This window comes from Ammospiza caudacuta, chromosome 25, assembly GCF_027887145.1.
Source record: "Ammospiza caudacuta isolate bAmmCau1 chromosome 25, bAmmCau1.pri, whole genome shotgun sequence".
Taxonomy (NCBI): Eukaryota; Metazoa; Chordata; class Aves; order Passeriformes; family Passerellidae; genus Ammospiza; species Ammospiza caudacuta.
Window position 1 is genome coordinate 3,019,585 of NC_080617.1, and position 141,632 is coordinate 3,161,216.

At 50.0% G+C, this 141,632-nt stretch overlaps 2 protein-coding genes across 2 annotated transcripts; one reads left to right on the plus strand and one right to left on the minus strand.

The window, feature by feature from the left end:
* The first annotated feature begins 36,591 nt into the window (after positions 1–36,591).
* Positions 36,592–101,470, plus strand: SCMH1 (Scm polycomb group protein homolog 1). The gene is made up of 16 exons (XM_058819716.1): positions 36,592–36,690; positions 51,612–51,718; positions 55,385–55,469; positions 57,996–58,064; positions 63,543–63,613; positions 65,631–65,865; positions 68,272–68,360; positions 68,862–69,105; positions 80,778–81,010; positions 81,541–81,667; positions 82,637–82,837; positions 83,397–83,582; positions 90,154–90,285; positions 97,355–97,558; positions 98,449–98,603; positions 99,771–101,470. Exons 3-16 carry the CDS (start codon positions 55,445–55,447, stop codon positions 99,894–99,896), a joined length of 2,097 nt encoding a protein of 698 aa, XP_058675699.1. The 5' UTR covers positions 36,592–36,690; positions 51,612–51,718; positions 55,385–55,444; the 3' UTR covers positions 99,897–101,470.
* A 1,587-nt stretch (positions 101,471–103,057) lies between these two features.
* Positions 103,058–120,822, minus strand: CTPS1 (CTP synthase 1). The gene is made up of 19 exons (XM_058819684.1): positions 120,736–120,822; positions 119,850–120,026; positions 119,376–119,546; positions 118,639–118,739; positions 117,393–117,509; positions 116,689–116,772; positions 116,350–116,430; positions 114,152–114,303; positions 112,189–112,321; positions 110,644–110,732; positions 109,749–109,843; positions 109,210–109,272; positions 108,437–108,480; positions 107,646–107,742; positions 107,369–107,424; positions 107,188–107,284; positions 106,805–106,949; positions 105,713–105,803; positions 103,058–104,536 (listed from the first exon to the last, which is right to left on the minus strand). Exons 2-18 carry the CDS (start codon positions 120,013–120,015, stop codon positions 105,719–105,721), a joined length of 1,776 nt encoding a protein of 591 aa, XP_058675667.1. The 5' UTR covers positions 120,016–120,026; positions 120,736–120,822; the 3' UTR covers positions 103,058–104,536; positions 105,713–105,718.
* Between the last annotated feature and the right edge of the window lie 20,810 nt (positions 120,823–141,632).

Consider the following 141,632-nt stretch of genomic DNA (forward strand, 5'->3'; position numbering starts at 1 on the left):
AGGCCAGGCTGGACAGGGCTTGGAGCACCCTGGGATAATGGGAAGTTGTCCCTGCCATGGCAGGGGTGGCACTGGATGTTGTTTAAACCATTCTGAGATTCTCTGATTCCATCTCCACAGAAGCCACCATCATAAGATGGTTTTGTCAGTCAGTACAATCACACTCACCTGTGGATTTTATCTGATTTCATTTGTCTCTGGAGCAAACAGAACACGTGAAGTGCAGGCTCTGAGCTCATTACAGACAGGGCTCATCAGAGCTGCTCTCCTGAGCCACAAGTCACACAAGTCACAGGTTATCTCCCATTTATTCTGGGAGATAACCACAAGGAACCCCATCCACAAGCCAGATTCCATCAGGTGCAGGATTTGTTCACCTACAGGCAAAGCCATATCTCAAAGTCAGCATCAGCCAGACCCAGACATCAATCCCACAAGTGCAGCACAAACCTTTCAGTGTGTCCCAGCAGTGGCTCACGTTGCCATTTTCCTGCCTCTTGCCTCCTGGCCCCTGGGCTCCTTCGTCAAGAAGTTCCACAGCGAAACCAGCCAAAGTTGAGAATTTCCAAGAGATATGAAAATAGCAGAATGCAAATTTTGTGGAGGCTTGAAATTTCAAGTGATTTACCGGTGTCAAACCCGTAAAATCAATTTGGCAGGTGTTCACCGGTTAAAATTAGTTTTAACTGAGAGCTGGAGGCATTTTTGTGGGAGTCTTTGAGCATTGTTGTGGATGCACAAGGCATGGGCAGGACTGCACAGGGTGCATGTGTTGTGGGGTGAGATCCTCCTGGAGAGCCTTGTGCAGCTCAGGGGGCTCTGGGGCTGGGGCTGTGGGGCTGGCACCCCAAAGCAGCACTTGCAGAGGGTTCCTGGTGTTTCTGGGCTGCTCAGTGCGTGGGCATCCCATCCCAGTGCCTTGGGTGGGCTCCCAGGATAAGCCCAGCTGAATTTCAGGGCAGTGAGGGGAAGAGACACCTGGTGAGCCCACAGAATCACAGAATTATTTAGGTTGGAAATGATCTTTAAGCTCCTCGTGTCCAACCAATGTGTTTATCACACTGGGACTCATCCTCCCAGGACACTGCAGACAAACCCAGCAGCGGGCAGGGTACAGCCCCCCAGTGCCATGGAGGGATGCCACGATGCCAGGATGCCATCTCTCCCTGCCCTGTGGGGCCCCAGTGCCCTGTGAGCTGTGCAAGGTCCTGCTCTAACACCACAGGCACCAGAGCCAGCAGTTCCCTCTGCCCTTCCCTCCTGTCCACATCCCTCTCACCAAGCTGCCAGTCCTGCAGGTGACACCATGCCCAAAGTCAGGGATTTTGGGAGCTGGTGCTGGCAGTCAGGGTGGCCTCCCTTCTGTCACAGTGCTGGGTTGAGGTGACAGCCCTGGGGTGCAGAGGAAAAGCCCTCAGAAAGCAGGTGTTGGGTCTTTCAGCACACTGTAGAAGCAAAACATTGCGAGCTCCATTATCCCACCAAATCCTCCTGCCATGTTCATGTCTGACCTCCTCCCTGTCCTCCCAGCTCGTGTCTGGAAATAAAATCCTTGCCACCTCTCCTGCTGCTGCTGTGCAGCTGTGGGACACGCTGGCAGTGCCTCTGTCCCCAGGCTGTCACCATGTCCCCAGGCAGGCCAACACCTGGGACTCCTTTTGGGGGGTTTCACTCGAGCAGACCACCCTGGGGCTCCTCTCCAGCCCGAGACATCAGGAGCCATTCCCAAAAGCTTTTGGGGATCAGAAGCTGCTCCAGGACCCCAGTCTGTGCAGCCAGATGTGCCCAGGTCCAGATGTGCCCTGCTGCTCTTCCACAAGCAGCAGCAGGGCTGGACCAGCAGCACCCATGTCCTCACTCCGGGGTCAGCAATGAGTCCAGAGGGCAGGGCAGGCAGCCCTTCATCTTCCCTTTGGAAGTTAAACAAGAAGCAGAAAGGGTTTGGTTTTCATTAATATTTTTCTTCAAAAGTTTTCTGGCTTCCCTTCCCCATCTTCTGCCAATATTTCTTCGAGGGGGCGGGCAGCGAGGAGCAGGGAACGTCTGGCAGCTTTTTGTTTTCAATTTGCACAAACTCATTCTGTGTGTGTGTGTGTGTGTGTGTGTCTCTGTGTGTGTGTGTGTTTTTTCTCTCTTTCTGGAAATTCTCTGCAGACAGGCACTTCCTGCAGAAATCATAATTTGCAAGGGAAAAATATCTAACAAACATGTTTTTTTCCCTTTCGGTTTGCAAAGCCCTGGGTTGGGTTTTGTGCTGCTGACCCTGCCAGGCACCAGTAACACCCAGTAGAGTTCTCCCTGCCTGTCCCAGTCCCTCTGCCAGCCCAGCACCTCCCTGGGCTGCCCCATGGCTCCTGTGGATCTGTCAGTCCTGGCAGGCAGCTCCAAGTGTGGGGTGTTCGTGGCTCTGGGGTTCTGCCAAGAGCGGGGTCATGCTGGTTGAGCTCCACCGCTGTGTCCTGCCCTGGTGGGGCAGTGACGTCCTGCCTGGGCAGGAGGCCATCCAGATGTTTTACCAGATGTTCACATCTGGTTTTCTCCCTGCTCTCAGAGCTTTGGAGGACGGGCAGGCAGTGATGGCCACAGCTGGGCAGGGGCACATGCAGAGATCAGACCCTGTTGTCTGACAGCTTTGGAGCTTTGGTCTCTGCCCATCCCTGGGGGCTCCCTGAGGTCCCCTCTGTCCCCCAAGCCCCACCAGTCTCACCCTGGCCCATCCCAACCTGAGCTCCCTGGTCCTGCAGTCTGGGCAGGCATGGGGGTAGTAGCCAGGAGTGTGAGGTTAAATAATTCATTCCACATAAATCTTTCCTAGAAACAAGTTTTTTTTTTCCTTCCCAGGGAGACACATTACCACCTCACACACACAAACCTGAGCAGGAATTATAAGAGTGCGTTTCTGCCGCGGCGAATGGGGCAGGGAGAAGGGAGAGGAGGGAAGGAATAAAATATAGATTCTTGAACTCAGACCTGGGAAGCAGCAAAGCATCAATCTTGTTAAAGGACTAGTGTGGACTCTCCAGCCAGCCCACTTCATCCTGACTCCTGACAGGCCCCGATGATTTGTGCCTGCTCAGCAGAGGAGAAGTCCCATAACTCACGCACGGAGACGGCGTGGGATGGAGGCAGGAATGACTCACCACACCCGCATCCTGCCGTGCCACCGCAGCTCCCCTCGTGCCCACCGCCCCCACAGACCCGGGGCAGCCTCCAGGGCCATCCCCAGCCTGGCACAGCAGCCTTGGAGCGAGGTAGATTTGCTCACAAAAATATGGGGCTCGTGGCTCTTTTAGCCATTGCACAATCTGGATTATAAGAGGGGGGTGAAATTCTTGGATTGTCCCAATTTACTGTGCTGCTTGCCTGGAAAACAGGAGCAGCAGCTGTCCCCTGCCTTGCCAGCCAGAAGGATTTGCTCTTTCCACCCAAGGCTCGCAGAGGAATCCTGCCACTGCTGCTGCTGGGGATGTGCTGAGCATGGAGATCATCTCCGAGATGGACACGGTACCTCTGCTCCAGCCCTGCCCGCAGGCGCCGGAACTGAATGCTTGATTAGTGCAGAATCCCGAGCAAGGAGAGGAAATTCTCCCTGGAGCCCTGCCAGGCCAAGTCCGCATCCAAAAATACATCCTGCCGTCCTGCTCGGAGCCCAGAGGTTTTTTGGAAAGAAGAGCGCAGCTGCTTCACAGGCAAAAAATAACAGCAGCCCTGAGAGCCCCCTGTCCTCGTGAGCAGGCTGGAGTCACTTTCAAATCACAGCACTTATTCCAAAAGAGAGATGGGGAGAAGAGAAAGAAAGAGACACACACGCACCACCACGGATCTGGCAGGCAAACACAGCTCCAGGGCTTCTGTTTGCCCATCACAGGAAGATTTACTGGGGGGAAAAAAATATAGGCTGATTAATTATGCAGCCGGTTTGGTCCATTATATCATAAAACCCAGCTGTGTAGGACAACCTTGGAGATGCTCCTCTCCAGCATTATCTCGGGCTGGAACCAGGCGCCTGGAGCCAGGAGGAGCTGTCTCGGCACCGAGCGATAGCGCCTTCCCCGAGCCACCTTTTCCATTGGAGATTAGGAGAGCAGTGAACTTTGATATGGTACCAGGGCTAATTTCAATCGGCAGGCCCCTCGCTGGTGTCACCGGAGGCCTCGGGTTCATTCAGAGAGCTGCGGCAGCGCGAGGGGAGGAGGGAAAACAGCCAAAGACTCCCCTTGAATATTAATGAAGCATCAAAGCTTTTAGCTGCATGGCCGTGTCTGAGCGCGACTGCTCTCCAGGGCTCTGCTATGTTTGGCACAATAAAGCCTTGGTAATTATTTCCAATAACTAATTTAGATTATCATTAGCCCCACATTGGAGGCACAGAGAATGCTGCCCTTTCAAACACTTGAACCACTGAGCCTCAAAAATAAAACGTTCGCTCTCTGCAAAGAGATCTTTGCCAGCTCTAATAAATTAGAATATATTTGTGTGCGTTAGCGCCTGTGGTGGCTCCGGATAATGAGAGCAGGTTGTGTCTGGGAATGGAGGAGAAGGCGGCACCTCCCCTGCCCCCGCTCTGCCAGCTCACATTCCTCCGGGCCCCAATTTGTCCCCATTATCCTCCCAGAGCCCCCAACCCCAAATCACCCAGGCCTGGCAGCTGACCCTGTCACAGCCGGTAATAACCCATAAATCATCCCACACCTTCAAAGAACGTTTCTGTGTGGTGTTAACAGGCTCCTGTACCCCAGCCCCGTGCCCAGCTGGGCTCTGTGTGCCAGGGTGGATGCTCTGCCCCATTCCCGTGCCCAGCTGGGCTCTGTGTGCCAGGGTGGATGCTCTGCCCCATTCCCGTGCCCAGCTGGGCTCTGTGTGCCTGGGTGGATGCTCTGCCCCAGCCCTGTGCCCAGCTGGGCTCTGTGTGCCAGGATGGATGCTCTGCCCCAGCCCTGCTGCCTCTGCAGCCAGGGGGGCTCCAGCAGCTCTGCCCACACCTCTGCAGTGCCCAGGAAAAGCTCCCCAGCTCCTCAGCTCTCTGTGCTGTCGTTGTGGGCACAGCCAGCAGGGTCCCAGCACTGTGACCCCAACACTGTGGGGCTCCCCCAGCCCAGGGCACAGCCCACACTGCACTGCCTGCATCATCCTGGAGCGCTCCGAGCCCGCAGGGATGTGGGGCACACACAGAGCCATCCAGCTGACCTCCAGCTGCCCCAATTCAAGGCAAAGCTCCCCGTGCCCACCCCGAGCCCAGAGCCTGCCCTGCAGCCCTGCCTGCCCGTGACTCCTGGCTCTGGCACCGCAGGGGCCTGGGGACCTTGGGTGGATCACTCCAGCTTTCACAGCCTCCATTTCATCAACCATGTCATTAGGCTAATGATAATTAATGCCTGCAAAGGGCTTTATGCTCTTCAGCTGGAAGGTGATAGTGAAGGGTAAATTATTGTTATTACCATAAACACAGGGTACCTGCCACTTACCAGGGTGGGACCTGCTTTCTGACTTGCCTCAGCTCTTCTTGGACTGGGACCAGGGTCAGGGCTTTTCTTCCTCTGTCATTTCCAACTGCACCTGTGTTTGAGCCAGGCAGGACTCGAGACTGAGAATTTTTCATGCAAAACCTCAAAAACAAGGGCTCAGCTCATTCCATGGAGTGTGTGTGCTGGGCACTGCTGGGGTAGGATGGGAGAGGTTCCTTCACTGTCTCCATGCTTGGTGGACCAAGTCTGTGATGTTGAACAGGTTGATGTGCCAGGTTCTGAATCTGGCTCTGGACTGGGGACAGAGAGGCTGGAAAGATTCTCAGTGGGAAAAGACCTGCAGGTGCTGGGTGGCTGTGACTGAATGTGAGCCCAGCTGTGCCCAGGTGTGTCCAGGTGGCCAAGGTGGCCAATGGCCCCTGTCATGTGCCAGCCATGGTGTGACAGCAGGACCAGGGCAGTGACCATCCCCTGTGCTGGCACTGCTGGGGCAGCCCCAGTCCTGAGGTCAATTTTGGATACCTCAGGATGAGAAGGACCTGGAGGGGCTGGAGCACATCCAGGGCAGGGAACGGAGCTGGGAAGGGTCTGGAGCCCCAGGAGAGGCTGAGGGAGCTGGGCAGGGGCTCAGCCTGGAGCAAAGGAGGCTCAGGGGGCCCTTGTGGCTCTGCACAGCTCCTGCCAGGAGGGCACAGCCGGGGGGTTCGGGCTGTGCCCCAGGGAACAGGGACAGGAGCAGAGGGAACGGCCTCAGGCTGGGCCAGGGCAGCTCAGGGGGGATTTTGGGAAATTTCTTCACTGAAAGGGTGATCAGGCTTGGAACAGGATGCCCATGGATCTGGTGGAAGCCTCTGGAAATGTTTAAAAGCCATTTGGATGTGGCCCTTGGGGACATGGGTTAATGGTGGCTGGGAAACTGTTGGACTCAAAGATCGTAGAGATTTTTCTAACCCTAACAACTCTGTGATTCCATGATTCTATCCCTCTTCTCCAAGGGGATGGTGACCTCCACTCAGTGGCTGTGTCTCTGAATCTCAGAGAAAGGAGAAACAATTCTTATCATTTGCTGTGCCTGTGTTTGTGCAAAAGTAGAATATGAAAATTTTTCACCCACAGTGATGGTGTTTTGGTTCCTTGGTCTGCCAGGGCCAAGTGTGCAGCCCCACATTTCTCTTCACAGAGAAAAGCAAGGCTCAATTCTTCCCAAGAATATTCTTTTCTCATTTGCTGTGCCTGTGTTTGTGCCAAAGTACAATGCAATATGGAGATTGTTTACCCACAGTAATGGTGATTTGGTTCCTTGGCCTGTCAGGGCCAGGTGTGTGTGTGTGTCAGGACTGTTGGGTGACAGTCACGAGATTCTGTGCAGTGTGTGCAGGGTTGAGTGCTTGGCAAATTCAGTTTAGAATTAATGGAATATATATATATATATATATACTTTATTATACTAAATTATTCTATATGATATATAGAATAATATAGTATAATAAAGTAATTAATTAGCCTTCTGATAAGATGGAGTCCTCATCATTCTCTCTCCCATCATTGGGGGTTGCCTGTGAATTCAATACAAACCTGACCATGACTCAGCCACGCCTCTCTCCAGTGGCTGTGCATCCCAACACCCTTCCCAAGGCTCTCACACCACTTCTTCCCTCTGCTTTATTAAATTTGTTTGTGGCTCATATTTGGTTGGACGCTTGATTGACTTCATTGTTTACTTTTTTAAGCTCCTATTCCCTATGGACGGTTTCAGTTTTCATTAAAAGTCTTTCATCAGAAGGAGCCAAAATTGTTGAAGGCTGTTCCTGGGTTTTGATTAAAAGCTGAAAACTGCAGTGAAAAAAAAAAAATATGTATTTCCCTCCATCCTTTCCCATCCTTCCTCTCCTTTTTTATTGAAATCTTCCATACAGAAAAATCCCTTGATTAACTGAGGAGTTGCCTCACATGGGATGGAGCAGGGGCTCCTTTAACCTGATCAGAGGGAGCAGGAGCATCACTGAGCTGTGCTGAAATCCCACAGCAGGTTCAGACCAGGGACGTGGTGCTTGCCTGGCTGCTGTGCCCAAGCTGGGATATCAGCACGTGGCATTAAAATCAAGGCATTGTCCAGGATCTGAGCACTCACAGGTGGACCAGGAGCATCCCCACAGCTGACTGATCATGGGGATGTTCCTGCACCCTCCTGCCAGAGCTCACATTCTGTTCACAGCACCTACATCGTTATCTAAGAAACGTAACCACCTCTTCTCCTTCCCTCTCCTGCCCCAGTTCCTCTCTCTCAACCCCAGAGTGGTTTCTTGCAGCCCTTGTTGCTGCTCCTGGAGGAAATGAGTTATCTCTCCTATCTTTCCATATGTGCAGAATCGCAGCTCCTACCCCCCGGCTTGTCACTGCATATTAATGGGGAGGAGGCTGAGATTTAAATGTATCAAAATGCAAGAATTCAGCTTTCCTTTTGCATCCTCCAAAGCCTTATTTTGCTTTTTGGGCCAAACATATTGTGCATTTTCTGTAACAATGAACTTATCACACTTATTACGATAAACTGAGAAGGCACTTCCCACAGGAGACAAAAATCCTGCAGATTGACTTCAACTCTCAATTATTTTTGGATACACTCACATTTTTCCATGGGTGTTCCAATAAGGGGAATATCATGACTGCAGCCAGTGCTCGTGTAAGCACAGCTGATCTCCAGGCAATGGGAGCTCCTGCTGCTCCTCCTTAGGAGGGAGCAGCTGGCACCGTGTCCTTGCTCCCTGGGAAGTGCCAGGGCATTGCTTTCCCTGCCTTGGACTCATCTGGACACACTGGAAAGTATTCATTTTGTCACTCCACAGTAAGCCCAGCCCAACTGTCAGGACCCAGGACATCCCTCTGGCTGTCCTGGATTCCCCAAACCCCTGTCAGGAGGCTCAGAGACCCTGGCACAGAGCCCAAAGCACCTGTGGGATTGATTATGACCCATGGAAAAAATTACCAACCTTAGATGAAGATCAGCAAGCCACAACACTTTAGGTGGAATAATAGTGAAGTTATCACGGGGTGGAAAAGTCGATTTTAGGGTTTTTAGTATGGGGGTTCAAGAGGCAAGATGGAGGGATCTGGGTGTGTCCAGCCTTTCTCCTTCTCCTTCTTGGCCTCCATCTTCTGCTGTGATGTTGGCACTTCTGGATTGGTTTAGAGTAGAAGCTCACTGTCTAACATAGGTGATAGGTATTGGGAAGTTATTGTAAATATTGTACACGTAGTTTTTAGTATAAAGACATAACACCACCCTGGGGACAGGCAGAGTGCCGGGAACTGTCCTGCTGGACGGACCTCGGCAGGGCAAGAGAAAATTTTTTATATATAACATAAAATAAACAACCTTGAGACCGAGAAATGAAGAGCCCTGACTCCTTCTTCAAGCACCGGGCTGGGAAAAAAGACTTTCTAACTTTTCTCAGTGTCACTCTGACCAGCTAACCATCCCAACACCCAACACTGCGACCACTCAAGGCACAGGGACCTCTAGGATGTCCCACCCAACGTGTGCTACCACCCACTGAAGAGCAAGGCAGAAGCCATCCCCATCTTGAGCACTGTCCCTGTGATCCCAACAGGGATCTCTCTCTGGGAGAGCCTCTGGAAAATGCAACCAGGCATGGATCCCCGTGGCTCTGCTCTCTTGCTAAGCAGGATGAGACAAGAAGTCCCATCCACCCACTCCTCCACCACAGCAAAATCCCAAGCTAAGCAAACATCTGGCAACAACAGCTGGAGCATTTCCCTGTGGGACAATCCATGGGGACAGCAAGCACTCCTCCCCTTTGACCTCACCCCCTGACCTTTGCAGACGCCTGGTGACACATTTCTCCTGAAATCACCTGAGATCCATCACATCCCCACCCAGCAGTGTGCAACCACCCATCTCCAGGGCCCACGGACAGAAACAAGCTTATAAACACACCAGACTGGGAACAAAAGTGTTTTCCTCTTCACACAGATTGGCCAAACCTGGGAGGATGCTGCGTGGGGACAAATGCTGAGGAGGCAGCAGCCCACTGCCAGCTGGCCAGCCTGTCCCTTGAAGCACATTTGGTGGCACAGGGAAATAACCACGGTGTCAAACTCTCTGGAGCTAATTCCTGGGAAATGACACGATGAGCCTGGTGGCACAGAGCTCACTGGGTGAGCTCAGAGTGTTTATTTTTTAAATAAGTGGCCCTGAACAGCCCCTAGCAGGATCTGGGGCAGTGGAGAGCTGTGTTGTGGCATCACCTCCATCCTTCACCTTCACAAACGAAGCGTGCAGAAAATGAGAGCAGAAATGCCTTGGCTGACAGGTTGGAATTAAGAGATTCCAATTTTTTATAAACAGTCTTCGGATTTCCTGAAAGTTACGGCACTGGGGCATCATTGGTATGCAGGATGTGTTGCAGCTCAAAGGTACCAGAACTAATGCTGTCCTGTTAATGAACTGAGTGAGTAATAGCCATGGGTATAGAAAGCTTATGTCTGAAACTAATCCTAGTTAATGAATCTATTGTTACAGGTATTAAATGGTGACAGGGGGTTTCATCCATCAGCCCTCCATTAATCACAGTGTCCCCGCCTATGCTTATTATTTAGAAGCCAGCAAAGGGATCTTAATGATATTAGTAATAGAGAGCTTGTGGTACGTGACCTGGGACAAGGCAGGGATTGGAGTTGATAAGTGTCTGATGGCATAAGGCATTTTAGAGGTGATCCAAGCAGCTTTGCTCCCCATGGCATGTTATCTTGTCTCTGCCAGCCTGCTCTGCTCAGCCAGAGATGCTGTGAGAGCACCGAGCTGTGCTGGCCATGCCAGAGCCTCCCCTCATCTGCTCTGCCTGCAGCAGATCCCTCTGCATGGGGGGCTGCAAAAATCCCCTCCCTGAGGGCATTGACAGTGCCCCAGGATGCAGGGCACACTCAGGGTGTGCCCGGGGGCGGCTCCAAATCCCCTCCCCGAGAGCACTGCCAGCCCAGTGTGCAGAGCACAGCTCAGGGACAGCATGGGGCGATGCAGAAATCCCTCTCTGCAGGCACTACCAGTTGCCCCAGTGTGCAGGGCACAGCTCAGGAACTGCATGGAGGGATTCAGAAACCCCTCCCTGAGGGCACAGCCATCCCAGTGTGGAGGGCACAGCTCAGGGACTGCATGGGGGTCTCCAAATCCCCTCCCTGAGGGCTCTGCCAGCTGCCTAAGTGTGCAGGGCACAGCTCAGGGATTGCAGAAACCCCTCCCTGAGGGCACTGCCAGCTCCCCCAGTGTATAGGGCACAGCTCAGGGTGTGCAGAAACCCCTCCCTGAGGGCACTGCCCAGTGTGCAGGGCACAGCCCAGGGAATGCCCAGGCTGCTCTCATGGGCACAGGAGGGATCTGTCTGCACAAGTAGCCAGGTGCAAGCCCACGTGCACGAGCACAAATACCCACCCACCCACACAGACTCAGAGCAAATGACTCAAAGGTTTCTCTGGAAAGACGTGAGGAGCATCTGATATTCTACGCTAATTCTCCATCTGGACACTCTCGGCGTTGGGATGGGATTCATCTTGTCATGGTCTCCTAAAATCAGAGAGATTTCAGCCCAGTGGAGGGGCAAGGCAGGGTCTCTGAGAGGGCCAGGACAGTGTGTAAGATGAAATGGACCATTGGAACTTCACAGATGCCTTTTGCTCTCCACAGGGTTGTCTCCCACTGCATGCACCACATTGGGATGTTGATGGGTGGAATGAACCCCAGTTTGGCACAGCTTGGCCACGAGCAGGAGAGGCTGCAGGAGCAGGAGATGCTCCCACTGCATGCACCACGTTGGGATGCTGATGGGTGTCACAGACTTGTTTTATGAAAATCCTTTCCTTAGGATTTTTCCTCCTGAGAAGCTGGGAGGCCTCAGGAACAAAATGTAAACATTGATTATCTGCTGCTGTGGAATGCAACAGGTGCATCTGTGATTGGTCTCGTGTGTTTGTTTGTAATTAATGGCCAATCACAGTCCAGCTGTCCAGACTGTCTCAAGACTTTGTTATCATTCCTATTCTATTCTTAGCCAGCCTTCTGATGAAATCCTTTCTTCTATTATTTTAGTATAGTTTTAATGTAATATATATCATAAAATAATAAATCAGCCTTCTGAAACACGGAGTCAACACATCTTCCCTCATCCTGGGACCCCTGTGAACACGGTCACAGATGGGTGGAATGAACCCAGTTTGGCACAGCTTGGCCATGAGCAGGAGAGGCTGCATTGCTCAAGGGTTCTTACAGAGGCAAGGATGAGTAGGTTTGGAGCAGGTCTTGCTCTGAGGGTTCAGTAGATCCCTCCATTGTTCTCCTGAACTCTGCTGTGCCCTGAAGTTGTTTGAAGAGCTGTGGGATACCCAATGCTCACTGTCCCCCATGGCAGCAGCAGGGCCAGCAGCTCATCCTGCGTGAGTCAGGGCCTTCCCTCAGGATGTGAGTGCAAAATCCCGGCTATAAAAACCCAGAGCATGTGAGCAGCCCCGAGGCCCCTGCACAGCTCTCACGCTCAGCCCCCCGTGCAGCTCATGCTCTGCTGAGTTTCCAGCTGACAGAGCAGCTCCCCAGTTGGTGCCACAGCTGCAGAGATCCTGGGCGTGTGTGTGAGCTGATGGGGGCACAGAGTGCCACAGCACAGCCACGGGGCTGGGGGAGCAGCAGCCCCTGAGCTCAGTGCCCAGGTATCAGTGCCTGGGTATCAGTGCCCAGGTACCACTGCCAGGTATCAGTGCCCAGGTATCAGTGCCCAGGTACCACTGCCCAGGTATGACTACCCAGGTATCAGTGCCCGGGTATCACTGCCCAGGTACCACTGCCCAGGTATCAGTGCCTGGGTATCAGTGCCCAGGTACCACTGCCAGGTATGACTACCCAGGTATCAGTGCCCAGGTATCAGTGCCCAGGTATCAGTGCCTGGGTATCACTGCCCAGGTACCACTGCCCAGGTATGACTAACCAGGTATCAGTGCCCAGGTATCACTGCCCAGGTATCAGTGCACAGGTATCAGTGCCCAGGTACCCCTGCCCAGATATCCCTGCCCAGGTATCCCTGCCCAGGAACCACTGCCCAGGTATCACTACCCAGGTATCAGTGCCCAGGTATCACTACCCAGGTATCAGTGCACAGGTATCAGTGCCCAGGTACCAATGCCCAGGTATCAGTGCCCAGGTATCAGTGCCCAGGTATCAGTGCCCCCAGAGAGCTCACAGCACCTGGGGAGCTTCTCCCCACCAGGCCAAGGCTGTCAGGGCCAGGATGTGCTGGTTTAATGACCAAAGCAGAGTCACTGAGGTGAGCACCGACTCCTCTTCAAGTCTCCATAAAACTCCTCCCTAGATAAGGGAGGCCAGTGGATTCTGTCCTGTGCCAGCCACGGTGTGACAGCAGGAGCAGGGCAGGGGCTGTCCCCTGTGCTGGCACTGATGGGGTCTCTGATCCTGGGGTCAGTTTTGAGCCTCTCAGGATAAGAAGGGCACCCTCACAGGGTGCACTGGCACCAACAAGCTGGGCATGGGCAGCTCTGGAAACCTTCAGGATGGATCAGCCCTTCTCTATTCCCTGCAAGGACTCCAAGCCCTGCATTTCTGTGCGAAACCAAGACAGGTGATCTGCCACTTGGTTGTATTTTTAGGTTAATAACAGATGTGTAAATATATATATATGTCTCATCTTCACAGGTACTCGGAGCCAGGAGCTCAACCATTTGCCAATGTTTAAAACAAGCCCCGAGCTAACTTGATAAACTGATTGTAAATCCAGCTCTAAGCTGACCCCCAGCTCCCAGGCTGGGGCTGCAGAGCTTCCCCACACAGGTGACACCAAAATGTGCCCACAAACTAAAGGGTGACACCTCCATTGAGGTGACACCTGCAGCTGAGTGCTGTCCCAAACCCTCCTGCCACAAGAACAATGAATTTTGGGGGCTTTGTTTTCTTGCAGAGTCAATAAACCATCCTCACTTTCCTGCCTGCTCCAGAGGGAGAAGAAAAATGAGGGTTCCAAGGCACCCAAAACCTGGAAATTGCCCAGAAATCTCTGTGTAAAAGGGTGAGGAACCTCAGTGTCTTTGCCTTGTCAGTCTGCACTCACAGGAAAGTGCTTTTATCCATCACCTGTGCCCAAGGGCTGGGTTTTCAATAAAATCCCCAGGGATGCACGGTTTGGGGTTTTTGGTGGTAAAAATGGGATTTTGGGGGGGTAAAAATAGGGTTTTTTGGGGTAAAATTGGGAGGCGTTTTAGGTAGAAGTGGGAGGAGGTTGGGGTGAAAATGGGGTTTTTTGGGGTAATAATAGGAGGGTGAAATGGGGTTTTTTGGAGTAAAAATGGGGGTTTTTTTACAGTGAAAATAGGGGTTCTTTGGGGTAAAAATGGGTTTGTTTATGGTGAAAATGGCGGTTCTTTGGGGTAAAAATGGGGGAGGTTGGGGTAAAAATGGAGGGGTTTTGGGGTAAAACTGGAGGTTTTTGTAGTAAAAAATGAGGGGTGAAAATGGTGTTTTAAGGTATAAAAATGGGGGGTGGAAATGGGTTTTTTATGGGGTAAAATTGGTGGGGTGGAAATGGGGTTTTGGGGGAGTAAAAATGGGGGGTTTTTTAAGGTGAAAATGAGTTTTTTGGGGTAAAAATGGGGTGGTTTTTAGGGTGAAAATGGGCGGTTTTGGGGGTAAAATAGGCCGGTTAGGGTGAAAATGTTTTTTTTGATGTGAAAATGGGGTTTTTGGGTGGTAAAAAGTGTTTTTTTGGGGCAGAATGGGGGCTTTGGGGGGTGAAAATGGAGGTGTTTTTAGGGTGGGAATGGGGGTTTTTTTGGGGGTAAAAATGGGGTTTTTAAGGGTGAAAATGGTTTTCTTGGGGGATAAAAATGGGGTTTTTACAGGGGTAAAAATTGGGGGTGTTTTTTAGCAAGCAAGGCTAAGCCCTGGCCAGATGTGGCCAGCTAAAGCAGCAGAGCTTGGTGTGCCCATGCCCAGGAGCCCTGGCACAGAGCAGGCGGGTACCTGGTGCCCAGCAGTGCCACGCTGCACTAGGACAGCAGCCAGCAGAGGAGGGAAAGGGAAGAGGAGAGATAATTATTAGTGATTGAACCTGATTGCATGAAAGAAGGACAGATGTTTCTGGTTGTGCTCGTGTGCCTGAGGCTACGGAGCCACGCGAGAGACCAGGGAAAACTCCTTCTGAGCCCTGGGAACGCTGTGGCACCGAGCTGCATCCAAATGAGGGCTGAAACCCACACACACACTTTGCTCTGATTCCTTCAAACCCACCCAGATGTGGCGAAATCACCGATTTCCTCACTCCCCCCATGCAGGCAGGGATGTCCATGCAGGGCTGCTCTGGCAAAGGCCACCAGGAGCTGCAGAGCTTCTCTCCACACCCCAGTGGTGCAGCCATCCCAGTGAGGCTCTGGGACACGATGGGGCTGGGGGAGCAGGTGGGGCCTGGGGGCCTTTCTGGGTTGCTGCAACCCCGAGATTGTTAAAAGTCTCTTTTCCCAGCCCGGGCGCTTGAAGAATGAGTCAGAATTCTTCATTTCTCGGTCTCAAGGTTGTTCATTGTTTCTTATCTATAAAAAATTTTCTCCAGCCCTGCCGAGCTCCATCCAGCAGGACAGTTCCAGGCACTCTGCCTGCCCTCAGGGCAGTGTTATGTCTTTATACTAAAAACTACGTGTACAATATTTACAGTTACTTCCCAATACCTATCACCTATGTTAGACACTGAGCTTCTACTCTAAACCAATCCAGAAGTGCCACCATCACAGCAGAAGATGGAGGCCAAGAAGGAGAAGGAGAAAGGCTGGACATGCCCAGATTCGTCCATCTTGCCCCCTGAACCCCCATACCAAACACCCCAAAATCTACTTTTCCACCCCGTGATAACTTCACTATTATTCTACCTAAACTGTTGTGGCTTGCTGATCTTCATCTAAGGTTGGTAATTTGCTCCATGGGTCATAATCAAACCCACAGGTGTTTTGGGCTCTGTGCCAGGGTCTCTGAGCCCCCTGACAGGGGTTCTGGCCAGCCAGAGGGATGTCCTGGGTTCCCACAGAGCTGAAATTATGAGCAGAGCATCTATAAATGCACAGGGCTGAAGTCAGGGAAAGCTCCTGGTCACCCTGCTGCCAGAGCAAAACAGCTTTTCTCTGATAGAGGGGACTTTCCCAGTCACCATCCTCCCTTGCAGGAGCTGGGCTGGGGGATCCTGCTGAGGTTTTCCTTGAGAAAGGCTGGTCACCCATGGGGAGAGCCAGCTAGTGTCCCCAGCAGGCTGAGGAGAGGCTGTTGAGGGGACACAAAGCCCCTGTGGTGTGTTCTGTGGGCTGCAGTGCATGTTTAATGCTATGAAATATGCAAATAGAGGCTTGTCTTAGCGATGTTACTGATGGTGGTGATGTGCTGCTGGCAGCGGTTCAGCTGGCCCCGGTGCCGAGGCGGGATGGAGCCAGAGATGCACTCAGGGAGCTGAGCAGGGGTCTTGTCCCTGCATGGCAGCAATCAGCCCCTCCCCAGCACGGCCCGGCTCGCTGGGATGGCCTGAGCTGCTCCCTGGGCAGCCCTTAGGGCACATTCCTGTTTGTGAGCATCAGGACCAAGAGCTCCCAGCAGGTTTGGGGCAGGGGGGTGTGAAACTGCCTGGCACAAAATGGAACGAGAGAGAGCTGAGATCTGCTGGGTGAACATGGGCCCAGGTGTACCCAGGTGGCCAAGAAGGCCAGTGACACCTGCCCTGTGCCAGCCATGGTGTGACAGCAGGGCCAGGGCAGTGACCTTCCCCCTGTGCTGGCACTGCTGGCGCACCCCCAGTCCTGGGGTCAGTCTGGGCTCATCATGATATGAAGGGCCTGGAACATGTCCAGGGAAAGGAATGGAGCTGGGAAGGGTCTGGAGAACTCCTGAGGGAGCTGGGCAGGGGCTCAGCCTGGAGCAAAGGAGGCTCAGGGGCCCTTGTGGCTCTGCACAGCTCCTGCCAGGAGGGCACAGCCGGGGGGGTCGGGCTGTGCCCCAGGGAACAGGGACAGGAGCAGAGGGAACGGCCTCAGGCTGGGCCAGGAGAGGTTTGTGTTGAATGTGAGAGAAAATCCCTGTCCATGGCAGGGGAATCTGATCTGGAAGGTTCCCTGACATGACACCCACCCTGCCTGTCCTCTCTGGGGCAGAGCTCAGGTCAGAGCTGTGTTGGGCTCTGCTCCAGGGAACAGGGACAGGAGCAGAGGGAACGGCCTCAGGTTCTGCTGGGTGAGGGTGAGACTGAATATTACAAAAAATTCCTTCACTGATCAAGCCCTGGCACAGCAGCCCAGGGCAGTGATGGAGTCCCCATCCCTGGAGGGATTTAGGGAGTCTGGATGTGGCAGCTAACCTGGGTTAGAGATGGGACATGGCAGTGCTGGAGAACCGCTGATCTCAATCTCAAAGGTCTCTCCCAACCTGAAAAATTCCATGGCTCTGCCCAGACTCTGACCTGCTTTGGTATCACTTGGAAGAACAGTTTGGTAACCTTGGATATCGGGAGCTCCAGGGATGGTCCAGGGGAGGCAGTGGGGCTCAGAGCAACAGGAGGAGCCCAAGGGAGACCCAAGGAGCCGATGGCACAGAGGGTGAGTGAAGGTGGCACAGCCCTGGAGGTGACACCACCAACACCTGCCACTGGCTGAACTGGCCTTGGTCACCCCCAGCAGCTCCGTGTCCCGGTGGGGTCACCACGGGGGATGGCTCTGGGTGCCCTGAGGATGAGCAGGGACAGTTCTCCATCCCCAGGGCACCAGGCCTGGATCCCTGTCCCCAAGTGCACAGGGCCGGGTCACCCCGTGCTGGGCTGACCTCAGGGTCCGTGCCAGACTGGCTGTAGGGCCGGGCTCCCTGTCTGGGATGGCTGCAGGGACACCCCCTCTCCCACCTCCAGCTCACCTGTCCTGGTGGCCTTGTTCCTATGCCCTGTCCCTATCCCCTCTCCTGGTGTCCCTGTCCTGGTGTCCCGGTGCCCCTGTTCCCTGTCCCCTGTCCCCGTGCCCCTGTCTCGCTGTTCCTGTCCCTGTCCCCATCCCTGTCCCTATCCCCTGTCCCCATCCCCTGTCCCTATCCCCTCTCACGGTGTCCCTGTCCCTATCCCTATCCCTGTCCCAGTCCCCATCCCCTGTCCCTGTCCCCATCCCCTGTCCCCGTCCCCATCCCCATCCCTGTCCCCATCCCTATCCCCTGTCCCAGTGTCCCTATCCTCCATCCCGGTGTCCCTGTCCCCATCCCCTGTCCCTATCCCCTATCCCCTGTCCCTGTCTCAGTGTCCCTGTCCCCTGTCCCCATCCCCTGCCCCCTGTCCCCCTCCCTATCCCCTGTCCCGCTGTCCCCGTCCCTATCCTCATCCCCATCCCATCCCCATCCCCTGTCCCTGTTCCCATCCCCTGTCCCCGTCCCTGTCCCTATCCCGGTGTCCCCATCCCCTGTCCCTGTTCCCATCCCCATCCCTTGTCCCTGTTCCCAACCTCTGTCCCCGTCCCTGTCCCTATCCCGGTGTCCCTGTCCCTATCCCCTGTGTCCCCGTCCCTGTCTCTATCCCGGCGTCCCCATCCCTGTCCCTGTCCCCATCCCCATCCCTTGTCCCTGTTCCCAACCTCTGTCCCCGTCCCTGTCCCTATCCTGGTGTCCCTGTCCCTATCCCCTGTGTCCCCGTCCCTGTCCCTATCCCCTGTGTCCCCGTCCCTGTCTCTATCCCGGTGTCCCCGTCCCCTGTCCCTATCCCGGTGTCCCCATCCTCTGTCCCCCTGTCCCTATCCCCTGTCCCCGTCCCTGTCCCTATCCCGGTGTCCCCATCCCCTGTCCCCCTGTCCCAGTGTCCCCTATCCCCGTCCCCTGTCCCTATCCCGGTGTCCCCGTCCCTGTCCCTATCCCGGTGTCCCCATCCCCTGTCCCTGTCTCCATCCCCATCCCCTGTCCCCCTGTCCCTATCCCGGTGTCCCCGTCCCTGTCCCTATCCCGGTGTCCCCATCCCCATCCCCTGTCCCCGTGTCCCCGTCCCGGCCCCTCCCGGCCAGCCGCGATCCGCGCGCGGGCACTGCCCCCTGGTGGGGACGCGCGGCCCCGCGGTTGCCATGGGAACGGGATGTTGGCTCCATCCCTGTCACCCCGAGCCCTTGGGGACAGCGAGGCCCGGAGGGGCCCGGGGCACGCCCGGCTGCTCTGGGCACGGTGCGGGGCTGCTCCCGAGGCCGAGGGCACGGCTGCTCTGCCCACCGCGAACCCCCAGTGCAGGAGGCTCAGCAGCAGAAATGGGCTTGGTTTGGCTTGGCAGGGACATGAAAGCTCTCCCAGTGCCACCCCTGCCATGGCAGGGACCCTTCACACTGTCCCAGGCTGCTCCAAGCCCTGTCCAGTCTGGCCTTGGGCACTGCCAGGGATCAGGACCAGCCACAGCTGCTCTGGGCAATTTTGCCTCTTCAGTTTGGGGGAATGGCCCTGATCCTCAGGACATCAGTCCTTCTCAGCTGTTCCTGCTTGTTTTGGGATCACCCATGCATGTACAGCATTTGGATGGTCCTGGTGGCAGCCAGGGTTCCTCCAGTCACTGCCAAGGCAGGGCTGTGTTTTTCCTGCTGCCAAGAATCACCTTCCTCCAGCAGCAAGGGGCACTGAGCTAATCCTTGTTCTTGCCACGCTGTGGACACCCCCTGGATGTCCCTTGTCATTCCCCCAGGCTGCTGCTTCCATGCACAAACCAGTGACATCTCCATGGCCAGCACAGCTGTCCCCTGCCCATTGTCCCAACACCTCCACCACTGTCCTGGTCTTTAGAGGGACCAGCAGCTGGAAACAGCAGCAGCTCCTCCTGTGCTCCCTGGTTGCTGCTCCTGTCCCTCTGATGGGATTCAAGCCCAGCCTGCAATGAAGGAACCACCCATAGGTTGAGGTAAGAACAGGTTAATAACTGAAATGAAGTAACACATCATAATAGTAGTAATAATAATAATGAAAATGAAAAGGGAGATAGCAAGAGGAGAGAGAGGAGAAAAACCTGAGAGAAACAAGTGATGCCCAATACAAATGTTCACCACCCACTGCCCAGCTTCCACCAACAGCCCCCAGGTGACTCCCCCCAGTTTTTGTTCTGTGGAATATTTCTGTGGAATATCCTCTGGCCAATATTTCTGTAGTGCGGAATATATATCTCCTGGCCAATATTGCTGTGGTGTGGAATGTCCTCTGGCCAGTTTGGGCCAGATCCCCTGCCCATCAGCAGAGAATTGGGTACTGAAAAATCCTTGATTTAGAGGAAGCACTCAGCAGCAGCTAAACCATCACTTCATCACCATCATTCTCATTCCAAAACCCAGAACTGTACCAGCTACTGGGAAGGAAATTAGCTGTACCCCAGAGAAAAGCAGGACACCCTCTGCCATGTGAGGCTGGCACCAGAGCAGATGAGGGCAGGGCTGTGCATGTCCCACCCCTGAGGCTCTGATGGAGCCACTGATCCAACCTCTGCCCCGACCATGCTCCAGCAGCCCCCTGGCACAGGGCATCCTCCTCCTGCTGCCCCCACAGCAGCCCAGGCCAGCTCCCAGGGACTGCCCCAGGCTGTCACAGACATCTTTTATGGAAAATCCTTTCCTTAGGATTTCTCCTCCTGAGAAGCTGAGACGCCTCAGGAACAAAATGTAAACAATGGTTATCTGCTGCTGTGGAATGCAACAGGTGCATCTGTGATTGGTCTCATGTTGGTTGTTTCTAATTAATGGTCAATCACGGTCAGCTGGCTCAGACAGAGAGCTGAGCCACAAACCTTTGTTATCATTCCTTCTTATTCTATTCTTAGCCAGCCTTCTTATGAAACATTTTCTTCTATTCTTTTAGTATAGCTTTAATGTAATATATATCATAAAATAATAAATCAGCCTTCTGAAACATGGAGTCAGATCCTCGTCTCTTCCCTCATCCAAGACCCCCTGTGAACACCATCACACCCCAGGCCATGCATGACCCAGCTCTAAACCAGCAATTACCCTGCAGCTCCTGCTCCAGACTCCTCTGCATTCCCCCAGGAGCAGAAATCACACCCTGGAGCAAAGGGAAGCTCCTAACAATGCTTTAATCACAACCAAATCCTTTCTGCAGGAAGTCTGGGGCTTGGGAAATCTCTTTGCTCAGTTTTTGTCCTGGTGTTACTCGATGTTCCCAACTCATCTCAAAAAGCCTCTTGTTCTTTCATCACTTCTCCCCTCACACTGGAGAATAATATTTTCACTCACACGCTGAAATTAGATCCCGATGTTTCTGCCAGCAAGGCTTTCAATAACTCACTTATGTTCCTGCATGGAATTGCCTGGCAGACTGCTGGGGGTGAGGGGAGTGTGGAGAAAGCCCTGAGAATCCCTTCCAGCAGCCCCCAGAGCACACTGGCTGTGCCATCAGAGCCAGAGGAGGGATGGCACAGAGTGAGCACACACAGGGTGACCCCTCAGCAGGGCACCAGGGGGATCGTCCCTGAGCCCTGGAGGAACCAGCACCCCCTGCTCAGCACCTTACACATCCCCATAAGGCCCAGATCCTTCCAGAAGCTCTGCAGGAGGCCTGAGCTGCCTCCCAGCCTGACAGTGGGTGAGGATATAAGTGTCCAGGAACACATAATCACAGAATGATCATATGTTATATTATATAATATATATAATATATTATATATTATATATATTATACACTATAATATAACATATATTATAATATTTATTATTCTGTATATTACAATATATTATATATTATATATTATATATTATATATTATACATTATATATTATATATTATATTATATATATACATATAATCATTATATACATTATCCTATATAGAATTATATTAATTCTATTCTATTATTATATTATACTATATTATATTATATTATATTATATTATATTATATTATATTATATTTATTATATTTATTATATTTATTATATATATTATATTATATTATATTATATTATATTATATTATATTATATTATATTATATTATATTATATTATATTATATTATAGCTCCAGGTGTCAGGGGTACAGACCTAATTCTGACTCAGCCACAGGTTTGGGATGAACATGTTTCCTGACCTGCCAGACAGACCTCAGCAGGTCAGAGAAAGAATATTATAGATAAGAAATAATAAACAACCTTGAGAACGAGAATAGAAGAATCCTGACTCCTTCTTCAACAGTCAGGCTGGGAAAAGAGGCTTGTACATATCTCAGAGTCACTCTGACCAGCAGAGATCCTGAGAAAATAGGATTTAGTTTGGGGTTCCTCCAGCTCACAGCTTCCCTGCTGCGCCACACCTGGCCAGGCAGCACCTGCAGGTACTGAGCTCACTGCACAGCACCACCCCAGTGCTGGGCCAGGAGCCTCGGGGAGCAGGCCAGCCTGGGGATGCTGAGAGCCTGCAGGGAGCCAGCAGGGAGCAGGGGATCCCTGCCAGCCCCGCGGTCCATCTGGCACGCCGTGGAGCAGGCTGGCAATCCCCGCTCTGCAGCAACCTGCCTGGCAAGCTGCTGGGCACCCAGCGAGCCTGGAAGGCACCGGTGCCCATCTGCCAGCCTGGCAAGTGGCAGGCAGTGCAGGAGCCCCAGCTCCCAGCACCAGCAGGGTGGAGCTGGGAGGCAGGAGGGCATCCTGCAGACACTGCCAGGAGCCTCAGCAGGCTTGGCAGGGGCTGGAGAGCCCCCACCACTCTCAGTCACTCTCACATTTCAGGAAATCAGTGTAGGGAGGGAGCTCCCTTGCCCATCAGGAGATCACAATTCTCCAGACTGTGATTCCAAAGTTATCCTGTGCAGGAGTGTCAGGGGGTAGGAGGGTCAGGATGGACAGAGAGCAGAGATCTCTGCAGCCAGGGCTGGGAACTTGTGGGTTATTGCAAAGGGCCTGGGTGCAGGGCCCTGCTGGGAGCTGCCAAACACAGCTCAGAGCAGGCTGAGAGAAGAGAGGGGGAGAGAGGGTGAGAGGGTAAGAGAGTAAAAGGGGTAAGAGTGCAAAGTTCCCATGACAATACCATAAATCTTCTTCTGTGCTGAATATTCTCATTCTCACTAACCAATCACGTACAAGATACAAATCCTACAGCATTTCCATACAGCCTAGAAGAATCATTACATTCCCACACTGGGTTACATTTCAAACCCTAAAAACTCCTCTTTGGGCCCTTCTGCCAAGCTGGCAGGGTCTGCTCTGAGCCTTGGGCCTGTCTGCAAGCAGAGGGGATTGTTTGATCCAAAGGGGATCACCTTCAGCTGGCCATGCCATTGTTTTCCAGTTGTTCAGTAACTGAGGGATCTCAAAGCTTGCTTTCATTTCAATCTGGCTTAGAGTTTCCATATTCTGAAAATCTTTTGCCAGGCAATCATATTTATGAGGCTTTCCTGTTTCATCTTCCCCAACAATCCTGGAAGTACTTCCCCAGCCAGGTGACCTCAGCTCTGCTGTACAGCATCTCCTGAGGTGATGTCCCTCTGCTTCAGAGACAATTCTGCCTGCCCTGAACACCTCAAGGCTCTCTGAGAGATGAAACCCCCTCAGACCTTGGGGCCAGGGGATCAGATTTAAGGTTTTCCAGCAGGAAAGCCATGCTGAGCAGTGAAGGACAACGCTGGCATGCTGCACAACCATCCCTTTGCTTCCAACTGGGTTTGAAACAACACACACTGTAAGCTATTTTTTTGAGCTTTTTTTTTTTAATCAATTCTTGGGAACTGTGTCTCTTTCCACCTCCAACAGCCTGAATCCCTGCCCATGCTTCTGGTGGCTTCAGCTGCTGCAAGGATGCCTGTAATGAGGAGAGGGAGGACCATCTGATCCATGCCTGGGCCACACTTCCCAACAGCAGTTGCTGATAATTCGTGCCACCATCAGCTGTGCAATTTGGAGCTATTTCACCTCCTGAATGTGCTGGACTGGGTAGCCAGAGCTCAGCTCTCCCCTTACACCAAGCAGGAATCACCTGGGGCAGGTCTGGCAGGATTTATGGCCTCTATAAAGGGGCAGGAGCGTAGGAGCATTGGGGGTAGGGTGGTGGAGATGGACAGAGAGCAGAGATCTCTGCAGCCAGGGCTGGGAACTTGTGGGTTATTGCAAAGGGCCTGGGTGCAGGGCCCTGCTGGGAGCTGCCAGCCACAGCTCAGAGCAGGCTGAGAGAAGAGAGGGGGAGAGAGGGTGAGAGGGTGAGAGAGTAAAAGGGGTAAGAGAGCGAGGTTCCCATGACAATGCCATAAATCTTCTTCTGTGCTGAATATTCTCATTCTCACTAACCAATCACGTACAAGATACAAATCCTACAGCATTTCCATACAGCCTAGAAGAATCATTACATTCCCACACTGGGTTACATTTTAAACCCTAAAAACTCCTCTTTGGGCCCTTCTGCCAAGCTGGCAGGGTCTGCTCTGAGCCTTGGGCCTGTCTGCAAGCAGAGGGGATTGTTTGATCCAAAGGGGATCACCTTCAGCTGGCCATGCCATTGTTTTCCAGTTGTTCAGTACCTGAGGGATCTCAAAGCTTGCTTTCATTTCAATCTGGCTTATAGTTTCCATATTCTCAAAATCTTTTGCCAGACAATCATATTTACAAGGCTTTCCTGTTTCAACTTCCCCAACACACAAGCTGGATGTTTGCTGTTATTATGGGCTGTTTTTCTCTCCCTCAGCAACCTGCATCTTTTACCCCCTATGGCAGGATGCTGCTTCCACTTCTTGCTGGAGATTTGTGGGGAGCGAAGAGCTGGGTTTGGGCTCACACAGCCTCATCTCTTCCTCTCAGGGAGTGAACAGCACCATGGGGGACATGAGCTGACCAGGAGGGACCACACAGCCAAAACCCCTGGGACCCCTGAGTCCTTCTGTTCCAGCCTGCCCATCCTCCTGGAAGGCACACAGGGGCCAGGAGCTCAAGGCTGGGAAGAGCTCAAGGCTGCTCAGAGGGATGTTCACCTGCCACAGAGCCTTCACTTAAATGAGGGACTGGACTATTTTTATTGTACAAGGGAGGAAACTGAGGCAGCAGCTGAACCAGGCTCTCCATATGCACTCCAGGCTCTGTGTGGTGCTGTCATTTTCTTCCTGATGCATCTTTTATGGCAGAAAAGCCTGTTGGGGACATCCAGAACAGACAGACCCAAGGCAAAGCCTTCAGTTCCTCTCTGTCACTGAGCTGACAGTTCTGGCCTTACAACACCCACAGCTGGAGGGCAGAGAAGAGGTCCAGGACTGGAATTTTTGTTTCCCTTTTCTAAGCGTTTTATCCCCCTTTCACCACCCTGTGAAACACTGTACTGTGGAAAGGATGAAAGCAAGACCCCAAAGCTGCCTTTTCTTCCCTGCCAATTTTGTCAGATTGGAAATGTGAAAGACAAGCTTCTCCAGGCATTTTTCCCCCTCATTTAACTGAAGGCTCTGTGGCAGGGGAACATCCCTGTGAGCAGCTGTGCTTCCAGGCTGCTCACAGTGTCTCCTACCTGTGGGAGCAGATGGAGGCCCATGGCACCTGTGAGGCTTTCATCTCCTATCTGTTCTCTCTCTTTTCCATGTGTTTATTCCCCTTTTCACACCCACAAGTCCCACTGGATTTGCCCCATGTTTTGCCTTTCCCCCTTTCGCACCCACAAGTCCCGCCGGAGCTGCCCCGTGTTTTTCCCAATTTTAGCTCTTCCATTTTTCCCATATCCTGATTGAACTTACACATCAGCAGATCATTCTGTCTAGGATTTTATATTTTTTTTTTATGGGCTTTTTGCTACTGCCTTACCAAAATTCCCCCAGGTTTTTAGCTCCACACTGCTCACAGTGCTTCTCTTCCCTCTCACAGCTGCTCCCAGCCAGTCCCTTGGAGAGTGTCTGATCTCTGAGCCCCTCCTGGAGATTCTGCCCTGATCTCTGAGCCCCTCCTGGAGCTCATGCCATCCTGCCCTTCCTGCACAGCCACATCACATTATTCTGGATTATCAGTGGGAAATCACTGCTGGGCACACTCCACCATGCCATGAGCACACACAAGCTCAGCTCAGCACTATTTTGCCCCTAAAACAAGAGCTGATCCTTATGGAGGAGACAGAACTCTTTTAAAAAAGAACAATTTTATTTTTATTTTCAGCTACTGTATGAACACTACTCCAGTGTCTTCTCCACCACAAAATTTGGGTCAAACAGAACCAAGGGAGTTTTTCTTCCTTCACATAACAGCATCCCTCACTTCCTGCTCATCCTGCTTATTTCCCTAATTTTTGGCAAGCAGGGGCAGGAACTCAAGGCTCTGGCAGTGCCCATTCTCCTGCCTCCCATAGGCCACCACAGCTCTGTGTTCAGCATCCTGCAGCTCTCGTGTCTCTGGCACAGTTGGTGACACTGTAATAAACACTGAAACTAATAGCAGGTATTTGTGAGCCATGTTTTGTTCTCTGCAAAATGTTAATAGAGAAAAATCTGCAGCACCATGCCAGGAAATCTTTTTATATCTTATTTCCAGACTACCCTAATATCAATTTATATCTGCAATTCAATTAATGTTCTGGGAGAGGCAAATTAGCATCCCCAGGTCCCTCCTGTCTCAGAAAAGCAAGTTCCCATGGAGAGAGAGGAGTCTGGCACTGCCTCTCTCAGGGGCTCAAAGTCGATCAGGGCAGGACCCCAAACACACAGAGATCCCCTAAATAACCAGGGGGTGGCTTCAGACATGCCCTGAAACACCTTTTGTGTCATAAAACAGCGCTTAACCCCTCCTGAAGTTGGTACAGAAGTACATGATACTTCACTTATAAATCTGCCTGCTAATAAGAGCATCAACTTTGAAGTCTACAGATTTAAAAACATGAATCAGATCAGATGATGTCACTCAGCTGTGTGTGCATCCAGTAGGTTTTATGCTCCTGGCAGCAGCAGGATGCTGCAATTTTAATTTAAGTGGAACAGGGGAGCTGGTCTTAAAAAATAATCAGAGCCCGTTCTGAGCCTTGTGAGGACACTGCCTCAAGTTGTGCTAAGGGAGGTTTAAAGTGGATAATAGGAAAAAGAGTGAAAGGGTGGCTGGGCATTAGGACAGGCTGCACTGGTGGAGTCAGTGTTCAAAAAATGTGTGGATGTGGCACCTGGGATGTGTTTTAGTAGCAGCCTTGGCAGTGCTAAAGTGTAGAAAATAGGACAACCCCACTTCCCTTCAAAACCCCTGCCCAGCACAACCCACTGCAGGCAGGGCTTTGGGCAGAGGCAAAGCCCTGGAAATTAAAAAGCTCCTCGTGTAAGTGTCCTCAGCATGCTGGCAGCGTCCCGAGGAGAGCAGAGAGTTCCTTGGAAAAGCACTTTGAAAGCAAACAGCTCCACTTCCATCCTGAACAGCCCCTCTGAGTTCGTGTCCTGAAATAGCCCCGGCGCCATTTCCCAGCAGGATTGCACAGGAACCTCCCCCTCTCTCCAGCACAGCCTCTGTGTTTTCATCTGTATTGATGGGCAGTGAATAACCCAGGACACATCTGCAGGAAAGCACAGGATGCCCTGGAAAGTGCTCCAAGCCCAGGACCTGCCCATGGCCCCCTTGTGTGGGAGCTGTGTCCCCACAGAGCCCGGCCACCTGTGAATAATCCCAATGAACAACTCATAAATTCATTCACCAAAATGAATTTCCAACTGGCTTCTGTTGCCCTGTTCTTCTAAGTTCTTCTAAGCCTTCTGAAGTTTACATTCTTGTAATGGAGTTTCTCACGCACTTTTATATAAATAATTATTGCTTTACATTCTTTTCTGGAGGAGGAGAAATTTGATGGACTGCTGGTTTGTCCAGTGTCATTGGAGAGGTGGCACTGTCATCCTCCAATCCACTGTCACTTTTGAAAATCTATAAATATTGGAGTCAGAAATTAAACTTCCATTCTTAATTTTCTTCTTACCTTGGAGTTCCAATGTCTACATTGTTTTATTTTGTGGCCTATTGTGACAGGCTTTGTGTGACTGTGTTCATAGGGGTGTGAGGATGAGGGAGGAGATGAGGATCTGACTCCATGTTTCAGAAGGCCGATTTATTATTTTATTACATATATTACATTAAAACTACACTAAAAGAATAGAAGAAATGGTTTCATCAGAAGTCTAGCTAAGAATAGAAAAGAAGGAATGATAACAAAGGCTTGTGTCTCAGACAGAGTCTGAGCCAGCTGGACTGTGATTTGCCATTAATTAAAAACAACCACATGAGACCAATCACAGATGCACCTGTTGCATTCCACAGCAGCAGATAATCAATGTTTACATTCTGTTCCTGAGGCCTCTCAGCTTCTCAGGATGAAAAATCCTAAGGAAAGGATTTTCCATAAAAGTTGTCTGCGACAGCTTTGAGCTGAGCCCACAGTCAAGGATCTGCTGCAAGTGGTGATGAGGAAAAGGCAAAGACAAGGTGGAAATGGTTCCAGCTGTGGATCCAGGGAGTGGACAAGCTTGGTGGAACATCCCTGTGATGCTGCTGGAGCAAGGAGCCTGCAGGGGAATCCAAGAACTTCCAGCCCCACAGGAATGAGCAAGGGCTGGCCCTGCTTTCCCACCACCCCTGAGTGCAGGATTCACCCCCCCAGAGAAAATGGCTGATTTCTCTTGACCTGGGAGCAGCCCAACACATGCAAATGGGAAATAACTATATTTAATTTGGAAATTTGGAAGATATGAATGGACTGTATGGCTATTTCTATTAAAAAAAAAAAAACACAGAAGGACTGCAAAACTTAAAAGAGTGGTAAAGTGGATGAGACCGTGAGGTTCCCATTACAATACCATAAATCTTCTTCTGTGCTGAATATTCTCATTCTCACTGACCAATCTAGTACAAGATACAAATCCTACAGCATTTCCATACAGCCTAGAAGAATCATTACATTCCCACACTGGGTTACATTTTAAACCCTAAAAACTCCTCTTTGGGCCCTTCTGCCAAGCTGGCAGGGTCTGCTCTGAGCCTTGGGCCTGTCTGCAAGCAGAGGGGATTGTTTGATCCAAAGGGGATCACCTTCAGCTGGCCCTGCCATTGTTTTCCAGTTGTTCAGTAACTGAGGGATCTCAAAGCTTGCTTTCATTTCAATCTCGCTTAGAGTTTCCATATTCTCAAAATCTTTTGCCAGACAATCACATTTATAAGGCTTTCCTGTTTCACCTTCCCCAACAGAAGTGTTTCTGCAGATCCAAACAGAAGCTCAGTATGTGCTATTTAAATGCAATCCCTGCTCTGGGGCAGGAATTTCTCTCTTCAGACAGGATCAATGTGAAGGGGTAGAGCCCCAGAGTGAGATGCTCAACTTCCCTGGCCCTGGCACTGACATCTCTCCCCTCTCTGCATCACCCCCATTTTCATTTCAGCCCCTCCATCTCCCTGCATCTTGCAGCAACTTCCACACCAGCAGGGCACCCATCCATGGCAAAGATCCTCCAGCTTCCTGTGCCAAGCATGAAGAGCTCCTTGACCTCGAGTCAAGGAGGTTTTCTAGCCCCCAGAAGACTTTTGTAGCTTTTCTTGCAGCCCTCTTTGTGCTCCTGCAGCCCTGTCAGAGCTGACAGCAGAGCTGCTGTGTTGTTCCTGGAATAGCTTTTCCAACGCCGTGTGAAGGATTTAGGTCACTCCTGACTCTTTGCTGTTCCCCTTTTTATAAACCCAGTGTCAGGCAGATCCACAGAATGACTCTGAAGCTGCCCTGAATGATGCTTTGTGAGACTGTCTCTCATCTTGGAGAATGTGTTTTCCAGGCTCTCAGGTGTGGATTTGTGGATGGCTCTTCAAATTCAGCAGCTGGACTGGGGCTGTTTAATGTTCCTGAGGGTTTGGCAGCCACAATCTGCCCTGCTCAGGATTTTTGTCCCCTGCAAACCTTACTGTCAATTTTATGATTGTTATCATCCTTACTAAAATTACTTCACAGCTCTGTCTTTCTAATTTCCAGTCTCTATAGGGGCAGCACCTCTCCTTCAACTCAGGGTTGGCATTGGGCAAGGCTCTGGCACAAAGCTGGGCACAGCTGACATTTGGCATGCCCACTCTACAGCATTAATGATGTCCTTGCTGGTGGTGGTTCCTCGGGGATTTGTGTCCAGCTTCCCTACCCACAGTGCTGCCAGGGGGTTACTCAGAACTGCTGGGACATGGTCTGGATGTTTTCACCATGGGTCTGTCCAGCCAGAGCCACTTTCCATACCAAAAGCCATTAATTTTGCCAGTGTGTAGCTGCAGGAACTCAATTATCCCTCCTAACACCAGATCTGGGTTCATGGCTTCCTTTCTCAAACCATCATAACTTTGTAAATCCCCAGACCCTTGGGATTCTCCAAGTTTTCAAGACTTGCTAAACCTCTTGGTTCACAACTCAAATTTCCCAGCTGACACCTTTGTGCATCCCAGGTTTAGACTTTCCACAGCATCAACCTGAAAACGTTGGATATCCCAGGGCTTGCACCCTCCTTAGTGCAACATGCCAGATTGTCCAAGGAAAACCAGCTGAGCTGTAGCAATATTCCATAGAATCACAGAACCACAGATCAGCTGGGTTAAAAGGGACCTTAAACACCCTCTGGCTGCACCCCCTGCCATGGCAGGGACACCTCCCACTGTGCCAGGTGCTCCAGCCTGGCCTTGGGCACTGCCAGGGCTCCAGGGGCAGCCACAGGCTGTCTGTTGATTATCCAAAACCAAAGTTTCACTGGGAAGTCTCCATCTTAATTTAATTTTTCTGACTAAATTTTTCTCCTTAATAAATAAAGCTAATAGTTTGCAGCTCCTTCCTTGACTGCTGGCTGGGATCACCCTCCAGAGGTGACATTCAGTACAAAATATCCCTTTAGAATGCAAAATCATATTAATTATTTTAGCTTATTGGAGGAATACATAATCAACAAACCAGGATGTAGAGTCCACCTGTACCCAAACCCAACCCTCTCTAACCAGGCCTTGCCAGGCTACAAACCCCCTGTGGCAAATGGCACTGGGGGCACCTGGAACCAGCCAGGCAATCATTCTTTCCTTTCCTTTCTCCATTTGCTGCAATGGGTTTTGGTGCTGGTTTCCATCCTTGGTTCAGGAATGTGAATGCCAGAGTGGTTTGGGTGGGAAGGGATCTTCAATGGCAGCTGATTGCAGCCCAGGGCCACCTGCCACTGTGCCAGGTGCTGCCAGCCCCAATGCCCAGCCTGGCCTTGGGCACTGCCAGGGCTCCAGGGGCAGCCACAGCTGCTCTGGCAATTCCAGCCCAGCCCCTGCCCACCCTGCCAGGGAACAATTCCCAATTGCCAAGATCCCATCCAGCCCTGCCCTCTGGCACTGGCAGCCATTCTCCCTTGTCCTGTCACATCCAACCTTCAGTCACAGGTGGACTCTACATCCTGGTTTGTTGATTATGTATTCCTCCAATAAGCTAAAATAATTAATATGATTTTGCATTCTAAAGGGATATTTTGTACTGAATGTCACCTCTGGAGGGTGATCCCAGCCAGCAGTCAAGGAAGGAGCTGCAAACTATTAGCTTTATTTATTAAGGAGAAAAATTTAGTCAGAAAAATTAAATTAAGATGGAGACTTCCCAGTGAAACTTTGGTCTTGGGTAATCAAAATGGTCACATCATTGCAAGGAGAAGAACAGCTGGAATCCATCCTATTTCACTGGAAAATGAGAGGAACAAATAGTAAATTGATGATCCTAAATTGATATGTATGTGTCAAAGAGCAGTAAGGGCAAACAAATAGCAACATAAATAATAACATTTTATATTGATCAGTGAGTACAAGATGACCCTGAATCTAAGCAATGCCAGAAATTCAATGGGAGGCTTGAGAAAAGATGACTCAAATTGAATCAATACCTTGAGCTGCTTCCTTTGTCCAGCAGTTTATTATGCTTCTGAAATATCCCTTGCTTGAAATATTTTACAGTAATTCGAGAAGTTGGGCAGGTGCTGTGTTGGGGAAAACGGCAAAAAGGAAAGAGGGGAGAAAGTGCAGGAGGGGGGTTGAACATGAGAACTCGTAAATTAAATTAAATTAAATTAAATACAATACCGAAAACAGTTTTAAAGTTTGGGTGGGAGTGGAAAGGTCAAAAACTGATAAAAATTTTCACCCAGCTCAGCTTTGCCGGGTATCCAGGACAGGATTTGGGGAGGTGATTTACACTCTCCCACATCCCTTGGGATGGCACCAGCGAGGTGCAGACACCGGGCACAGAGCAGGGAGTGCCCCATGTCCCTGTGCCCCTGTCCCTGTGCCCCTGCCCCTTCCCTGCAGCCCCCTGCTAATGACCCAGCAGAGCAGCTTGGGCTGGCCTGGGAATGGCTTCTCTTTCTGATATGGGATCAAAGAGGGCTCTGGAGCCGCGAATCCCTGCGGGAGGACGAGGGGTCGGCTGGGATTAAGGCGTGCAGTAATTTGTGAAGGGTAGGAACAGAAGAAATGAGCTATTAGGGGAAGGATTCGTGGCTGGCAGGATCAAAGAGCAGCAGTAGGAAATGTTTAGAAGGCGCTGGGAACAAAGGGAATTCAAACCCATATGAGCCTATTAATAGACAGAGGAAATTTATTAACAGTGGCAACAAATCAAGTGTTCAATAACTTCCTAAATTCTGACTTTGCAGAGAAACCAGATCGCTTTTCTTAAAGCTGATGAAGGACTTGCAAGACTGCTACTAGCCAAGAAATTTAAACCACATACCCCAAAATAAACTGATATTTTACACCTACAGCCAGATAACCCAAACACTATCATGCTTGAAGTGTTGACAGAGGTGTAAAGCAAGCTTTGGAAATACCAGACAACAGCTGAGTTGAGCTATTGTGACAGCCTGAAATCAGATAATTATGGGTTGTATATTGATATTAAGTAATAATTAGATAATAATTTCATATTAGAATAACAGAAGGATTATAAATATATACTTAAGCTTGGTGAGGTGTTAAGCAGCAAAGGTGGGGAAGGATCAAAAAAGCAGCAACTCTGGGGAGAAATTCAGGGTGAGCAAAGCACAGCTGAACTGCAAGGGGTGCCTCTGTAACAGAGGGGTTTTAGCTTAAATTTGGGTGTATATACTGACAGGAATGGGTACATTTAACCAGGACAGGGGGTGCAAGCCCTGGACATGGCACAGTGACACCCTGGCACTTTGGACCCAGGCTCGGCATCAATCTGGCATGTGGAAAAGATAGAAATAGTTGCAAAGAGCCATGAGAAACAGGAGAAATAAATAGTGAAATAAATATAGAAATAAATAAATAAATGAGAAAATGTGTTCTTTTGCCTCAGGAGGATATTTGGGGCTCACAGGGGCTTTCAGAGGGCAGCCTTTGTCAGAGGGTCTCTGTGCAATTGGACAGGGAAAGGCAGAGCTGCCTGCAAATGTCTGGGACATGAGGCTGAGATTTCCCACTACCAAGAGAGCATTCTGGTATTCACAAAGGTGATTTTCCAGGCCATGAAGTCTTCAGAACAAAAATGGACTCTTTTGGGCAAATTCAACAGCTGGTCTCAATATGAGATTGCTTTGGGAAAGGAAACTTATGGCAGGCCCTGCAAAGTGATCTGCTGATTGTTGGGGCTTTAATCTCTGTAAATAACCTTTTCCTCTGCCTTTTTGAGGCATGGGGAGAAGATTCCCATCTCCCCTCTCCAATAAAGACGTCAGGTCAAAGAACATATCTATGAGAGAAGCAGGAATACTGGGTGCACATGTTCCTTTAGATCTTCCTCCTCTACATCCATCCCTGTGCCCTCTTATTCACCTTTTTATGAAGTATCAGATTCAGGATAAAAAGGTCACGGACCAGGGGATATTAGGCTTTTTCTTTCAAGCAGAACATGCTCTATATTTTCATCCATGCCAGACTGAGGATCAATCTGTGGCAGAAAACAAAGTTCATTAATGGGAGCACTGCAAATAGTGAGAACCAGCCTAGGAGGACATTCAATGCCAGATTGCTGCAAGGCACTAATGAGGGAGAAGAAGGGAAGACAGCAGGAGGTTTTCTTCCCAGCCACATTGCCTCATATCCCACTGCACCCTCTCCTCCTGCAGTGCTGCTCCAGTGTGTCCAACACCCTGACCATCAGTGCCCCTCTGAGGGTTCCCCCCTGGCTGTTCATCCCCAGGAGCTGGCCCAAAGCAGGCTGGAAATGTGCTGAGCTTTCCTGGCAACACTTCAGAATAAATGGCAAACCATTTCTGCAGCTCGTTTCCATTGGAATATTAATCAAACTGAAGTCCTGTGGTGCTCATATGGATGTCATATGTAAATCCACTGCTCATTCCGAATTGAAGCCAATGGAGAAATTTCACTCCTGTCCCCATCCTGCAGCTCTTGTGCATTTATTCCATTCAAGAAATCCTGATCACCGTGGACATGAGGGAATACCAGAGTTGATGACACCCATGAGAAGTGTTGGTAATACTTGTGAATTTATAGAGAAGGTGCTCAGGTGCAAGGCTGAAGCAAACACACTTCCATGTCCTACTTCAGTCAAGGTAGGACTGCTCCACATCTTAAAATAGAAGCCCTCACCAGCATTTCAAACTGTCCATCCCTCAATGTATTTCAGAACAAGAGGTTTTCCAGGCCAGTGTTAGCCCTCAGCAGTGGTCAGTGTCACCATTCAGAAGAAAACATGAGAAATCTCCAAACAGCAGCTCTGGAACAGTTTCAAAGAGTTTCCCCCACACACACTATTAGAAATCCCACCCTGTTTGATGAAGTATATGCTTTTATTTATAATTTTTGGGGGTGAGAGACAGGCAAATGCAGGTTTCTTTTGCTCTCAGAGTACTGATCCCTCTTTTCTCCCCTTGAGAAGGGAATCAAAGAGCTGTGAACAAATTGGTGGACCCCAGAAGTTAGCTGCTGGTCAGGCAGAAGCTCCTTTGGCCTTGGGTAGGACTTTCAGCCTTGCACAGACTGAACCAAGTCCAGCATCTGAACCAGGACAGCGTGAGCACCTACAGGGTGTCCCTGGCCTTCAGTGCAGTTGTTCCCTGGGGAGCACTGCAGCCCTCAGCCCATCAGAGCAATGCCATTCACTCCCCCAGAGGAAAAGGGAGGAACACAGGAATGGGCTGGGGTGGTTCCAACCCTTCCTGAAATGCTGGGTACTGGTGGGAAGGTCCCACCCTGGAGCCTTTGCCCACCCTGTGCCTCCCTGGCTGGCACCAGGCATGGCAGGGTGCAGATAAACCACAGCTTGGCCTTCTCTCTGTCACAGATAACAAACCAGTCATGCAGGAAGCCACACATATCACAGAGCTTTCCAGACTCCATCAAGCCCTGTCCACACCAGGGGTGTTTTCCTTCTGATCTTCTTTTGACCTAAAGCACTCAAGCCTCCATGGAATCTCCCAGAACAAAAAATCATGCTTTCTCCCTGAGAAGACGTGTCACACATGTCTGTGTCACTCCGAAGGTAGGTAGGAGAATATATAGGAAAATATATTAGGAAAAAACTCTTCCCTGTGAGGGTGGTCAGGCCCTAACACAGGTTGCCCAGAGCGGGCAACCCCCTGGAAGTGTCCAAGGTTGGACAGGATTTGGAGCAACCTGGGACAGTGGAAGGTGTCCTTGCAATGGCAGAGGTGGCACTGGGATATTTTTTCCTCTTCCAACCCAAACCATTCTGAGATTCTATGGTGTTTCCACTGCCCCACTGGAATACCTACTCCCAGAGTCCTTTAGCCTCACTGACCACTCACTTGAGGATAATAAAAGATGTGAACTGAATCTCCAGACCACAAGAATCACTGATTGCTTGGGTTGGAAAAGCCCTCTAAAATCAAATCCAACAGTTACCCTGGCACTGCCAAGGCCACCACTAACCCATGTCCCCCAAGTGTCACATCTATGTGTCTTAAATCCCTCCAATGACTCCACCACTGCCTTGGGCAGCCTGTGCCAGGGCTGGACAACCCTTCCCATGGAGAAATTTTTCTCAATATCCAATCTAAACCTCGCCTGGCACAACTTGAGGCTGTTTCCTCTCGTTACCTGGGAGTTCCCAAGCTAAGGGGTGGCAGAGCATGGTTTTGGGGTACCGTGTGTTGGCTTTGGTGGCTCTACAGGACAGAGAAGGTCCCCAGTGAGGTCCATCTCTGGTCAGGGGACAGCACCAAGGATGCTCATGGGGTCAGCTCGCACACGGTTCCCTCCACATGGAACCTGGAGATGGTACATGGTACAACAGAGGCACAAGGGATCCTTTTAGCTTTAGGGAGTCACAGGGGTCTTTGTCTGGGGGGAATTTGGGGATACTGAGTCCTCAAATAGGGACTGGGGCACTGGGGCACCCACTCCCAAGTCTGGAGATCATGGCAGGGGTCTGCCCTGTGCCCATGTGTCCTGGCTAGGCAGGGGAGTCTACCCCAAGGCTGGGGCTCAGGGGAGGAACAAATCTGTGCTGTCCCAAGGGTCCTGGGGAGGGCTGGAGAGGGCTGTGCCCAGGCTGAAGATCACGGTGGGGGTCTGCCCTGTGCCTGGGGGTCCCTTGAGGGCACAGAGGTTCCCCCCCGGCACGGTGAGGACACCGCGGGTCTACCCCGTGCCCAGAGTGCAGGTAGGGACCGGGGTCTGTCCCTGCCTGAGCACGGTCCCGAGCGGGCATGGCCGGGGCGGCCCGCGGGGCTCAGCTACAGTGGAGGGGTTTGTGAGGGCCGGGCCGAGCGGAGCCGAACCGAGCCGAGACGGGCCGAGCTGAGCCGAGCCGACTGGAGTCGAGCCAGGACGGGCCGAACCCAGCCGAGACCGAGCGGAGCCGAGCGGAGGCGAGCCGAGCCGAGCCGAACCGAGCCGAGCTGAGCTGAGCCGAGCCTTGCCCGAGCCGAGCCCGAGCCCGAGCCCGAGCCGAGCCAGAGAGGAGCCGTGCCGAGACAAACCGAGCCGAACCGAACGCAGCTGAACCCAACCGAGCCGAGCCGAGTGGAGCCGCACGGACCCAGCGGAGCCTCTCCGAGCCTCGGCCGATCAGCTGCCGAAGCGCCGGCGCTGGCCGGAGCCGTCCCGGCGGCGGGGGCGGCGCGGGACCGGGCCGGGTCGGGCCGCCGGTCCCTCCTCCCCGATCCCCCGCCGCTCCCCCTTCGCTCCTTCCCGTTCCCTCCCGTTCCCTCCCCGCCTCCCTGCGCAGCGCGAACATGGCGGCGGCGGCGAGGGACTGAGCAGCGCCAGCGCTCGGCGGCCGCGCAGGTGAGCGGGCGGCCCGGGGCGGGCGGCTCGGCCGGGCTCGGTCCGGTCCGGCCCGGCCGGGGAAGCGCGACGGGGCTCGGGCGGGAATCGGGCCCGCAGCCCGGCCCGGATCTCATCCCTCCTGTCAGCGCGGCCCGGCCGCCGCTTCCGCGCGGTGCCCGGGCCGGGGGCGGCTGTCACCGGCCGCACCTGCTGGTGCCCGTCCAGGACCGGCCCTCCCGGCGGCCGGGCAGCGCCTCGGGGCTCCCCGGCCCCGCGGCTGCCCGGCCGGGCTGTGCCTCCCGGGGAAGCCTCTTCCAGGGCTTTGTTGTTGTGCCGGGTGTCCCCGGGCAGGGCCTCGGGCAGCCGCGGTACCGCCTCGCCCCGAGGCCTCGGAGCGGTTCTGGGGCCGGCCGGAGCTGCCCCTTCCCCGGCGTGTTTCGGTACCGGCCGGGCGCTCCCGGCAGGGAAGGGAAAGCGGGACCGAGGTGCAGGAGGTGGCCCTGTCTGCGAGCTGTGCCCGCGGGGGTTTGTGCCCTTCCTCCCCCGTGAGCCCTTCAGGGCTCGGTGACACCGTGCTATCACCCCAGTGTGTGTGTGGAGCTAGTGCCCGGTGCTGGAGCAGATCCTGCTGCTGGACGTGGCATTGGTGACCCCCGGGAGAAATCTCATCACCACCGTGCCTGGGGAGAAGCTGCGCCTCCTTCGCAGCCGCCCCGAGCCCAGCGCTGGGATAGAGCTGGGAGCGAGACAAGATTTGAGCATTTCGTGCACAGCGAGATGTTTAAAAATAACCCCGGTGACGGCTGGCTCCTGCCGCGCAGGTTTAATCCGCCAGCTCTTTGAAGCTCCCGTGTAAAACTGTGGCAGCACTTTGGAGTGTGGATGACTGAAGGTAGAGCTGGCAAATCCGAGCAGGCAGCCTGAGTTTGGGATGCGCTGAGCAGCTTGGCTCCCTTGGGCCTCGGGTGGTTTAGGTTCAGCAGCTGAACATGAAACTATTTCCATGGGGAGCGTCGGGATGTGCAGACCCAGCTCTGGGGTCTCCGGCTTGGATTTTTTGGCTGAGTTTGTGTTTACTGTTGTTGTTTATAGTAAACAGCGTGCACTGAGTGGCTGGGAACAGCCATGTGGTCGCTGCAGTTCGCAGCCAGTAATATTGGGGGAAAATGTTCTCCCACCTCGGTTCGCTGCGGGCTGGGCCTCCTCCTGTCGCCTTCCTCTCTTACTCTCAGCTTCTGCTGGCCAGGCTGTGCTGTCCATATGTGTTTGCTGGGAATATTGGGAGCGTGGGATGGTGGTGTCGTTCCTTGTGCTTTATTTCAGGCACTGGTATGTGGCTTGGTGTTAATATGGGGAACAAAACTCGGCTCATGGGGGTCTCAGCTTGGGACAAGCTGCCGTGGTATGCAGCCCTGCATGTGCTGGTGGGTAGTTCAGGATGTGCCCAGTAGATGGTATGAAAATGCAGATGGAAATCAGGGAGTCCTTTACAATGGGCACCAGGGAAATGCAGGTATTTCTGTGCTATTTAAAGTATTTATTTAATTAAAAGGTTGAGTGTGTTCTGTTTGTGAGAGATATGCTGAGTCTTGGCGCTCCTGATTTGGTATTTACATCTTAGCATTCAACAATTCTGCATCTTGATTATCTGCTTTTCTTGGGGCACTTCTGTGGAAACCTGATGAATTTTGCAGGACAATATGGTGCCTGTAAATAAAAGATTCTGTTAAGGTATTAAATGACGATCTTATTCATCAAGTAGCTTTGCTTCAGTCTAGACAGGAGTGCTGTGGGAGTTGTGTCCCTGCCCTATGTCTAATTTAAAGGAATGTCTGAAACTGTTTGGTAGACTCAGACATCAGGTACCTCCAGAGATGTCCTGGTTGTTTCCCAACCCTGAGTAAGGTCAGGTAGGCTTCTAAACCCTTCCTGAGTCATGATTCTTCTTTTAAGCTCTTCATGCTGGCAATTCCATATCCTGTACAGGTAGTGTATGCCAACACTTAGGCCTCCCCATCATTACAGAGATCTTTCAGGGTTTTAATCTAAATCTTTGTCTTGCACTTTAAACCTGTTCTTTTTCTGATGTACAGAGCTCATGAAGAGCACATCACTCCACTTCCTACGTCTGCATCTCAGTTAGAAGCATTTGAAGATTTCTTTACCCTCTCCCTGAGCTGAGCAAGATCAGTTTCTCACTTCTTCTCACATGGGCATGTCAGCCTTGCTGACCTCTGTCTCTGATTTGGGTTCTGCTCCTATTCACACTTCACCCAAAGTACCGTGGTCAGTCAGAGCAGAACTCTGCAGAGCAGTTGTAATAAGCTGGGCCCAAATGACCCTGTTTTGGGTACATCTCAGTGCTGTTACATGACAAGGAATGCACATCACATGTTTGCCTGTTTGTGCCATTAACTGTGTGTTTGTGACAGGGCTTGGTGTGCTCGGTGAGCTCCTGTTTGCAAATCTGGAGTAGCGTGCTATCAACGTGAGCTCAGAGCTGTGCTGAGTTAAACCTTGGTGTGTTTGGGGCTCTTGTTTGAGCTGTAATGTTTGCATCTTCCACCCTGCCTTTTCTCCTTTTCCTTGCCTGCTACTGCAATTCAGTTTTTGCAATGAGACAAAAAGATTTTGAGTCCTTTATGCATCCATTTGTGCATTGTGAGAAGTTTCCTGACAAGGAGGGATCCCTGAGAAGTGAGGGAAGATGCATTGAGGACAGAGCAGCAACTCTGCCTGCCAGCTTCTCTTGTGAGGTAGTTAATCTCCTGCATATATATAATTCAGAGACATGCCAAGGTAAAAATTATCTCCACAATTGAACTCTCAGTGTAGCAGAACTGTAGCTCTGACCCCTCCTTCACCCCAGCACTACGTCCGGGTGTAGCACCTGCACTCCAAGCCGGGACATAAATGCTTCATCCCACTTCATTTACAAGATAGCACAGCCTAATCCTAAAGGAAATGCTTTTTCTGGCTTTAATACAGTTGTAAAAAATCCCTTTCTTACCCAGCTTAAATATCTACCAGTGGAAGCTGTTATAAAACATTTGCACTATGTTTAACCAGATAGTGCAAGTCTGAGAGCAGCAGGAAGCAAAGAGATCTTCCCTGTGTATCACCAGGTCTCACTGGGCTTGGAGTGAGCAAATCCAGTGACCTGAACAGTGGTGTCAGAGTGGTGGGGACACCTGAGCCCTGGAGATCAGCACCTCCTCCTCTTTGCAACGCTGTGCTCGTCCTGGGTGGCAATCTCCTTTAGCAGGACATTTCAGAGGTGGTTTCAATTGTGAGCAGGAGAGATCAGTACAGGGACATCACTGCAGCCTGGCTGGTGCTGAAAGCACTTAATTCCCAGAGATCTCTATTTTCATTCAATTCCCTTTAAAAACAGAGTAATATTTACCTCTTTTACCCAGGTTTCTTACACACACCACCTCTAATAGATTTAGACACAGTGATACACAGTTTGCAGTCTTCACTACCAAATGTTTCTGCGTCTCTAGCAGGGATTTAAGCAGAGTTTGTGTGTGCCTCTGCTCTCACTGGGCTGAATCTCACACTTTTATGCAGACTCATCCTGAGCAAAAAATCAAGAATTTGGCTGAGAGCTGAAGGAAAAGATGAATGTCTGTTTTGCTGCCTCTGCTGTTTGCGTGGCAGCCTCGTCCAACAGGCCAGATGGACAGGTGATGTCTGGGGAATGAATCTAAAACACTTGGCTTCCTCAGAGCTGCCTTGATCAGCAGAGGGAAGTGGCCCCTGCAGCTCCACAGGCTGGTTGGTAATATGTCACTGGAGATGAGGAAGCAGAGCACAGTCCGTGTGGTCATTGCCAGCACAAGGGAGCTGACGTGGGAATTCAGGCAGGGCTGTTTTTCCCTGGTGCGAGTTTGTGCTGCTGCCGCTCTCCATTTCTTGCTCAGAAGTTTTTTTCTGTTTGTTTTATAAATTGAATGGTGTTATCACCAGTCAGAAAAGAAACTCCTGCTGGAGGTGCCTCCTCCCAGCCAATGTGCTCAGAGTTACCCAGCTCCAGTTAGCTTGTACATTTTCCAGACTGCCACAGTGGGAACAGCCCAGAAACCTCCCTGTGGCTGGGGTTTGTTTTCAACAACAGAAACTGTAGGAGTAGATGGCAGTGGAAATTTGCAAACCCATTGAATTTCCTGAAATTCTTCCTCTCTCCTGGCCCTTCCAGGTCCTTTCTCCTCGATATTGTGGCAAGGGAACAAGTTTGGTTCACCCATTTCTGGAGTGACATCTGCTGCGGTTTGCTTGGGGGTGGAGGGAAGTGGGTGCATCCTTCTGATTGCTCAGGGTGCCGCTGATGTTTGACCACAGGAAAAGATCCTGCCAGGAAAAATGGGTTTTGTGCCTGGGAAGAGCTGGGGGACACTTAGAGTGTTTGAGTTCGGTGTTGGCAGAGGCTGCACAGGGTGAAGCCCATCTGTGCTCCACCGAGTGAGCCACAGTCCGGTCCGCTGCTGCTTGCAGTCACCTCATGCTGGAACACTTGCTGCCAGTGCCTGCCCAGCTTCCATCTGCTCTGCCCTCCCCTGTACAGGGTGTCCCTGCTCCTGGCCTCCCTCCCTTCCCCTTTGGAGCAGCCCCTGCCTCCTCCCCCGTGCTGAGCGCTCAGCGGTGGGATGCGTGTCCAGCTGTGTGTGCGGTGAGCGGGCGGGCAGCCTGTGCTCCCTGCTCCCCCTCGCTCCCTCCTGGCTGGGGGAGCCTCCCTGGGCTGCTGCCAGGGCCTGCCTGCCCTCCCTGTGTCCCTGCAGCTGTGGGCAAGCCAAGCCAAGCCAAGCCAAGCCAGGGGCTACACACACCGTGGGGGACACGGATGAGCAGCAACTTTAGGATGGCTCATTGTCATTGACAACCTTACATGTGTATATCCATCTTAAATATTCAGAGAGTTTTCAAAAGCAACCCACATATAATCACTGAATTCTGACCTGTCTACAGCTAGTATTTAGGCTCCTTAGTAAAAGTCAGGATTTATGCTGAGTTATGCTGGACTTGCATTTCACTTCCAGCCACTCCTATGATAGTTAGAAGGAATTTATTAACTTCTGGAGTTGTCTTCTTCATAGACAATCACTAGTGGATTGTCTTCTTCATAGACAATCAGTACTCTCAGTGGGGAGGGACTTTGGGGCAGGAACCCAGGCTTGGCTCTGGGTGGCACAAAAGGTCCCCACAGTGCAGTTGAATGTCCTGATACCATCTGGACTGCAGAGGTGATGGCTCAAGGTGAGGGTGGCTACCTGAGCTCAGGCTGAATGCACTGGGGGAGCTCTGCAGAGTGCTGGCATCTCCCAGCACTGCTCACTCACTGCTGCAGGGCCCCTCGCTCCCCATTTGTGCCTTTCCTGCCCAGCTGCAACACATAAGGTAGGAGAAATTTCTGCTCTATACTCGTTAGTTAAGTGAAGGAGTAGAGAGCAAGCAGAAGAGCTGATGGAGTGTGATGTGGACTGAGGAGGAAGTTGTACCAATTCTGCTTTCTAAAAATAAATTGAGTGGCTGTTCACACAGCCCAGAGACTGCTGCTCTCTGTATGCTCACTGTGGTTGCTTTTTTTTTTTTTTTGGTCTTTTTACAGCAAATCTTAGATGCTGCAGTCCATTAAAATTGTGCAGTGGCTGTGTGATCAGGGAGGTACCTATGCAGAAAGTCTTGTGGTTTCAGTGTTTCTAGAAGTGACCTTGAAGGATCACCCATACCTAATGTTTCCTGGAGGTTTCTCTAGGGTGTTCTAAGATTTCCAGTGATGGTGATTCCTACTTTCCTCAACAATTCACTCCAGTGCCTGACTATTCTGAGATTAAGGAGCTTTGCTTGATTTCAGGCTGGTATTGCTGTACTTTAACCCAATCATTTTGATATTTCACATTCTCTTCTGGCAAGCTACCAAGAGAAGAAAAATGCTGTAGTGCTTGTTATGTACAGTTGACATTTTCCAGAGGATATTGGCCAGTGGTGAGCAGCAGGTGTCAGTTCCATTACCTTGCTGCTCACCTGGAGCCCTTAACTCTTACCACAAGTGGGGTAAACTGGCTGACCTGGCTTGTCACTTGGCTCCTGAGGTCATTTGTCATTGCCACAGCCCCTCACTGGAGGTTTTTACAGTGCCACATCTCCTCCAGCATGGCAGAAGGTAGCAGCTCACTTGATGGTGAATTGCTGTGCCTGCAGAGGGCAGGAGGGCTTTGTTTCCCTTGGGCATTTCCAAGCCCTGCACTGTGAATCTGGGCAGTGCCACTGTTGTTCCAGCATTATGGGGGGGTTTTGAATCTTGGCTCCTTTCCCATCACCATGAGCTTTGGTCACATCTTGCACACTGCTCTCAGAGTCTCCAGCTATATATATATATATATATATATATATATATATATATATATATATATATATATATATGTATGTATGTGTGTGGTGGTATCTGTTCAGCATTATCCTGTGCCTGACCAGAGCACTCAGTGTGTTCTGGGGCTGCTCACTTATTTCATATTGTTGTCAGCTGGAAAATCTGTAAATGCCCTGTGATATTTTATGGCTTTATAAGCTGTACAAAATGTCCAGCAGGTACTTGAATGCCGAGCAGATAGAGTCTGTAAGAGTGCCTTGTTTTCATTAGCTCCTTGGCAGACACTGAACATACTTGCAGAGCTGCAGGATGGACTTTTGGTTGCTTGTGGTCATGATTTGGGTTTTTTAAAAAAGGGCCTCACAGGATATTTTTTAGTTGTCCAAACTCTTGGCCCTTCAGGAATGTAAAGCAGCCTAACAACTTTTTCATTACACAATTAACAGCAGTCTGTTCAGGGTTTCCTGCAGGAGCTGGCTAGTGATTTTTCCTCTTTGGGAGTAAGTCTCCTGAGCTAATATTTCTGTCTACATCTAGATTGTTCTTTCTTTTGTTATTAAAATTGAGTGTAATTTTGATGGGCATGTTATACTTTTTCTGTATCCAGACTTTGTACCCAGTAGAGGATATTTCAATTTGAGTAGATACATAGTTTTGAATACTGGGATTTTATCTTCTTAAGTCACATACGAGACCAGAGTTATACACAGATTAAAAATAGCAAGCAGTAATTAATACCCATCCTCAGTGAGCCTGGCTGTGCTGGTTTCTCTTGACATGTTGCACTGTAACAATTTCCTTTCTTTTTCCTAAGAATAGATGAATTAATATCTCTCTACATGAGTGAGAAAATAAAATAAAGATGTTTGTTTCCTGCCCTGGCACACCATTCCCTCGGGGTACAGTGAGTTTGAGGAACTTTTCTCCTGGGCAGCCCTTTGCCTTGATTTGGCTGGAGCAGACCAGGCACTGGGAGGAATGATCCTTTCACATCCTTCCCTCCCCAGACATCCTCCTTTCCCTCTCTCAGGGCTGGATTATCTCTGTCTCAGTGCTCCAAGCAGCAGAGACTGACTCCCCTTCCGATCCAACAAGGGTAAATCCAGGTTTTGTGGCTCTGCTCCATACCCTGAGGGTTTGGAGATTTTATCTTTTTCATTTCTTTAGCAGATGGGGCAGATCAGTAGGAACTATTTCTCATCTGTCCTTTGTTTGCATAAGAAGAATCAGCTGCTGGAAGGGTTGGAGGGGAGTCTGGCTGTGCTTCCTGCCAGGGAGACCCTGAGTTTTGTCTAAGGGTAAATTTATATATATATATATATATATATATATATATATATATATACACACACACATTAAAGGGGTTTTTTTTCTGAGAGAGCAGGTTCAGGAGGGTGGAGGGAGTTGCATTTGGAAGGTTTGGGCAGGTTGGTTGTTGAGTCAGGGGCAGGGATTTGTATGTGGATCTGTGGAGGATTCAGCCTTGAGTGTGACTGGAGTTGTGCCCCTCTCCCTCCTCCCCTTTGTCATTAAGGACGTGTTTGTGTTGGTGCTGGACCTCAGGAAGGTAAGAAATGCTTAACTCCATGGAAGGTCATTCCTTTGTGCTGGATGAGGAAAGAGAGCACTTCAGGCACTCCAGTAACATCCTCAGCAATTGCTTTGATGCCATGTGAGGCTTGAGGATGAGTTTTCGTCCCTGTATTTTCCCAAGGGATATTGCTAAGCATTCCATTTAATTGTTGGGGTTGGTTATAGGAGGAAAGGAGAAGGAAAATGTAATTGTAGGTGTATGTAACCATCATCATCCCCCATGCCTCAGTGTTTAGCTCATTAGAGAGTGGTGATTTTTTCCCTCACCTTCTCTTCAGGGCTGGTTTGTTCTCCCTGAGCTCTTATTTCCCTCCCTGCCATTTCAGTGGAAACCTTTCCCCCTGTGTCTCCCTGAGGATCACCCTCCTCCCTCATGCTTGTGAGATACAGGGTACTTTAAGGGACTGGGTCATCTCCTTCCCCTCTCTTTGCAGTTTTCCTCATTTACATTTCTGTTGTGTCCCCTAATTACCATCCCTTTGCTTTTTTATTCCCCCTCAAGCTGCCTTTCCCTGCTTATGGTCTCCTGAGGATGTTCTGCTGAAACTTTATCAAACTTACATGACTAGAAATAGTTAATGCAACATTTTCTTTGAGGAATTCTCACATCCTGCTTGCAGCATCACTGCACAGTCTGTCTTGACATTTCCAATGGAGACACAACTGGAAATTGGTCCTTTCCTTCTGGATTGCTTCCTCTTTCTCCTTCCATAGGAATACATTGTCCTCCTATATCTTCCATCCCATAGAGATGGAAGATAATAATAAGATAATAAGAGGACTTATTTTTGAATAGAGTCCAGTAGAGAATTAAGGATAAGGTTGATTAAACATGTTATACATACATATATCTACTGGGTGTCAAGCAGAGACCTGTGAAGAGTTTACACCCTGTAGCCCTTTCTGGGGCCACATCCATCACCCTGTAACTGCTGTCTGGGAAAGCAGCCACAGCTGACTGTGCAAGGGGGTCTGCACTGGTCTGTCTGGGGCTGATATGGAAACCATGCACTGGTTTTTAATGTACTCCTGTTTTAATTCTTATTTAAAGACTTTGAAGCATCCTATTGTGTGCTTTTGTGAGGGGTGACTTTGTAAGTGCCCTGGGCAGAATCCCATTTCAAGGTCTCCTGGAAGCCATCTGCTTTCAGTAATAGCTCTTAGCTTTGGCATGTGGCTCGGTGCAGGCTGAAATTGCCACAGTGCTGCAAAACTTCCTATACTGCCTGCATCAGTTTAGGCTTCCCACTATGCCTGCACAGGCTGGTGCACCCTCAGGGTGCCCTGCAGCACCAGGTTCACCCTCCAGGTTGTCCCCAGGCACGGGGGGCATGACCCAGCACAGGAGTGTGGGGTGCACCATGTCCTGCACCTCTCCATGTTCTGGGATTGCCATGAAAGGAAACTCAGGTACTGCAAACCCGGCCTGTGGGCTGGTTCCCAGTCACCTGGGTGTCAGGGGATGGGCAGAATATGCCAGAGCCCCATGTGTGATAAATCTTCTCTACTTCAAGTTGTCCTCAGTGGTTTGGGTACACTGCTGTGCCAGTCTATAACCCAGGCCATTCCTCTTCTAAAGTCAGGAGACTTTAACTTTTAGCTATCTATGGGAGTCCTGCTGACACAATATAGCTGTGACACAGATGGTTCAGTGTTAGAAAGAGCAGCCTTGGGCACACAGATTCAGTTCCTTGTTTTGGTATGTTCTTCCCATACGACACTGAAGTCCAGCAGTGCTTTGCTTTTCTATGTGTAACAGGCACTTTACCTGCTCAAAAAGCAGATCTCTGTGTTGAGTTTTGTTACAGTGCATTTGGGAGAGCTCTGTGGCAGTACAGTCAGAAATATCTCTGCTTAACACCCAGAAACAGAGATCTGCAGCTTTTCCCAAAACTCCAGAAGAGTCATGGAGAGTGTTGGTGGCATCTTTCACACTGGGATGTGGGACATGGGCATTGCTCAGCTCAGAGGGAGAACCTCAAAGTGACTTCAGCAGTAGGACCAGCCATGAAGGATTTGCTGAAATAATTCTGAAGCACAGTGAAGCTTCCTCATCCCCAGCTGTTACCACAGGGGATTTGTGTGATTAGATAAGGTCTGTGCCACATCAGCACGAGTTCAAGGTGGGCCTGTCCAGTGGGGGAGGCAGCCCAGGCCTTGGCTCCAAGCCTTGGACATGGTCCTGTCTGGGGAGGAGCAGCACAGGATGCTGTGAGTGCTGCGAATCCCTGCCCATGTCCATGGGGTTGGAACAGGAAGATGTTTGAGCTCCCTTCTGACCCAAACCACTCCATGACTCCCTGTTCCCTGCATTAGGTTTTGCACTGGTTTCTTTCCATTGGAGTGGGTGGGAAACCAATACCACTCTTAAAAGCAGCTCTGATTTTTCAGCAGTGTGTGGACTTCTCAGAGCAGTCGAGCCCTGTGGGGAAGATGAAACAGGAAAGCCTTATAAATATGATTGTCTGGCAAAAGATTTTGAGAATATGGAAACTCTAAGTGAGATTGAAATGAAAGCAAGCTTTGAGATCTCTCAGTTACTGAACAACTGGAAAACAATGGCATGGCCAGCTGAAGGTGATCCCCTTTGGATCAAACAATCCCCTCTGCTTGCAGACAGGCCCAAGGCTCAGAGCAGACCCTGCCAGCTTGGCAGAAGGGCCCAAAGAGGAGTTTTTAGGGTTTAAAATGTAACCCAGCGTGGGAATGTAATGATTCTTCTAGGCTGTATGGAAATGCTGTAGGATTTGTATCTTGTACTAGATTGGTTAAGTGAGAATGAGAATATTCTAATTCTCAGAATTAGAATATTGTAACACAGAAGAAGATTTATGATATTGTAACAGGAACCTCATTCTCTTACCCTTTTGCTCTCTTTACCTCTCTCACCCTCTCTCCCCCTCTCTTCTCTCAGCCTGCTCTGAGCTGTGGCTGGCAGCTCCCAGCAGGGCCCTGCACCCAGGCCCTTTGCAATAACCCACAAGTTCCCAGCCCTGGCTGCAGAGATCTCTGCTCTCTGTCCATCCCCACCGTCCTACCCCCATCTCTCCTACAGATCCCCATCTTTCCAAGGAGGATTTTTCCAAGCAGGGCTGGAGTGCTCACCCCCCTCACTGCAGAAATGGCAGCCACAGAGCTGTAACTCCCAGCTCATCAGTAAACATGTCTGTGCTGAGAAAATTCATCCTGTTAAGGGGCTTCCTTTAGCAGACTCAAGTCAGATTATCTTATTTGTCTTTTATTTGAAGCCCTTTCATCTCTCCATTTCTCTCAGCCTGGTATCCTGTTCCTGGAGTGTGCCAAATATGTTGTCTTTATTGCGGCCTCTTCAGTCTTTGTGGAGAGCTAGGTCTGCTCACAGTGATACATGTCAGAATGTTTTTGGTTTGATCCAAGGCCCATGCTGGTTTTGTTTGGTTTATTTTAGTTTTGTTTTTTGGTTTGGGTTTTTTTTTTTGTGTGTGTGTGGGTTGGTTTTTTGGGTTTATTTTTGCATAGGAAGGAAATTTTTATTGAAATCTTGCATGGTTTTATTTAATTTCTTCCACAGCTATGAGCAGTGGTAGCTGTTGTAGCTTTGCTCACAGTAGTGGTTCCTCTCCCTGGTTTTTGTACACACCTTGAGGGTGATCTCTTGAGCCCGACTCAGCAGTGTCTGGTGGTCCAGATGCCATTTCCTGGGGGGCTGACCTATTTCCTCTCCCCACTAACCTGAAGGTGTTCAAAAGGAAGTCATAAAATCAATATTTTCATTGTAGAAACATCGTCTATCCAAGTTTTTCACGTGTTTTTGTCTTTTAAAATATGTAATCCCACGAGACTTGGCTCAGGGGCTGAGGAAGTGTTTTCCTTGTGATCACATCTTCGAGACACCTCAGTGTGTTAACACAAGAATGTGTTTGTGAGGAGCCTGTCATGAAGTCTGGAGTTCATCAGTCTGCTTCTTACATGATAGAAAGATAAAATTAATTCCAGAGAATGAGAGAGGTTGGAAATAACAAAAAATCCTTCTGGTAGAAAGAGGAGTAATGGTTTACAGCCATCAGGTATTTCAGATCACACAAGGGGATCAGTGCTGCAGATGGAAATACAGCATTCATTGTACAGTGTTACTTAGAGATAGTCCCTGGTGTGAATGTAAGGGCTCCCCTGATCTCATGAGGGGATATGCTTCCAGAGGTGCTGTATGTTCATCAGCCTTTGTTCGGAGCTGCCAAAATGTGACTTTGCGCAGACTAGGAGAAATAAAACTCCAGTCTTGCTCAGGAGGATGGGAACAGGGAGGTGGAAGGAACTCAAATCATTGTTTAAGATAAATTCTGACTCACCTTTTCAGACTTGGAAGCTGATCACTCCTGAGAGTTTGCTCCAGGTCCCACATAAGCATTCATTTGGCATTTTGGTTAGGACTCCTTGTCTGCACGTCTGGCTCCAAGAAGGCTGGAGCTCAGTCCTGGGAGCTGGTCTTTGGCTTCTGCCCAGGAAAGGGGTCAGTAAATTGGCTCATCAAAGCATGCCTTGACAGCAAAAACTGGGGTTTAGACCAGCAAAAGTTCTGGTGTCCACAGGTCAGGCAGAAATCAGAGGAGCCAAGTCTGGTGTGAAAACTAAAAGAGGAGTCAGATCGTGCACTGACATTCCTCTGATTTCTCGGGTAGGCTGAAAGTGCTTTTCTTTCTGCACCATAGATATTTAAAATGGCAAAAAAGGTGTTAAATGAGCAAGCAGGCTGAGTTTGGAAAAGGTTCTTCCCCTAGAGGGTCATGGAGCACTGAACAGGGTTCCAGGGAATGGTCATGGTTCCAAGGCTGCCAAAGCTCAGTCTGGAAAATGCTCTCAGGGACAGGGTGGGATTGTTGGGGTATCCTGTGTGGGATCAGGAGTTGGAATTGATGCTCCTTATAGATCCCTCCCAGCTCAGGATATTCTGTAATTCCCATTATCTGCTCATCATGTGCCTGATTTTCTGCACTGGATGTGCCTGTATCACACAGGGGCTTCCAGAATGGAGCTGAAACGTTCCAGCAGGGAGGCTGGAATGGCAGCACTGCCATCACCCGTGACAGGCAGGAGCTTACAGGGCTGCCCTCACATTTCCTGAGGGAATTTGTAAGGGACAGCTCTTTACTGCTGCAAACATTGATGGGGTTTGATGGAAACATCACTGTGGAGAAAACCTCAGCTGAAGCAGAGGTTACCTGGGAGGGATTTTTAGTGGCTGCAGTGATCGTGGTGCTCCAGCCCTGTGCTTTTGTGGGGAACAAATCAATGACTGCAGGCACTTTGCATCATGAGAAACTGTCAGGATTCTCTTGTGGCAGCCCCATGGGATTTCCAAGGAGCGTCATTCTCACAGTCCTCTGTCAATATGCAGAGTTTCCCTTTTATTTCCCCTGAATCCTAATCTGTGGGTATGTATCTGACCTAATAAAACCATTTTCCAGCCTCACTGCTGGTGGTTTTCTTCCTCTTGTCTCTGAAAGCCTCTGGCCTGCTGGCAGTGCCATTGTCCAGCGAGGTTTGAAGCTTGGCACTCTGTCAGCAAACCTTCAGGTTCCCTTTCAATCAAACATGGGAGTGCTGAGATCCCACTTGGACTCCATCCCAAGGTTCACCATAATCATCCTTGTATAATAGGAAGTCCAAACAACCCCAGGAAATAATTCAGATGTGACTGGTGCCTTGAGTGGAACAAAGAAGTGCCTGGAAGAGACATTAAGAGCCTCAGCTCTAACTCCTTTGATAATTATGCACTCTGAAGGAGCAGAGGCTTTGGAGATAAAGGGATTACATGCATCTCATGAGGTCTGGAAAGATGGGACAGCATCTTCCATCCACATTTTCTCATTTTTGTTTTACTGATATTGCAGTTGCCACATTTTGTGGAAGAATATTGCAGAGTAGGCTCCTCTGTAACCCTGCAGTTGCCTTCCAATCTGGCACAGGTAAATTGAATCTGACTGCCCTTAGGGATGAGCTGTTGGAAGAGCCTGTTGGCAAGAGCAGTGGGGGGAGAACTTAATTAGATTAAGATGCATTTCCACAGTGTTGCTGCGGGCTGTGCAGTGCTGGAGGAGCTGGGGATGCCCTGGGATGCTCTTCCAGCCCTGCCTTCCTGCCTGAGAAAAAGGAAAATGCGTCAGAGGTGTGAATCTCAGTGTAACTCACCAGGCAGTGAACAAACCATGTCCTGAGCTGTGTCCTGCCCCTGGCTGTGAGTGGGGTCAGCAGCCTGGCAGCAGGGCAAGGCTCAGCTTTTCCTTGCCCCAGCACAGCAGCTGAGGCAGTGATGTGGTGGGCAGGGTTTGGCTGGGCACCAGCCTTCATTCAGCTCTTGGGGCCTGGGTACTGATGGCCCAGGGGTCTCATACTTTGATACTCCTACAAATGCTGTTTTGCTTTTCAATGTCTGTCATTTCTAAGGTTACTCATTTACTTCTCTTGATAACTTCCTCCACAAGGAAGTTGCATGTCTATTAATTTCCAATGAACTGTTCCTTCTCCCTGGTATATACTTGGGAGTTTTTTACTTTTGTAGGTTTGCTCTGCTGCACTGGGAAGGGATAATTTGGAGTCCCCAGTTCTCTCTCGTCATGCTAGTCATTATTTTATATGCCTCTCCTGTGGTCTCTCTCCTTTTCATTACTAATCAGGTCTAGTCTTTTCAATCCTCCTTTGTGCGATAGTTTCATTTTACAAAAGCTGAACTAGTTTCTATCAGCTCAGTTGATGTGATCTTACTCATATCAAAGGTGTTTAACAGCCGCAGTCCCGTGTACTCACTGCAAGCTCAACTTAAATTGTGTCAAGTTCTGTGCTGCTTTGTGAGTGCAAGTGGGAATGTTTGTTACAGCTGTCTTTAAATTTAAATTTGGATGTTTTAAATGAATTAAATATGAACATGAATAATGCAGCTGGTAACTTAGCCTTTCTGCAATTAAATGCAAACTTTTTCATTTTGTCTCTGTGCTTTCAGGTTTTGCTATGCCGCAGTGTTTGTACTGACTCTGCTGTCTTGTAGGAGTGATGGGGAACTAGAGCCCATGACAGTTCAGTGGAGCCCTTGGCACTTTTGATATCTTGGTGAGTGAAAGTTGTTTGAAATTCTGGGAGAGGAACTTCATCTGCTACTAAAGGCAGCAAATTAGTTGGTCTTTTTTACGTTTTTAAGGTAGCATCCTGCTGAAGTGAATTTGCACATTGATCTGTCCTTTCAGGTTATAAATTCTGGAAACCAGCACTCTGTAATCCTGTAGTTCATCCTTGGGAGATTATCTTGATCTCCACAAGCAGGAGAAACAGAGCTTTTGAAAACAAGGGGAGTTTGAACTCTGGTGTGCAGCTCTGTGCAAGTGTCAGGCTCTGGAGATGGAGCATTGCAGCGTGTGCTGGGCTCTGGAAATCTCAAAGGCTTTATTTGATGCAACAGTAAGATTGTGTCCTCTGTGCCATGGATCCAGCCAGCAGGTCCTCATCAGGGGCATGTTTGTGCCTGAGATGATCTGGAAGATCTGTCTCTGTGGGCAGCCTGGTTTTCCTCCTTGTCTGTACCTTCTGCTATTTATTACCTTCACATTTTTTCAATCTTCAGTCCCTGAATGGAGTAAAGGTCACATCCATGGTTCTCCTGTCCACAGGTGCCTGTGGGCTTGTCTGTTCTGCCTTTGACTTTCTTCTCTCTACACTGAATTCTCCTCATTGGGGCATTTCAGCCTTGTCAAAACCTGTAGAGTGATTCCCCTTGCCATGCAGTGAGATAAAGTCCCTGGGTGTTTCAGGCTGGAAGGAGCTTTCAGAGTTTGTCTGGTCCAGTGCTGCATGCAGAGATTGGCTGACTTTGAAGTCAGAGTCAGGTACAAGGTGAGATCAGGCTGGCAGGGGAAGGAGCTGCTGATGTTTGGAGTATCTCCAAGGGTGGAGATTTTACAGCTCCACTGGGCAGCTATAAATTACAGTCAGTGGAAATGATCAATTCCCAAGCCCTGAGTTAGTAAAGCCCAGGGGCAGCTCCTGTCTGTGCTCCCTGTGACAAGGGAGTGGCTGGAGCTGTGTCAGGGCAGGGTCAGGCTGGATGTAAGGAAAAGGTTCTTTCCCCAGGAAATGGTCATGACCCTCAGCCTGCCAGAACTCCAGGAGCATTTGGACAACACTGTCACACACCCCTGCTGGGGCTTCTGTGACAGGCCAGGAGCTGGATTTGGTGATCCTTGTGGATCCCTCCCAGCTGGGATTGTACAGGGTCTGTCTCCATGGCTGAAGAAGGGCATCCCTGCATCCTAGGGCAGGAGCTGTCCCTGTCCCTGTCCCTGTCCCTGTCCCTGTCCCTGTCCCTGGGATGCAGTGAGGCTGGTGGCTCCTGGCTGTGTAGGTCCAGCTGCCCCTGGAGTTTGCATCATGGAGTTTGGCTCTGCCTCTTCTCTAGGCATTACATGGCTCTGAGCACTCCAATTATTTTGCTTTTTTTTTTTCCCCTTGAGTTATGATTTTGCAGGGTTAACCCACGTGTTGCTATCCTGTGATGTGAGATATAGGAGGGATCTGGGTGGTGCAGAGCTGTGTCAGAGGCTCATGGAGGCTGGCAGGAGTCAGGCTGGGGCTGTCACATTTGGGCAGTTTGTTGGAAGCATATTTTAGAGTGCAGTGTCCTTGAGCTGGCACTCATGTGGCTCTCAGCAAAGTGGGATCCCCATGCAGCTTAAGTTTCCTCCTTTGGGGAAGAGTCACCATTTGTTTATTTATTTATTTAAATTGGACATTTACAACATCTGATTCTCTTCCATGACACAAGATCTTGCTGAGAGCCTGCTGCAGTGTTGGCTGAGGGATACCAGCAGTCAGCTCTGTGCTTTATCACAGAATTATAGAATCATTAAGGTTGGAAGATACCTCAAGACTGAACACCACTATGTCCACTACACCAGAGCTCTAGTGCCACATCCAGACACGTCTTCAGCAACCACCACCTCCCTGGGCAGCCCGTTCCCATGCTTTACACCCCTTTCTGTGAAGAAATTCTTCCTGATGTGCAACCTGAACCTCTCCTGGCACATCTTGAGGCTGTTTCCTCTTGAACTGTCCCTTGTTCCCTTGAAGACCCTCACCTGCCTGCCCCTCCCATCAGGGAGTTGTGGAGGGTGACACATTAGAGTTATTATTAACCTCATTAGGGTTATTGGGCCATAACCTTTCACAAGCCCTGTCTGAGCAGCTCAAACACAGTCACAATGTTTTTTCTTCCAATACTTCTGAAAGGAACAGGTCACACATGCCTGCCAGCAGGGTTCTGAGGTGCTCAGGCTAAAGCAGCTTTTCAGAAGCCCTCAGAGGGGCACAGAAACTCCTGTGCCATGAGATTTATGTGTGTGGGTCCTTGAGAAAGTCCCACAGAGAGCAGAGGGGCAGAGCCAGAGATGGAGAGTGCTTGTCTGCTGCCTTTATACATAAACACCTTTCAGCCTGGGTTTTTATGTCTAGGGCACTTTTTCTGCCAGGACTGCTAGCCTTTAATAAAAATGACTGAAGAAAATTATGAAAAGAAGCCTTAAAAGTTGTAAATAACCTTTCACATGTAGGTTACGTTTTGCTATTGAAAGGGAAACCAACCTTACTCCTTTCACAAGTGTGTACAGACACACTATTTAGGAGAGAGGCAATAAGTGGCTACTGTGCACCTTTTGATTTGGATTAAAAAACAACCAGTATTTAATATTCTTTCAGTATTTTTCTTCTCAGAGTATTGCTCAGTGTTGCATGTAAAGAGGCTGTAGTTTGTAGAGCTGTTACAGAAAATTAAACTCTATTTCTCTTACATGTAGAAAAAGCCTGGTTTTCAAAACCCCAAACTCTTGCCAAGTTGGATCTGTAAATAACCTTTAAGCAGCCACTCAGTGCTGCGTCCTGAGACAGCTTCCTCCTTCTCCTGACTGCCCCACTGTGAACAAAATGGAATTATATTGATACAATTAATCTTTCATTAGTTAGTGGAGTGTCAAAACATGCTATTCGTGGCTTTCCCAAGGGCTGGTTTGTGGCTCAGCCATTCATTTGGGTGTTTTGTGGCAGGGCTTGGCAGGGCTGTGTGGGTGTGGCAGCCCTGCCCTGTGAGAGTGCTTGTGCTGGAGCACTGGATCCCTGTACACATCTCCCAGGAGCTCTGATTTTTCAGGAATATTTCTTTATAACAAGAATGCAAATGCCTTTGATTTTTAGGCAAAGTCCAGCCAGTTTTTCTCCAACCAGGAGAACAAAAATTGCAGCACATCTTGGACACTCGTGGCAGTACTAACAGCAAAAGTATTTCCTGGGTCATTGTCCAATTTCTCATCCTTATTCCCCAGAACTGCTGTGAGCAATTTGAATTGTAAGTGGCAAGCTGGGGATTGCTGTGCTGCTTTGCCAGAGTTAATGTTATGTTTCCATGTGTTTTCTTTCATAAATTCCAGCTCTGCCTCCCTTTGTTAGTGAGTGGGAGCAGCCCCTCCTTCCACACACACGCTCTGGGCCCGCTGTAGGGTTAGCACAGAGACAGCCATGTGTTCCTTGTGCTTATTCATGCTGCTCCTGCTGCCATGAATTTGGTGTTGTCCGCAAATTGGAGAAAGTTTGAGGGGGTGAAATGAGTTTTGTGTGTTCTGTGCTACCCCAGGTGACAGAATGTGTGTTTCCCCCTACTGTGTGATGAGTTAATGCTGCAGATAACTGTGTGCTCCAGCATGGGGAATTTTCTCATCTTTATTTCTTTTGTCCTAGACATCTTCAGTCCTGTAAGAGCAGCCCAGTCCCAGGATAAGGACAGCAGCAGGTGGTAGAATGCGGAAACCAGGCCCTCAGAAAGGTGAGCAGTGATTTGGCACAGCCAAGGGCCCTGCAGTGAGCTGGCATGGCCTCAGTGCCTCAGTGGGGTGGGAGCTGAGGGGATGTGGCTGGAAGCCCAAAACTGAGTTGTGTTTCTCAATCCATGTGCAGAGAGCAGTTCATCAATCCCCTCTGTGACAGGAAGAGAAGAGTCCTTATTAGGGGCATCCCTGCAGCTCATGGAGGGTACCCTGCAGAACCCAGGGCACCATCTGGCAGAGCTCCCAGCATGAGGCAAACTGCCTGAGCTGGCACAGCCTCCCCCTCTAATGAGGCATGAAACCAGAAACCAGCCTGCCTTGTGGAGAGGAAATCTGTCAGGAGGTTCCCCTGCCACCCAGTCCCTTGGCCCCTCACACAGCACGTGCTTCCTGGGTCCTGCATCCCCAACAAAAAGGGTGAAGCCAAGCAGGCTGAGCTGCTCTGGCTTCTTGTGCTGAACAGAAATATTGATTTCCTTTAGTGCTGTGCCATGCATGTGCCTCTGACTGGAGTGATCTCATCAGGGAGGAGGGGGGAAGGGAGAAGGGAGAGGATGGAGCATCCTCCACAGCTCTTTGTTCACATCTGCTCCACACTCCCAAGGTTTATTGCAGGAGATTTCTATGCTCGATTTCTCTGCTCCCTTTATTTTTTTTTTTTTTAATGTCTCCTTTGCTTCTGTCGTGGTTCATCTTACAGCGGCATTATCCTCTTCCTAACACTGCTTGTCCTTTAATGAAGTGAAAATAAATGAAGGAAAGCAGGGAATGGGGAGACCCTGCTGTGAGGCAGCTGGAGGGCTTGGCAATAAAGGAGCCTGGTTGATTAGTCAGCAGCATGGCCCAGGCCAGGCTGGCTGGGTTCAGCCTCACTCACAGCTTGTTCTCTGTGCTCCTGGAGCCTGCAGCCAGCCTGCCTCTGTGACCTGGGCTCACAGTGCCAGCCTGTGGGCTGCAGAGGCAGCACCTGCACTGTGCACATGTGGGTTTCTGTCCTACTTACCTGCTTTTTTAATAATGCATTGAACTTGCTCTGTTTCTTTATTTGTCTGCTGAAATTCTTGTTTCGCTCTCTTTTCTGCTGCTTTTGTATCCTGCTTAATGAGGATTTTTGCATGTTAAAGGTTAAGAACAAAATGTACCTTCACCTGCAGAGTGTGGTGAGAAGCTCCTTTGAGTGCGTGGATGCTGTTAGAGATGTCCTGCAGCACTGAGGGGAGCCTTACCCACCCAGGGGACTCTTTTGCTTCTGCCTTAAATACTTTATGTCCTTTATTCTTGCTTTCTTAGGGACATGGCACAATGCTGTGCCTCGTGGTAATGCATTTATTAGGAAGGGTGTCCTTCAATCCTTTTCATTCATTTATGTCTCTCCAAGGAGGCTCTTTGTCTGGCCCATGTCTAGGGAATGAATCTGTGGCCACACTCCATATGTCCCTCGTGTTCATTTAAGGGATGCTGATCTGGCATCCCTCTGTTGGGCTGGAGGCTGTTGGAGGCAGGGTGGGCATCCCCCACTTCTTGTTCTATCACTTTCCAGAGCCATAAAACCTACATGCTGTCCTGTCCATTGTGCTGAAAAGAAGATTGTAAAAATAATTGTCCCGAAGCAATTCCAGACATGTCAAGACACCCCAGGCCACTTTAGAGGCAGCTCTTAGCCTGCCTCTTCCAGCTACTGCTCAGATTTCAAACCTTTTCCTTTCACAAGGAACTGTTTTTCATGGGGGCAAGGCACATTTCACAGGGCACTACCCAGCTGCTGTCTACAATAACCCTAAAAATGAACTGTAAAATAAAGGAGCTGGAGTGCAGCAGCAATCCCAGGATGCCAACCTGGCAGCAGCAGGTTGAGGAGCTGGCTCAGGGTGAGCTCTGCCATGGCACAGGGCTGGAGGCCAGGATGAGCATTCCCCACTTTTTGCTCTATCACTTTCCAGAACTGTCTTGAGAACTTCAACTTTTTTGGGCCTCTGAGACCCAAAGTTGTCATGTGCAAAAACAGTTCATCCGAGCTGCTCTGCAGAGCTGGTGCTGCTTTGCTGTGCTCTCCTCTGAGCTGCAAGGGACACAAGGAAACTGCTGTTGTGTGTGGAGAGGGCACTTGTGCAGATTTTCAGAGAAGTCACCACAAAGGGCTGACGTTGCTTGTGTGGAATAACCTGGAGTTGATACACAAGGAGCCATTCTGCACCAAAGATCCACATGAGCCATTTTTAGTGGCTGTTATGTTTGTTCCTCTCAGGCCCTTCTTCTCACAGCTAAAATGATGGAGTTTGCTGTTCTTTATTGCTCGTCACTAAAGGAGAACAGTGGCTGGTGGGAACTGAACAGGGACTGAGGTGCAGGTGTGGATCCCTCCTGTCAGGTTCCTGTGGAGAGGAAGGGAGCACACCCAGAGATGGAAGCAAATTATCCACATCACTGGGGTCAGGATAGAGAGGTCACTGCTCCCCACAGACAGTGCAGAAGGGTGCAATGCCTGCCTCCTTTCCCTGACACAAATGCTCTGTTTCTTGTCTCAGCCATAGACTGGAAAGATGGTAAAAAGCACAAGTACAGCCGCCCGTCAGAGTCTCCCTCCCAGTACCAAGGTAAGAGAGCTCCCTTCTTCCTCCCTGCTTCTTTTAGCCTTCCCTTCTGCCTTTTGTGATTTCTGAAGGGTTTTTTTGACAAGTGCATGGTGCAGCAGTGAATATTGGTGATCACCTGTAAGATATAAGCTGGGGACAGAATGGCTGGATAGTGCCCAGGTGGAAAGGGACCTGGGGGTGCTGGTTGACAGTCGATTAAATATGAGCCAGCAGTGTGCCCAGGTAGCCAAGAGGGCCAATGCCATCCTGGCCAGTATCAGAAATGGAGTGGCCAGCAGGAACAGAGAGGTCATTCTTCCCCTGTACTCGGCACTGGTGAGGCCTCACTTGGAGTATTGTATCCAGTTCTGGGCCCCTCACTTTAGGAGGGACATCGAGTTACTTGAGCGTGTCCAGAGGAGGACAACGAGACTAATAAGGGGCTTGGAACACAAGCCATACGAAGAGCGACTGAGGGAGCTGGGGTTGTTCAGCCTGGAGAAAAGGAGACTAAGGGGCAACCTCATCGCTCTCTACAACTTCCTGAAGGGTGGCTGTGGTGAGCTGGGGGTCGGTCTCTTTCTCCGGGCGATAACAGATAGAACAAGAGGACACAGTCTCAAGTTGCGTCAAGCTAGATGTAAGTTAGAATTAAGAAGCAAATATTTCACAGTAAGAGTGGTCAGATACTGGAATCATTTACCCAGTGAGGTGGTGGAGTCATCATCCCTTGAAGAATTCAAAAAAAGACTGGATGTGGCACTTGCTGCCATGATCTAGTGAACAGTTAGAACATCAACTGGACTTGATGATCTTATAGGTCTCTTCCAGTCTTGAACTTCTGTGATTCTGTGAAACTCTGAGCAGCTCATCACTGCCCAAAGTGTGGGCACATCCTTAACAGGGTTTGGGCCTGGAGAAGAGAAAGGTCTGAGGAGACCATGGAGCCCCTTCCAGTGCCTCAGGGGGCTCCAGGAGAGCTGAAGAGGGACTTTGGACAAGTGTCTGAAGTGACAGGACAATGGGAACAGCATCATACTGTCAGAGAGCAGGGTTAGATGGGATATTGAGAATAAATTTTTGTTAAATTCTTCTATTTATTATTGAGAATAAATTCTTGTTAGGGTTAGATGGGATATTTAGAACAAATTCTTGTTAGATTTTGTCAGGGTTAGATGGGATATTACGAATAAATTCTTGTTACCCTGCTGGGCAGGCCTTGGCACAGGGTGCCCAGAGAAGCTGTGGCTGTCCCATCCCTAGAAGTGTCCAAGGCCAGGTTGGACAGGGTTTGGAACAACCTGGGACAGTGGAATGTGTCCCTGCCCATGGCAGGTGGAAAGGAATGGGCTTTAATGTCCCTTCCAAACCATTCTGTGATTCTGCACAGTGAGAGGGTAAAACTGCAGCATCTGGCGCCCTGTAATCCAGGCTGGAAGGATTTTGGGTCAAAGCTGCATTGGGACACCTCTGAGGAGAGCAGGACAGAGCAGACAGCACCCTGGTGTTTCAGAGCTGATAGTTTTGACTCACAGATTGTCACATTTTACTGGGCAGGACAGAGCAATGGGGTCATGTTACCAGTGCAGCTGGATTGATGGCTGAGCAAAGGGCCTGGGATGGGGCAGGATTGTGTTGCAGGAGCCTCCTCAACCCAGGTCTCATAAGCTCTCAGAGGCCTATAACACATTCAAGATAGCTCAGCTACCTTTGGAGCCATAAAAATCAGCAGGATGGCTTCTGTTGCAGTGTTGGAAACAAAAAGTTTTAATAAAAGGCAAAATAACAAACAGAGAAAAACTGAGCTAGGTGCAGGAGGTCCTTGCTCCTGGTAACACACCTTACAAAAGTGATTATTTTCTTTGTTCACTTCTTTTTCTAGTAAATTGCCCAGGTGAGACTTTTTGGCTCCTTAAGTTTGAGGTGAAGTCCCCCAGTACTATGAGGTGGATTTTTCACCTAATGGAGGAGAGAACCTTCTGGGCTTCTTTCCTTTTTGAGGGGACAGAGGAGAGTTTTGTCACTCTGTCATCAAAAAGCACCCTCCTATAGGGTGGGACAGCCTGTGGGAGAGCTGACCCTCAGGAAGCCATGCTCAGACATCAGGGACAGCCACTGTCACTGGGATCTGCCAGCCCAGAGCATGCTCTGCTCATTTTCAAACTGTGCTGCTGCTTTCATGTGCTGCCTTGGTGCTCCTGAGCAGCCACACATATGGGCTGCAGACTTTAATGGGATGCCTTGATCTGGCTAGGGCACGTTCTCCTTCACAGATGTGACCTGAAACACACATGTATTGTTTCAGTTGGATTGATGACCCCTCGGGAGCCAAAATGCTAATGGAGCCCAAAGCAGACTTCAGTTAAAGATACAAACACAAACTCCATCTTCATTTAAATTCTGGGCAAAGGATCAATGTTAAGTGCAACATAAAGAAAATCAAAACATGAGGGTGCAGAGCTGCATTGTTCACAGCTACTGCAGCTTGACCCCTTGGGTTTGTGGAGTGTTTTGTTTGGAGTAAATATTTCTGGAGGTTAAGACATCAGAGCCCAAATGTGACTCTCTGCCTGGAAGTAATATCTGCCTTTGGCATGAGCACAGGACAGGGAGCTTTCCCAAGGCAAGCACAAGTGACAGACAGTCACCCCAGTGGCATTTCCACAGCCAAGGCACAGGGAGTCTCACAGGTTCCCAATCCTTGGCTTTGGTTTGGCTCACAGATGGAATTGCAAAGAGGGTGTTTCTCATTTAAGGGTCTTTCTCTCGTTTCGTCCTGTGAAGAAGATCCAGTGTGCTGGAGAGAAGCAGAGAGGGACCTGGGACAAGGGTCTGAAGTGCAGGGTTTCCTCTCATACTAAGGGTGTTGTGGCAGCTTCCAAGTGCAGTTTGCAGTTTTACCTTGGTCTGAGGGTAATCTTGAAGAAGATGTGCAGGTTCTACCTGTGCTTGCCCTGCCACCTGTGTGTAAGGGGATGGTAGTGACACTGCTGTATCAGCTCTGTCTTTTCTTAGAAGTCTTTCTGCTGCTCCTGCTTTTCTTTGCAAAATAAATCACCAGAACCATTAGTGATAGGAAGGAGAGAATCACAGAATATCCTGGGCTGGAAGGGACCCACAGGATCACCCAGTCCCACCCCAAACCCTGCCCAGACCCCCCACCAACCCCACCCTGGCCATCCCTGCAGCAATATCCAAATTTCTCCCCCATCCTTCATCTCCCCCATCCCTCACTCTCACACAATCATGGAATGTGCTGAGCTGGAAGGGACCCACAGGGATGATCAATGCCAAAGCCAAACCCTGCCCAGAGCCCCCAGCAAGCCCAGCCTGGGCATCCCTGGAGCTCTGGCAGCCTCGGGGCCGTGCCCATTGCCTGGGCAGCCTGGGCAGTGCCAGCACCCTCTGGGGGAAGAACCTTGCCCTGATCTCAGCCTGAGCTGCCCTGGCCCAGCCCCAGCTGTTCCCTCAGGTCCTGGAGAAGCTGCAGTTCTAGTGCTGTGTGTCTCCATACAGTGGTTCAATCCCAGCAGGCTTTAGAATTAATCTCAAATAAGTTCCATGTCCAAACACTATTTTTAGAGGCCTGCAGCTGTGTCAGAAATTCTCTGCTCCCACTGGGGTTGTGCAGCATGGATCTGGGCTGTGGGCTGAGCTGCTGCAGGGAGCAGGATGGCCTGGCTTGGTGTGGAGGGAGTGGAAAGTGGGAAGATTAAAACCATGACAACTTTTAATAGTGATGGATTGAAACCAGCTGAGGGGAGTCTGTTTGGTTTTTTTAAATAAAATTATCAAGCACAGCTGATCCTGTTCAGGCTGCTGGCTCAGGGCCTGGGGCTCAGACTGGCACTGCTCACCCAGTACTGTCACCTGGGTGTCCTCTGTGCTCTGGGGACAAGAAGGGCCACCCCAGTCTGAGATGAGCCCAGATCAGCCACCAGAGTTAAGGAGTTAAGGCATTTCCAGGCCAGGAGTGCCCAGCTTTGCTTTGCCTGGGTGTTTATTCCACATTATTCATACAAAGAGTTTCATTGACAGAACCAAGTATAAAATCATATCTTCAATTAAAGCAAAAGAATTTTGATTTTGTGAGAGCATCTTTGCAGTAACTCACTGAATTTCTTCATTCACCCAGTGTGAGGCTGTGGCTGAAATGAAAATATGTGCCAGTGGATGGATACTGAGTACTCTGTGGCATGGAGAGTGCTGTCAGTCTGCAAACAGCAATATTCAGCCAGTGTGGCAATGAAACTGTATTTTTTCTGTTCATTTTCCCCATTTTTAACAGTGTACTAGTCATCTGCATGGGAGGTGGTGAGAAAGCAGCATTCCTTGTATTTATTTGAAGCTTGTAGATTCTGAAGGCTCCTCTGTGCACAAGGCAGCACTGAAGCAATGTGTGCTGACCTTACTGCCTCGGTTTTCAGAGGTGTGGTGTGTGCTGCAGTAGCTAAAATGGCTCTTTATGTAGCTTTTGTTTTGAAAATAGACTGATTAAGAACTTGCCTGACTCGGGGAAGCAGTGGCTGACTTTAATTGTGCTGCCACCACTGCTCTTGAAATGCCTTGAAAACAGTGGTCTCCCGGGAGCTGTTTGGATGAATGCAAGTGAATGTCATGCTGCAAGGTTCCTCTCCCAGCTGCTCAGTTTAAATGGCAAAAGTCATGATTTGCTCAGATCACAGGAGCTTTTAATTCCTCATTTAATAACAGGTTTCCCTGGGTGGCATATTGCTTTTACCCTTCCTGCTGTACATGAGGAAGGGGCAGGCAAGGATTAAATGCATTTCCCCTGGCAGCAACATCGGTAGAAGGGGGCTTGAGGTTGTGTGTGAGGTATTGAGCTCAGTAAATCCCTGTTTGGAGGATCCCTGCTCCCATCCTGTGGACTTCATGGCACTTAGGAAGTTAATTTTTGTGCTGTCCACTTATTGCTGGGGTTGGGCTGATCCCTGGTCTGTGCTGGACCAGGGGGACCATCCAGTCACCACAAAGCAGATTCCTGTTCTAAATCCATGATTTACAATCATGGCATCACAGAATGGCTTGGATTGGAAATAACCTTCAAGATAATCTCATTCCAGCCCCCAAGCTGTGCTGCTCACAGCCCACAGTGACTGTTTGCAGTCCCCAGACTGAGTGATGTGTTTAATGAATGGTTTTGAAGGGACAGTTGTCTGGAGGACTCAGCAGATTCCCATCTGTGCTGGGTGGTTTCCATTAAGTTGCAGGTTGTTATCCTGGCTCTGTGCAGCCCCTTCTCAGCAGCACCGAGGCAGGAGGATGCCCAAGGCAGAGCTGTGCTTTGTTCTGCCTGTCAGTTGCAGTTGTAAATCTTCTGTGCTCACAAACATCAGAGCTTCTTGGTGAAAACACGTGTCCTGTGAGCACCTCCTCTGTGAGAAGTGCAGAACTGCCAGCTCAGGAGTCTGGCCAGTTCTTTTTCTGAGAATTTTGCTCATCTGTTCCTATTTGAATCCTTTTGTTTTTACTTCTTAGGTCACTTCACGTGGGAGAAGTACCTGAAAGAGACATGTGCCATCCCAGCTCCTGCCCATTGCTTCAAGCAGGTAAGAGGGTGAAAACAAGAAAAGTCAAGGGCTGTGGTCCACTGGGGGCCATGGAGTTCTGTGCCTGGGATAGACCCCTGGCTTGGAAAGGAAGATACTTAAGAATATTGGAGAATTAATAGAAATCCAAGTGCTGAAGCAAAGATTAAAAAGATGCATTTAGAGCAGCGCATAAGATTTTCCTCTCAAATGTGCATGTTGTGAGCATGAGTGTGCTACTAACTCTGCCAAGCCCTTGGAGAAAGTGTCCTGAGTAGGCTGGGATCCAGCTTTTGGTGGATCCTGCTCAATCAGGAGATTTTCAGCAGAATTCACCCAATTGTTGTGAATTGTGGAGAGAATAGCAGCCCCTGGGTAGCAGGTACAGGAGTGAATCAGCGTGGGACACCTGGGTCTGGGCAGGAGGGAGCATCAGTGTCTGTGTGGGCCTGGGTTTGGCTGGGTGATCTTCCCAGGAGAGGGTTAATCCCCTACACTGGGCACTGGTGGGGCTGCACCTCAGATCCTGAGATCAGTTTTGGGTCCCTCACAACAGTTTTGGGCTGGAGCATGTGCAGAGAATGGAACAGAGCTGGGGAAGGATCTGGAGCCCCAGGAGGGGCTGAGGGAGCTGGGAAGGGGCTCAGGCTGTAGAAAAGGAGGCTCAGGGGGGACCTTGTGGCTCTGCACAACTCCCTGACAAGAGGATGGAGCCAGGTGGGGTCAGGCTCTGCTCCCAGGGAACGAGAGACAGGATAAGAGGAAACAGCTTCAACTTGTGCCAGGGGAGGGTCAGGTTGTATATCAGGAAAATTTCTTCACTGAAAGGGTGATCAGGCCAAGGAAATGTCTGCCCAGGACACTGGTGGAGTCCCCATCCCTGGAAGTGTTCAAAAGACATGTAGTTGTGGTGCTCAGGGGTACTGGGTAAGTGGTGGGCTTGGCAGTACTGAAGTTGATGATGTTAGAGGTGTTTTGCAGCGTTAATGATGATTCCAAGAGAACTGACTAGTTGCCTGGATGATGCAGGATGGAAGGATGGGGGTCTGTTACAGACCTGCCAGGGCTGGCTGAGTTCTCAGTGGTGCCTCAGCCTTCAGCAGACCCCTTTGGGTGCTCCTGCTGCTGGAAGCTTTGTGCCTGAGCTGGTGCATGCATGTATTGGTAATCCTGGTCTGACTGGCCCTTGTTGCTGTTGGTTTGGAGGGTCCCCAGGGAGCCCCCTGAGCTGTGTGTTTGCTGGTAGCAGCAGGCAGGCAAGGAGATGTTTTGCAGAGATAATCAAAACTCCACAACTTTTGTGAAAGTTGTAAAGCTGGTATGTTTATTACAGCGCTGGACACACGTGGGAATCATTCCCCTAAAATGACGTGTGTACTTCTGGAAACTTCAGGTCCCTTTTTATCCCCCTCTCAGATACATATGCATACAATTTCACAATAGATTCATACATATTCATTTTTATGAATTTCATGTGACATTTGCTGCTAGTTCTTCTTTATCAGAAAGACTTCTTAGGTCAGGCTGACCTGCTCTCACAGCAGTCTCTGTCTCTCTCTGTCACCCTCTGTCTCCCCCCCCTTATCTCTGTCCTTCACTGAAGCAGTTTCTCTGAGCCTAGGCTTTGCAGTCAGGCTAAATAGCTATATTTTCTAATCACAGACTCAACTCAAAAATGTACATTTCACCTATAACAAAATGGATTTCTACCCTGGAAAATTTCTATCCACATGGCTTCTGAGGGTGCTGATTAGATGAGGGTTGATTGGGGGTCCCACCTCTGGCGCAGCATGGTTTGAGGGAGAAGGGGGAGAGAGGGAGAGCCTAGGGAGAGAGAAGGGCCAAGAGAGACTCTGTGGCTTAACAGGGAGATTCAAAGTGGGTGCAGAATAATCCTTGGGCCAATGGAATTTACAGATCCATGATGCTTCAGGGGAGGATCACAGGCTTGGAACAAACCCTACATTTTCCAAGGGTGATACAGAGCAAACCATTGAACTAAAACATAACACCACAGCCTTTATTCCACTCTTTTCAGTCCTACACTCCACCTGCAAACGAGTTCAAGATCAGCATGAAGCTGGAGGCCCAGGACCCCCGGAACACCACGTCCACGTGCATCGCCACCGTGGTGGGGCTGACGGGCGCCCGCCTGCGCCTGCGCCTTGACGGCAGCGACAACAAGAACGACTTCTGGAGGCTGGTGGACTCTGCTGAGATCCAGCCCATTGGCAACTGTGAGAAGAATGGAGGGATGCTGCAGCCTCCTCTGGGTGAGCTGGAGTTCAGCTGTCCAACAAGGGTGGAGTTGATGGTGGGGAAAGTTGGGGTGTGGGATGTGGGAATGTTCCTCACTCGGGGCTCAGCAAATGTGGTGGTGTTCACAGGGGCCCCAGGATGAGGGGGCATCCACAGCAGAACACAAAGCCTCACCAGCTTCTGAGAATGAAAATTCATTATAAACTTCAAAGTCCCGTCAGCCTGAAAATAGATTTCTACTCCCTTACCTTCTTCCCCATTGCACTCTTTGTATCATGATCTATCCTACAATTTGCAACATGATATATGGCCTCAGACCCCTACATTTCAAAATTTTTCACCTACCTACTATTCTTCCTAATCACCATACTCATCCTAATCATTGCCAATAATCTATTTATCCTGTTCATTGGCTGAGAAGGAGTTGGAATCATGTCCGTCCTACTAATCAGCTGATGACATGGATGGGCAGAAGAGATGAGAATCTTCACTCCATGTTTCAGAAGGCTGATTTATTATTTATTATATATATTATAAAAAAGAAAATTATATATTAAAACTATACTAAAAGAATAGCAGAAAGGATTTCAGCAGAAGGCTAGCAAGGAATGAAAAGGAATGATACTAAAATCTTGTGACTGCTCACAGCCTCAGCACAGGCGGCTGTCATTGGTCATCTGAGCCCTTCCACGCCAAACCATTCAGTGATTCTGCTGCCCATCTCTTCCAAAGCCCTGTGGGCCGGTGGGTCCCTCCTGTGCCTGGTGTGGCCAGCAGAGGGCACGGGGTGCAGGTGGAGCAGCCCTGGCTGTGCTCGGGAACAGGTCCGGGAGTGCTGCCCCGTGTGCCCAGCTCTGCTCCGTTACCTGCTTAACCTTGTGCCAGGGGAGAGGCCACAGTTAGCTGGGATGTTAGGGAAAAATTCTTCCCTGTGAGCGTGGGGAGGCCCTGGCATAGTGGGATCAGGGAAGGTGTGCCTGCCCATAGCCAGGGAGTGGAACTGGATGATTTTGCACCCAGCATGAAGACTGAGCTAGTGCTGCAGGTGTCCTTCTGCTGCAGAGTTCAAGGGTCTAGAAAACTCTGTAAGGGTTTTCTCTTTACTGTAGTATATTCCATGTGCACACATCTGCTGCTGCTCTTTCTTTACACAGATAATTCCAGGACAGCAGCCAGGGCACGGCTGGGGCTGGGCCAGGGCAGCTCAGGCTGGAGCTCAGGGCAAGGCTCTTCCCCCAGAGGGTGCTGGCACTGCCCAGGCTGCCCAGGCAATGGGCACGGCCCCGAGGCTGCCAGAGCTCCAGGGATGCCCAGGCTGGGCTTGCTGGGGGCTCTGGGCAGGGTTTGGCTTTGGCATTGATCATCCCTGTGGGTCCCTTCCAGCTCAGCACATTCCATGATTGTGTGAGAGTGAGGGATGGGGGAGATGAAGGATGGGGGAGAAATTTGGGCAGCGCTGCAGGGATGGCCAGGGTGGGGTTGTTGGGGGGTCTGGGCAGGGACGTGGCTGGACTGGGTGATCCTGTGGGTCCCTTCCAGCCCAGGATATTTTGTGATTCACATAAAATGTCTTCTTTGCCACTGTGGGAGCTGAGCTCTCCTATCCCCTGTGGTTGTGGCTACTTGGGTTGGTTTCCAAGCTGATCTGACAGAGCTCAGGGCTGGCACAGTGACCTGTGCTGAGCACTGCAACCTTGGCAAGGTTCTGCCATGTTCTTGGTCCAGGTGCAGAGCCAGGATTACTTTCAAAACTCCCCAAACACAGCTGAGCAGCAGAAATTGCCTGTACAGGAAGATGCATGTTTAGCAAAGATACTCTGTGATATCCAGAGCCTTCTGTTGGTTGTATAGTCATAGTCAGTGCCACATACTTGAGAGCATGTGAAATTGCTTTTTTCTTCACATAAGCCCTCTCTTGTTATTTCTCCACTTTTTTCACAGCAGGTATCAAGCCAAAACCTGCCATCCTTCCCTGTAATGTGTTCCAGCCAAATCACAGCCTCTATTTCTCCAGATTAGCCTGCCTGCAGCTCACACTAGAGGTGGAGGAGGCCACCCAGAAGCTGTGATTCCCTGTTGAGGCAGAAATTCCATAGCCTGAGTGTGCACTTGCTGATTCATGTCTCCCCTGCAGCAGGAGCTGGCAGCACTGATGCTGCACAAAGTGCTCAGTCTGGATGGTCAGTGGGATTGTTGTGATAAGTGAATATTGCAGTCAGACAGCTGTTTCCAGATGTTTCTTTTCAATAACACAAATGCTTTGCATTCAGAATAACTGGCTAAAGTCCCACCTGACTCCAGCATGGGAGGAGGGTGGTGTGGATCACAGTTGTGTGAGTTGCCATCAGAGCAGGCATGTGCTGCCAGATCCATCAACCCCCAGAGTCTAACAGTGTCCATCTCCTCTTCCCTCCCCTCAGGCTTCCGCCTCAATGCCTCCTCCTGGCCCATGTTCCTTCTGAAGACTCTGAATGGAGCAGAGATGGCTCCTGTCCGGATTTTTCACAAGGTATTTCCCTGTTTGTGCAGATCCTTCTGGCAGAGCAGCAGACTCAGGGCTGCTGTCTCATCACAGGTGTGCTGGTCCCATAGGAGGTGACACTGCACAGCTCAGGGCTGCTCTAGGACAGAGCTGTGTCCTCTGTGTCACAGCAGTGTTAGGATGTAGCCAGAGGTCTGCCAAGGAAGTGTTTGGGCTTCAGGGCTCAGGCTTGAGGCAGGAGCTGGTTTTTCACTGGGGTGCAGGTGCTGCTCAAAGTGGGGAATGCAGGGTGGGAACATCAGCACCTCTGTGGAATGTCCCACTCCTGGGTTCAGTCCAGCAGTGAGTGGTGGACTTTGCTGCCTCTTGATCAAAGGGCAGTGGCTGTGTAGCCTATTGGGGTTCAAATCCAGCCCCCTAACTCCCTTCAGCTCCTTGTGGAGGTGAATTTGCTGGTGAGGGCACAGCCCTGGTGTGGGGAGGCACTGCCATATCCCCTTTGAGCACATGTTCCACTTCTTCTTGTAGGAACCACCATCTCCTTCCCAAAACTTCTTCAAGACAGGTATGAAGCTGGAGGCAGTGGACAGGAAGAACCCTCACTTCATCTGCCCGGCCACCATTGGGGAGGTGAGAGGTTCTGAGGTCCTGATAACATTTGATGGCTGGAGAGGTGCCTTCGATTACTGGTGCCGATATGATTCCCGGGACATCTTTCCCGTAGGCTGGTGTTCGCTGACTGGAGATAATCTGCAGCCCCCTGGTACAAAAGGTAAGGCCCACGTTGGTTTTTAGCTGGCTTGGCTCCTCCACTCAGCTCTCAAAGAGCAGCAAAGCAGGCAGAGACTGGCAGCAAGGACACCTAGGTGCTCTGTGTGGTTTTTGTGCATGGTAAAGGTGATCAGAGCTATAGCACTGGCACCAGGGTGCTGAGGAGTGGCTGTCCATAAAGCTGGGCAGGATGGTGGCTCTGGGGAGGGATCGTGCTGTATACAACATTGCTGAGGTCTGCTCCTCTCCAGGAATTCCCTTGAAGTGTTTCCTGCGCCTTTGAACCACATTTTGCTGTGCAGCTTTTCTCAGGGGGAATAATGAGAAGTGTGAAGCTGCAGGACTGCTCCTCTTTGTGCTTTGAGCAGTTTTCTTTGCTGTGAACGTGGACAAAGCAGGTGTGGAGCAGGTTGTGCCTGCCTTGTTCCAGGGGCTGTGATTGTTGGGTGGGAGCAGTGCTGGGGAACTTGCTGCCTTGCAAAGCCCTGAGCAATGGCTGGTTTGATTCTCAAGACCTGTCTCAAGCTCTCTCACATCACAGTTGTGTTTGGGCTGGTTTGATTCTCAAGACCTGTCTCAAGCTCTCTCACATCACAGTTGTGTTTGGGCTGGTTTGAGTCTCAAGACCTGTCTCAAGCTCTCTCACATCACAGTTGTGTTTGGGCTGGTTTGAGACTCAAGACCTGTCTCAAGCTCTCTCACATCACAGTTGTGTTTGGGCTCAGGGGGCTGTCACTGTCCCCAAGCACATCCCTCTGGCTGGCAAGCCCTGCTCATGGCTGGTCAATGAAATGAGGGGCAGGAGAACAGCCTGTCTACCAGAGCTGAAGGATTGCTTAGGAAGGGCATTTCTCTGACAGTCCTTTTGGAAGTCCTGGGTCAGCTCATGCTGCCCTGTCAGGCTGGTGCTGCCCTGTGTCCCTGGCATGGGCCAGGTCAGTGCTCAGGGCTGCAGGGCTGGTCTCATTGCATTGCCTGAGGTGATCTGTGTGCAAGCCAAGCTCTCAGCTCCCCTTGGCTGAGGAGGATTCCTCTTTATCTTGGATTTCTACATTTTGCCTTGCTGTTCCCAGCCTCTCTCTCTCTTCTTGCTGCTTGTTGTGTCCCGGCTGAGCACCGGGGCCCTCTCAGGCAGTGGCTGACTGCTCCAGTGGTGCCCTGGTGCTCTCACAGGCATCTCCAGGGTGTCTCTCAGTACTGCACGAGTGGCTCAAGACATGTTTGTGTTTGGTGGGAGCTTTCCTGGCAATAATCAGGGGGTGGAAGGTTGCAGGAGAATGGTGGAAGCTTCCTCAGGAGAAGTGAGAACCTGTCTGACCCTCAGCCCCAGCACAGGCAGCTCTGTTCCTCCCCAGCCTCCTCCTCACTTCATCTGCCAGGGGCTGAAGCTGTGAGTGAGCAGGGCCCAGTCAGTAATCCAGAACCAAGATCCCATTGTGCCACCCCTTGGCAGGTGGCTGGGATGGCTTCTCCCTTTCCCACTGGCTCCATGTGCAGTCACTCTGCACTTCCTGCTCGTGTACAAAAACAGTGACCCCCAAGAAGTCACATCTCCCCACTCACCCTCAGGCAAATTTCTCCTCTCTTTGTCCTTTTTTTGCAACTCCTGGGACAAGAGCAGGGGTTGGCAGGGGTTGCATGAGCCATGCACAAATGCCAGGGAGTTGAGATCAGCCTTGTCTTTGTGCTTTTGCTTCTCCCTCTGTGACTGTCTGCTCCCTCCCCTGACCGAGAATTTCTGACTTGCACGTTTTGGGATTAAACCAAAAGAACAGAGTGCTGGGAGCTTTCTCTAATGAAATTCCTCCTGTGTTTCCTCAGCTCTGCTGTGGTGGAGGGTTGAGCACAGCCCTCCCAGGCCTGAGAGTGTTCTTGGCAGGGTGAGAGGATGCATCACCACAGAGGAATTGCCTTTTCCTTGAGCTCCAATAAACCTTCTCCATGTGCCAGCCTGCAGAACCATGTGGTGGAGTCAGGCAGTTTCCCTTTCCTGGTGGGAATTCCTCTTAAAGAGAACTGGAGAGACATGCAGGCAGTAGCTGCTGCTGTGGGAAACTGCTCTGTGCTCATTTACTGGGCTGACTTTGGCCCTTGTGGAAGGTGGGGAATCCTGTGAAGAGTTAACTCCATGGAGAATGAGTAGCAAAAAGAGGCCTCGTGGAATGAGCTCATGTTCAAGGGAAGCACAACTTCAAAGAGGGCAGGCATGTTTATTTAATGCTGGTAACTCCAGTGAGCTCCAATCTGGCTCTGCTGCTGGCTGCCAGCAGAGGTGGAGGAGTGCAGGGCTTCTCCCAGCCATGGTCCTTCTCCATCTCCCATGGTTCTTCTCCATCTCCCATGGTCCTTCTCTATCTCCCAAGGTCCTTCTCCATCTCCAGGGCCTCCCAGTCCCAGCAGTGTTTGCTGAGTGGAGCTGCTGGAGCTGGGGCCCAGCCACTCCATGAAGCTTTCATTAGGTGTGTTCAAGGAGGAAAGGGAGGTCAGACAGCAAGGAGGAGCAGGCTGCATGCCTGCTTGGTAATTCCAGTGCTGCATGCTGCCTGTGCAGTGGCTGTGGGCTCCTGGGCATCTCGTGGTGCTCCTGTCTGCATGCTGCACACCTTGGAGCTGAGGGATCCAAATCAACACATCACACAGGGGAAATGGAGCTCTGGGAGTGCCTGTGGTGGATCCTTGTCCTCTCTCCATGGGCCAGGGATGGATGTTGGCTCTGCTGGGCTACAGAGCAAGGCAGAATGTGGGGGAGTTCATCCTGTGCACCCACAGCTTCTCCAGCTGCTGGGGGAGGCAGGTCCCAGTGGCTGTCCCAAAGGAGGGGAGTTCTGTGTGTGTGCAGCAAACTTCCCTCAGCACCCCACCCACACCTGGGGTGCTCCCAGGGATGTCCATAGGCCAGGAATCCCTACTCCACTCCTCATATGTGGTGTATAGCACCTTACATGTCTTTTCATGCCTCTTATACATGTACTTTTTTACCCTTAAATACATATCTGTACCTTAAATACACATCTGTACATACCTTTTAGGAATATATGGTGAAGTGGACTTTCTGTTCAGCTGAGTGCTGGCTGGGAGCTCTGCTCAGAGGGTTTAGAGTCAGAGAACATCCTGGGATGGAAGGGACCCACAAGGATCATCAAACCCAGCTCCTGGCCCAGTACAGGACAGCCACAATCAAAGCAGCCTGAAGGGACCTTGCCCACACACACACACAGACACCAGTGTCACCAACATTTCATGTGGTACTGTGGAGGGCAGGGGAATGCTGTCACCTTGAACCCAGGGAAGCAGAGACACAGGTAAAGCCCTCACTGTCTGTATCTCAGAAGGTGCCTGTGCTATTCCTTCATCCTTCCTGATGCCAAGTTGCTCTGGATTCCTGATGGGTTTGCTACCCCCTGTTCCACCCTTCTGGATGCTCTGGGACACAGAGAGGGGTGACTGTGCTGTGGGAGAGGGGCAGTGCTGAAAGGGTTAAGGTTGGCAGGCAGAGCTGGAAGCTGCTCCAGCTCTGGAATTTGGAGCACTGGAATTGCTGCCTTGGCTGCAGCCCAGCTGGCAGAGAGCCCCAAGCCCAGGCAGGGCAGAGCTAACACAGAGCTCATCCTGTGCCAGTGTGCCAGGGCTGGTGGGAGCTGGGGGAGGCCCCTGGGGGCACTGCTCAGTGCCTGCACAGCTTTGTGTGTGCCCTCAGACCCTGCTCCCTCTGCTTGCAGAGCAAGCCCATGTGAGCAGTTTTAGGTATTTACCATGGGGATGGGCTGAAGGGGAGCTCCATCCACCCTGGGCTCACAGCTCTGTGTTACCCTGAGACCAGAGCTGCCTGCTGTGACTCCAAGATGCTGATCCTGGACAGAAAGTTCATCAAGTTCTTCATTTCTCACCACCACTGCTGCCATGTGATTTGTTGTTTAACTGCTTTGTCTCCTCAAAGGAAGATGATGATCAGCTGCTAGGTTTCCTGCCCAGGGGCAAAGGTAATGTGGATTTTATTATTTTATTTTGGACATTGCCTGGTTTCTCTTCCTTCTTCAGGGTGAGAACATAGTGGTGGGAAGAGGAGCCTCATCAGGAATAGTTGGCAGGGTAAGAGCTCAGGTGAGCTCCTGTGCCTTCCTGCTTGGAGGAGATGGGAAAATATCAATTAATTCCTGTCTCTTCAGGACTGAGCTCACACATTAAGCTGGGTGACATTGCTTTGCACTGGCATGGCTGGTTTGGTGGACCACACAGGTCGAGTTTATGCACCAACAGCAGGAGAAAGGAGGGTACACAGAGCACTTCAGGTGTTTATCCATGAGTGTAACACACAAACAGCCCTGGAGCCTGGGGGTGCTGCCTCTGAGGCTGCTCTTGGAAGATCCCAAGAAAATCTCTTGAGTTATTTGGAGCACAGAGCCAAGGCTCTTAGCAGTGACCCTGGCTCAGCTTGGATGGTGTCCTGGAATACAGATGTGGGGTCTGGGGACTTGGTAGGGGAGCCCAACACTGCCAGAGGCTCTGGGGTGCTGACAGTGCCTGTGGCTCAGCAAACAGCAGATGGGAACCATGGCATGTCACAGACCTGAGGGTGCTGAGTGATGTCCTGAGGCTGGAGGAGCCTCTGAGAAGAACTGACCTGGCAGAAGCAGTTTCCTCTGCTCTCCAGCCTGTCCTTACTCTCAGTGTCTAGACCTTCCTCTCAACCTGACTTTTCCTCATGTTTTATTTTGAAATATTTCATATCCCAGAGAATCTGGGTTTTGTTTAGGATGTTTCCTTCCCTTTTCCACCTTGCTTCTAACCCAAAACAGAGTTTCAATATCTCAGGGTGTTCCTGAGCCTTGGCAGGAGGTTCTTGGTGCTGGAACCTCCCTCTCTTTGGTTGAACAGCACCGGGGCCATCACTTTGTTTCTGCAGGATCTCTGACCAGTAACAACACTCCTGTTCACTGGGACATGGTGCAGGTCTGAGTGCTTTCAGGATGGAATTGCACAACCTCAAGGAAGAAGGGTGCTCCAGGGCTGTTATTTATAGGGGTCTAAAAGTGCCTGAGCTCTGATTGCAGGCAGGGCTGGTGGCTCTTCCCAGCCATCCTCTGCTGGTTTGGGAGCAGAGTGTAGTCAGCCTGAAGTGTGCCCAGGGTGGAAGTTTGTGTAAGAATTGCTGCTGGGGGATCCAAACCAACACACCACGTGGGAAAATGGAGCTCTGGGAGTGCCTGTGCCTGTGGTGGGGGTGCTGGTCCTCTCTCCACATCAGCCACGGGCCAGGGATGGATGCTGGCTCTGCTCTCCACAAGGAGAGCAGAATTTCCCATCAGGATGGAAGGGTTTAAACACTCAGTTTTACAAAACATTTCAAGGAGTTCACACTCCTCACCTTGTTTCTGTTTGTCACCATATTCCAGCCTCGGTGACAGGAGCTTGGTCACCCTTTAAATTCCAGGATTTGGAGTCTTGTTCTTAATCCCTGTCTTTGCAGGGAGCCTTTGTCTCACACCCTTGGTCCTGTGCTGTGTCTGCTGAGAGCTCAGCCCAGTCCAAGCCTGGTGCCTTCCCAGGGCCTCTATTTCTGTCCCAGTTGTGCTCATGGTGGCCAGTGATGATTGTCTCTGCTTTGGGAGGAATCACAGGGCTTGGAAGCTTTCACATTTTGCTCTGGGACAGGCAATGAGCTCTGGTTCCTGTCCAGCTCCAACCTTCAGGATGTCTGGGATTGAAATGCCTCATGCAGGGAAGGATTCAGCCAGATCTCAACTAGATTTCTGCTCTGGCAAATTTGCTTATCTTAAATGGGTCTGTTTAACATCTCTGAGTGCTGCTTCTGCCTGGGAAGTGCTGAAGATGGACAAGGGGCAGTGAGCACCAAGGACACATGAGGGTGGCCTGCAGGACATGTGTCAGAGTGGGCATGAGTGCTGTGCTCAGAAATCTCCCCCTGCACTTCAGGACACTGCAGGGGCCACTGTGGACAGGACATCTCCAGGCAGAAGCACATGAGCTACAGCTGCAAATGAGAGTACAGAGCCCTTGGCACAGAAAATGGGAATTTGGGATTTGTGCTCCTGCAGTTCTTGGTAAATGAACCTTGTAAATAGGAGAGAAAGGCAGGAAACATTTCTGCAACTTCAAACTTTTCTCTTCCATATTTTTCTATGTTTTGACTTTGTAATTCTTGTCCCAAGGACATAATTTTGTCTTCTTCAAGCTGTGACAAGTCTCAGATAACCTGATGGGTGACAAATACTGCTTCCTAGCATTGACCAACCCTCAGGGTGTGGATGGCAACTGTGCAGAGTCTCTGTAAGCAAAGGTTTCAGTCCCAGGGTGGTGGGCAGCTGCAAGTGTCTGTATCAGCTGATGGAATATTTTGGCATTAGGAAGTAGAGCCTGAAATCAGGAATTCTCTGTCCAGTCTGTTGTTTAAACTAATCTTTCAGTGGTGAATAACATCATCAGTGGTGCCCAGCTTCTCTTTGGCTCTGAGCTCAGCTGTGTTTGAGCTGCATTTTCAGGCTGATGTTTCTCACTGTGCCAAATGGATGCAGTGGCAGCCAGCCTCCTCCTCCTCCATGTCTGCCATTGTCCTGCATGCCTGTGTGACCCAAAACAAGACAGTTCAGCCAGCAGAAAATTCCCAGTGATTAGTTTTCTGTCCCCTTAATGAGCTGAAATAGCCATGAGTTCAGATTCAGGTCAGAAAGGAGCTCAGGGTTGCATGGCTCAACTCCTACAAAGCAAGGCCAGCTTTGGATGGTTAGACTGCTCAGAGCTCAGGTGATCAACAAAGCTGTGGCACAGAGATGCTGCTTTACTCAGGAAGAGTTGATTTTTTTTGTAAGAGAGGCTTCACTTGATTTTCTAAAAATGTGGCTCCTCTCAGTGGCTTGTACAAGGAAGAAGAAAGTGAGAATGTCTCTGGCAGCTGCTCATTGTTGGGCTGCCTCTGTCACCAGCTGAATCATAGAATGACAGAATATCCTGAGCTGGAGGGAACCCAAGGATGATCCAGTGCAGCCCCAAACCCTGCCCAGACCCCCCAACATCCCCACCCTGGGCTGGAAGGGACCCACAGGATCACCCAGTCCCACCCCAAACCCTGCCCAGACCCCCCACCAACCCCACCCTGGCCATCCCTGCAGCGCTGCCCAAATTTCTCCCCCATCCTTCATCTCCCCCATCCCTCACTCTCACACAATCATGGAATGTGCTGAGCTGGAAGGGACCCACAGGGATGATCAATCCCAACCCCAAACCCTGCCCAGAGCCCCCAGCAAGCCCAGCCTGGGCATCCCTGGAGCTCTGGCAGCCTCGGGGCCGTGCCCATTGCCTGGGCAGCCTGGGCAGTGCCAGCACCCTCTGGGGGAAGAACCTTGCCCTGAGCTCCAGCCTGAGCCTGATGTCTCAGGTTTCGCTTTTCTATTTTTCACATTCTGTGCTGCTTTAGTGTGTGGGTCTGGGTTTCATATTATGGGATGCTGAGCTCTCTTCACAGAGTAGGGAGATAAAGCAATTCCTGCTCCAGCTGGGCACCAAGGACAAATGATCCAAATCTCAGCCCAAGAGCACAAACACCATGGGCTGGAGAGAGAAAAACAAGCAGGGTGGGACTGCCTGGGCTAAAGCTGGAATGGGACAATGAACTGCAAGATGCAAATGGAGCAGAGCTGATCACAGTGAGAGACCCCATGACTGGTTGTGCATTTTGGGACCATTTTGGTTCATCTGGGGTGCAGCCCTGGCTGGGCTCTTGTGCTGCCCAAGGTGGATCCAATGAGGACTTTTAATAAATCCCTGCTTTATTCTTTAACTCCATCCAGTCTCTGCTCTAGCTCAGCCTCCACAAAGCATCAAGCCTGCCCTGGCCCAGCCCCAGCCGTGCCCTGGCTGCTGTCCCTGTCCCAGAGCAGGGATGGGAGCTGCCCCTCGGGAGGAGCTGCAGATCCCTGAGCTCTGCCCTCAGTGTGCCCTGCTCCAGCTGCACACACCAAGGGCCCTCAGCTGCTCCTTCTGTGGTACCTCTTTGGACACTCTTTGATATCTTTAGATCCTTAATAATTAAGATGTAAGAATAGTAAGAATAAGATGCAGTAAAATGAAGCTTTTGGCAGTTAAAGGAGACTTTGGCAGTGCTTGGAGCTGTGAGATAATCCTGCTTGCTGGGCACAGCTGTTTCCACCTCTGGAGCTCAATGGGTGCAGGCAGGGCTGAGTGCTGGGCACTGATCCCTCCATAGCAGTCCTGTGTTTCTGGACCACATCTGCATGACAGCAGGGGCTGAAATCCTGCAGGAAAATAACAGGCACCTGAAAAGGAGCTACAGGCTCCTTTAGGGAGCATGCAGTCACTGGAAACACTGGAAATGTGTTACCGAGCTTGCAAGGGTTCCTCAAGGGTGAAGAGAGAGACGAGAATCTTGACTCCATGATCAGAAGGCTGGATTTATTAATTTTATGATATATATTACATTATGACTATGCTAATAGGAATAGAGAGAGAAGTTCAGAAACTTGCTATGCTAAGAATAGAATAGGAATGAATCAACAAAGGAGCCCTCTCTGATACTGTCCCAGAGAAAGCTTGGTCTTTAACTGGCCCTTAATTGTAAACATCCAACATGGGCCAATCACAGATGCACCTGTTGCATTCCACAGCAGCAGATAATCATTGTTTACATTCTTCTTCTGGGGCCTCAGCTTCCCAGAAGGGGGAAAAATCCTAAAGAAAGGATTTTCCACAAAAGATGTCTGTGACAGAAGTGGTGCCTTGGGGGTGAGGCAGAGTGTGGCCAGCTGTAACCCTGTGCTTTGGGGGCTGCACCATTGATGTGCAGGTACAGCTGGTGGCAGGACTCTGCTCAGTGCATCTGCTAGGGCAGCAGAAATGTGTTAGCACAGCCTGGTGTGTGCTCAGATTCTGGTTCAAATCCAACAAAAAGCCAGGCAAGTCTGCTGGATCGTGGGAGGATAAGAGCTCATTTCATTAAATCACTGCAGGTCAGAAAAATGTCTGTGCATTGCATCAGTGTGATGGAGTCAGCCCCAGGGAAAACATCAGTGCCTGTGCAGGGCTGTGCTCAGGGCTGTGCTCAGGGCTGTGCTCTGCAGCCCTGCTGGGCACACAGCACCAATCTGGGTCACAGTCTGTGTCTCTCTGGCCTGAGCTGGCTGCACATTTAGATGTAATTTAGCCTGTTTGAGTGAACAGCCTCCCTTGCTGTGGCAGCTCCTCCATCCCTGCAGGAGCTGTGGCTGTAGAGGGACCAGGGATGTGCTGCCAGGGGCACAGGCACAGTGGGAACTCCTCAGGGTGGCTGAACGACATGAGGTGTCCCATCAGGGGATCTGCATGCACCCAATTATGGGATTTTATTGTCCAAATCCCACAACCAGTTCTTCAAGCCTGGTAAATTACTGTTATGTGTACTGTCTTTACAGCTGAAGTGGGCGACAGATTTTTCTTGCATTTATTTCACCGAAAGATGAAATCACATATTAAAATCACTTATTAACATAAGATTATACAGTGAAAGCTTTCACCAGGACTTAATCTGACTGCAGTCTCCTTTTTCCTGGCAGTGATATGGTCCCAGCCTGGGAGCAAAGGGTGCAGTCCAGCTGCTCTGCCTGCTGCATGCCAGCTTCCAAAATGCACCATTTCTCTGGGTTTGTTACTAGTAAAACTGAGAAAACATGTTTGCCTCACAGCTTGTCTGTAGAATTCTCAATTTTTCTCCACATTAGAGAAACCTCATTATGGCACAGCTTGGTTTAGACACTGAGTGTTGTGCTGATCTCAGATGAAATGCTCCCTGCCCTGGCTTCCACATCCTTTTGATATTTAAGTTTCTTTGAAGTATGGAGAGTTTTAGAATCATGAAATCTTGGATTGATGTAGGTTGGAAGGGACCTTAAATCCCATCCCATCCCACCCCTGCCATGGCAGTGACACCTCCCACTGTCCCAGGTGCTGCCAGCCTGGCCTTGGGCACTGCCAGGGATTCGGGGGCAGCCACAGCTGCTCTGGGCACCCTGTTCCATTCAACCTTTATCCTTGTTCTGTCAACTTGTGGGTTTCTAATAAATGGTTTGATACAAACATTTCTCTGCTGAGATCAGTCACTGCACACCTGAAGTCAGAGGCCCCACGATGCCAGGATCAGCACCTGCCTTACCTGTGCCATTCCTCCTGCAGCTCAGTGCCAGCTGTCACCTGGAGCAGGTGACACTTCTGCAGTACCATCAGCTCCAAGAAGCACCTGAGCTATCACACTCATTTTCTTAACAGCAAAATAATCTTGCTTTTAACACTATCAGCTCAGGCAAAAAGTAGTAAAACCCTGTTTCTGCCACATTCCCTGTGTCTGCCTGAAACAAAAAAGTCTTTATTCAGGAAGTCAGATACATCCTGATGATTGTACTTCTTCCCAGCTTCTGATACAGAATGCACAAAAGCAAGGAAATAGAATTGAAACTAAACATGCCCCCATGGCAAGCAGAATGGGGCTGGATCCTAGATGCACTCTGTGATTTGGATTGGAAAGGACCTTAAAGCTCATCTCATTCCAACCCTTGCCATGGCAGGGACACCTTCCACTATCCCAGGGTGCTCCAAGCCCTGTCCAACCTGGCCTTGGGCACTGCCAGGGATCCAGGGGGAGCCAAGGGAATAAATCCTTGCTCACAGCAACTGCTTCTAAAACCTCATTACAGAAACCTTAAAAATCTCTGTATAAACCCACAGTTGTGCCATCCTGGTATCAATCTGATTGCACTTTTTTTCCTTGGCTAAGACTTTTTTCCTTCACTACAAAGCCCCTGATTTCAAGAGTGTTTGCCTGTGTTTTTTCCTAATTCCTTGCCCCTATGTTGAGGTTTCCAGGTGTGAGAAACAAGACATCCTAAAGATCACGCTGCAGTTTTCAAAGTGCAGCAGGATTTTGGTTTGTTTGTTTTTAGCAGAAATTTAAAACAGAAGGAAATACTGGTCTGCTAGGCTGGGCCAGCACATCTCTGGCCTTTAGCAGGCTTGGGGAAGATGGCTGAACAAATTTAGGGGATGTGTGGGCAAGTATAGCAGAAACCTGATTTTGTGATGGAAAGAGTGAGAAGATAAGAAGGAACAGACCTGGCTCTGGTTTGTGGATGAGCAGGGCAGCTGGTCCAGCAGAGATGAGCTGTTGCTCAGGACCAGGAGCAGCAATCCCTGCAGGCAGCAAGGATGGAGCTGGTCCCTTCCACTGCAGTTTGCTGGGAATTTAGGGACAGATTTGACATCAGCCTTGAGAGAGGGGATTTCCAGTGTTTGCAGCACTGGCTCTGTGAGTGTCAGACAGATCTTGGCTGATCCTTCCTAGGAATGCTCTCAGAGCCTTTTCCTTGGCCACTGGCAGGTCACTGCTTGCAGAAGGAAGAGATGTAGGTGCCAGTTATTTTCAGGAAGGAAGGTATGGCTGCAGGCATGATCCTTCTGGAGTTCAGCCCATCCAAGTTAAGCCCCAGTGTCCCCCAGCTCGAGTTCTGAGCTGGGGGTCTGTATGTTTGATTTTAACTCTGGCATGGAGAGCAGTCCCCCCACGCAGGGGTCTGCGAGTTCTCCAGGTTTTTCCATGTGTATAAAGATGGAGGCTGCTCTTGTTTTGATTCTCACCTGATTTAATTACATTTGCTTTCTCTCTTTTTATTTCAGTTGTGATTCCAAAGAGCCCTTTACCTGCCTCCGAAGTAAACTCGGAGAAACCTAGCATGCACAGTAGCACAAAGACTGGTTTGGGGCATCAACAAGGGCAAAGGCGTCGCAAAACAGGGAAGAAGCGTGGTCGAACGACCAAAACACTAATCCACCACCCCATGCCTACACCCTCCAAGTCAGTGGAGCCTTTGAAATTCCCCAGAAAGAGAGGCCCCAAGCCTGGCAGTAAGGTAAAAGCTGATGCTGATGCAGGCGGGTGCTGCAGGTCCTGCCATGGGTTGGTGCATGCGTGTGTTTGTGCACGTCTGGCTCAGCCTCTGGCTGGGTGACTGCAGCAAGTAGGAGAGCAGAGGGGTGTGTGGGCTGGGAGCGTCCTCAGAGCCCAGCCCCAGAGCTGTAGAGAATGTCTGTGTCCTAAAGATCATTTCCATCAAGAATCCGTGGCTTTGGAAGTGCGTTGGCTGTGGAGTAGCATGGCAGATGCTGGGAGCATGCCAGGATGGCCAAAGGGTAGAGTAAGCTCTCCTGTCCTTTGTGTGTGGCTAGTCTGAGTCAAACAGAGGTGGCAGATCCCAGGCTTGTGGTTTGTAAAATACACACATGTTGATTGCTAGGTTCTTGAGACACCCCATCATCACCATCAGAAATGTGTCATGTTCCACAGTGCCTTGTCTGTTGGATGCAGAGGAGAGAGTGTAGTGATCATGGGTGGTAAAGGAGAGCAGGGGTAAAAGGAGAAATATCTCCTCTTTTTCTGCAGAGGAAACCTAGGACATTGCTGAACCCAGCACCCACCTCTCCAACAACCAGTACCCCAGAGCCAGACACAAGCACTGTGCCCCAGGACGCTGCTACAATCCCCAGCTCTGCCATGCAGGCTCCCACAGGTAAGGAGGGTCTTAGACCACGTTCTTGACAGAATTGCACAGTTAGGAGCTGCAGCAGGCAGGCAGCAACACCCTGAGAGTCCCATTTCTGCCTAAGCCTGTAAACCAGCAATCCTTACCACTCCAGAAAGGCTGGCCTGAGGGAGGCCAGAGCAGCTGTTCATTTATCTTTCTATTGGAAATAATGAAGTAGGAAGGTTGCAAGCCCACCTGTTGAGTGCAAGGACCCCCTTCCCCTGCATGCTGGTGACTCCACAGCTCTCCAGATACATTTGTGGTCCATTGTGCCCTGGGGCAGTCGGGTGTGCAGCCCCCCTTGTGAGTTCCATACCACGCGAGGCACAGCTGCTGGAACTGCGCAAGGGGCAGAGGAGGTGCTGAAGGTCTGTGATCTGCCCAGCTCCAGCCAGGATATCAAGGCACACAGGGACAGGAGGGAATAGGGGAGGAGAAGGAGTAGCAGTGAAGCGTATGCAGTGCTACAGGGTGAATCTGCTCAGGAAAGTCTAATGCGAAGCTGCTTTTGACATGTTGAGTCAAGCACTGGATATGGGCTGAGCCCTCTGTTTCCCCAGAATGTAATTGGCCAGTTTTCAGAGGAACCTAAAGAAGCCAATTTCCCTAAAAAGGAAACACTGTGGGAACCTGCATTCCTTCTTCCCCTCTGAACATCACAGCCACCTTACCTGGCTGGCATGGAAAGCACTTTACAGCCTGACTGCAGGGGAGAGCATGGGAGAAACAGCAGCAGTTTGGAAGGTGAGCTTGAGGCAGGAAGATTTTGGAGGGGATTCCTTCCCCTCTAGAAGCGGCTCCACTGTGAGGATGCAGTCAGGCAGTCATGGTGGATTTCACTTTGTCAGTGATTGCACAGTCTTAATATCTCAGCATCTCTCAGGTTGGATTTTAGGCATCTGTTTCTTGCTTTCTTGAGTGGGTTAACAGCAAACACATTTCTCATCTTGGCAGTTTGCATTTACTTGAACAAGAACGGCAGCACTGGGCCCCACCTAGACAAGAAGAAAGTTCAGCAGCTGCCAGACCATTTTGGACCAGCTCGAGCTTCTGTTGTCCTGCAGCAAGCAGTACAGGCCTGCATTGATTGTGCTTATCATCAGAAAACAGTCTTCTCCTTCTTAAAACAAGGCCACGGGGGAGAGGTGATCTCAGGTGAGAACGGGCCCGCAGCACTTGGTCTCCTCCAGAGAGGTTGTTGCAAGAATTCTCTCGTTGGAAGATGTCTGTCCTGAAGCTCACTGCAGCCACAGGCCAGGGGCAGACACAAGAGTTCTGTCTTCTCTTTCTTGCCACACGTGTGTGTCAGTGAAGCAACAGCTGGCGGCTGACTCAGAGCGGAGCAGTCCCCATGGCCCGCGGGCACAGCTCAGTGCTGGCACCAGCCTGGGCAGCAATCCCAGAGCCACACCAGGGGGGATTGCACAGCTCCTCACGGAAAGACGAGAAATACCCCGAGTTTTATATCTCCTTTAAGCCCATGCCTAGCTGGATCTGCCCCTCCTGGAATCTTTTCCGTTCGCTCGGACGTGGCTGCCCCAGCCCCGCGCTGGGTGCAGCAGGCTGGTCCTGGCCTGCCCTGGCAGAGGAAGGCTTTGTTGGCTCTGAGAGCCCAAAGATGCTGAGATCCAGGAGCTGCCTGCGCGGCCCTGGGCGTAGCCTCCCACCCTGGCGGGGGGTTCACGTGTTGGGCTCTGTTTGTTTCTGTCTCCAGCTGTGTTTGATCGGGAACAGCACACTCTGAACCTGCCAGCAGTTAACAGTATCACCTACGTCCTCCGCTTCCTGGAGAAGCTGTGCCACAATCTGCGCAGTGACAACCTCTTTGGGAACCAGCCTTTCACTCAGCACAGCCACATGCAGCGCTCTCACCAGTACGACCACGACAGGTATCTACCAGGTAGGAGCTGGGGGGGGTGGCACTGTAGGGACGCAGGTTTTGTCTCTTATCTCAGAAGGCAGGCTTCTGTTCCAGAGCCCTCTCCCAGGGTTCATTACATCACACCCAGTGTCGTGTACACACTCTTGTTGTGTAGGGTTCCAGTTGCATTTTCTGCCTGTCAGTTTGGTTTCCATCTCAGCTGGAGGTTTCCGCTCATCCATGCTGTCTCCTTGTCTTCCCTCCTCCCCTCGTCCCCCAGTCCTTCCCACTTCCTGTGGTCTGATTGTGGTGACTTCATCCAGCTAGGAATTCAGGTGAAAGATTGCAAGAGAAGGGACAGTGATAACGTGCAGCAAGTAAACTGTAATTAGAAATTAATTAAAGCAGAGTGGTTCCCACACTGGTCGTGGATCTGCTGGCATCAGCCAGGGCATCCAGCCCTGGTAACAACATGGGATTCCTGTTCAGGGGTGATGCTCATGCTCAATCTGAGGCAGAGGTGGTTTTGTTTTCCTTGGCATAGCCCTGGTAACAACGTGGGGTTCCTGTTCAGGGGTGATGTTCAGGCTCAATCCGGGGCAGAGGTGGTTTTGTTTCCTTGGCATGGCATTGAAGCAGCTCCAGCTCACCCCAGCAAGACAGCGCATGCCACGGTGCAGATTGTCAGGCTGCAAAACTGCTCTGAAGTAAAAGCAGTGGAAAACAAACCCAGCAGTTCCCCCACAGTGCTGGGCAGTGGCAGCAGGCCGGGGGTGATGGCTGCCCACAGGCTGTCTGGGGGTACTGAGGAGCTCCTGCTCCAGGAATGTCAATTGTGGAGAGGATCAAAGCTGTCTGCACCCTCTTTGGTGGCTGACAAGTGCTGATCTCCTCTCCTGTCTTGCTTTCTTCCCCCTATAGTCAGCAAGTAGCTGTTGTGTTGTTTGAGGTCTTTCCAAAGTTAATCCTTTGCATAATTATGGTTCTGGCAAGAAAAGCAAAAGTTGTATGAATGTAAAAGGATGAGCACTTAGGAAGAATTGGTTAAAGAGAAATTGCTAAGCAAGAGGTGAAGGAGCAACAGCCAAAGGCCACAGTGCTTTTCAGTGCACCTCACAAAGATTCATTTCACCTCACAAAGATTCATTGCACCTCACAAAGCACCTTAGGCAGAGTCTGGAGAGCAAGAGGATCTTCCCATCCTCTGCTTCCTCCTGGCTGGAGCCAGCAGGGCCAGGAGCAGAGGAGCTGTAGGATATGCAGGGACAGGAGCACCATGACTGGTTACTGGGACTGGAGGCTTTCCCCTGAGGAACCCTCAAATAGAAGAAATCCCCATGTTTCAGTGTGGAGGTGCCCTCTCATCATGAGAGAGAGCATGAGGGAGGGAAAGCACCCAGCTCTGGGCATGGATCAGCTCACACAAAGAGTTTCCAGCCTCCATGAGAGATCAATGCCAAGATTTGGGCTGCTGGGCAGAGTGGAAAAATAGAAATCAGAATTCAGGGCAACTCAGGCAGAGCACCAGATGTGCCACAATGCTGAGACCTGCCCATCCTGAACTCTGATTCAGTGTTTGCAGCATTTAAAGAAAAACTAACCACAGTCAGAGGTGTGACAGCACCTAATCCTGCAGTTCATGCTGATCTGTGAGCTTCTTGGGCATCTGCTCATGGAACACCTTTCTCACCTGAAAGAAGGTGATGATCTACACATCACAGTGCTCCTGGTGAGGGCAGGGAATCAGTGCAGGTGATTTTGGGAGGTTTGAGCTGGTCATGGAGGAATGAGGATGGAGGTGTACATCCTTCAATCACACCAGGTGTCAAGGCTGCTGTGGTCTCACACTGAGCTCTGCATGTCCTGCCTTGTTCCCTCTGCAGGACAGGAATGTGTTGTGTGGGGCTGGTTCTCCCAGTGAACAGCCACTGGTTGGGACTGGGAGCTGCTCTGAGTTCCCAGAGCAAAGGGGCTCTGCAGGAGCACCCTGGGGGTGCCATGGAGAGTTGGGGTGTGTGCTTGGGGCACGGGAGAGGTCTGCAGTGCCCCTTAGCTCAGCACTGTGCTGCCGCTCTGGCTGAGTAAATGGAAATAAGGAGGAGCAGATTGGGTTGTGCATCAGGAGCAGCCCTGATTGCTGTTCACAGCTCCGTGAACATGATGGGACCTGGAGCTGTCCGAAAGCTCAGGACTGGAGGGACCCTCTGGGCCACAGAGCCCTGGCTCCTGCTGCTGCAGCACCACAGCACATGGAGTTTCTTGGCTTTACTCTGCAGCTGTGGATTTTGCTTTTCCACTGCTCCAGGGTTTTACGCTGAGATTTTAGAAACTATGTTGTAATTTCCAGCCCCGATTTATTCTTGGGCAACTTGGTGTCTGTGTCTCCTGATCTTAATATTGTCTTTTAGCTTAACTTGGTTCTCTTTCTTCTGGAAGTAGTTGCAGAGCAGTTGTAGCCCTCAGAGGAGTTCATCTTTTCTGCTTTTTGCTCTCCTCAGACAGTGTTGGTTTGACTTAACCTTCATGGGGTGTTCAGAGTGCCACCCAGCACTCTGGGGAGGAGCTCATGGGGACCTGGTGCCACAGCACTGGCACCACCATGGTGACAGGAGATGTCTCTGCAGTCACTTTGAGCCTCTGTGTCCTTGTACCAGGTGGTGATCAGCCTGTCTTGGTCACATAAACTGTTCTTCTCATCAGTGGTGTCACCTGCAGGTCACATGGGACAGTGCTGCAAGTGCACATCTGGATTTGCTGCTGGATTTTCCTCTTTGCTGATTCTTGGTTATATATATTTTTATATATGTATATATTTATCCTTCCTGCCTGATTTTAAATGCTGCTTTGTCTCACCTGACATGGGAAGGCATCAGCAGATTTCATTGGTAAATCTCTTAAATTTCTGCCAAGATAATTGCAGTTATTAAATGAGCCTGGGCTCAAGGTGATCCTCAGGCAGATTCACTGCCAGTCTCATGTTCCTTCTCAGTGTGCTGCCAACAGCTTTTCCTCTCAAATCAGGTTTCTGTGCATAGAGCAAGGCTCCCGGTTATTCATGTTCTGTCTCAGCTGGCTCTGTGTGTAGCATCTTGCTGAATTCCAGGTGTGTGAGGTTGATGTCTCTTCCCTCATGTGATATCAGGATTTCCCATCACAGGGAGGATGTTGGGATGGCCTCCTCTGATGAACACCTGCCATAAAATGTGCCCTGTGTGTTTCCTGCCCTTTCCTTCAGAGCCTGCCACAAACCTTGTGGTGCTGCTGAGGTCAGACATAGGCATTTTATTGTAAAAATCTTTTTTTCCACTTATTTTCTCAAATATTGGCACCACATTTCAAGTGAGTCTCAGTAATTAAGTACTGAGTTCTGTTAGAATTTACTGCAGCAGACCCAGAGTTTCAGGTCCACTGGCATTCTTGGCTTCCTCTGCACCCTTAAGTCTCCAATTTGAGGGCATTCAGTTGTGTGACTTAGTGGTGGATATTTTAGTTCCTGTCCTGTTTCTTTTATCCTTAGAGCCCTGCCCCAGTGCTCAGCATGGCTGCAGCTGGAAGTGAATCCCAGAATGGTTTGGGTTGGAAGAAACCTTAAAACTCATCTCGTTCCACCCCTGCTATGGCAGGGACACCTTCCACTGTCCCAGGTGCTCCCAGCTCCATCCAGCCTGGCCTTGGGCACTGCCAGGGATGCAGGGGCAGCCACAGCTGCTCTGGGCACCCTGTGCCAGGGCCTGCCCACCCTCAGGGAAGACTTTTCTTCCATAAATCCAGTGTAAGTCTGCCATCTCTCAGCATACAAGTGCACTGAGTGCAGGTGGATGCATCAACACCTGAGCCAGGTGTGCTCTGCAGCCAGGGAGGAGGTGCCAGTGCACTCAGTGCAAGGTGCATTGTCCTAAATGAGAAGCCCTAATTAGGAGTGGGCTGACAAGATGAGGTGAGTGGCTGTCACTGCTCATTAAGGTGTCCATGCTGATGGCCCTGGGGTGGCCACAGCACCACCCAGGCACAGCAGCTGAGCTGCTCTTCCCCCCAAGGCAAGGCAGGTGGAATATCCCTCCCAGCTGTGCTGTCATTTGGAGACAGCCCTTTTCACCTTTCTGCACAGTGTCCCCTCACTCTGTTCCTCTGGAGCTGAAACACAGACCCATCTTTGCCTTTGCACTGTCTCAAAACACAGAATGAGTTGAAAACCTCCCTTCATCCTGCACCCCCCATCCTGAGGTGCACAGTCTGCTTTTATCCAAGGAAATGATCTGCTTGTTCTCAGCATCCTTCTCAAAGTGAGCATTTATCCACTGAAATCTGGGGTCCTTCCCTCTCAGATTATTTCCTCTTTGATAAGCACATTCATGAGGTTTATGTCATTTTTGGACTGAAGACATTTTCCTTTTATTCCTGATAATCTGAGTACAGCTCTGTCTGTTACTCCATCTCTTTATTTTCTTAAAACTTGTCATTTAAAAACAATTCTCTTTTTGGTTTATCCTCTCATTAATTTACACCAACCTCACTTCTCATTCCTAGGACTAACTTCTATAACCTGACCTGTTGTGTTTGCAGTATTTCAACATCAACCACTTAAAAAAACAAGCTGAAATACCAAAGCCTGATGGAAAAACCTTTGTAAAGCATCACCTTGTGTTGTGGTTCTGTGGCTGTTGGGTGAAGAAGGTTGTGCAGTTTGACACAGAGACATTACCAAGAGCATGTTTTCCCCCTCTGGGCAGTGAGTATTTCTTACAGGGACTGGTTCTGAGGATGGAATTTGTTTTTCTGGCAATGTCACAGTGATTTTTGGTGATTTGGAATCCTCAGTGCAAGCAGCTCTTTCATTTCCCTGAAGGATATTGATTGAACAGGAACCTTCTCCACCTTTGTGTTTCTCCTTAATCACCTCAGTCGTGCCCATCTGGTGCTCCCCCCACCTGTGCCTCCCTTTGCTGGGCATTGTGCATCTCCCTGGTGTCACTCCCTGCTGTCCCTGTCACACCTGCTGCCCTGTGCCAGCTCTCAGGGCTGCTGGTGGCTCCTGGCATTTGTGCAGAGCATTCACCCTCTGTGCCCACCCCAGAGCTCTCGGGGTGGCTGGAGGGCCTAGCTGGCACTTGCTGGGCAGTGTGGGGCAGCAGGAGGATCACCTGAGCTGGGACAGGCTCTGCCACCCCTGTGTCACTCACCTGGCTGCTGTCCCCGTCAGTGTCAGTGCTTCCATCCCTTGTCCATCCACCACTGATGCTGTGTGTGCAGAGCTGTCCCAGCCCATGGCAGTCCTGTCTGGTGGGCAGGATGGGCACAATCCCATCCTTGGCATCAGTTTGGAGAGGAGCAGCAGTGACAGTGCAGGGACAGTGCCATGGCAGTGTCCTGTCTGCTCTGCTCACAGTCCCATCCTTGGGATGATGAGTTTGGAGAGGAGCAGCAGTGACAGTGCCTGGGGGATCCATGGAGGGGGAAGATTAAAAATGGGAGTAAGGTTTAATCCAGCACTGGGTATGGCAGAGGGCTTGCAAATCATCCAAGGTTTGTTTGCCAGTGCAGACACGACAGTGCCTGGGGGCTTCATGGAAGGGGGAGATTGAAAATGGGAGTAAGGTTTAATCCAGCAACACAGAGGAGTTGCAAATCATCCAAGGTTTGTTTGCCAGTTGTCCAAGGTGACAGTGGGATCAGCAGGAATTGTGTGGGATGAGCCGTGAGGAGAAATGGAATTAAGCCAATAATTTGGTTGAAATGTGGCAAAACATGGCTAGGATTCTGTGTTAGTTTTGTCACCACCCTTTTTCTCTGGTAAAACCTGCAAACTATGCTCTGTTGAGCCCTGCCAGATGTGCTGGGTTGCAGCTTGAGCAGGTGGTGGGTGCCCAGGCTGGTGATGCACACAGGGCTCAGGGGACTCTGGCAAGACTGCATTTCCCAGGATGTCTGCACTCCTAAAGAAATCCCCTTGTGTGGTGGTGTTAACAGGGATGAGGGAAGAGATGACAATCTTGACTCCATGTTTCAGAAGGCTGATTAATTATTTTATGATATGTATTATATTAAAATTATACTAAAAGAATAGAAGAAAAGATTTCATAAGAAGGCTGGCAGGGAATGAAAAGGAATGATAAAAGCTTGACTCTCAGAGAGTCTGAGCCAGCTGACTGTGATTGGCCATTAATTAAAAACAACCACATGAGACCAATCAAAGATCTACCCATTGCATTCCACAGCAGTAGATAATTATTGTTTACATTTTGTTTCTGAGGTCTCTCAGCTTCTCAAGAGAAAAATCCTAGCAAAATGATTTTTTATAAAATATCATGGCTACACCCATGTCATCATGAGAGAGGGCAAAACCTGAGTGAGAGGGAAAGCACCCAGCTCTGGGCATGGATCAGCTCACACACAGAGTTTCCAGCCTCCATGAGAGGTCAGTGCCAAGAGTTGGGCTGCTGGGCAGAGTGGAAAAACAGAAATCAGAATTCAGGGAAATGCAGAGCACCAGATGTGCCACAATGCTGAGACCTGCCCATCCTGAACTCTGATTCAGAGTGTTTGCAGCACTTAAAGATAAACTAACCAGAGTCAGAGGTGTGACTAAAGAGGCCTTGTTCTCTTTTCCTAGACAGAAGCAGTTCCCTAGACGGCTCTCTGCAGGGACCAGGCCGGGGTACAAAGCGCTTTTCCCAAGACCCCCCTCCATACAGTGCTCCTCTCTCCCCCAAGGTACCAAAGAATGACCGTCACCCTTTGGAAGGTGAGCACAGCGTGTCTGTTCCCAGAGCTGTTCCAGAGCCTGTCCTGGCTGCTGCAGGCTCACACTGCCCTGGCTGCAGGGAGCTGCTTTGCCCATCCCTGCCGTGGGTAGTGCTTGGTGTTCCAGAGGGGAGTGGGTGAGTGTTGGGGCTTTAGCTGCTCACAGTGACCCCAAGAAGAGTTTAAAAATCCCTTTCCCCAGCCCAGCACTTGAAGAAAGAGTCAGAGCTCTTCATTTCTCGGTCTCAAGGTTGTTTATTGTGTCTTATCTATAAAAAATTTTCTCCTGCCCTGCCGAGGTCCATGCAGCAGGACAGTTCCAGGCACTCTGCCTGCCCCAGGGCAGTGTTATGTCTTTATACTACAAACTACCTGTACAATGTTTACAATCACTTCCCAATACCTATCACCTTGGTTAGACAGTGAGCTTCTACTCTAAACCAATGCAAAAGTGCCAACATCACAGCAGAAGATGGAGGCCAAGAAGAAGAAGGAGAAATGCTGGACACACCCAGTTCCCTCCATCTTGCTCCCTGAACCCCCATACCAAAATCCCAAAATCAACTTTTCCACCCCATGATAAATTCACTGTTATTCTACCTAAACTGTTGTGGCTTGCAGATCCTCATCTAAGGTTGGTAATTTGCTCCACGGGTCATAATCAAACCCACAGGTGTGTTGGGCTCTGTGCCAGGGTCTCTGAGCCCCCTGGCAGAGGTCCTGGCTGCTCAGGACAGCCAGAGGGATGTCCTGGGTCCTGACAGATGAGCTGCTCTGTGGTGAGCCTGGTTCCCCACACTGATGTGTCAGGCATGTGGAATGCAGCAGGAGTTCCTTCTAAGCTTGACAGGCATCATCTCTCACTATATAATCTGGTTTAGTTTCCCTCACTGTGCATGGGATTAACAGTGCTCAGACTGCCCAGCTGCCTCAATCTGATTTGTGGATTTTTCCCTGAGGGTTTGCTGCAGCCTGTTGTACAGATGCTGATGTGCAGGAACTTGCTGCCCTTTCCCAGGATTTCATCTTGTTCCTCACTGAAACAGCTGTGGGGTGTCACTGGCTCCCCCAGCTCAGCCACACCATTCCCATCCCACACTGCTGCTCCTTCCCAGAGTCCCTTGGATGCCACTGGTGCAGAAGCAGGAATTGCCACTTTTATTCCTTACTAAGCACAGGACACTTAAACCCCTTCACAGCTGGGATGCAAATCAGCAGCAGAATTCATCTTCCCAGGAAGAGGCAAAGTTTGCCCAGTTCATTTTTCATGAACTCAGTTATTTTAGCTGTGGGATCCATAGGTGACCCTTGCATGCACAGGTGGGAGATTTCCAGGAGATCCAGGCAGCTGGAGGACACCCTGAACTGAGTAATCCTCAATAAATACCCTCCCACTTTGTACTGAACTGCAAACCCTTCCTAATGCAGACTGAAGATTTAATCTGACTGGGGCCTTTAATTAATGGCTCATGAAATCTGCCAGTGTTAGTCACAATTCTTTGTGACTGAAATCCCTGAAAAATTGCTGGAGACTCCTGGGCAGGCTCCCAGTTCAGTGGCTTCATGCTCTGTTGCTGTGTCCCTTTAGAATGCCGATTTCCCTGGTTTGGCTGGGTGATTTTTGTCTGTGTCCATCACTGTGTCCTGTGCTCTGCAGGATCTCTGACCCTGCCTCTAACACTGAACTTGCCCAGAGCAGCTGGGGCTGCCCCAGGATCTCTGGAAGTTTCCAGTGCCAGGTGAACATCGGGGCTTGGAGCAAGCTGGGACAGTGGGAGGTGTCCCTGCCATGGCAGGGGTGGCACTGGATGGACTTTAAGGTCCTTCCCAACCCAAACCATTCCCTGGTTCTCATGGCAGGGGTGGCACTGGATGGACTTTAAGGTCCTTCCCAACCCAAACCATTCCCTGGTTCTCATGGCAGGGGTGGCACTGGATGGACTTTAAGGTCCTTCCCAACCCAAACCATTCCCTGGTTCTCATGGCAGGGGTGGCACTGGATGGACTTTAAGGTCCTTCCCAACCCAAACCATTCCCTGGCTCTCTGGTGAACAGTTTCTACTGACTTCCTTATCTGCAGTGATTAAAACTGTACATTTGTCACAGCAGTGCCACACACCACTTCATCTATTCCAGCATCTAGACAGGTCAGAAACTGTCCCCAGAGTCCCCTTCTGTTCCTCACCTCCAAATGGGTGCTGTTCTCCTTGGTTCCCCTCTGATGCATCAGCCATTGAATTTGGGTAACTGCTGGCACTGCCCAGCCCCTTCTTCTCCCCCAGCAGGTGGGACAGGCAGTGTTCAGCCTGATCTTGGAGAAATGGATTGCTCCAAAGGTTCAGATGCCTTGGTTGGGTGGTGATTGTTGCCCACTCTGTGTTGTCAGTGAAGAGAGAAGGCTTCCATAATGGGTAATTCCAAGGAGGAGCTTTCATTAGGTTCCCACAAGATTGATTCTTAGTCTGCTGCAAAGTCTATTCAGTTATTCCTTGGCCTTTGAGTGGGTTGTGCCATCTGGATGCCAGAATTCTCCAGCCTCTTCCAAAAAACCCTGACAAGTGGGCAGGAAGTGTGGCTGCATGTGAGGGGGGATCCTTATCCTTCCTGCAGCAGCTTGGTCTTGTTCAGTTCTTCATCCAGGCAGGGAGAAATGAGGTGCAAATTCCATCTAGAAATTCATTCTTATCCCACAGCTAAAAGCTGGAATGAATACATCCTCCTCCTCCTCCATCACGAAACTGAGGTTCAGGCAGGAATATTTGCATTTCAGAGGATATATTTTAAGAATATGCACCTGAAATACTCAGATATTGAGTATTTTTGAACAAGGCACATCTTCTCATGGGAATGAACTCTGTCTCACACAGCAGCTCCTGAGCACATCCCACTTTGCCATGTGGAAGGCTGTGAGCAGCAGTGGGACATCTCCATTCACTCTGCATTTGGCAAGAAGCAGAGACATGAGGAAGGGATCTCACATATTACATTGTTTTTCCTCTTGCATCCAGTGGAGTTTGTGTGGCTTTTTGCTGAAACCCAGCACAGTGGGGACCTGCCTTCACAGCCCATCACTTGCTGGAAGCAGTGGGTGTTCAGGAGTAGTGCAAATCACATTTGTGCTTGTGGCCAAACTCCCATGTTTTAGCAGTAAAGTGACACTGTTGAGTCTATAGCACTATTTGTTTAATTAAACTTTAATTATCTGCTCCCTGCCTCTCAGCCACTAATTGTGGCATGTTTCCCTACAATGTGCCAACTGCCAGCCTTTAGTTAAATCTAACAGTGTGTGTAAGGAGCTCTGCCTGAGGATCAGCCACCTCCTCCTCCCACTGCTTATCAAAGGTGAAGGATCCTGGGTGTTGTCTGAGTGCAGTTGTGCAGGAGTGTCTCATCTACAGATGATTCCCAGGGCAGCAATCATTCCCCTCTTGTCCTTCTTCCCTCCCTGGAGGTATCGTTCATTCAGCAGTTCCCTGTGTACTTGTATTTTTAGGAAAACCCTCTCTCCCTCTTGCACTGATCCTGCTGCAGAGTTACAGCCCAAGCAGGCACTGCCCTGTGCAGGGTGAGGGAACCTGGGGATCACTGTGTGCCTTCAGTTTTAGCTGCTGGGCAAAAGCACATCGTGCCCCCAGGGCTTCACCTGTGGCCCTCAGGGTGTGATCACAGCTGTGAGAACAGGATCACATTTTTGTGTTTGCAGAATGCATCACACAGCACATTCCTGTCATGACAGTGCTCATTGTTGAGTGAAGTCATTTCTGAGGGTGAATTTTGGATCCTCGGGAATCTGTGCATGTGCTCTCCCAAACTGGGCCCTGAAATTCCTTCTGCTGACACCAATCCCTGCTGAGAGCTCTGGGGTTTTTGGGAGCACTCAGACGTGTGTTTGTGTGACCCAGCACATCTGGGTGAGTGTCGCAGGACCTCCTAGCCAGCTGCAGCTCTGTGTCACCCCAGAAGGTGCTGGGAGTCCTTGGAGGGCTGAGATGCACAGCTTGGACCTGTTCCCATGCCCACAGCCACTGGGGGCTGTGCCCACTGACCCCTCTCCTGCCCTGTCCTTCCCTGGCAGTCAGAACCCTCCCCCAGATGTTTCATGGGAAAAGTTTTGGGGTTTAAACAGAACTGTCCTGTTGAGGAGTGTGAAAAATTTTAATCACTTGTTTTTAAAATTTTAAAAGTTTAATAGTAATGAAATGGTTCTAAAATAGTAATACAATTAGAGTAATAATAATTTGGACAATTTGAATTAGGACAATATGAGACAATAGAAACAAAGAGTTATGGACAGTCCAGGTACCTCTTTCTGGGCAAAATAAGCCCGAAAAAGGACACAGTTAACAAAGGATTAACCCTTAAAAACAACAGGTTGTTGCATATTCATACATCTCATACATGATGCATAAATTCCATTCAAACACAGGATTCTGTCTGGGCAGTGTCAACTTCTTCCTCTGAATCCTAACAGCGCCTTTGAGATGGGAAGAAGTTCATTTCTTCTGATAAGAGGGCAGTAAATTCTTTTTCTCTGAAAGATTCAGGTGTCCTGTGGCTGCTACCTTGCTGTTGGTCCTTTCTTTAAAAAAAAAAGTATCCTACATAGCATAGTTTCTATTTTAACATTTTTATAAGCTAAAACTATATTTACCACACTACTTAAGAGAATTAATACAGCATTACTGTCTGACACAACACATATAATATTAATTTTAATATTTTCAAAAAGCCAATCATAAAATACATGCATTTTTCACAAGGAGGAGACCAAATGTAGTTTGAAGCAGCTGCAGTGGAACCCCACTGGTGTAAGTGACTGGGCAGGGATCTCCACTAGGCCAGGCCAGGGCAGCCAAGCTCTGCTTTGTGTCCAGTCTGGGGCTGAAATGCAATGGGGAGAGTGCAGGAGGGGTTTGAGGTTATTCAGGAACAGCCATGAGTCAGCAAACCATTCTTTATGCATGCAGAGCAGGTGAGAACACAGCTGTCCATGCAGGGGGAGAGTGACAAGAGGGCCAGCACAGCACAGGTCACAAGGGTAACAGTCCACATCAGTTTGTAGAGGAGATTTTAAGGCTGTGCTGCTGTTCCTGGGCACATCCCAGAGACCCAGAAGCAAACAAAGGCAGCAGTGCCTCAAGTGCAGAGTGGCAAAGCCCTGGGGTGGGAGCAGCACTTTCCCAGTGATAACCCCACACCAGGCTGGCCAGCAGGCACACAAGGGTGTTCCCATTTCATGTCCTTACAGTGTGAAGCCCTGGCAGGTCAGGGCTGTGTGATGGTGTTCACAGGATGAGGGAAGAGATGAGGATCTGACTCCATGGTTCAGAAGGCTGATTTATTATTTTATGATATATATTACATTAAAACGATACTAAAAGAATAGAAGAAAAGGTTTCATCAGAAGGCTGGCTAAGAATAGAATAGCAAAGAATGGTAACAAAAGCTTCTGTCTCGGACAGAGAGTCCAAGCCAGCTGACTGTGATTGGCCATTGATTAGAAACAACCAACATGAGACCAATCACAGATGCACCTGTTGCATTCCACAGCAGCAGATAACCATTGTTTACATTTTGTTCCTGAGGCCTCCCAGCTTCTCAGGAGGAAAAATCCTAAGGAAAGGATTTTCCATAAAAGATGTCTGTGACAGCAGATCTTGCTGCCTCAGCCAGTGCAGCCTGTCACCCTGGACAGCCTCCTCAGCCCCTCCATCCCAGCAGTGCCACACAGACAGCTGCAAATTCAGGGCATTTCTGGGGAAGATGAGGAAGCCACCATTGCTCTGGGGAGGGTATTAGAGGCCCAGGCCCTCCTGTGCATGTTCCAGTACAGGGAATTGGCCTCTGATGCGGTTAGGCTGGAAAAGAACCCAGCAGGAGCCCAGGATGGATGAGCAGCTCATCACTGGCTTTTGGGGCAGCTCATGGTTGCTTTTGGGGCCAGAGGAGCAGCAGGGTGTGGGAGCATTGCCTGGCCCTGATGGCACAGCTCCCTCCTGCTCTGCGTGTGTCTGCCACCGCATGCCAAGCAGCAGGGCCGTGCCCTTGGTGTGTGACCCCTTGGGGAGCATCCCCTCCCCTTCTGTTCAAGCCTGGCTGTGAGTCCTGTGTCCATTGGTGTCCAGGTTTTGGGCAAATTTGGGAGAGAATCTCCAAAGGGGTCTCTCCAGAAAGCAAACCCACACAGCCCCTGCCCCCAGCTGGGTCGGGAAGGATTCCTTGGAGAGAAGTGGAAAGAACCTGTTTATTTAACAGGCACAGCACCCCCAGCACACAGAATGAACAATACCAGGTGACACCACTCTGTCACCGCTCTGACAAAGATGACAAATTCAGAAAGTCTCTCTGGGGGTGGTCTCTCTGTTCTCAGTCCCTCCTGTGCTGGGGCAGCTGCTGCAGCCACAAGGTGCAAACTCTCGGTGTTCCCAGGTCCCAGTCTGGAGCAGGTTTGAGTGGGTCCAAAAAAGGGAAAGGAGAAACAGTCCAGGGAAAATTTGGACTGCTTAGCTAAGCTAACTAATGAGCAGGAGCAAAGCAGAAGCAAGAGCAAAGCGAAAAGCAAAGGGAAAAGCAAAGCAAAAAGCAAAAGCAGCACCATGCACTGCCCTGTCTGTGTGCGCCACCAGCCGTGGGGGAGTGGCTGAGAGCAAAACCAAAACAAAACATTCGCTCTTCAGAGCCAGTCTTGAAGGCACAGAACATGATATCCAGCATGAACAGAGCACAGAACTGGGGATACAGCATCAGAACATCACCCTAGGACAATTGGCATCCAGAGGGGACAGCCCTGCCCATCCCAGGAATGTCCCTGCTGGGGTGTCCAGAGGGGCCCAGGGCAGTCAGGCTGGTGGTGGCATGAGCAGAGTAGCTGAAAAAGGAGCTGCTGCTCCAGTCTGGGACCATTGTCATGACACTAGTTAGACTGGCACTGGCAGATGGTGACACCATTGGCAGCTGGTGAATGCCAGGGCTGTGGCAGGGCCTGGTTTGATCCCTATGCTGGGGTGAGCCCAGCAGAGGAGCATGGCTGTGGCGTTCAGGTGCACTAACTGCAGCTTGCTGCATTCCAGGTGAAACCTTTGTCCTGGGAGATGGCCTCCCAGGGCCCTTAGAGCCTCGCCTGGACCCCATGGACTCTGCCTTGAACTCTGTCAGTTCATCCAGCCACAGCAGGAGCTCCAGAGACTTTCGCCTGCCAGGATACAGGCACCTGCAGCAGCCCTGCAGCCTCAGCCAGGGCAGCAGCTCTGCCCTGCGCAGGCTGAGCTCTGGGGGTAAGAGCTCACACAGCCCTGAGCTGTGCGTGGGGCAGTGAAGGGCTGGGCTAACTCCAGTCACACCTTCCTGACTTCAGCCAGTACCACAGGCTGGGCTCTGCACAGCCAACAGAGTCTGTTAGGTGTGATGGCACCTGGCAGTGTGGACAGGTGACATTTCTGCTTTGGCAGTGGGGAGAAAGGAACAGGCGGGAGCTGAACTGTGTCCAAGTGATAAATGGGTGTCTGAGTCCACAAGGATGGATTGGGAATGGCTGGGGAGTCGAAAGTTGCCTGGTGGGGCTGGGAGGATGGGCAGATGCATGAATGGCACCTCTCTGTATGGGGGAAGAGGGGCAGGAGAGCTGAACTGCTCATTGTAGAAAGTGGGGTTGCAAATAATGTCATATTAGGTGCATGGCATCAGTAAAAGCCTCTGAAAAGCTCAGGCTGCTGCTGCCTCCCACAGATTTTCAGGCAGAGCTAAGACAAGGGACTGTGCATGGTGAAGTTCAGGCTGGGAGGTCACCTGTGGGTTCAGTCCGTCAGAAGATGCAGCCAGTGAAAACATAAACCAGTTTTGCCACGTTAAATGTGCTAAAGGTGTTGGGAGAGATGTGGGAATGGCAGGGGATGTTCTGCTGAGGTGGGAAGTGTCTGCCCATGGACAGGGAGGAGAGGGAGTTGGGGCCAAACAAGGGGAGTGGGGCTCAGTATAGAAGGCTGCCCTGAAAAGTCAGACCTAAAGAGGGGGAGTAAGGTTTGGGTGCCAGACCTGTGCCAGAGGAATCTGGGGCATCCCTTGCTGTGTCTCTGCCGTGCTGTGGAGAGGAGCTGAGTGGGGGGCTGAGGGGCAGCGGCTGGGGCGGTGCCAGGGAGCCCCAGTGACAGAGCTGTGCCTTCCCCAGGCTCGGACAGGTACCCGGGCTCCAGGGACAGCTCCAGGGACAGCTCCCGCCTCAGCAGCCGCGACCCCTCGGCCTGGACGGTGGAGGAGGTGATGCAGTTCATCCGCGAGGCCGACCCGCAGCTGGGCCCCCACGCCGACCTCTTCCGAAAACACGTGAGTGGGCAGAACTCTGGGGGTGCGTTTGGGGTTTGTGTGCAGAGCTGTGTGTGTTTGGGGTTTGTGTACAGAGCTTGTGTGTTTGGGGTTTGTGTACAGAGCTTGTGTGTTTGGGGTTTGTGTACAGAGTTCTGTGTGTTTGGGGTTTGTGTGCAGAGTTCTGTGTGTTTGGGGTTTGTGTACAGAGTTCTGTGTGTTTGGGGTTTGTGTGCAGAGTTCTGTGTGTTTGGGGTTTGTGTACAGAGTTCTGTGTGTTTGGGGTTTGTGTGCAGAGTTCTGTGTGTCTGGGGTTCATGTGCAGAGCTCTGTGTGTCTGGGGTTTGTGTGCAGAGCTGTGTGTGTTTGGGGTTCATGTGCAGAGCTCTGGGTGTGTTTGGGGTTCGTGTACAGAGTTCTGTGTGGGTGTTTGGGGTTCATGTACAGAGCTCTGGGTGTGTTTGGGGTTTGTGTACAGAGTTCTGTGTGGGTGTTTGGGGTTTGTGTACAGAGTTCTGTGTGGGTGTTTGGGGTTCATGTACAGAGCTCTGGGTGTGTTTGGGGTTCATGTGCAGAGCTCTGTGTGTCTGAGGTTCATGTACAGAGCTCTGGGTGTGTTTGGGGTTTGTGTACAGAGCTCTGTGTGTATTTGGGGTTCATGTACAGAGCTGTGTGTGTTTGGGGTTCATGTGCAGAGCTCTGGCCGTGTTTGGGGTTCATATACAGAGCTCTGTGTATTTGGGGTTCATGTACAGAGCTGGGTGTGTTTGGGGTTCATGTGCAGAGCTCTGTGTGTCTGGGGTCTCCTTACTGGGCATACTGGGATGTCCCTACGGGAATGTCCATACTGGAGTCTCCATACTGATGTCTCCAGGCTGGGATGTCCATATTGGGGTGTCCATACTGGAGTGTCCAAGCTGGGATGTCAATACTAGGGTGTCCATGCTGGGGTCTCCATACTGGGATGTCCATAATGGGATCTCCTCACTAGGATGTCCATTCTGGGATGTCTATGCTGTGGTGTCCATACTGGGATGTCCCTGCTGGGATGTCCATACTGGGACATCCATACTGGGATGCTGCTGAGCAGGGCTCTCTCACCCAGCCCTGCTGTTGCATTTTGGGCCTGGCTCAGGCAGGGCTGTGGCTCCCAGGTGCCATCAGGAGCTCTGTGGTCGATCCTTGCAGGAGATCGACGGGAAGGCCCTGCTGCTGCTGCGCAGTGACATGATGATGAAATACATGGGGCTGAAGCTGGGGCCAGCCCTGAAGCTCACCTACCACATCGACAAGCTAAAGCAAGGCAAGTTCTGAGAGGACTCCTGGCAGGATGGACCCTGGAAGCTCCGCTCCCGGCCGCCCCACCCGCGCTCACCTGCCACAGGTTCGCATGCACACACCCCTTCCGCCGCAGCAGACAGACAGACAGACGGACAGACGGACACTCCCGACGCCAGCCGGGCCCCCGACAGCGCTCAGGAGGGGCCTGGCACAGCCAGCTCTGCACCAGGCTGAGCTGTGGGCACTGGCACAGCTGGGCTCTGCACCAGGCTGAGCTGTGGGCACTGGCACAGCCAGCTCTGCACCACACTCGGGCTGTGGGCACTGGCACAGCCGGGCTCTGCACCAGGCTGAGCTGTGGGCACTGGCACAGCTGGCTCTGCACCAGGCTGAGCTGTGGGCACTGGCACAGCCGGGCTCTGCACCACACTCGGGCTGTGGGCGTTGGAAGCCGAGGTCTCTCCCTGCTGCCCAGCCAGCATTTCTCCATGAGCTCCCAGTTCTGCTTCCCTGGATGGAGCAGCTCCAGCAGGGCTCCCAGGACCCGGGGTTTGCCTCAGCCCCTCGCTGTGCCCGCTGGGGCAGCCCCTGGGCAGTGAGCCTGCCCCCAGCCTGCCCCCAGCCCTGTGCCACCACAGAGAGCTCAGAGCCCTGTCTCCAAACTGGGGGAGCCCATCCACCCAGCTCTGCCTGCCCCCAGCTCCTGAGCGGGCTCCAGCTGGGCACACTGGGCTGGGGGTGCAGGCCTTTGTATTTATTCCAGACTGGGGAGGCCGTGTGGGAGCATGGAGAGGGCTGGGCCTGGCGTGCCCCTGGCACAGATGGGCCTGGGCTGGTGTTGGAGGCTGCCTGGATGCTGCAGGACTCAGCTGATCCTTCTCGCCTTTTTTTAATTTTTTTTTTAATTTGGAATTTTTTTTTCTACTAAGGAGTTGTCTGTTTCAAACGATGAGATGATTTTTCTACCTGTGTTGAACTCGCAGCTCTTGGTGGTTTTTAGCCAGAGCTGCTAAGGTTTGTCTTCCCAGGGGCACTGCTGCTCCTCTATAGAGTTTTGGTCTGTCCCAGCTCAGCGTGTGTGAGGGTTTTGGGTCTGGCCAGAGCATCCCAGGATGGTGACCTGTCCTGGCATCTCTCAGAAGAGGGCTTTGTGAGGGCTGTGAGGGCTTTGCCCTTCCCGAGGCACCTATTGGTCTCAGGCAGTTTAATGTATTTATTTTTGATGGCACTTGAGTGCTTCCCATGGTCCCAGACAGGTTTCTGCAGCTGCACGAGGAGTGTCAGAGTGGAGCCACCGCAGTGTCCCCTGGACAGCAGCTGCCAGCTGGGGGCTGCCCAGACCCTGGAGCACCCCTGGCACCAGCCTGGCAGGACAGGGCTGATGGTGCCAGGGCACACAGCTCAGCACACTCCCTCTGCAGTGACCCAGGGGCTGGGACAGAATCTCCACTCCAAGCACTTCCCTCTCCTGTCCCCAGCCTCTGCATGGGAGCCACAGCTCACACCTCCCCTGCAGCCTCCAGGGCCTGGCCAGCAGCAGGACCAGCCCCTGTGGTGGTGACCAACCCTCCAGGCTCTTGCACTGAGTCAGGTTTACCCCTAAGGGGCAAAGTTGCAAAAAAAAAAAAAAAAAAAAAAAAAAAAAAGAAAAAATCCCCCAAACCCCAAAGTAATAAAAAGGCAAAATGGCTTTTGTCCTGTAGCGCAGCCTGTGCTGCTCGCAGGGCCCTTGGTGTGTCCCTGCCCCAGGGCAGCCTGTGCTTTCCTCTGCACTTATTTTACCTTGATTTGTTTATAAATAAAAGGATACCAAGTTCCTCCCCGTGGTTTGTGCACTGATGGCAGCACCAGGCTGAGCCCCGGGACTGATCCCGATCCCAGGATTGAACCCAGGGAATGAGCCCAGGGACTGAGCCCAGGGACTGAAACCAGGGACTGAGCCCAGGGACTGAGCCCAGGGACTGAGCCCAGGGACTGAACCCAGGACTGAACCCAGGGACTGAGCCCCAGGGACTGAGCCCAGGGACTGAGCCCAGGACTGAGCCCAGGGACTGAGCCCCAGGGACTGAAACCAGGACTGAGCCCAGGGACTGAGCCCAGGGACTGAGCCCAGGACTGAAACCAGGGACTGAGCCCAGGTACTGAGCCCGGGGACTGAACCCAGGGACTGAAACCAGGACTGAAACCAGGACTGAGCCCAGGGACTGAGCCCAGGGACTGAGCCCAGGGACTGAGCCCAGGGACTGAACCCAGGGACTGAGCCCAGGGACTGAGCCCAGGGACTGAGCCCCAGGGACTGAAACCAGGACTGAGCCCAGGGACTGAACCCAGGGACTGAAACGAGGGACTGAACCCCAAGGAATGAACCCAGGGACTGAACCCAGGGACTGAGCCCAGGGACTGAGCCCAGGGACTGAGCCCAGGACTGAACCCAGGGACTGAACCCAGGGACTGAGCCCAGGGACTGAGCCCAGGGACTGAGCCCAGGACTGAACCCAGGGACTGAACCCAGGGACTGAACCCAGGGACTGAGCCCAGGGACTGAGCCCAGGACTGAACCCAGGGACTGAACCCAGGGACTGAACCCAGGGAATGAGCCCAGGGAATGAACCCCAGGGACTGAGCCCAGGGACTGAGCCCTGGCTGCCCTGGGTAGGCAGGGAGAGCGGGGCCAGGGTGGGGCTGGGGGTGATTGTGAGGCCAGGGAAGCACATCCTGTCCCCCCTGAACCACAGGTCTTATCCCAATCCTGTTCCTGAACTTGTTCCTGACCCCAGAGCCAGGGCTGAGGCTGCTCTGGGGACAGCAGAGTGGTGGCAGCGAGAGCCCCACATCACCCCATGGATGTTGTGCACAGCCCTGCATGTCCTGCACTGGGCAGCACTCCCAGGTGTGGAGGACACAGTGGGACAAACCCTCCTGGGGCAGCTCCAAGGCTCTGGAAACCTTTTCCTGCCCTGCAGAGCCTGCAGGCTCAGCCCAGGCTCCCCAGGTTTCTCCAGGGCTGGAAGGAAGCTCAGTAACTTCAGACTTTGGAGCTCCACGTCTAAACCCACTGTCAATACAGCTCACAAGTTTTTGCTAGCTTATTCAAGACTGGGAGGTTTTTTGCTTCAATCCTTTCCTTCCCTCCCTCCAAGCAGGCAGAACAGAGCAGGCTCCTCACTCAGTTTGTTACAAATGAGCATTTAATGACCGAGTCAGTTGCACAGTTTTGGCCAAAACAAACATTTCAGGAGAAAAAAAAGCCCACAGAGATGTGCTGCAGCTGAGGGAGGATCTGACCCTGCCCCAGGATGGCCAGGCCAGGGCAGGAGTGGGCAGCAGCAGAGCACTGCAGCTGAGGATTCCTGCCCAACAGCTGGAACTGGCACACGAGGAATGCTCCAAGCTCTCCAGGCTCACAGCAGCTTTACAGGAATATTTAAAACAAATGAGGATTAAAGCAGGGAGATCACTGGGAGGGACAGGACAGGGCTTGGTTTGGTGGCTCAGCCAGGTCTGACCGTGCAGCTGCTGCAGTCTGAGTGTGCAACATCAGACAAGGGACACACTTTCCTTCCTTTCTTTGTTCCTTTCTCCTCAGTCAAGGGCCACACAGGGCAGGGAACCAAGGCAGCTCAGCCCCACACAGCTGGACAGCAACACCCAGGCAGGGGTGGTGATCCCCTCCCTCAGGAACAGCCCTTGGAGGAGAAGGGCTCCTGCTGCAGAAGCCCAGGACATGACTGCAGTGAGGACAAAAAGGCAACAAAAAGGCTCCACTGCAATCCATGAAAAAGCACCAGGAGCTGCTGTGCCCCAGGCCAGGGACACAGTTGAAGGCAGCAGTGGAAGTGGTTCAGTGGCTCACTCTGTGCTCACCTGCCCCTTGATGCAAGGGGTTGGAGTTTCCCAGCCCCAGGAGCACAGGGAGGGCTCACAGGGACCCCTCAGGTCTGGGTTTCCCTGGCAGCTTTGTTCTCCTGCCCCCCAGCCTGATCCCAGCTCATCACATCCCTGCAGTGACACCTCAGCCAGAGCTGAGCATGTTCCACACTAACACTGTTCCAGGAGGATCCTCCTGGTTACAAATTCATAGTGACAATGAATGCACCAAGAGCACCAGGTTTGCAAATGCTACTGAAAAAAAAAAAATAAACAAAAAAATCATCCCCTTCCCCCTTTCCCTGAAAAATAAAAAAAAGAAAAACCAAACCAAAAAGGCTGCATGAAGCTGCAGCACAGCCCAGCTCAGCCCCAAAATCTTGTGCCATCCATAATTTCACCAGTAAGTAAAGACTGAGGAGGGAGCAGGAACACTGGAGAAAGCAGCTCCACTGTCAGTGTCCAAGGCACCCTGGTGCCAGGCACTGCCTGCCCTGGGAAGGACTTGTGCCATGGGATTCCCCTCAACACAGCAAATCCCACACCCAGCTTGCCTTGACCTCCAAGCTGCTGCAACTGAAAAAACTGAAGGAACTCTGCCTTTGTGAACTCTCCTCCACAAATAACCAAGATCTATAGAGAAAATAAAGGAAGGACAGAAGAGCTGAGGAAAAAAGGGACAGGATCTCAGAACAAAAATTATAAACCCATAAGTTAGGAAAGCCCAAAGCTGAGGGTGTTGAAGCTGCTGCTGTAAGAACACCTGGAAAGCCTAATGGAGACTCCTCTGTGCAGCAAGGACACACCTGGGGAGAGAAAAGGAGCAGGAATTACTGACAGGGAAGAGCCACAGCTGGAACTGCAGAGCACTGGAGGCAGAGTGTGACACAGGGGCACCTCCAAAGGCACTGAACTGCTGCCCTGGCCATGGCTTCTTCCACACAGAGCACAGGGAGTGAGCACAGCTCAGCCCCAGCCACCACCAAAGCAGCGTTTTCACTGTGCTGCAGCCCCGATTTGGGTGACACAAATCCCAGGGGATACTTCAGTGAGACCAAGGCTCAGAGTATCTTTAGGATCAACATTTACAGGGAGAATTAATCCTTCAGCTGTTGGTGTTGCGGAGCAGCCCAACACCCAGCAGTCACATCTGGTCCCAGTGCTGTGCCCAGGGATGGGGAGCACTGCTGTGCCAGACTGGGGCTGACCCTGCTTCCCCCTGCAGGTCACTCTGGAAGGGGAGGAGGGAAGGCCTGGAGCTCTCCAGGGCCCTGGCACTCAGCAGTGGAGCCCACACACCCACTGGGTGTGCAGATGCTGCTCAGCTCCTGCAAAATCCCCTCACAAAGCAGCCAGAGCAGGGGCAGGTGTCACATCCATGATACCCACTGCACAGAGGGAGGATGCAAATGTAAACTCTGTTTTGCTGGTGCAGTCTGAGTGCCAGGTTTTAGTGTCTTCTCCTTCCCAGGACTGTTTACATCCAGTTTTCACATCCCTGTAACACCTGCAGCCCTTACAGAGCAGAGCTTGAGCCCTAGATCTGACAGACCTCCTGTCCCACAAGATGGACACAATGGATACTTCCAAGATGTTCTTTTACTATGGTGAGGGACTGCAAAATACTGAATTTCCTAAACCCAGGAACCCCTTATGCAGCTCTGCCCCCGTTTCCAGGAGTGCTCCACTGGTGCTTTTATCCAAATCTAACCCCAAATTCCTCTGTGTGTATTTCTATTTTATTGTGTGTCACTTTGCTAAGGGGACACCCATCCCCAGCTGTTCCAGAGAGGCAGCACCCAGCCCTCAGCACAGCTGGAACAGATCTAAACTGTGCTAACACATCTCAACTGTGAGCACCAGCACATCTCATGGTCTCCATTATTTCTACCAAATAATGTGGGAATCAGTTGTCAGGAGCAAAGATTGGCCAAGAAATTTTTTTTTTCCCAAAGGAAGAGGCTGAGATAATGAAACATTACCAGGAATCAGTCGTGGTTTGCTGAAGGGAACTTCAGCTCTGTTATCTCCAGGTCAGGGGAGCTGCTGCCACTCCTGTCACTGTAGGTGTCCCTGCAGGAGTAAAGGATTTGGGGTCAGGAAGCACAAGTGCTTTAAGGACAGATTAATTAATTAATTAATGTGGGATGCTGCAGCACGGGGAAAACTTCAGCTCCTCCGCTGCAAGGAGCCATTTCAAACTCAAATGTGCAAAAGCAGAGTTAAAATATCCCTCCAGCCTTGGAGGCACTGAAATGAGAGTGCTCACACATGAAACTCCCCTGGACCACACCTGAGCACTGTGATGTTGAACCAACACAGGAATCCTGTGGTGCAGCTGCTCTGCAGCTCAGCCCACAAAGCCCACACCTGATTTTTAGCATTGCATTTGCCTGGGTTTGATACAGACACTGCTAACTCTCCTCAGCATTTGGTCTGGTTTTTGTTTAGTGCCTGTCAGCACTCAGCAAGCCCTCAGTGTGAGGAGGAGAACAGGTCAGTACCAAATGCTTGTTATTTCTTGCACAGTCCTGAGTGCCAAAGGGAATTGCAGGCACTGGGGAACAGCAGCACCATTAAATCCACCCAAAACACCACTTGCTTTGCAAACTGGAACAAAGAAAGCTGAAGTCAGCAGGAAAAAAAAAATAATAAGAGGCTGCAACCACCAGGGCCTGTTCTTTAAACAGGAACAAGTTTCTCATGGACCAGGGCTTGTTCTTTAAACCATCAAAGGTTTCTCATGGACCAGCCTGTACATGGGACTGTGAGGAATGCAGGGAAAAGCCCATAGGTCTCCAGTCATGTAAAAGAGCAGGCCCAAGCTCAGTTTCCCCAGAGCCTGACTGATATAGCACAAGGCTGCAGATCCTCTCCCTGAAGCCAGGGCCTCTCTGTGGCCCCACAATCAGCCCCAACACATCAGATGTGAGCTTTGAGAACAGAAGTGGAAAGAAGAGGGTGCAATACCAAGTTATCCCCAGGAGCTCTGTGCCAAGAGGATGCTCTGGGCTATCCTGCAGGAAGCAGCACTGTCCTGTGCCAGCTCTGACTGGGGTCTGTGTGAAACCCACCTGGGGGAGAGCCTGCAGCCCTTCTGCAGGTAGTGGGTGAGCCTCCCTGCAGATGCCAGGAGGAGCCCAAAGTATGGGGGTGATGGCTTGATGGGCCTGGAGAGGAACTCGGGGTGATACTGAACACCAACGAAGAAAGGATGGTCTGAAAACAAACAAAACATTCAGGTCAAGGCTCTCAAACTTGGGGCTGAGCTGCAGGTGAAATCCTCTTTATGCTGTCCATAAATGGAGAGACACATGGGATTTTATTTTTACCATCATTTATGGATGGAATCAAGACAGTCTGAATGGTCTCACGTGAAAGAAAAGCTGCTCCATTCCCCTCCAAACGCTTTCCCTTGTCCATCCCACACACACAAACCAGCTGGTTAAGGACTCACCTTCCAGCTCAACCACTTCCATCCTCTCTCCCTCCTCATCCTGCCCCACAAACTTCAGACCTTGCTCTTCAAAACACTTCTTCAGTTCTGGATTGACCTAGACAATCAGAAGCAAGACAAGCCATGATCTCTTGTGTCTGGATTACACAGGATAGCTCAATACCCACATGAGAATTTTTACCTCAAATCTGTGTCTGTGTCTCTCTTCCAAGAAATCATGATCTCCATAGAGCTTCCCTGCAGAAGTAAAATGTTCCTTAGAGCAGTGATCACAGCTTTTAACACATCCATTTGATCAGCATCCTTCAGAATCTGCCACTTCTGGAGGGGATTAAATTCCCTGATCCCCATTCCCCAGCAGAACAGTCTGTGAACAGCTGCCATTCAGGGATGCTTGAACATCCCCAGGCCTCACTTCCCCAAGGAAACATTTCCAGAAGAGGCAAGAAGAGCCTTACTCATGATTGAATTCTTGGTTTGGAAGAGTGTCCTCCTCTTGCCAAGCCTCATTGTCCCACCCATTTGCCCAGGATTATGTTCTGGCATGTCTATGACCTGTGGAAAGAATTCAGAGGGAGGTGAGAATCAGGGAGAATTAACAATAACAGGCAGACTCTGACACATAAAAGGAAAAAAAAAATCCCACCAACATTCATGCAAAAAACCAAGGAAACCAGCCCAAGAACACTGTCCTGACAAGGCAGACCAAGAGAACTGGGGTAGCTGCCCAAGTTGTTCAGTACCTATGGGAGGTTTGTGGATATTCAGAGAACTTTCACAGAGGAAATTGCCTCAGTCAGAGTTTACACAGATTGCACACACCAATACTGGGCTGTTTATTGAACTGCATTTTAAACAAACAAGCAAATTTATGGGGGAAAAAATGAAATCAGACTTGCTCACTCTTTGATAAATAACACCATAAGCTGTTTTTGGTAACTTCCTCAACTTTGAGGAAGTCAATCATTGTGGCAGACCCTGGAGCAGAAACACAGAGCTTCCACAATTGTTCCCAGGAATTCAGGTCTGTCTGCAGCTATTATACAACAGTTAGAGTTGGAAGGGACCTTAAATCCCATCCAGTGCCACCCCTGCCATGGCAGGGACACCTCCCACTGTCCCAGGCTGCTCCCAGCCCTGTCCAACCCTGAGGGATCCAGGGGCAGCCACAGCTTCTCCTGGCCATCATGCCCAGGGATGTGCAGGAAAGTCAGGTAAGGCTATCACAAATAAATCACCATAAACTCACCACTGGATGAGAAGTTTTGGGGTCAAACTCTGTTGAGTTGGCATCTGCAAGGTAACATTCAGCAGTCAGGAGCACAGAGTGGCTCAAACCATGGCATCACCTCCAGGAGCTGCTGCTCCTCATCCCCAGAACAGCCCAGGCAGCAGGAACAGGGCTGCCAGCACTGTTCAGTACCAATTTCAAAGGCTGCAGTTGTAGGATAACCCACCCTCATTCAGGTAAAATCTCACCCTCAAATACAGAAATAAAGGCAGAGAGGGGGAAAGGAGCACAGTGGTCTGAGGAATTCCTTTTTCCTCACCCTCATTACTGCAGAGAATCAAAGAGGCTGAGAACTCAATTTAGCACTCTCTGAAGGGAGCTGTGTTAACAATCCAAGCAGAGGGGCTCAGAAGACAACTCCACTCACTGAAGGAGCTGCAGCTGCTGACTGCCTGAATTGCTTTTTGGGCTTCATTGCCACTGGCTGCAGTGGGAATTTGCCATGGTGTTTCATTTTCAGGAGCTAAGAACCTCATGTTGAGCAATAGGAAGTTTTCTGTCATTTTCAGCATGACTTACTCCTTTGATTTTTATTTAAATAGGGCAAGGAAATTGCTCTTTTTAAGTTGAATTAGCAAAAGACATAGGGATTTTTACAGGTCTAGGTAAAAAATTAAACTGACCTATGAAAAACTTCAAATCACAGGTATCTAAAAAAGTCTAAAAAGTATCTAAAAAAGTCACAGCAACCCAAGAAATGACCAAAGGCAGGAAGGGTTTTGTGCCATTACCTCTCCAACCAAGGACACTACGAGCAAACTCCACCACTGCCAGCTGCATTCCCAGACAGACTCCTGTGGAAGGACAGACAGGACATGGATCAGGTCAGGACAGGGACCTCTGAGCCCTTGCTGCAAGCACACACACCCTCACAGAGGATCCTGAGCCAGAGGAAAACCTGGATGAGGCAGATCTTTGGGATTTAGGGCTCTGTAGTCCTGACAAGCTTCACTTCCCTCCCTTTCCCACCCCTCTGCTCAAACTCCAGTTTCTCACCACAGACACTTCACTGAAATGCAGCCTTGGATTTCCTGGTGCCAAGATCACCACAGCCTGATATGAAACATCCCCAGACTGCAATCCCCTCATTACACACTCCCTGTCAGCCAGCCCAGCCAACTGTGACCACTTCAGAGCTAAGCAGGGGTGAGGCTGCACTGCCTGCTCATCCCACACACCAGTGAAGATCAGGGCAGCTCCTGCTGCAGAGCAGTACAGACACCTTCAACTTCCTTTCCTTTATTTCTTATGGATGAAACATTATTCTCACCTAAAAAGGGTTTTTTCTGTTTCCTTGCCCAGGAAATAGCTTGGATTTTGCCTTCTGTCCCTCGAACACCAAATCCACCAGGAACCAGAACTCCACTGCATGAGGATGAAGAGATTCCATTCAGCATGGCTGCCCCAAACCACAAACCCACAAATCACCTCCCTCCCATAAAATCCTGGCCTTGCAAGGCCTCTCTGCCCTGAAAAGGGCTCTGAAATAGCCACGTGGCAAGGCCAGGCTGCAGCAGTCTCCACATGAGCTGTCACATAAAGAGGGGGAAATATTTCATAAATGCCAATTTTACCTTCCCAAAGAGAGATCCCAAATATCTCACAGGTTCCCATGCAGAAATGGTTCGTGCTGTGGGACTCACACACCCTGCCCCAAACGTGTTTGCAAACACATCACCCAGCCAGGCCCATGCTGACGAAAGCCCAGTGTGAGGTTGTCCCAACACCAAACTGCAGGAGATTCTTTGTTCTGCTCTCACTCCAGTCCTGAGGGGTTACAGGCCCCACTTGTTCTTGTTTTTGTGCTAATTCTTGGCACTCCTCTGCATACCAATGCTTTTCCCCCTCTCACACTATTTATTTCTGAAGAACTTGTTACCCCATTTACATCTTCCATCCTCACTCTGGCTTCACCAGTACCTTTCCTTCCTCCTGATTTCCTCTGTTTCCACTTGATCATGCAGGTGTGCAGATCCTCACCAGCAGGACCATTCCCCCGACCTCCCTCACTTATTTAACAATTCTCCATTTAACACCTTCTCCTAAATGTCCCTGAGAGGTGTCTGGGGCCTTGTCAGAGTGTGCTGAAAACAGATTTATCAGACATTCTGCTGAAAACAGATTTATCAGACATTTTCCAAGGAAAGGCCCACAGCAGAACTTACTCAGCACCACAGAGCTTCTGCCAGGCCTCGTGGTACCTGACAGGCTCCTCCTGCAGAGTGTCTGGCTCCAAGTCAGCAGAGTCAATGTACTGGGAAGAAATCCAAAAAAAAAAGATGATGAGATATTGAGACAGCATCATTCCTCCTGGAAACCTCTGGGTTTGTTTCCTAATGGATCCTTTAGTTTTTTTCTGGGCTGATTTCCCATCTGTTAGCCAACAAAACTCCTTTCCTCACCCCCCTGTTCCTGGTGCACAAACAGAACCCATGGTTTGTGTGTCCTCCCCTCTCTGCAGCCCTGCTGGGACTCACACCAAGCCCCTGAGCCCCAGCCTGTGATGGTCAATGTGAGGAAGGTGGGAGCATGGGGCTGTGCAGACACAAACCACCACACAAAGAGGAAAAAACCTATCCCTCTCTCATCAAATAAACATCTCCTTCAAGAGGCACTGCAGAGGAAATAGGCTATGGTGAAATAGGCTGCTGTAATTAAAGGGTGTTATGACAATGGAAAAAACCCTGCAATTTTTCCATTTTCTCATCTCCAGCATTCCAGTACCTCTGAACTTCTGGATGGTCTGGCAGGCTGCTAACCCTTTAAAAGAACAATTTTGTCCTCCTTTTTTGTTTGTTTTTTGGAAGTTGCAAAACTACCAATCAGTTCTTGAAGTAACTACAGTTACTCAGTTCTCCCTGCACAAGGCTCACAGAGCTCACTTCACTCCTGAGCCACTCAGACACAGCTGTGCCAGGGAATACCCACAGATCCACGTGCAGGGTTTGCACTTTACCAATCTTGTTTTCCTTATTTTCACCTCTACTGATTTTGGAAGTTGAAAGGAAACCCTGACCTAGATCAGCACTATTAAAAAGCAATCACCTATTTCCATCACTCACTGACATCATGGAACTGCTGGGCATTTAGAAATCTATTGAAATGAAAATTCAATTTCTAGCAACAGGTAGAATTCATATTTCACCTCTTCAGAGCATCCAGCTATGACCAAGACCCCTGAAAGCATCTGTGCATCCAAACCAGCACGAAAACCTTAGTAAAGCCTGAGGCAGGGGCATCATAAAACCTGAGTACCACAAGGTTAACAACAACAAAAAAGATAAAACAACAAAAAAGATAAAACAACAAAAAGGATAAAACAACAAAAAGGATAAAACAACAAAAAGGATAAAACAACAAAAAGGATAAAACAACAAAAAGAATCACTTATAACAAGTGTCAGAGAAATGAGAGCAGAGAGTGCCACCTCCAATCCATCCACCACTGTCACAGTGGAGTTTCCATCCATTCCAGCTCACAGGAGGACAGGCTGCTTTGCTCTGAAGCTGCTTTAGGCCTGATAACAGCTGTTTTAAAGCTCTTATAATCAAAACAACTGTTTTGATGCAAGGATAATTTGGATGTTCAGTGGCTGAATCACTTCTCCCTTTCTGTCTACAGCTTTGTGAAAATCCGAGTTAGGATGGGCAGCACTGTAGGTGGAAGCAGGATGGGTTGGAGTTTTTCCCCACACACGGACCCAGCCCTACCTTGATGTCAAGTTTGTGGTTGATGGCCAGGGCAGAGTGCTCCAGGGCTTTGATGACAGATGCATAGGAGTCAGAAAATTTGGTGTATTTGCCCACCAGGGCAATGGAGCACGTTTCAAGCAGACGGTCGTACCTGCAGGACACCAGAGCACACGGGTTATTCCAGCAGCAACAGGACAGGGGTGGAATCTTCCATTCTCTTCAGCTTTCCAAGGAACAAACAAACTTTTCCTGCTCTCCTCAGTGTGTCCAGCAGAGCTGACGTCCTTGCAAGAGTGACCTTTTACAATAATTATGATTTAGAAACATCAAAGCGAGATCAAACCCAGAACAATGACTGAGGAAAACACTTGCAGAAAGCCACACATAAATTAACTCCCCTCTCCTGATGATGAAAAGCCACTCTGAGCAGATCCAAGCTGCCTTTTCAGGAAGCTGTATTAGATTCAAAGGCTGCAGTGAACTCCTAGGAGAGGATGAAAGCACAGCTTGGTGTATGTTTGTACTGCACAGCATCTTCCCACGCTGCTGCTGAGCTCCTATCAGCAGCTCCACACACAGAAAGCATTTCTGCAGCCCTGAGGCTGTGCTGCCTCCACTCTCAACCCCCAGCACCTGGCAGCACAGGATTCACACAGAATTCCTGGCCACAGCCAAGAGTTTGTTTGAAGTTTCTCTCAGAATTGCTAAATAACTTCAGCCCAGCCGGTGACAAGGGCATTTCCCATCAACAAGAAATGTTATTGGCAGGGCTGGCTTATGTCAAGGAAATCAAGGAAAGCATCTACATCTTGAAAATTAATTTATTTTAAGAAAAAACATATTTAAGGCTTCAGCTGACATTCAAGCACTTTCTGAAAAGACTGTATTCACTATTTCCCCATGAACTGTGAGTCTATTCCTCACAAGAAAAAAACCCCCACAATTCAGTTCCTCAGTTTCAGACTCCAGTGTCCAAGGAGTCTCAGAACAGGTACCAAACTTGTCTCACTTGCCTGAAAGCACTCTCAAAGATATTCTTTGACACTCCTGACATCTCCATATAGCTACAAAAGGATTTCAACACTTTGTAATGTTACTGAGAGTTTGGGTTTTTTTTTTAATAAAAAGGGAGGGCAGAGCTGTCCAGCTGTTAATAACTTCAAGAGCTTTTAATAACTGCAAGCTGGGTTTGACTCAGACAGTAAACTTCCAACAGAAGATAAGGATCTCACTAAGTTTATCTCACAGGATTTTATGGAGAGAAGGCTGAGGGAAGTGGGGTGGTTCAGCCTGAAGAAGAAAAAGCCCCAGGGAGAGGGAGACATTATGGAAGCCTTCCAGTAAGAGGATTTATGAGAAACTTTTTAGTAGGGTCTGTTGTGCCTGGACAAGTGGTGATGGTTTTAATCTAAAAGAGGAGAGATTTAGGCAGATATAAGGATGAAGTTTTGTACAATGAGAGGGGTGAGGCACTGGCACAGGTTGTCTGAAACCCATTCAGTTGTTTTAGCAGCACAATAATGAATGAAGTTCAGAGCAGCTCTTGCAAGCAAAAGAAACCCAGTTGGAATAAAAGTTCCACGTTCTAATCCAGTCAGGGTTTCTGTCTTCACCTCCAAGGGTCTGCAGGATCATCACTGCATTAAGGCTCAGCTAAACAAAGCAGGAGGAACAGAAATTGGAGCTGTAGGATTTTTGGTTTCATCCAGCCTGACATGTCTGAGATAACACATAATTTTCATTTCCATTTGAAAGCATTAATAAAATTTTGCTGGTTCAACATGAATGCTTTGGGAAGAACCTCCCACAGCAGCTGTGGAAACATTCAAAGTGCAGATGGGGCTCTGAGCAAAAGTAAAAATCCAATGTGAGCATGTAGACTTGAGAACAGGAAAAGACACACATTATCTCAAACAATCAACAACCAAGAACAGAAATAAATCCTGAAGTGTGCTGCAGTGTGCCCAGCAGTGCAGCTCACCTGTCTGCCATCTCCTTCCACTTCATGAGCATCCTCCTGGGCTGCCTCTCGATGGGCAGGTCCAGCCTGTGCCTGAAGTAATCCACAACCCCCTGCTCCTCCAGCAGCAGAGGAACACGGTAGATGGAGGAGACATCATGGACACAAATGACCTGTTCAGAAAATAAGGATATCGTTACAACAGCCATCCAGTGCCTGTACAATCATTTTTATTCAGATAGTCAGAGAGTTCCTCTAGCAGAAAACCATATGACCACCTAAACTTCCAGATAATAACATTTTGAATAATATAATGTAGCCATGATATTTTCTGAAAAATCCTTTCCTTAGGATTTTTCCTCCTGAGAAGCTGTGAGGCCTCAGGAACAAAATGTAAACATTGATTATCTGCTGCTGTGGGATGCAACAGGTGCATCTGTGATTGGCCCATGTTGGTTGTTTCTAATTAATGGCCAATCACAGTCAGCTGGCTCAGACTCTGAGCCACAAACCTTTGTTATCATTCTTTCTTTTTCTATTCTTAGCCAGCCTTCTGATGAAATCCTTTCTTCTATTCTTTTAGCATAGTTTTAATATAATATATATCATAAAATAATAAATCAGCCTTCTGAAACATGGAGTCAGATCCTCATCTCTTCCCTCACCCTAAGACCCCTGTGAACACCACCACAATATAACTATCAGTAGTTTAATACTGGTTTGCTTATGCTTGAAAAAGCCATTTCTTCAGCACTTCCAAGGCATTGCTGCTCCCTGGAGCCCCTTGGAAGGGGTAGAACACAGTAACCCAGCAGGAGAGTCAGCTGCCCAGCACTTCATGTGAGCAGCACTCAGCAAAGTTCAAAGAACAGCCCAGAGAGGCTCCTGTGATGCAGAATCACAAATGAAGCTCCAGACAAACTGCCACAGGCACAGCTTCCCCCTTCCCTCACTGTCCTTCCTAACCAGGGCTCCCAGTCTGAGTGAAACCCAGGGCAATCTGTGACCCCAGTACACTTTAAAGAGTGCCCCTCATCCAATTTGGGATTACACAATTATGAGCAAAGAATTCTTAGGTCAATGAGGAAAATCTACATCAACAGTTCTAGTGCACTGAAATGGGAAAAGATGGCTCAGGACAAATGTCACCTGTACATTAATAATGAACCTGTACTTTGAGGATCCAATCCAGACTGGCAGAACTTCTTTAAATCCTCATTTTGGCAAAATCCTCAGTTTTAAAATCCTCATTTCTACTGACTCAAATGAAAGCAGAGTTCAGTTCTGCACCAGTCAAACCTCTCTGGCTGCACATTTTCCTCTTTTACTGCTCACTTCTCAATCCAAGTGCAACAGCAGTCAGAGCAAGAACTACACAGAACTGCATTAAACTTCCTGGAAAGGGACAAGAGCCAACTGATTCTGAATTCCTGGCCAACAAGAGGTAGATATTTTACTGATGACACATCAACATTATTGCCAGCAGTGCAGTGCTTGAAATTGCAGGACTCAAGTTTGGTCTTGCTATAGAGCAGATTAATGAAAATTACTTGACAGAACATGGGATTGTGAAGTTTTATACTCAGTCTTTCACAAAAAGACAACATTTTTCAAGCTCCAGCTGGATTGCAAAGTGCTAAAACTCAGTCTACACACTTCTGACTATTTTCCAAGGTCTACCTTAGAGTGTTACAAGTCTCAGTATAGAAAGAATCGTGCAAACACGGAATTTGTGTATATCACAACCTTCAAGTGAAGCACTGCTTCTCCCAAACACCATTCCAACCTCTCTGAGAAATCTCTCTTCCAGAATTCTTGGGCAGAACAATAATATTGTGAAAAGAGCAGAAGTACAGTCATATATCTTTTAAAACTGATTTTGGGTAATCTTTTCACCTCTAAATACTGGAAAATCTTGTTCTATGTTCACAGAAGGAAAGTGGAACTATAATTAAGGTTAAAACAGTGATTCAGAAATCATCGTGGATTCCATAGAATCTTATACCAATCACCTTACAAGAAAACCTGGGTGCTGGTACAACAAAGAATTGGTTTAGCAGCAGGTTCATGTGTCAGGAAGGGAGGCAAGACAAAGCAGCAAATGAATTATGCAGCTACCAAAACACAGAGCTAGAACTGCTGCACTAGACAAAACTCCCTCAGCATCTGACAAGCAGCTCCAGTATTTACTGCAAGGAAGCACAGACAGCAATCCTCACCTGTTCTGGTTCAACATGACAGAACATGGAAATCTTTTCTTTTACTGAGGTATCCAGTGGAGTGGAGCACCTGCAAACAATCTAACACAGCAGCAACATCAGGGTTGTGATGCAAACAGAAACACTCAGGCATTCATAAAACAAACCTCTAGAAAGAGCTGTCTTTGTGCAGCCTCTGATTTGAGAAAAAAAAAAAAAAAAAAACACAATTCAGTTTCTTTTCCTTATTTATCACCACTATAGAAGAGTTCTCATAGAATTACTTAGACAAAACTGCTGCTGCCACATGCCAGGTTTTTACATTCAAAGCCACAAACTTTAAAGTTACACAAACCTTACCAGATCTGGAGAGAGCCCGAGACCTCTGAGCTCACGAACACTGTTCTGGGTGGGTTTGGTCTTCTGCTCCCCTGTCGAGCTTGGCTGGCCAGAGAAGAGCAGTGGGTGCATCAGATTGTGATAAGCAGCAATGATTCAGCAGGTTAATATCTCAGACATCTCATAAAAACTTTGACTCAGTTCTTGGACAATTCACTTGAACCATTTAATCCCCAGGACTGAGAGCAACAGCAGGAACCCAAATTCCAATCTGCCCACTGGAGTGCAGGAAGGAGAGGGACAGGACCCTAAGGTTTATCCACTGCTTCTTCCAAATACCTAATTTTCGTATTTCTGATTTTTCTTTATATTTCTTTATCGCCTGGCCTGGACAGAAGGGGGAAAAGGGACAAGAGAACAAAGATTGATCTGCACTCCATAATTATCAATCTGCTCTGTCAAATCCAAATCTGACACAAGAAATGCTCATGCTGCATTTCTGCAAATCCCAAACCTTTATTACACATTTACACCCTTTGAAAAGTTCTTTTTAAATTCCTGTGAGACTGTTTAAATACATCAGCATATAATCTCTGCATTTCTTCCAGAAGTTTATAGGTACACAGAAATACAGAAGTAACAGCACTTAAGCATTTCAGAAATACCTATTTAGGAAATTTTGGACTGAGGAAGGTTCTGCCCACCAGTATGTTTCAGGTCCTTACCTGGGGAACCAGGCTGACATGAATGTTGCAGAAATTCTCTCTTTTGGCCTTGAACTGGAACTGGCGGAAGGCCTCGATGAACGGCATGCTCTCGATGTCACCCACGGTGCCCCCGAGCTGGCAACACACACACACTGGCAGTTACTGCCAAAACCTGCCCAAGGTGCACACTAGAGACATGAAAATACACATCATCTACTCCAGGTGCTATTCTACTGTCATCATTTCCCCACAAATCAAAAAGCCACAAGAAAAACAGCTTCTGCTATGGGCAGCACCTCAGAGGCATCGGCTTGACTTCTATTTTCTAGTCAGAGAAAAGACTTAGATGTGAAAATTATGGTTTATGAACATTAGGTGGCACTGAGAAGCAAAATTTCTGTTAAGTTTTAGGACTATACAGAGTGGACACGTGCAGGAACAGATGCAAGACAGACAGTGCCTCCTGGGTACCTGAGATCTGGGCCTGTGATCCTGGCACACAAATTGGCTGCAGGCAGAGTCCAAGTCACCCTGACCTGGGCTCTGTGACAAGCTCCCTCTCCTGTGTTAGCACATCCCAGCAGCCAGCTCAGCACTGTCACAGCCCTCACCCTGCTCTGTGTCCTTCTGGCAGCAGAACCAACACAAACACCCTGAGAAGTGCCACCACTACCTTGTGCCAATTCCTGCTGCGTGTCTGTGCTTGAACTGGTCACTGGGAGGAGGAAAGACAACTGAGCCCAGAGGGGGATTTACCTCCCCTCCCTCCATCCACCAAGGGAGAAGAGGGCACAGCACAATTAACTCAGACTGGAACACTGAGCTAAAAAATTCATTCTGTAGGTTAATTCATAGAATATCCTGAGCTGGAAGGGACCAATGAGTCCAGTCTAAAACCCTGCACAGACCCCCCAGCAACCCCACCCTGGGCAACACTCCTGGAGCTCTGGCAGCCTCAGGGCTGTGCCCATTCCCTGGGCAGCCTGGGCAGTGCCCAGCACCCTCTGAGGAAAGAACCTTGCCCTGATCTCCAGTCTAAATCTCCCCTGACACAGCTCCAGCTGTTCCCTGGGGTCCTCTGGGGCTGCCCCTCATGAGGCAGCAATTCAAAAGATTAATAATTGAAATTAACAAGGGAAATTTTTAACCCATTCAATAACACACAAAGTTGAACATTTCTGTAAAGAAAAAATGCAAAATATGCATATAGATCAGCTTACTGCAAACAAGAAACAAAACTATCTACTTTTAAAAAGTTACAAACCTCAATCACACAAACTTGGGGTTCAATGCCATCTTCATCCACAGGAATCCGTGCCTGCCTCATTACCCATTCCTGTATGGCATCTGTGATGTGGGGAACAACTGGAAAAGAAACCCAGGCAAGGGTTAAAGTCCCCACACGTTTCTCCCTCTTAACTCATTAAAGAGCAAATTACTGACAATCACTGGCCAGTGCTCCCCATAGGGCTTGAGCAGGAATTTTTGTCTTTAAAGAACTGTGCATTTTTGAAGTGATTATTCTTGGCTGTGATTTTCAAGGGCCTTGGCAGGAAATTGAACCCTGCCTTAATTTAAACACACGTAAGCAACGTTTCCTTTAAGCTGAAAGAGTCAAGCACAAACTGTTCTTTGCCCTAAATAGAGAAAGTAACTCTCTTTTTAACTGTTTGTAAAAGTCCTGATGTCAACCAGCTGTGGAGAGTGATTAAAAAGGAAAGGGACTGATCTGATACTCAGAAATCCTTTGGGTTTTCTAATGACATGAGTTAACAAAAGCATTTACCATTTTAACCAGCTAAAAAACAACCCCAGTATTGGTCTGAAGTCTGTTCACATTTATCACTGGGTACATTAGACAGCTGGACCCAAGTCCAGCACAGTCCAAACACAGGCAGGATGGTGCAGAGCCTCAAGCAAAGATGAAAGGCAAAAGCATCCAGCCAGGGTTGAAATATACAGAATGCACTTCTAGGCACCAGGAAAGTAGTTTTGCCTCACCTTGGACCGTTTTGCCAAGATAATCTCCCTTCCTCTCCTTGTTAATGACATACTGGTAGATCTTCCCCGTGGTCAGGTTGTTGTCTTTGGTGAGTCGGATATCGAGGAAGCGCTCGTAGTTGCCGAGGTCCAGGTCCACCTCCCCTCCATCATCCAGCACAAACACCTCCCCTGCAGGCACAGAAACAGGCACACGTGTCGGGAACATAAGGAAACTCCTTCCTTGATTGCCACAAGTTCAGGAGTAGCGAACAGAAGTGAAAGCCTTTATAACCGAGAGGAGCAGCTCTGGGGACCGAACCCCTTCAGGCAGCAGCAAGAACAGGCAGAGCACATCTGTGCTGCAGGCACAGCAGCCGGCCCGCAGTGCTGGCAGGCTCAGGAGCAGGCACAAAGGCTCGTACAAAGGAAACGATTCACGGCAAGGAAAGGCAGCCCCGGCACCAGCCGACACCGAGCCCGCGGGGCACCCACCGTGCTCGTACGGAGAGAAGGTGCCGGCGTCGATGTTGATGTAGGGGTCGATCTTGATGGAGGTGACATGCAGCCCGCAGGACTTGAGGATGGTGCCGATGCTGCTGGCGATGATGCCCTTGCCGATGCCCGAGATCACGCCGCCCGTGACCAGGATGTACTTCATCTGCCCCGAGCCTGAACACGACAGACACCGACCGGCACCGCCTCAGCGCGGGCTCTGCCGGGGGAACGCGCTCTGGGCGCTGACATTGCTGACAGCGGCCCCCGGGCCGGTGCGCTGCCCGCTGATATCTCTGACAGCGACCCCTGGGCCGCGTCCTGCCCGCCGCTGAGGGCCGGTGCCCTGCCCGCTGACATCGCTGACAGCGACCCCCGGGCCGTGCTGAGGGCCAGTGCCCTGCCCGCTGACATCGCTGACAGCGACCCCCGGGCCGTGCTGAGGGCCGGTGCCCTGCCCGCTGACATCGCTGACAGCGACCCCCGGGCCGTGCTGAGGGCCGGTGCCCTGCCCGCTGACATCGCTGACAGCGACCCCCGGGCCGTGCTGAGGGCCGGTGCCCTGCCCGCTGACTCCTGACAGCGACCCCCGGGCCGTGCTGAGGGCCAGTGCCCTGCCCGCTGACACTCCTGACAGCGACGCCCGGGCCGTGCTGAGGGCCAGTGCCCTGCCCGCTGACACTCCTGACAGCGACGCCCGGGCCGTGTCCCGCCCGCCGCTGAGGGCCGGCGCGCTGCCCGCTCCTCCCGCCATAAATTCCCGCCACCGCCGCCCGCGTGGCCCCGCCGCCAGGCCCGCGGGGTCCGCGTAGTCCCGCTCTGCCGCCCGCCCTGGTCGTGTCCCCCCCCTCAGCGCTGCCCGGATGGTCCCGCCCGCCGCTCTCACCTGGGGCCGCCGGGCGCACGGACAGCGCGCGCGCGGGGGGAGCGGGCGGGAGGTGCGGAACGCGCGCGGTGCGCGTCCCGGCCGGCTCGACTGGGAACCGCATGAGGCCCAGCTGCGCCTCTACGCATGCGCGGGGCGGGGCGGGCAGGGGGCGGGTCCAGAGCCTGAGGGCGGGGGCGTTGCCGGCGCCGGGATAGCCCCGCCCCGGCCCCCTCTGCGCCTCATGGAGGGCCGGCACGGCCGTGGGATCTCGGGATGAAGTGGGGTGGAGAAAACCTTTACCATCATCCAGTCCGACCTATGAGCTAACACCTCCTCATCATGTCCCCAAGTGCCACATCCACACCTTTCTTGAACGCTTCCAGGGATGGGGGCTCCACCGCTGCCCTGACAGTCTAGGCCAGGACAATCTTTCAGCAATGAAATTCCCGATATCCACCCTGAGCTGCCCTGGCCCAGCCTGAGGCCGTTCCCTCTGCTCCTGTCCCTGTTCCCTGGAGCACAGCCCGACCCCCCCGGCTGTGCCCTCCTGTCAGGAGCTGTGCAGAGCCACAAGGGCCCCCTGAGCCTCCTTTGCTCCAGGCTGAGCCCCTGCCCAGCTCCCTCAGCCCCTCGTGGGGCTCCAGACCCTTCCAGCTCCCTCAGCTGTGCCGGAGGTGGATTCTGTCACTGTTGGCCACATTTTCTGCTGTCCGTGTGTCCTGCCAGCACATTTCCCCAAGGACATGTCCCCTGGGTGTTGATAGCTCTGTGGGCAGAGATGTCTCTTTGCTTGCTGGGGCTGTCCCCTCGATGCTGGCACTTGGTGACCCTGCACAGGAGTGCAGTGCCTGCTGCCCCCTTGGAGGAAGCGTTTGCTTTCAGAATTACCTGGCCATGCTCATTTGTTCCTCCACAAAGCACTCTTCCTGTTTTCTGCTGTCCCGCAAGTAGCTCCTAAGTGGGAAATTAAAAAACAAAACAACATTTCCAGCACCTTTTCTGCAGAATGGTGGCCACAGGTTTGGTGGCAGTGAGATGGGTGACAGCAGCAAGGGCTGTGTGTGCTCGGGCTGTCACTGTCACTGCCTGGTGGCACATCCTGATAAGGCACAGGGAGGCTGAGCTCTCCCTTTAGACATCCCAGCTTTTCCCATTTCATGAGTGAGGCACAAGATAAGTGTCTTGTAGCTGAAGGGAAGTCCATTCTTGTGGAGATGTGTGTAACCTCGATGGGAGCATTAACTTCAGCACACACAAATCCTCTTCTCAGTGCCTCATTAAAGGCCTCAGGGCTTGGACATCCCGTGGTGCTCAGGAGAGAACTGCACTCAGTGGGAGCTATTGTGAACATTAAATGGTGTGGAATAACAGTGACCCAGAAAAGTCAGATCACAAATATCTCAAGTTATGCAAAATTACATCTGCTTTTTGCTGAAGTGGGTGAAAGTGTACGTGGATGTGTTTCACCCTTAATTTTTCCCTCAGTAAGTTTTGCCCTCGCAGTGCCTTGTTCTCAGCTCTCAGCAAAATACAGACTGAATATTTCCCTTTCAGAAATGTGAAATGAGATGAAATGGATCTGCTCTGTTTATTTAACAGGATTTGATTCACAACAACTTAACTGGAAAACATTGCTGGGAGGACTGGCATAGCTGGGGGGAATGTTAATATGTTACTGGGATTATGCAAGGAATGAATAGACTGGAATCCTCAAACACTCACTTGTACTTCCTTGCAGTTTAGGGGCCTATTTGTAAGGAAAGGCTTATTGTGATGTTACATTAATATAACATTAATGACAGTGATAATAATAAATTATATATTATGTATGACAGTCAGGACAGCCTCCCCTTACATGGTCCCTCCTGAAGGTGACAGGGTGACCTGTTGCAACAAGATTTTGAGACTGAAATACCATTGTCAGGCAGTGACTCCTTTCTGTGACCTGTGAAAGAAGTGGCACTCCTGCACTGGAATGTTCCTGACAGAATATCCAGGAGCTTGCAGACCCCTGTGGGGCTGCCACCCCACCACTGGGCAGCACTGCAGAGAAAACACTTTGTCCTTATTGTTACCAGTGTTGCTTATCACCACAGGTGTCTGATGTGTACATTTAACACTCATATCATGGTGCGTGGGTGTCAGCTCATGCTCTTCTGACTGATTCCTACTCCAAATGCCCTGCACATGCCCCAGGTGGCAGCAGTGTGGGTGAGGACATCCCTGTCACCATCTCCATCCATGCTGACCCCATCCCTTGTTAGCAGCAGAGGGCTTTGCAGAACTCTGGTATCACCAAGGACAGACAGCACACTTGGAATCACAGAATCCCAGGATGGTTTGGGTGGGAAGGGACCTTAAAGGTCCTCTTGTTCCATCCCCTGCCATGGGTAGGGACACCTTCCACTATCCCGTGTTGATCCAAGCTCTGTCCAGCCTGGTCTTGAACACCTCCAGGCAGAGCATCTCATGTGCTGGGCATTTCTGTCTCTGAGTACCTGTGAAAAGCTGCAAAATCTTGGCTGATTTTTAAGTACAGAATATTGCAAACAGCTAAAAATCAAGGCGTGGGGGTGATTGTCATATCACCATATTCACCCTCTGTGACTGCTGAAGTGGTGATGAAATAGTTCCTCCTGTGACCCAAAGCCTTCTGAAAGGCTTCTTCAGGGGTTTGGGGTGGAAGTTCTTTCTTAGCAATGCTGGTGTGTACTGTCTGAGATAGGATAGGGGACTTCCTTCTGTAGAGGTGACTGTAAAACTCCCCATTTTTAGGTTCTCCTAAGCAGCTCCCATCAGCACATGGTTCAAAGCCAGGATCCAGTGCTTGAACACACTGGGAAAGCTGTTCTGTGTTTGGTTTCCACTGTGTGCTGATCACTGGGTTTCACCTCGTGATTAATATAAACTTCACAGGGGTGATGTGGAATCACTGTCAAGCACTGTCCAGTCCCACTTGCACACAGCAGGATGCTCCCTGTGAGCCTTCTGTATGGCTCCTTGAAGTCTCCATTTGCAGGATTAATCAGGGTTTGTGTAAAATGTTCAAATCCTTTTACTAGTCTACAGTTGTGCTCTGAACTGGATCAAGTTTTCATCTAAGTGCAAAGTAAACACATCTGTTACCCTGAGCAACCAAAGGATCTTGAATAAGATAGAAAATTATGTAGGAACAAGAGCTGTTACTACATGTACAGAAGCACAAATCTGATGAGGAGCAGCTGAGAGGATGAGTGACAGAACAAGGGAAAATGGTCTCAAGTTGTGCCAGAGATTCAGGTTGGATATTAGGGAAAATTTCTTACTGAAAGAGTGGTCAGGCATTGGCACAGGGCACCCAGGGCAGTAGTGGAGACACCATCCCTTGGAAGTGTTCAAAAAATTATTAACTGTGCCACTTCGTGATATGGTTTGTGAACAGGGTGGGAAGAGGTAGCACTTGATGATCTTGGAGGTCGTTTCCATTTTTAGTTGTCTTGTGGTTTTGTGTCTTGTGGCAGCTATTGCCCTGCTGCACTCTGTCCTCTCCGAGATCTCCACTAGATGGTGGAATGCGCCAGTAAAAGAGTTTGTGCAGTAACAAAGGGACACCATCAGGCTGTGATGGCACCCGTGGGGATCTCAGAGCTGCTCTCAGGACCAGATCCTGGAGCACCACACGTGCCCTGCGTGTTGGGGGGCATTTGGGAGCACCCCTCTCCATCAGTCTCTGCGGTGCCATCCCAAAGCCGCTGGGACTAAAAAATTGTGATCCTTCCACAGGTCTTGATTCTTTCAGAAAGGGAGATTTCACCTTCAGGCCTCTTCCTCTCCACTTCCTTTTCTCCACGGAGAAGAGCTGCCTTTTTCCTAGGGGGCAAGGAGTGAACCCTCTGGTGTGCTGCAGAGCTCATCCGTGCCAGGAAGGGAATGTTTTGGCTGGAGGACTGTGAATAGGACAGCATGTCACCAAAGGGAGGGGTGGGGAGGAAAAGTTCTGCAGGTGCAGAAGATGTGTGATGGGGATTAAAGCTCTCAAGTCTGTGTGATGGAGCAGTGCTGGCCTTAGACACAGTGCTGAACTGAAATCAGCTCTCAGCCCTCAGCCCTGAGACGTCATGTCACAGTTCTGTGCCTCAGTTTCTCCTGTGTAAGATGGAGTCAAGGATTCTGACCTTTTGGGAACAGTCTTTTGTTATCTACAATGAACTGGGTGTCAGAGCTCTCTGTTTTCATTACTGACTGGTGGGATTGTGCCCTCTGTACCTGGAGCTGGGGAGTTGAGGCTTTAATTCCACTCATGGCACTGTCCAGAGCAGGGGACTGAGCCTGCACTCTCCTGGTTCCCTCATTTCAGTTAGAGCTGCATGTCCTGCACACAGCAAAGGGACATGTGCCAGAGCCAGCTGCTGCTGAAGGGGTGACAGGAGCTGCTTGAGCTGCTGTCACTGTTTGGCCAGCCTGCTGGGGGTGTAGGCTCTGCAGAACCTTCATGTCTGCAGAAAGATTCATGCAGATTTGATGAGTGGAGAAGCTGTAGAAACAGAATTAGATTAATTAATTAATTAATTAATTAATTAAACAGAATGTTTTCCTTTAACAAATGAAGTTTCCTTCTCTGAGGGGACTGTACTGGTGGTGGTTTTGCCCCCTTTCCAGGAGGAAGTGTCCCTGCCCAGAAGTTTGGAACAAGATGTCCTTTAAAGTTCCCTCCAACCCAAACCATCCTGTAATTCTGTGATTCTGTAACACCTTTTTTCTGAGGACAGAAGCCTCACAGACCATCTGAAGCCTAAGGAGTGCCCTCAGTTCCCCCAGTGCTCTGCAGGAGTGCATTTCCAGCTCATGCATTCTGGAGAGGCCAAGCCAGCTGCCACAGAGTGTGTTACAAAGACATGCAAGGACAAGAGGCAGGATTATCAAGAGCTGCTTCTCTCTACCTGCATGACTGAGCAAAATTTAATTACCTCTGCTCTCAGGAGAGCTGCCTGGCCCTTGTACATGAACCACGAGATTAAGGTTTGTAACGATTTGCAGTGCTGTGACAGGTCTGGAAGCCCTGCAGCCTGTAGGGTGCCTCTAGTAGAGACCAGGGGAAGCTGGGACAAGGACTCTGTAGTGAGTCATCCAAGAAGAAGAATAGTGTGGGGAAAAGAGACCTGTTACCCACAGGAAGCATGCTGGTTGGCTTTTCCATTCAATCATCTGCCTTTAATGTTTTTAGCCTGTCATATTTCCATAGGTCCATTTTCATCTGCCTCTTTGATGCTGTGAGCTTGACTTTCTGTGGGTTTTCTCTGGTACTCAAATCTTCATTCACTGACTGTTGTGTTTGTATTTTCAAGTCTTGTGTTTGTATTTTCAGGTCTTAAGTTTGTATTTTCAAGTCTTAAATTTTATCTGCTGTCAAGTAGCACCTTCTGTTCTTATTGGCCAAGGAGACTAATTGTTCCCTGTCTTTCTAGCAGCAGCAAGGAGCCATCATAAAATTATCTCACAGAGCTGCTCTTCAGTCATGGTTGTGGTAATGAACCAAGTGTTGAAGAAAAGGCTTGGTCCAGAGAGCTGAAGGGATGGGGTGAGAGATGTGCAGGAAGATTTGTTGAGGTGACCTCACCCTGGGATGTCAGGGTGTGCCTGTAGGTTCACAAACAAACCCAAGCCATCCCTGCTGCTTGTGACCTTGTCAGTCACACCTGTTTTGATGTTGTGATAAAGTGCAGGACAGGTTGCCTGTCTGGGCATTTGGTAAATGGGCAGAATTGCTGTGGTGGGACCTGCATGGGGGCAGGAATGTCACTGCCAGGCACAGAACACGGTGTCAGTGCTTAGAAAAACAATGCACTCACCCAGGCAGGGACAGGTTCAGCAAACCTGGAGAGCTCTGCAGGGCAGGAACACTCAGCAAAGCACTGAGGTGCCAAGAGGCAAAACAGGTTTTGGCCTCACTATTTGCCACGTACCACACATAAACAGAGTGTGGCCAAGGTTTACATTAATGCCAACCAAGTGTGCCAGGCCCAGGGCAGGAGGGGAGGCACTGCACAGACACACAGGGAGGGGTCTCATCTGTCCCAGAGTTCATATTCTCAACAGAAAAGTCAGGGAAAAGAATAAATGTGATTTTCTATAGTATTTTCCTTGAATTAAAATACACACCAGTGTAGTAAAAGCAGGGCAACCCTGACGAAGGGAGAAATTATGCATCTGACTCCATTGATATCAGAAGGTTAAATAATTACTATATTATACTATATTATTCTATATTACACTAAATTTGCTAAGTACTTAACTTTACTGTACAGAATTTTGTGACTGTCAGCTGACAGTCCTGACACACATACATGGATTTAATTGGTTAATGATTTAAAACACTTACCGTAGAATTTAATTACTAATTTCTTTTAGGTAAACAATTTTTACAATGTATCCTACTTGTTCTAAAACACAGGAGCAGTAAATGAGATAAGAATTGTTTTTTCCTTTCTCTGAGGTTTACAGAATGTGAATCCCAGAAAATCCTTGGGAAGTTGTGCCTTGCTTTTCTCTGTGAAAAGAAATGCACCCACACACCAGGGCCATTGTTCCCCCAGCACCTTTTTGGCTCTCAGCACATCTTAAAATTGATCCATGAAGGACATTTTCAGGTAACATATGAAAAAGTCCAGGACAGAGCTGAGCCCTCTCCTCACACATGGACTATGAACCATCTGGTCAAGTCCAGGTTATCACACACAGAGGCCACCATGGCTAGAAAATCAGCTGGGACCATCCATAGGAGACCTGTGTGTCACAGCAAAACACTGTGAGGGAGCACCAGGATCCCAGAGGAGCTTTGGGGGTGTGACATTATACCTGTCCCTAATCCAAGATGCTTTTATGGATGTGTCAAAGACTGGAATTTTTTAAAATACTGTTTCTCTGCCACAACTGTGAGTGTCCCATCAGCTCACTGACCACACAAAACAGCCCAGCTGGAGTTCATTTAAAGCTCTGCTCAAGTGCTTCATTTTTCCGTCTTTAAATCTGTACTGACAATATTTGCATTGTAATGATTGAACTCTGCTTTCACCTCAACATTTGCCTTGCAGCAAAGGTGAATTCTGCATAACCAGAGAATATCTGAGTCTTCCCATTTTCTGGGAACAGTCTCACCTCAGTGTGGGACTCAGCTCTGTTCAAGGCATAAGGGAGCTGCTTTTTCCCAATACTACACAGGAAAGTTTGGAGCTGCAAACAGGTAACAGGGTGCAAAAAGTAAATTTTAGGGACTAGGATCAGCCAGGAAGCTCTCAGAAAATGTTAGATTCTCCCAAAAGTTTGTAGATGCCTCTGAAAAAAGAGAGAAGAAGACTTTTTTTTTATACAGGCAAGTAGTGACAGGAAAAGGGGAAATGGTTTTAAATTGACAGAGGGAAAGGTTAGATGAGATATCAGGAATAAATTCTTCCCTGTAAGGGTGGTGAGGCCCTGGCACATGGTACCCAGAGAAGCTGTGGCTGCTCCATCTCTGGAAGTGTCCAAGGCCAGGTTGGATGGAGCTTGGGGCACCTGGGACAGTGGAAGGTGCCCCTGCCCATGGCAGAGGGTGGAGCAGGATGAGCTTTCAGGTCCCTTTCTATCCAAACTATTCCATGGCTCTGTAATTCTGTGATCTAGGAATGAAGGCACTCAGTGTTTGCTGGAGGTCCCATAGGATTTCTTGTCACAGACAACTTTTATGAAAAATCCTTTCCTTAGGATTTTTCCTCCTGAGAAGCTGAGAGGCCTCAAGAACAAAATGTAAGTATTGATTATCTGCTGATGTGGAATGCAACAGGTGCATCTGTGATTGGTCTCATGTGGTTGTTTCTAATTAATTGCCAATCACAGTCCATCTGACTCAGACTCTCTGGCCAAGACAGAAACCTTTGTTATTGATTCCTTTTTTTTCTATTCTTAGCTAGCCTTCTGAGGAAATCCTTTTTTCTATTCTTTTAGTATAGTTTTAATATAATATATATAATAAAATAATAAATCAAGCCTTCTGAAATGTGGAGTCAGATCCTTGTCTCTTCCCTCATCCTCGGACCCCTGTGAACACTGTCACAATTTCTGAGAGAGTTAAGGGGTGAGAACTGATCTCCATGTTTCACTCTGCAACACAAATCTGACAAGATCACTCTCGTGCACAGAACAGCTGACACAGACTCACACCCAGTGTCCCTTTCCCTCATTTTTGGGGCTTTTTTGTCTGTAAAAAAAGGTGGAATCCTATTTTAGGAGCAGAGCATATGTGACCACCAGCAGGAGAGAGTGTGCCACCAGCACAGTGATGTGTGGGAGCTGTGGGACCCAGCCTTGGCCTGAGAGCAGCAAAGCACAGCTCAGCACAGGCAGAAGGAGCTCCACTGACAAAGTGCTAAGCAAACAGAGGAACTGGGGTGAGGAAAGCAGCATGAGCAGAGAGGTGGAGAAGCATGGAGCAAACATGCAGGCAGAAGAGTTTCCAGGGCAGCATTGCTGGCTGAGAAAGATGAGGTCCCACAGTGTCACTCCTGTGAGTCTCTTCCTGGCAAGCTGGGTGAGAGGAGGAAAGACACAAAGGCTCCAGAGAGAGGATGAAGGAAATGCAGGATGACACAAAGCCCTGAGAGAGGAGGAATGCCCTGGGGGGTTCCTGGATGGACTCCTATAAAGGTGAAGCTAAGCTGGCAAGGAAACCTCACAGAGCAGCTGAGCTCATGCTCTGCCCCAGCCACATGCAGGTCACATGCCAAGGGGGAGATGGCATTTCCATGGGCACCCCAGCATCCAGTTGGGAGTTTTTGTCACTGTCCACAGTCAAAGAAATCCAACAAAAAGCATTGCCTCTAAACAAGCAGCCTCTGGCTGCAGCAGGTGACAGGAGCAGGGTGCCAGCAGAACTGGGGGGTTGTTTCAGGAGCTGGATGGGCTTTGAGCCACCAGATCAAACACATAAAGCCCTGGGTAAAACATTTGGGTGTGTGCACTGCAGGTGTAGCACAACACAGGGTATGAGTGAGCAGCACAGCCCCTGAGGACAGCCTGTCACCACCAGTGACATCCCTGAATCCACCCAAAGGGACACAGCAGCTCCACAGTGCAGGGACAACAGTCCAAAAGGTCTTTTACTCCCTTCCACTGATTTTCTTGGACTCCTGCACTTTGAACCTGATTCTGCAGGTGGCCTCTTCCTCCTGGTGTGTCATTTAGTTTCTAATTTTGAAGAGGCAAAAACTTGAGGGATTTCAGCCCTTTTTTGAGTGCATACATGCTTTGTTGGTTGGTAGTGAGAATGTCACACAACCGGTGTGAGATATCTCAAAAGGCACTTCATGGAAAAGGACAAATCACTCATTGTTCATGCAGCCCTGGGACACAAAACCCTGCTCTAAGTGCTCTTTAAAATCTATGAAATGTGTGAGAAATACAGTGACATTCAGTTAATTCAATTGCAGGATAATTTCAACTTCTATTTCATTTAATCAAAACTCCTGAAATAAAACCATTTGTATTCTTGACACAAACCCATTTGCACTCTGCTTCTGCTGGGCTGATGGAGATGTGATGAGAGGCCACTTCACAGCTCATTTTTATACTGGATTTGCTTAACTGACAATAAAGAAATACTCACACACTTGTGCTACAAATTCCTGCCTCCATTTATAACATTTCCTTGCACAAAGAGAGTCATTACAGAAGAAACCCTCAAGTACAGAAGAAACCCTCAAGTCAAAGGGCTTGAGTGCTCTCTCCTGCTGTGCTGCAGCCAAGCTAAAGCTTCCAGCTCGTTTATTGAACATTCCTGCACACACAGACGGGATCTTGTGAGGTGTGAGCTGGTTGTAAACCCAAATCCTTGCAGAGAAGAGGCCCAACATAGTGAAAGGCACAAAAGCATGAAGAGCTCAAAGGGGCTGAAGGTGTGAAGAGAGAGGCAGTCCCTGCAGGCAGGGGCAGTACAAATTATACAACCCTGACCCAAGGTGGGTCAGGAAGAGAAGGAAGCTCTGCAGAAGGGCATCTGGGTTGTTTGCAGGTATAACAAGTGCCATCCATTGCCTGTGTTTGAGAGAGGGAGCAGTGAACAGCCCTGGGAGTGTAAAATCACTCTGGGAGTGTAAAATCAGCAATACCCACCCCACAGGGAAGCATTTGCCATTTTTATTTGTTGTCTCCTGTCACAGACATATTTTCTGCAAAATCCTTTTGCATGGATTTTTTTCTCCTGAGAAGCTGAGAAGCCTCAGAGGAAAAGAAAAACAATGGTTATCTACTGCTGTGGAATGCAACAGGTGCATCTTTGATTGGTCCATGTGGGTTGTTTCTACTTGATGACCAATCACAGGTCCAGCTGTGTTGGGACTCTGGTCAGTCACAAGATTTTATTATTCATTCTATTCCTTTCTTTTCTAGCCTTCTGATGTCTCCTTTCTCTTTTCTTTAATATAGCAATATAATATAATATAATATAATATAATATAATATAATATAATATAATATAATATAATATAATATAATAATCAGCCTTCTGAAACATGGAGTCAATATTTTCATCTCTCATCTCATCCTTGGAACCCTGCAAATACCACCACAGTCTCCCTCTTGATCTCTTTAGTATAAGGCTGAGCATGTCCTCAAGAGTCCAGCAGCAGGAGGGGATGTGCCATGAGGGTAGATCAGGGAAGCTTTTGTCCCTGCCATCACCCTGGGGCTGCCTTCCTGCTGTGCTTGCACAGGGGCAACTGGATGGGCCAGAGGAATTTTAATCCTGAATGATTTCCACATTCCTTCCATCCTGGCAAAGGATTCTGCTGAGGCATCAACTGCCTTGTCCAGCTCAGCCTGTCCTGCATCTGATAAGTTAATTGAGGATTTAATTGAGGAATTAATTGAGGCATTCTGCTGGTTACCACAACATTAGCAGTCAGCTTCCCAGAGTTGGAGCTTTCCAGTTCGTTTGGACTCAGTCCTGTAAATAACTAAATACCATTAACCTCCTCCAAAATCCCTGGAGTGGTGGCTGCTGGAAACTTGAGGGATCAAAATCCTTTTTTGCCAGCCTTTCTTTGAGTGCTGTTTTGCTCAGCTCAAGGAAGAAAGTTCACTTTGGAAACAGAAGTGCTGAAAAGTCTTTTTTCCTTCATGTCCTGGTTCTGCAGCTGCAGCTGGTTGTGCTGTTCATTAGCTCTGATTCTGGCATTTGTCTTGGTGGTCTGGGAAGATGTTCAGCTTTTGTTCTCGAAATCATGCAATACCCAGAGAGACTTCCACCTCTGTTCAGTGCATTTGTGCACATTGGAGATGTAAGATGTAATCTGGAAGGTAATAACAGCATTTCTGTTAAATTTGAGTTCCTGAACTATAACATTTTAAACCAAAAAACTTTATGTGATCATTTCTAACCCTTTGAGGCCCATTCTGGTCTTACTCAAATTGGTGTGAATGAGAATAAGCTAATGGGAATGTCATGGGACAAGGAGGCAGAGGCAGCTCTGTGTTTTCATAAAATAACAGAATCACAGAGCAGCTTGGGTTGAAAGGGACCTTAAAGCTTTTCTCATTCCATGGACACCTTCCACTGTCCCAGATTGCTCTGAGCCCCATCCAGGCTGGTCTTGGACACTTCCAGGGATGGGGCAGCCACTGCTTTTCTGGGCACCCTGTGCCAGGGCCTCAGCACCCTCACAGGGAACAATTCCTTCCCAATATCCCATCTAACCCTCTGGCAGTGGGAAGACACTTCCCCTTGTCCTGTCCCTCCAGACCCTTGTCCAAAGTTTCTCTCCAGCCTTTCTGTAAAGCCAATTTGCCCTCAGTAAATGTGTTCCAGCTCTTTGTGGTCACTTCCCCATCCTGCACACATTTGAATGAGGACCCCAAGAGGATGAGCTCCAAGATCTATCTTTGCATAGGCAGGTGACTGGCCCAGAGTTCCCAGTCCTCTTCTTGCCCCAGCTGATGCAAATTCAGCAGGAATGTAAAACCCTGCCTGACGTTGTCCCTAGGCATTTTTACTGATTTCAAATCATAAAGGAATGCCACTCTGATGAACACAGGCAGAGTATGGCCACAAAGCTCTCCTGGGTCGGAGGTGCTTTTTACTCCTCTTGTTCTTGTGCCTCTTTCTCTTCTCTTTCTCTCTGAGCAGCTGCTGCAGCTGTGCTTGTTCCAAATTGCAGCATGATGTTAATTTTCTCAGATCTGTCTATCGAGGAGGATTTCATTTCAGTTGGCAGAAGACAATGCACTGAAACAGCTCGGGCTGAGACAAAGACGGAAATTAACATTTGTAAAGAAAGAAAGGGACAAAAGAAATGTTGGTGACAAGGAAGAAAGTGCAACAAAAATGAAATCATTGTCATTGTCTGAATACAAAGGAGAAGGGGTCCAGAGATGAAGATTCCTGTCATGCCAGCTTGCTGCTTGGGGCTCATTCCAGAGGGGAAACAGCTGTCCATGAACAGGACATGGCTGTGAGCACTAAGGGCTGCGTCCCCCACCATCAGCCCAGGAGAAAGGATTCAGTGATCCATGGTACTCACTGTCAAAGCTGTGCATACCCCTCTGTTAGGCAGGTTGTTTTAAAATGTGCCCCCAGGAAGTGGGGAGATGCCCCAAATGACTGCCAGGTTGTGTTGCAAGCTTCTGACTGATCCTTAACCTTCATCCTTTGCTGGTGAATAGTCAGGAGCAATCCTGACCCCTCAGCTGGGAAACTGAGGTCACTCCTACCCTGCCCTGTTGTCCTGGTCTGGATCAAGGGATGGATTGAGCCCTAGAGACCAGGAGCTGCAGTGTTCAGGGGCCTGCCCACACCCACAGGGGCTCCAAGACAGGAGTTCACTTTGGGGCACATGGTGAGGCTGTGCCTGTCCTGCTGTGGATAAATCACACAAATCCTGGTGAGGCTTTCCCCACTCAGAGCATGGTGACTGGTCCAGAAGAAGCCAGTTCTTAGTGGCCTGTCCATCCCAGCCTGCTCTGATGCCCTGGGGGACAGGAACTCACCATATGCACTGAAGCAGGTGCTTCACCCTGAAATTTGGGGGGATTATTGCAATCTGCAACAAAACCCATTTTTCTGGTCTGGGTTGGTTATTGTCTGTCCATCTCAGGTGACAACAATCACTGCTCTAGTGCAGAGGTGATTAAATTCCTCTTCCCAGAGACAGGATTGGGTTGTGCCTGGGCACTGGTGCTGTTTTGGTTAGGGGGAGCAGTTGTGGCCAGAATCCACACTGGACACCAATGGCATTATATGGGGATCATGGTGAAATGCAATTTTACTCTTTATTTCTTATTCCCATCTCCCTGTCTGGAGCTGACTCGAGGCTTGCCCTGGAGCTGTTGCCCAGTGGGGAGCTCACTTCACAGCCCCGAAGTCAACAGAAACTTTGGGACCTCCAAAAACAAAAAAAAAGTCTTTTTTTCAAGAAGATGAAGCTATTCTTCAAATGTACCTGTAACTCAGCGACAGTTTCCCCAGTAGCAGGCACAGGCGTGAGCAGGGAAAGCTCAGCCAAGGGACACATCTGAGGGTTTTGTGAGGCTGGGAATCAGCTTTGTGGGAACCGCAGGGACTCATTTACAAGTAATGAATCATGAAACAGCAGGAAGCGAACGAGCCAAGAGAAAGTGTGAGCTCTGCAATTAACTCCGGAGTGCTGAGGTGAATAACAAAGCGATGCGATACCAGGGCAGAAAGCAGGTCTCCGAAGCTGGGAGGTTGCAAGACTAATTTCTGTAAGCCACAGTTTTTCCAAGCAACTTTTAGTCAAAGAAATTCCTGCTTTCTCTTGAACTGAAGCAAATCCCATGTGCATGTATTTATCAGGCAAAACAGCTGACGGCTTTTAACTCAAATTTAAATTGATGAGTGACCCAGATCAGCAAAAAGCAGGAAACCATGTCCTTGAATAGTCCTGCTGGCAGGTCCTGTGCTGAGCCAAGGTGAGCAGCAGGTATCAGATAAGCCCTTGGGGCAGGTGAAGGATGGCTTTCCACTGTAAGAGACACTGGTGGGTTATCAGTTTACAGTGAAGATGAAGGAAAACATGTCTTATTAATTATCCCCTGAGTATGGGGAGGTGTTGGAAGTTCAAGTGAGAAGGAAAAGGACCCAGGGCAGCACAGAGCCACCACGAGCAGGGCCTGGGGCTGGTGCACAGGACAAGGTGTGCTGTTCCCAGCCCTGTTACAGACACACTGCCTGGGAAGGGAGAGCTCTCTTTGCATGGAGCCTGGAGATAGACAAAACTCTTTCAGGACAACTATCTTTTATTAATGTCCCCCAGGTCCCCGTAATCCATCCTCTCTGTCTGAGGCACCATGCCAGGAGCAGCTGTGTCACAGCAGCTGGCTCCCCCTGCAATTCCTGGTACCATCATGTGGAAGTGAGGAAATTTCTCCAGCAAACATGAATTTCAGCTGACAAGCCCATGGTTTGTGTTCCTTTCTCCCATTTGATGTAACCACAGAAATCCAGCTGAGCATAAACCATGCTGTCACCTCTCCTGGGCAGGTTAAAGTTCAGTGTTACCAAACTGTGTCTGGTGAGGCACCAACCACCATCACCCTCATGACAAAGGGAGGGAGCCCAGCAGGGACACCACAGCTTCACTGGATCCAACAAAGATCCTGGAGAGGGTACCCCACCATCAGCCATGGCCCAGGGCTTTACCTGCTGTCCCTTTGCTCCTGGTCTGTGTTCAGAGTTTGGGTCACCCTGGCCCTTCATGTGCCCATTCTCCCTTCTGTTGGCAAACATCAGAGGAAACATCTTCTTGAAAAAAAAAGACTTTTTTGGTTTTGGAGGTCCCAAAGTTTCTGTTGACTTCGGGGCTGTGAAGTGAGCTCCCCACTGGGCAACAGCTCCAGGGCAGAGCCTCGAGTCAGCTCCAGACAGGGAGATGGGAATAAGAAATAAAGAGTAAAACTGCACCTCACCATCATCCCTGTATCATTCCACTGCTCTCCTTGCCCCTGTGCCTCTCATGTGGAATAAGTGGAGCAGGCACAGGAGGAGCAGAGACTGATTCTTTTGTGTCCCTGGTGCAGCATCCCCTCTGAGAGCTGTCAGTTCACATGTGCAGCTCTGGTTTTTGCCTGGGCTCTGTGAAAAACCACAAATGCCACTTGGCTGGAATAATTCCTTCCAAGCATGCAAAGGATGGAAGGCACAGCCAGAGGCATGGCTGCAAACTTGTAGGAAGTAAGTGTTCAAGAGACCTGAGCAGAAACCCTGAGTGGAGTCAGCATTTGTGGCCTCAGCTGTGTGGGGATGGCAGGATTGTCACACAGAGTCCACCACACCAGCTCGTGCTGCTTTTGCACTCTCTGCCCCAGTGACCCCACCATGCTCACCCTGATCTGGTCACTAGAGCTGCTGCAGGACAGCCACTGAGGGTGGGAAATGCCCAAAGCACTGATGTCCCACACCTGACATCTAGAGACCCTCACTCCTTTGTGTGTGCTGTCTCTCTCTGCTTCTTCTGTGACCTCTTTTTTTTCCTTTGCATCCCTTGCTGGTTTCCCAGACCCATGAGGAGAGCAGATCAAACAGAGGGGTGCTCTGGGCTTTGCCTGCCAAGCTGGGAGAGCTGAGTTAGGCAGAGCAGGGAAGGTGGTGCCTGTCAGTGTGAGGCACCAAAGCTCTGTGCAGATGCTGTCACTGAGCAGCAAAGCAGCTCTCACTCCCTGCAGCTTAATCCCCTGACCCCAGACCTGCAGCACTGCAGCCACAGGAGTAATTCTTGCTGTTTACATGGGTCAGCAGCCAGACAAGCACTTGGCTGGGATTTTCCCAGCGGGTCCCAGGGCTGTTTGCTAATCAGCAGTAGCATAAACACTGCCAGGCTCCTCATGGGTCACTTGTTAGGGACAGGCTAAACAAACCATGCCAGAAGAAAAGCTGCATGGCTGAGTGGATGAGATTTGAAACAACTGTATTGGAGTCCTGAGTCTGTGCCCTGGAGGGGTTTCAGGGCTTGTGAAATGGAGAGGCGGCTGGTTGGGAGGCTTGGAGCTCAGCCTGAGTCCTGGGCTGGGCAGGAGTGTGTATGTGAGATGGGCCCCATGTGAGCACATGAGCTTGAACCCACCAGGGATGGGAAAGAGCTTCCCCCTCCCTCAGGCTCACTGTGCCAGGCAGTGCTCCAGGGAGCTTGGTGAGAGCTTCATTTCAACAGCTACTGTGGTTTGCCCCTCCATGTGTGTCTGTTTACCTGGAGATATGAACTATCCCTGGAAATCCCACCTCAGCTGCGCTGGCAGAGGGCTGCAGTTGTAGAGGAATTCTGTTCCACTTCCCTGCCATGGACAGGGACACTTTCCACTGGACCAAGTTGCTCCAACCCCTATCCAACCTGGCCTTGGACACTTCCAGGGATGGTGCATCAGCAGCTTCTCTGGGCAATAATAACCCCTGTAAGAAAGAATTTCCTCTTTTCTTCCCTCTGCAGCTGCTTCCTACCTTCATGCCCAGGGATTTAGGGTTTATATTTGTATATTGCTGTCAAATAAAATTATGAAACATGTTCAGGATATGTAACATCTTGATTTTATCTTTTTCTTTCTGCAGAAATCCTGGTGAGGTGAGAGGTGATGGATCTTTTTTCTCTCTCTTCCATGCTGATCCTTTCTGGCCTTCCTGATTTTGCTGCATTCCTTGACCCACTGTTGCACTGTGCAGCTCAGCATTCCACCACTAAGAGCAAACACAGAAGCAAAATGCTCCCAAAATTCAGGTTTCTGGAGATGATCCCTAAGAACTTTCCCAGAATGTCTGTGGTATATAAGAAACACAGAACAGGTGGACGAGGCTGTGGCTAAAGCCGGCAGTGAGCTGACTCAGGGCTGGCAGCGAGGTGGGAACAGCACATTAGGTACCTTGTGAATGGTAATGTGGGTTTGAAGCCAGATCTGTTTTACCTTTCAGTAAATCTCCATGTGTGAGGCTCAGGGATGTTATTGGGGGTGGAAAGCATCTGAAACCGACCAAGTACAAAGGGGCCAAAAGTCCCATCCACATCCAGAACCAGCTGTGCCCATCCTGCAGTCCAGCCCCTCTGTTGGGGAAGGTGAAACAGGAAAGCCTTATACGTATGATTGCCTGGCAAAAGATTTTGAGAATATGGAAACTCTAAGCCAGATTGAAATGAAAGCAAGCTTTGAGATCCCTCAGTTACTGAACAACTGGAAAACAATGGCAGGGCCAGCTGAAGGTGATCCCCTTTGGATCAAACAATCCCCTCTGCTTGCAGACAGGCCCAAGGCTCAGAGCAGACCCTGCCAGCTTGGCAGAAGGGGCCCAAAGAGGAGTTTTTAGGGTTTGAAATGTAACCCAGTGTGGGAATGTAATGATTCTTCTAGGCTGTATGGAAATGCTGTAGGATTTGTATCTAGATCGGTCAGTGAGAATGAGAATATTCAGCACAGAAGAAGATTTATGATATTGTAACGGGAACTTTGCTCTCTTACTCTCTTATCCTCTCATCCTCTCTACCCCTCTCTTCTCTGGTCCCTGCTCTGAGCTGTGGCTGGCAGCTCTCTGCTCTCTGTCCATCCCCACCATCCCACCCCTCAATGCTCCTACCCCATCCCCTCCAGCCTGCCAGGACCTGCAATCTGCAGAGCAGGCAGACCTCAGGTTTCCAGGCTGAATCTACAAGGGCAACATTGACCTAATTAGTCTCTGAAACAAACAGGAGAGAAAGACTTGCTGCCTTATGTTGCAGAATGAAATCCTCTCCCTCTCCTTTTGCTCTCCTGGCCCCGGGGATTCATCCCAGGCAGGTGCATCTTTGATTGCAGCAGGTTTTGAATCCTCTTCCCTCTCCTCGCGGGGATGCCACATGCTGTCTTCTGACCTCGTTAGCTTCTCCTCCTGTTCCACTTCCCAGCCCCACCGATGTGCTAATTACCACAAAGCAATCTGCAGGAACGCGCTCGGAGAGAGGAGAGAGGAGGGAGAGCTCTCAGAGACTCGTGGGGGAGGGAGCAACTGGGGGAGAGGAGCTTGGCTTAGCCAGGCTGGTGTCTGAGCCTGAGCTTGGCTTAGCCAGGCTGGTGTCTGAGGCTCTCCCCCTTGCACAGCTCAGTGCCAGGTGTGCCCCATGGTCAGTGCCAGGTGTAGCAGGAGACCAAGTGTCCCCAAATGGGGGGCTGCAGAGTGGCCCTGTGGGCTCCCACAGCACCACAGAGCTTGTGTGGTCAGGGGGCTTGGTGTGCCCTCAGCAGCATCCATGGCAGGGATGTGCTGTGCAGGATAACCTGACCCTCTAAGGATGATTAATATCCTCCCTCAGCTCCAAATTCCCCTTGGACAGACTCCTGCAGGCAGACAAGGCAGGGCTGTGCACTGTCCATGGGCTGACCTCGTGCCTCAAATTCTCCTATCTGCCACAGAGGGGAGAGAACAGGGCTGGTGATGTCTCAGCTGCATTGTCTCAGACCCAAAACTCAGCTCTTCAGAGGCAAAACACATCTGGCTAACATGGATCACATTACACAAAGTCAAAATCCAAAATGTGAAATTCCTCCATGAAAATTTGTACCTGCAGGAGGTGAGTATCCACCAGTGTTCCTCCAGTAAAGGCTACAGATCAAACAGACATTCATTAATACTTTAAATTAATGAAAGAACAATTAGTTGACAATTTTCTACTGTTTTCCAGTAGGAAAATTGCCAGAATTTTCCAGGAAAATTCATCCAGAAGTCGAAAAATAGCTGTTATATTATTATTTTCCTGACTCATTGTGGAGGTCCCAGCTGACTTTAGATTTTCAAATGTGGTGCCCATCTACAGAGAGACATGGATGGAGGAACCTTCTCTCTCCCTACAATTCCCTGAAAAGAGGTTGTACCCAGGTGGGGGTTGGTCTCACAGATGAAAGAGAATAAAATAAGAAGAAATGACCCAAAGTTGCACCAGGGGATGTTTAGATTGTGTATTAAGGAAAATTTCTCCATGGAAAAGGTGGTCAAGCCCCGGCACAGGTGGAGCCAGCATCCCTGGAAGGGTTAAAAAGATGTGTAGATGTGTAACCCAGGGATGTGGCTTTGTGGGACTTGGCAGTCTTAAGTCCAGGGTTGAACTTGGTGATCTTAACAATCTTTTCCAACCTAAATGATTCAATGAAGCCCACTGGGTCTGGAGAGTTTCATGTGAGGTGGGCCAGGAAACTCTTTAAGCCAACCCAGGACAAAAATCTCATTTCCAGGGCAGACAGGGCCATTGGGCTGGGATCAGCATGGTACAGTGCACTTCAGCTATGCCAACAGGCCTGCACAAGAAAATGAATTCTTTCTTCAGAAGAGGTTCCTAGCTGCACAATCTGCACCAAATTGTGGCTAAAGTGTACTGTGATCTTTCCCTGGCACGTCCCTGTTAATCCTTTGCAGTTGCACAATCATTTAAACAGACATAAACTCGCATAGTCATAATTTACCCCATGTTTTATCAATACTAACAAGAAAAGTGTGTAATATTGAAGTGAATTTTAGGGAAGTTGGACAAAAAGGTTTTTTCAGCTTATGTGTTTCCTCAAGAAAATACATATTCATGGTAGTTTGATATACCAGCTCACATGGGCAAGTATATTTGCATAAATACTCAAATGAGAATATTTGCACAAGTAATTAGGACATGCTTGTTTTTCACGAGTCCTTCTTTAGACGGAAGTGTTTTCCTACCAAATACTCATATATAAAAGAGGTCATGAATGCAAACAAAATGATTCATGGGGATTAGTCTGAAAGAAGATTTCCCTGTGTGTCTGTAATATTTCCACTCACCTCTGGTTGCTATGTAGTGGCCAGTCATCTGCAAAACCTGATGAGCTCTGACAAGTCCTCTCCAAGCCCGCAGGATCATCTGGAGCACGGATGGAGGCATTACTGCATGTTCCCCAAAGCACTGAGCTTCTGCCAGTAATTAACAATATAAGAAATAAGAATATTAATTATAATAAAATAATCCTCCCTCAACACGAGACCCTGAGTCTGGGCTGACACCTGTTCATTATCCCCAGGGTGCCATTTCCCAGTTAATGCTGCCTGAGCCCATTAAGTTGGATCCAAAGCACAGGGTGCTGCTGTGTGTCTTGCAAACCCAAGAGACTGACAGCAAAGATGCTGCCCAAGGCAAACCCACTGAGTGGGAGCTGCAGCAAGGCAAAGTCAGCCTGGGAATAATTGTTAAAGCCACCAAGCACTGGTCAGTTCATCAGCCTCAGGACATGGCTCTCAAATCTGTTTGGATGTCTCTTGCCCAAATATCTGGTTGGGTTCAAAGGGAGCAGGATCCAAGCTTTGCTGATTCAGGCAAAAACATCTCTAGGACAATGTAAATCCTAGAGTTTGGCCTTTATTGTGTAAAGAAAAGTGAGTGAATGCTAATGATGCCTTAAGGTTTAGCTTTCATATTTTCCAGATTCTGTGCTGCATTAGTGTGTAACTCTGAACTTCATATAAAGTGTTAGCAAGTTCTCCTCACAGTTTAGTAGACAGAACAATCCTTTTCCAGCTAAGGACACCATTGCAGCTTCAGGCCCAAAAAGTGTAAACAACAGCAAATTGAGGAGAGCAAACTGGGAAAATGGGAGTTCATAACCTGAAGCTGTTATTATGGACAATTAACTCCAATATGTAAATGGACCAAAACTTATAGAAGTGTGAAAACTCATGACCCGTGGTGAATCTTGGGTGTAGCCATGGCTGGGCTCTTGCACTGCCCAAGTTGTATCCTTTGGATGCCTTTTATTAAATACTTTATTCCTGTAACAGTCTCTAGCTTGTGTTTTAGGTAGCTTCATAAGGCATCACTAACAGAGATGTTTTGATGCCCAGGTGCAGAAATATTCCCAAAGCATCACGGTCTTGGTGCACCTGAGAAGCTCCTGTGTGGCTGAGGGGTCACTGTCCCCTCCTG

Excerpts from the sequence above, each read along its gene's own strand:
- CTPS1 (XM_058819684.1), bottom strand. The coding sequence starts at position 120,015 with ATGAAGTACATCCTGGTCACGGGCGGCGTGATCTCGGGCATCGGCAAG. Across the intron at positions 116,773-117,392 it reads ATGTCAGCCTGGTTCCCCAG|CCAAGCTCGACAGGGGAGCA; the intron begins GTAAGGACCTGA and ends TTCTCTGGCCAG. Across the intron at positions 109,844-110,643 it reads CAGAAGCTCTGTGGTGCTGA|TGGAGTTCTGGTTCCTGGTG; the intron begins GTAAGTTCTGCT and ends ATCCTCATGCAG.
- SCMH1 (XM_058819716.1), top strand. The coding sequence starts at position 55,445 with ATGCGGAAACCAGGCCCTCAGAAAG. Across the intron at positions 68,361-68,861 it reads CTGTCCGGATTTTTCACAAG|GAACCACCATCTCCTTCCCA; the intron begins GTATTTCCCTGT and ends TTCTTCTTGTAG. Across the intron at positions 69,106-80,777 it reads GCAGCCCCCTGGTACAAAAG|TTGTGATTCCAAAGAGCCCT; the intron begins GTAAGGCCCACG and ends TTTTTATTTCAG.